The sequence below is a fragment of the Zingiber officinale genome, chromosome 9A (genome assembly GCF_018446385.1).
Source record: "Zingiber officinale cultivar Zhangliang chromosome 9A, Zo_v1.1, whole genome shotgun sequence".
NCBI classification, from domain to species: Eukaryota; Viridiplantae; Streptophyta; class Magnoliopsida; order Zingiberales; family Zingiberaceae; genus Zingiber; species Zingiber officinale.
Window position 1 is genome coordinate 16,646,186 of NC_056002.1, and position 141,210 is coordinate 16,787,395.

The following is a 141,210-nucleotide window of genomic DNA, read 5'->3' on the forward strand; positions in this document are numbered from 1 at the left end:
GTTTTCCATATCGACACCAATAAAGGGCTCAATAACCGAGGGAGGAGATGTTAGGAGTTTCTTGGACCAATTGACAAACCAATTCACCTCAAATGAAAAGGTCGAAACTACCATATTTCTTACGAAGTTGTTAACCATGCGGTATAATAGAAAAGGAAACGTAAGGGAGATACTTAGGCTTGAGACACCTGAAAGTGCTCATCTAGCATCTAGATCTCAAGGTTCAAGCAAGAAGAGAAAGAGGATTAATAAAGAAAAAGAAAGCAGATTGCATATTCTGGAAGTTTTCAAAATTTTGTTAGTTTGGAAGTTAATTTATCTATAGTACCCCACTGACACTTGGTGGATAGATATCAATGCTACTACTCACATAAGTGTCACTATGCAATGTTGTCTCTGGAGCCAACTTCTGCTTGATGGTGAAAGATATATCTATACAGGAAATGGCAAGAAGGCTAAAGTCGAGTCGATTGGTGTTTTTAGATTTTGTTTATGAACCAATATTTTTCTGGATTTAGAAAATACATTTATTGTACTGTCTTTTCGACAGAATTTAATTTCAATTTCTTGTTTAGACAAATCAGGTTATTTTTATTCATTTAGAAACGAAATTTTCAATATTTTCTTTAATTCAATATTGGTTGGCAATAGTTTCTTAGTTGATAAGCTTTATAAATTGAATACCTTTACTCATACGATTGACAACGTAATAATGCATAATATAGGTACGAAACGCAAATTGATCGAGGAGAATTCTTCTATGTTGTAGTATAGACGTTTAGGACATATATTCAAAAACGCTTAGAAAGATTAATGTCACATGGAATTCTCGATTACCTTGACATGTCAGACTTTGATGTTTGCATAGAGTGTATTAAGGGGAAGACTACTAACAAAAATAATAAGGGGGCTAGCCATTATAGTGATATTTTGGAGCTAATACATACGCATATTTGTGGATCATTCCCTAAGGCATCTTAGAATGGACACGCATATTTTATTAGCTTCATAGATGACTATTATAGATTTGACTATCTGTATCTTATCCATGAGAAATCACAATCTTTGGATATGTTCAAAATTTTCAAAGCCAAAGTTGAACTTCAACTAGGTAAGAAAATTAAAGTTGCCCAATTTGACCATTGAGATAAATATTACGGTCGATATGATGAATAAAGTGAACAACGTCAGAGACCTTTTGCGAATTACCTTGCTGAGTGTGGAATTGTGCCTCAGTATACCATGCCTGATACACCCAGTAATAATGGTGTAGTTGAGCGTCACAATCGAACTCTAAAAGACATGGTAAGAAGTATGATGACTTTCACTTCTCTAGCAGAATCCTTGTGGGGTGAAACACTTAAGACTGCAGTTTACCTATTCAATAGAGTACCTAGTAGTAACTAAAACCTCATTCGAGATGTGGGTGGGTAAGAAGCCTAGAATTAGATACTTACATGTCTGGGGGTGTCCAGCTGAAGCTAGGTCTTACAAGCCCAATGAAAGGAAACTGGACTCAAATAACAGTTAGCTGTAATTTTGTAGGATACTCTGAGAAGTCAAGAGGATATAAATTTTATGATCCCTCTATCCTTATTCAAAACGATAAATGCCAAGTTTTTTTAGGATAGAGGGAGTAATAAAATCAGGGAAATGTCTTTTAAGGAAAACATTGGTGATCTTCCTGTGGTTACTACTAGTGCGATCAGTAGCGGTATGGTAACTGCACATTATGGGTATCATATATCTAGTGAGCGTAGTGAACCAAGATATTCTCATGACATCTCCAATGCAATTGGGGGAACCTACCACAAAAATTGAAGTATTGTCTCATATTGATGAGCAAGTACCTCAATCACCTAAAGCACAAGTGCCTTTAAGGCGATCCACAAGGGAACGGAGAACCACGAATTCTCGTGATTATATTTATCTCTAAGAGTATGATTTTGACATAGGGTTGGAGAATGATCCTACATCTTTATAAGAAGTCAAATAATGTTCTAACCCTGAAAGGTGGATTAACACCATGCAAGAAGAGTTGAAGTCTATGGCGGACAATGACGTTTGGGAACTTGTCAAATTGCCTGAAGAAAAGAAGCCCGTTGGCTGTAAATGAATATTTAAAATCAAGCGGGATTCAAGGGGCAATGTCGAAAAGTATAAACCTCGTCTTGTTGCCAAGGGATTCACTAAGAAAGAAGACATTGATTATAAGGAGACTTTTGTTGGACCGATGGGCCGGCTAGAAGGGGGGTTGAATAGCCCTGAAAAATCAAAACGCAAATGCCCTTCTCGAACTCTTAAACTAACACTTGCATAAAAATTAACTTAAACAATAAAAAGCAAGAAAAAGAAGAGGCACCGGATTTGACTTGGTTACAACCGGGGTGGTTGTTAATCCAAGAAAGTTGATCGAACTATCAATCTCCTTCAGGCGGAGAAACCTCTTACAGCAGTGAAAGCACAAAAGACAGAAGCTAAACTAGAACAAAAGTGCACAAGTGTTTGGAATGTAAATTACTGAGTTGATTGAAAGCTTCTGGATCAAGGCTATATTAATAGCCTTGGTCGGGGCGCCTGGAAGGGTTCGGGGCGCCCTGGGGGGGATAAAATTTATCCTCCAACGTTCAGATCGAGATAATTCTCAATCTGGTCAAAATTACTGTTCCGGGCGCCCCGGTCAGTTCCGGGCGCCCCGGACCCCGAAAGTCAACACAGTTGACTTTTTTATCCGGGACCGCTTCTCTGGTTCAGTCCCGCCTCGGTCCGGTTCTTCCACTCCGGATCCGCTTGTTTCGGTGATCTCTGCCTTCCGGAAAAGGGCTCACCCGACCCCCACTTCCGGTCTTCTCGAGCGTGCTTCCCTCCGGCTTCTCGTCCCTCGGAATTACCACGTGTTTCCTTCTCGTCCGCCAGCGTACTCATCTGCAGTCTTCGTCCCTCGGTCGTCGACCTTCTCACTAGCTGCGTCTCTTGCTCCCCGAGCAATCTTCCGCTCCGGCTTTCGTCCCTCGGAGCTTCTCGTCCGCCGGTGTACTCTTCCGCAGCGCCTCGTCCCTCGGACGCACCGCGTGCCGTCCTTCTTGCTAGCTGCGTCTTCCGCTTGACTACCTGTGTTCCTAAGCTCCTGCACACTTAGACACAAGGTTAGAAACCAACAGGACCTAACTTAACTTGTTGATCACACCAAAACAACTTTGGGGATCCAACAATCTCCCCCTTTTTGGTGTGATCAACCCAAGTTAAGCTAGGGTCAAAAACAGACATAACATAACTTTAACTAAATTTGCAATTGAGTACAAAAAATAGAATAAGTTAAATTAAATTATTTTGAATCTACCTCCCCCTAGACTTATACTGATCCTTCTCCCTCTTTGATCACACAAAAAATGGGGTTTAAAAAATCTAAGGGTTTAAAGACTTAGAAAATAATAAAAAAAATTTAAGTCTTTGAAAAAAAGAGAATTTTCTAAGTAACTGAAGCAGAAATTTTTAGTTTCATGAAAAAGATTTTTAACTTGTGAAAAGTGATTTTGAGAATTTTTCTAAGTTGTTAAAAAAAATTCTTAAGTAAGAAAAAAATTTGAAAAAAAATTTTCTAAGTTTTTTTTTTATAATTTAAAAAATATTTGAATAACTTTTTAAAGCATTATTTAAATTTAACCTTAATGCTTTTTATCAGAAAGTTAATTAAACATTTATTTCGATATTTTGGCTTCCAGGTCGTGGCGAGGCACTAGGCCTTCTTGGTTATTGGAGCAACAACCACTTCCTTAGACAAAGCCTTATAAAGAAATTCACTGTTTAATTTTCTCGCTAAAAGCGCTAATTTCGATTTAGGATTTAGGCTAAGCAAGATTTAGGAACCCAATAAAGGTTCCAGCTTACTGGGTTAACCAAATGTTTCTTAGGGACATATTTTTTGAAATGTTCCTAATTTGTCCAGGATGATATTTAAAGAACCAATTTAAATTATTAGATCTTCTAAAATTGGTTTTAGATGGACATGTATGGATTTTTAAGCCTTCTACTTGAATTTTCAAATTTTGAATTTCTAACTTTAATTTTTCATTTTCTAGTTTTGATTTATCTAATTCTTCTAAGGGACACGACTTAGCTAGAATTACTTTTAAATTTTTATTTTCACTTTCTAATTTACAGCAATCTTTTGTTAAAAGTTTAATGAATTTAAACATTTTATCGGGAGGAAGAGATTGTACTTGACTTACCTTGTCGATCTTGTTTGTTTCTCCCCTTGAGCTGCTGCTTTCTTCCGACGTGTCTCCCCCTTCATCGATGCTCTCGATGCTCATTTCGGAAGAGCTTGAATCGCAGTCGTCGTCTTGATGACTCGCCATCAGTGCGAGTCCGGAGAATGCTTCGACTTCTGATTCGGACGACGTATCGTCCCACGTCGCCTTCAGGGCCTTTCGTTTTTGGATAGACTTCTTACCATTTTCCTTGTCTTTGTTCTTCAGCTTGGGGCAGTTGTCCTTGACATGCCCTTCTTTGTCGCAATGGTAGCAGCGGATCGTTCTTTTCTTTCTACCCTGTGGATGTTTAGTTTTTCTAGAATTGTATAACTTTTTAAATCATCTTACCATCATTACCATTTCCTCGTCGTCGAAAGAAGATTCCGATTCAGGTTCGTCTCTCGAAGCTTTGAGGGCGACGTTGTTCTTTGGCTCCCTCAATCCTGCACATCTTGACTCATGCACTTCAAATGTTGAAAAAAATTCTTCTAATGAAATTTTTTCTAAGTCCTTCGAAATGTAAAATGCATCTACTAATGATGCCCATTTTGAATTTCTAGGGAAGGAATTTAAAGCGTACCTGAGCGAATCTCGGTTACTTACCTTTTCTCCGAGATTCGTGAGTCCAGTGATGATTTCTTTTATTCTGGAGTGCAAATGTGCGACGGTCTCACCTTCTTCAAGACGGAGGTTGGTGAGCTGGTTCCGGAGTAAGTCCCGTCTCGCAAGCTTGGCTTCGGATGTTCCTTCGTGTAGTTCAAGGAACTTCTCCCAAAGCTCCTTTGCCGAGTTGTAGGTGCCGACACGGTTGACTTCTTGTGGCGGAAGTACGCTTAGCAGATGGAATTCTGCTTTCTTGTTTGCCACGTACTCGGCCTGCTCTTTCTTTGTCCATTGACTTTTTGTTTTCCCCTCGGGAGCTTCAAAACCGAGTTCCATTGTTAGTATTAAATCAAAATCGGTACCAAAAAATACCTCCATGTGCTTCTTCCAGCTTGCAAAGTCCCCCTCGAATTTTGGCGGGTGGATGTTAGATCCGGCCATCTCGTTGCTTCGTTCGGCGGTTAGTCCTCCTGAAGCGTCTCGGCTCTGATACCACTTGTTGGACCGATGGGCCGGCTAGAAGGGGGGTTGAATAGCTCTGAAAAATCAAAACGCAAATACTCTTCTCGAACTCTTAAACTAACACTTGCATAAAAATTAACTTAAACAATAAAAAGCAAGAAAAAGAAGAGGCACCGGATTTAACTTGGTTACAACCGGGGTGGTTGTTAATCCAAGAAAGTTGATCGAACTATCAATCTCCTTCAGGCGGAGAAGCCTCTTACAGCAGTGAAAGCACAAAAGACAGAAGCTAAACTAGAACAAAAGTGCACAAGTGTTTGGAATGTAAATTACTGAGTTGATTGAAAGCTTCTGGATCAAGGCTATATTTATAGCCTTGGTCGGGGCGCCTGGAAGGGTTCCGGGTGCCCTGGGGGGGATAAAATTTATCCCCCAACGTTCAGATCGAGATAATTCTCGATCTGGTCAAAATTACTGTTCCGGGTGCCCCGGAGGGGTCCGGGTGCCCCGGAGGGGTCCGGGTGCCCCGGTCAGTTTCGGGCGCCCCGGACCCCGAAAGTCAACATAGTTGAATTTTAAAATCCGGGACCGCTTCTCTGGTTCAGTCCCGCCTCGGTCCGGTTCTTCCGCTCCGGATCCGCTTGTTTGGGTGATCTCTGCCTTCCGGAAAAGGGCTCACCCAAACCCAACTTCCGGTCTTCTCGAGCGTGCTTCCCTCCGGCTTCTCGTCCCTCGGAATTACCGCGTGTTTCCTTCTCGTCCGCCAGCGTACTCATCCGCAGTCTTCGTCCCTCGGTCGTCGACCTTCTCGATAGCTGCGTCTCTTGCTCCCCGAGCAATCTTCCGGTCCGACTTTCATCCCTCGGAACCACCGCACGCTTCCTTCTCGTCCGCCGGTGTACTCTTCCGCAGCGCCTCGTCCCTCGGACGCACCGCGTGCCGTCCTTCTCGCTAGCTGCGTCTTCCGCTTGACTATCTGTGTTCCTAAGCTCCTGCACACTTAGACACAAGGTTAAAAACCAACAGGACCTAACTTAACTTGTTGATCACACCAAAACAACCTTGGGGATCCAACAACTTTCTCCTCTGTGCCGATGAAAGACTCCCTTAGGGTAATCATGACACTTGTAGCTCATTATAATTTAGAGCTACATCAAATAGACATAAAAACTGCATTCCTTAATGTAGACATATATGTGTTTATATATATGGTGCAACTAGAAAACTTTGAGTCTAAGGACTAAAGGCACCTAGTATATAAATTAAAGAAGTCCATTTATGGTTTAAAGCAAGCGTCCCGACAGTGGTACTGGAAATTTGATCAAGTGGTTACCTCATTTGAATTTAAAGAGAACCTCGTTGATCAGTGCACATATGTCAAGTTCAGTGGGAGTAAGTTTGTTATACTTGTTTTGTATGTGTATGATATATTGCTTGTGAGCAATAATAAGGATTTGCTTCAAATTAAGTTATTCTATTTGGTAATTTTGAAATGAAAGATCTTGGTGAAACATCCTTTGTTTTAAGCATATAGATCTATCGTGATCATTCAAGAGTCATTCTTGGACTTTCACAACATGCCTATATTGAAAAGGTACTTATAAGGTATGGTATGCAGAATTATACACTCGATGACACACCTATGTCAATAGGTGACAAGTTCAGCTTGCAGCAGTGTCCACAGCTTAAACTTGAAATAAAGAAGATGGAGCAATTCCCATATGCATCAGTAGTGGAAAGTCTTATATATGCACAAGTTTGTACTCGACCAGACATAACATATATAGTGGGGATGTTAGGCAGATATATTAGTAACCTAGGACTGTCACACTAGAAAGCGATAAAGAGAATGATGTAGTATTTGCAGGGAACTAAAGGACATATGCTCACGTATCGGAGATAAGATCATCTGGAGGTGATTGAATATTCAAACTCTGATTTTGCTGGATGCTTGAATAGCAGAAGATCTGTTGGAACCCCAAGGTGTTTTGATGTGATCAAACAAGCTAAGTTAGGTCCTGCGTTTGTTTAACCCTTGTGTCTAAGTGTGCAGGAGCTTAGGAACATAGGAAGTCGAGCGGAAGACGTGGCTAGCGAGAAGGACGGCACGGGAGAGAGCCGACGGGTTCGGTGCGTCCGAGGGACGAGGTGTCCGCGGAAGAGTACACCGGTGGACGAGAAGAGTGTGCGCGACGCTCGAGGGACGAGAAACCAGGAAGGAAGGCTGCTCGAGGAGAAGGCCGGAACATGGGTTCGGGTGAGCCCTATTCCGGAAGGTCGAGATCACCCAAACTAGCGGAGCCGGAGCGAACAGACCCGGACCAAGACGAGCCGAACTGAGACGAGCTGAACCGGAGCAGAGAGCCTGGACCAGAGCCAACTTTGTTGACTTGACAGGTCCGGGCGCCCGGACCTCCGGGCGCCCGGGGGTTCATATTTTGACCAGATCGAAGCTGATCGCGAGCTGACCGTTGGGGGATAAAATTTATCCCCCCGGGGGCGCCCGGAACCCCTTCCAGGCGCCCGGACCAGTACTATAAATAAAGTATTGATCCGTACATTCAAAAGCAACGAACTTGTAATCAATTCCTTCTGTGCTTTCAATTCTGTTCTTTTCATTTGTGCTGTCAACGTTGTAAAGAGGCTACTCCGCCCAGAGGAGAATCAGATAATGCACTTACATTCATTGGATTAGCAATCCCCTGATTGCAAACCAAGTAAAATTCTGGTGTCTGATTTTCTTTACCTAGTCTCTTTTTATTTATTTATTACAAGTGTTCATTATATAGTTGAAATCCGAGAAAGGTTCGAGTTTTATTTTGTAGGGCAATTCACCCCTCCCCTCTTGCCGGCCTGCAAAGGGACCTACAAGTGGTATCATAGCGAGGTGCTTCAGGAGGACTAACCGCCGATCGAAGCAACAAAGATGGTCGAACCAAGCATTGTTCCACAAAAATTCGAGGGGAACTTCGCAGACTGGAAGCGTCGTATGGAGGTATTTCTAAAAATAGATTTTGAAATTCGGTTTATTATGAAATATGGTTTTGTAGCTCCAATAGATAAAGATGGAAAAGAAAAAGAAGAGAGTGATTGGACAAAGAAGGAGCAGAATGAGTCGGTAGCAAACAGCCGTGCGGAACATCACCTGCTGAGCGTGTTACCGCCTCAAGAGGTCAACCACATCGGAAATTATTTATCTGCTAAAGAACTTTGGGAGAAGTTCTTGGAACTCCACGAAGGCACGTCCGAAGCGAAGCTCGCTAGAAGGGACATCCTCCGCAACAAACTGATGAACATCTGTCTGGAGAAAGGTGAGAAAGTAGTCGGTCTACATGCAAAGGTAAAAGAACTAGTTACTGGTCTCGAAAACCTTGGTGAAACGGTAACAAACCGGGACACTATACGCTACGCGCTCAACGCGTTTCCAAGAACTCCGGAGTGGACATCAATCGTCAATGCTTACTACATCTCAAAAGACCTGGAGGTAAGTACTTTAGAAGAGTTGTTTTCTACCCTTGAATTACACGAAACTAGATATGCATAGATATCAAAGGACACAACCCAGACTATGGCGCTGAACGCAACCAACAAGGATGAACCTGAGTCAGACTCCGAAGACGATCAAGAAGCGTACATGGTAAGAAACTTTAAAAAGTTTTTTAGATCTAATAAATTTAAAATGCAGAATAAAAAGAATCAAAAAGGTAGAAGAAAGGTACGGTGGTATCAGTGTCAGAAGGAGGGACACCTAAGGGAAGACTGCCCAGAACTCAAGAAGGTCAAAATGAAGACACCCAAGAAATACAACCTAAAAGCAACTTGGGATGACACTTCTTCATCTGAATCAGAAGCTCAAGAATATGCGGGGATTGCACTGATGGTAAGCCACGAAGGACAAAGTACATCAGAACCCAGCATCGATGAAGGGGGAGCGACCTCAGATGGAAGTAGCGAAGCAGGGGGAGATTCAGGCTTCAAGTCTGATATGGTAAGTGAGGTATGTCTCTTATCCCCTGATGAACTTTACTTTGGTATCAAAGCTATGACTAAATCCATGTATAAATTAGAAAATAAAAATGCCAAATTAGAAAATGAAATTTTAGAAACAAAGAGAATTTTGGCAAAATCATGTCTTATAGAGGATTTTGAAAACTTAAAAATTGAAAATGAAAAACTAAAAGAAGAAATAGAAAGATTAAAAAAATCTAATGGTTCAAATATTTCTACTTTTAGAAATTATGGAGGTTTAAATTGGTATTATAGATTTCATCAAAATCAAATTAGAAATATATCAAAAATCTATATACCTAGGAAATACTTGGTTAATCCTGTAGGTAGGAACCTCTATTGGGTTCAAAAAACCTATTTAATTTAAAATTAAAAATTAGACTTAGCATTTTCAGCAAGGAAATTAAACAACTAATTTCTTTATGAGGCTTTGTCTAAGGAAGTGGTTGTTGCTCCAATAACCAAGAAGGCCTAGTGCCTCGCCACGACCTGGAAGCCAAGTATCGAAATGAAAAGTTTAATTGACTAACTGAAAAAGCATTAATTTAAATTACTTGATGCTTTAAAAGAGTTATTCAATTTGTGTTAGAAAATATTTTATTTTCTTAAATTTTTTATTATCTTAGAAATTTTTATGAAAATTGACTTAGAAATTTTTTTTAAGTTATCTTAGAATTTTTTTTATGATAATATTGCCTTATAATTTTTTAAAATTGATTTAGAATTGTTTTTTATGAATATTAACTTAGAATTTTTTTAATTAATTAGAAATTTTTTTTTTTGGGGATGCTGAGATAAGTTTCAAACTTAAAATTTTTTTTAACACTTATGACTGTTTTATCTGAAAAATGTTTTACTTAAATGTTTTTTTCGAAAGAAAAATTCTGAAGAGTGTCTTTAAATTGAATTTTACTTAGACATTATTAAATATTTTACACTTAACGTTTTTGTTTGAATTTACCTTAGACTTGTTTATAACCCCAATTTTTATGTGATCAAAGGGGGAGAAGTATGTTAAGTCTAGGGGGAGGTACTATAATTTTTCAATTGAAAAATATTTAGACTTATTGGAATATAAATCATTTTTATTGCATACGGTTACCCTAACTTAACTTGGGTTGCTCACATCAAAAAGGGAGAGATTGTTGGAACCCCAAGGTGTTTTGATGTGATCAAACAAGCTAAGTTAGGTCCTGCGTTTGTTTAACCCTTGTGTCTAAGTGTGCAGGAGCTTAGGAACACAGGAAGTCGAACGGAAGACGTGGCTAGCGAGAAGGACGGCACGGGAGAGAGCCGACGGGCTCGGTGCGTCCGAGGGACGAGGTGTCCGCGGAAGAGTACACCGGTGGACGAGAAGAGCGTGCGCGACGCTCGAGGGACAAGAAACCGGGAAGGAAGGCTGCTCGAGGAGAAGGCCGGAACATGGGTTCGGGTGAGCCCTATTCTGGAAGGCCGAGATCACCCAAACTAGCGGAGCCGGAGCGAACAGACCCGGACCAAGACGAGCCGAACTGAGACGAGCTGAACCGGAGCAGAGAGCCTGGACCAGAGTCAACTTTGTTGACTTGACAAGTCCGGGCGCCCGGAACCATTCCGGGCGCCCGGGGGTTCATATTTTGACCAGATCGAAGCTGATCGCGAGCTGACCGTTGGGAGATAAAATTTATCCCCCCGGGGGCGCCTGGAACCCCTTCCAGGTGCCCGGACCAGTACTATAAATAAAGTACTAATCCGTACATTCAAAAGCAACGAACTTGTAATCAATTCCTTCTGTGCTTTCAATTCTGTTCTTTTCATTTGTGCTGTCAACGTTGTAAAGAGGCTACTCCGCCTAGAGGAGAATCAGATAGTGTACTTACATTTCTTGGATTAGCAATCCCCTGATTGCAAACCAAGTAAAACTCTGGTATCTGCTTTTCTTTACCTAGTCTCTTTTTATTTATTTATTACAAGTGTTCATTATATAGTTGAAATCCGAGAAAGGTTCGAGTTTTATTTTGTAGGGCAATTCACCCCTCCCCTCTTGCCGGCCTGCAAAGGGACCTACAAGATCTACTTCGGGTTATATTTTCATGCTTGCTGAAGAGGCTATATCTTGGAAGAGCGTCAAGCAGACGCTAGTAACTACTTTTACTATGGAGGCGGAGTTAATAGCATGTTATGAAGCATCCTATTACGGGATTTGGATGCGGAACTTCATCACAACATTACAGATTGTTGATGATATTGATAGGTCACTGAGGATATACCGTGATAATAAAGTCATAGAACTTTATGCCAAGAACAACCGCAATTCGTCGAAGTCTAAACACATCGACATCAAGTTTCTAGCGGTTAAAGAAAGAGTTCAGAGTTGTCAGATTATGGTAGAGCACATCAGAACATATTTCATGTTGGCCAATCTACTCACCAACGGCTTGGTGCCTAAGGTGTTTCATGCGTATGTTGTGGATATGAGAGTTTTTCTTATGGAAGAAGAACTTATCTAGTAGGAGTCTGTATTTATTTTTATTGCTCTATATATGTTGATTAATAAAGATAAACATTTGTTTTGATTATTGTACGTACTTAAAGTTCAAAACATTAATGAGAATTTATATGTTTGTTTGACACTCTGACTGTGATATCAACATTTATTACTGCTGTTTAGCATTTGATATGTGTAAATATGATAAAAATTTCTTTTGGAATCATAAAGTTGATCATAATTTGCTATTGCAGTTTAGCATAAAGTATTTTGCAAATATGATCTGACCTTTTTTGAGGTCATCTTAGGACCAGTTAAAAATTGTCATGGATTGATCACATTTCATGTAATTTCCACTCCAAAATTCACATCTTATTTATGTCATTAATGACATTGGTATTGTGATTACTGTTGGGGCTTGTTACGATCATATACAGTAGTTATGACCTCTTTAGTTCAATACCAATGAAGTTAATGGACCATATTGTTTACAAGGGTATTTTGTGACAATAAAGTTTGATATCAACTAAAGTTTTACTTGTATTTCACATACAATTCATATATAGCTCAAGTAGGAGATTGTTGGAATTAATTATCCCTATTAGGTAGACTTATTTGTAAGCCGCACACATGAATACGATCCGAACCCTTTAAAATGATTTAACTTATGCCTAGTGGGTTTCGGGTAATTGGATATGGATCTCATATGTATAGAACATATAGTCCCGCATCTATTATCATCTATTTGCTGATAATAGATGTTCAGTATATATATAGACTTATAGTCTGACATCTATTATTATCGATAGACTAATAATAAACGTTCACTATATATAGGGTTGGTTCCGAAGGGCTTAGGGAATAATCTTGACATAGTTTCTTGTTCCCATTGACAAGAAGTTTTACAGCGCCATCATCCATTAAGTCCCTTGGAAGATCTTCATTTTCACTGCATCTTCTTTCATAGAGATCAAATCGATGACACTAAAAAATAAGGATATGAGTCTTTAATCTAATTTATACGACTTAAGTTTTTACATGAATTATCATTATTTGTTAAGTCATCATAATTTATCTATTCTGTATAAATCCTGAGATAGACTGATGACGATACTGATAACGAAAATATTCACCTTTTACCGAATAGTTTGTGAAGGTTAGTAAATTGGTAAGTTTATAACCGATCCAGAATACATGCAACTTTTTTATTATTGTACCATATGCTGGGGTGCCGCCGTGCCAGTTGGCAATGTTCTTTGTTTTTTCTTTTTTTTTTTTTAATAAAAATGTCTTATTTTGTTTTATGTAAAAAAGTTTTCTCAGTGCGTTTCCAAATAATTGTATGTAGTACAAGTTAGTTTGTAAATTAAATTATAATACATTTTAAAGTTAACAAATATATTTTTCTGCTTCAAAAAGTTTGAAATGTCTCAAAATTTAAAATAAGAAAAATTTAAGATTTTCAAATGTACAAATCACATTTTTTTTCTATATATAACCAATTACGAAAACATTTTTTGGGGGTAAAATGCTAAAAAAACAAAAGGAGCATTTTGATTTAATTCATTACTTTTGACCCGTAGCTATTGAAAGTTCAAATGCCTCTAAATCATATTTTTCAGAATTGGCTATTAAAGGCTTAATACAATGCTCTATTTTTAAATTTTCCGTTCGGGCTTGACATCCACAATGACTTCTTCTGCTGCAGTCGACTTGAACTTCTTTCGACAGATCAGTACTCAGAATCAAGACTAAAGAGCACGTAGCAACACCAAGACGCATGGTTTTCATCAGTGTCAAAAAAAAAAAAAACAACCAGACGTCTCAATCTCCAACGAGATTTAACTTGTATATGGTGGGGATAAAACTAATAAAAACAGTCTGAAAAAAAAGAAAAGATTATAGAACTGACCACTTACATTGCACGTGAGAAATTTCGACAAGGTTGCATCATATAAAAATTCCAAAGCCCCATGTGCAATAAGTGTCTCTTCTTCATAAGAAAGAAATAAACTTTAGAGCCAGAATGGATCATAAATTTCATGTGTGCGCATCTATTGTAGTATTGCTATGGAATGTTTCTTCAACCCACAAAGATTCAATGCAGGGGCAGGCGAGAAGAACGAGGGCGCACAGGAGTCTTGGAAGGGCTCACCCTGCAAGATCAACAGTTGGCTTAGTTTAGGATGGTTGTTTCAACTGATTGAAGAAATTAAGTCACTGAAAAATGATATCGGATAAGAGTAGGCTTATATACCTCGAAACCAATAAACCCAACTGAACTAAAGTGATTCAAATAGAAAATTTTAAATTATAAGTTTAATGGTTTGATTTTGATTTTCAAGAATGGCCATTATTGGTTTTGGTTTGATCAGATACAAACGGTTAAAAAAAAACCAAACAATTAAGGTTTTATAAGATGTGTGTGTGTGTGTGTGTATCATTAAGTTAATATGATAATTAGTATGATTTTGATTGGTATTACAATATTTTTTCAGTCTTATTGAGGTTCTATAATATCTATATGTGTGTGTATTTAAGTTAGTATGTTAAAACATGAAATATTTCAATTTGGTTTCTATTTCTCACATTAAACCGATAAACTGAATATGGATACATATATAAAAATGTACCTGATTGGCAAGGATCCTAAGACAACTCCACTACAGCTCAAAGCATTAGTTGCGCACTCAGCCTGGAGAAAGAGTTTCAAGCAACAAGATTCAAGTTTTGACACTAGCATTTCATAATCAAAGTGAAAAAAAGGACACGGTGCATGAAATTCGCACCAATGTGGGGTCCAGGGATGGGTGTACTCAGCCTTATTTTGTATTGCAAGAGGCTATGACGTCTAGGTCTATTTCATAATCAAAGTGAATAAGACAAAAAAAAGCAAAGTTCAAAATTTTGTTGTCTCATTCTGTGATTGAATATTCAAGCAGTTGAAGAGCAGCCTAAAAAAGCAAGCTCGGGCGAATATTCAACGTATTAAAGCAGTTGATAAGATGGTGGGAGCACCGGCATGAAATAATACAATAACATTGTAACATTGTAGCATTGTGGCACATTTGCAAGAGTTTGATGCCATGCTAAAGGGATAGATCTAGCATGAAAGAAATGGCCTTCGTGCAATTTCACATGAAGACTCCCCTAATAGCCACATCATCCAGCCTGGATTAAAGCCACTAAATCATGCAGTTGTAGACGGAACCTTCATCAACTTAATGGTAACAACATGGCAGTTTTTAACTCATATAATGAGTCCACATGCTTGTCAGGCCATCATTTTGTTAAATTAAGGGTGTTAGTGTTTGGGTCTAAAATAACAAGAATTTCATAACTCTGCAAGCCATTTTGGCAATCTTCAAACTCTGGGAAGCATTTTGAAAAAGTAAAAAAATCATATGCAGTAAAATAAAATTCCCTATTTTTTAATTCTCATATACTCTCATGATTTCTTCCTTTTCTTCAATCTAAGCAATGTTGTAAATGACGGTAAATGGTGACGGGTGGTGAGACCTACCACCTTGGCTGCTCAGGTAGTTGTTTTTTTTTACTATTTTTTATATATAATATTATAAATAATCAATTTTTTTATAATATTACTTTTAATAAAATATATTAATTAAAAATTAAAAATTAAATATTTAATCTAAATATTTTAATATATATATATATATATATATATATATATATATTAAATTAATGGAATAATTTTATTAGACTTTAATTAAGTCTATTTAAATTATTTCAATTGTAGCTAGGAGTTGATTAAAATTATTAACCTAAAGTTATTTAATTAAAATATAACTTACAACTTACCCACGTACCCTATTTTTACCAAGCGACGAGTTGACGCGTCGTCGTGATCGCGTGAAGCATCCAAACACATCGCCAAGCCTGGCAAAGTGTCCAGGCCCATCGCTGGGCCCGAGCGAAGCCCCGAGCCCGGGAGACGCATCATGGCCCATTGCCGAACTCGAGTGATGCTTATAGGCTTGCGACAGATGGCGAAACGGCGATAGCGGCGGTGACAATTCCAGGCGTGACGGTGGCAGTTCCAGGTGCGATAATAACAGAAGGAGGTGAGTTACCACCTAAAGCACTGCCTCAAGCAAAGATAGTGCGGTTGATGCCAGCCTACCGCCTAGGCGGTGCCTAGGCAGCCACCTCGGCCGCCATTTAGAACACTAGTTCTAAGTTTATATTTGTATTTGATAAATTGCTTGTCCAAATACATGAAAATCAAGGAAAGGGCATCATATAGTTTAACCAGTCAAACAAGTAATACTAACCCTTACAAACTCAACAAAAGCGATCCGAGTAGAATGATTTTGGTCTCCAAGAAGCCTTAGCCGGTAAACCTGAAGCATAAGAATCATGATTTGTATTGGAAATTATTCTAACCAGAAATGCTTTCAAAGAGTGAAAATGACTATGAACAGAGGAAACAAACCTCTCCACATAAAAACTCAAAGAAGAGTCTAATTTCTGCTTGAGAAACCTGAAAAAATAATATCGTAAGAACAAGGAACGCATTGAGGCACATGATGCTCAGACAAAGGAAACCAAGAAAACAAATCTGGGAAGAAAAATCTTTCTCAATGGGCATGATTTAGAACAATAGGTGGTGCTGCAATTTTCTTTTTAGGGCAATAGAAGGGAAATTAACCATCCTTATGTATATATATTAAAAATGAATATTTACATGTTTACATTTTTTTTGTACAATGAGTGCGCTCTTTTCCTATGTATATTACACTTATAGTTTGTTAGCATTAAATATGGAACTTACATTTAGGTACATATGTCTATACCAATTGGCATACAATGGTTAAAAGCGATTGGAGGGATTACATATGAATTTATGTAACTTTTTGCTACATTCTCCATGATGGAAAGAGAGGAGTTTTCAATGCATTGGAGGCGGTTGTTTCTTCAACATATAAGGGAGAAATAAAAGGTGGAGAAATCAAGTACAAGAAATACAAAAAAAAGTGAAAATAAACTGCAATTTTTATGTTCAAGAGGCACCTAAAATTGTAGTGACTGACAACAGAGAAGCTAGTGATCAACACATAGCTAATGCAATTGTAATGGAAACAATACTGCAGTGCAGAAATATTAAAACTATTCAAGTATCAGGTTTGAAATTTGGCATTGTTAAGTGAAAAACTGAAGTCTAGACCATAATGAAATATTTATCCATATATCAGACCAAAGTTCTTTGTTTGTCAAAGTAATGGACAAATTGTCGTTTCCAACTTAATGTTCACAGCTTAACTAACCCAAGGAGAATGAAATACCTAAACAACAACTATTTAAAATGAACTAATTTGTAAACTATAAAAGAAGTTGTACTAAACCGCTACGAGAATGATGGATTGACCAACATCAGAATGTATCACCTACCTTCTTGTCAATATTTGTGCAGTATACAGTCCTTGAGCACATCTCACGTTCATCATCCGACTGAAACCAGAGGAAAGCTAAGCGATCAAATATAAAACAATTGCAATACACAAGATGCATGAGATGGCATTGAAGAACTGATTTCTCATACGCTTGGCAAAAATGTAGGGTTCACAGGCGCAATTGCAGTCTTTGAAGGAAGCACCCTAAGAGGGTAAGACCCAAGCATGGCTCCTGACAGATTTAAAGCAGCTCTTGCACTCTCTGGATTTGCATAATCACAAATAACGAAAAGAACATGAAGTATCAAATCAATTTAGTTGCAGAATAAGATGTAAAATACACTGAACCATAACTTACCATCATCCTCAAACTCTATGAAAGCAAACCGAAGAATAGTTTTTGGGTCCCCACACATTCGACAGTCAACAACCTGAAAGATTAAATGATCTTACATTTTATACATATTAATCAAATTGAAGTGGCTAGAAAAGCATTAATTTATTTACATGTCCACAGCGGTTGAAAAGTATTGCAAGCTCTTCTTCAGTAACCTACATATCCGAGGCACAAAAGTTTTAGCTATTTTAGCCACGTTTTAAATTGCAAGTGGAAGGTTTGTACAATCTGACATTAAACTACATATGATGAAGTGACAGAATAAGCTAATAAACTCTTAATCCACAATGCAAAAATCCATCAACTATGAAACAACATTAGCTCAATTTAAATATTCTAAAACATGTTTCTTAGTGTAATTCTTATGCATTTCTAAAATATCAAAATAAGAGTAAATCAAAACCTATATGGACAAAAAACTCTAAGCATGGTATCCACCATGACCAGAACTGCATGATATCACACATTATCAAGGGCGTGCTTGCTTAAGTTCACTCCTCCTGTGAATGCATTAGGAGATTTACAAACCCCTAAAAAAACTATGGATAAAATATTAAATCAATAGAACAAAAGAATGAGTGAACTAAAAGATTGTGGATCCTAGATTCCTAGTTGTAGATTCATTTTTGCCAATGTTGCAATCTTAGTAGTTTCCCTGTTATTCATCTGAAAATTTATACATCTTTTGACGATTATGTTAGTCTACATTCTATGGATATGTAGGCCCTTAAGAAATGCAAAATAAAAAATAAAACAAAATAAAAAATGCAAGGAAGGAATCAATAGTCTTTCTTCTTTATAATGTTGTAATGATAGATATAGGAAAAAAAAAAGATTTTCTAGTCATGGCTCGAAGGTATAGCTCTACTTCTTTCTTATGATTTTATGATTTTGGATGAAGGAACTTCATTGTTGATTATTAAGCAGCCATTACCACCTGGGTTATCCTCCACATTTAAAATTCCTATTTACATTCAAAGCATCAAACAAATCTGGCTAAAAAAAATTTGAATTGGTCAGAAGTTATGCATCCAAGGACCCATGACAAGCCCTTAAAGCCCTAACATGTAACACTTCTGTAAATTGAGAAGAATGGTGTGCCTATATTGTTGGTTTTCGAGATCCTAGAGCCACAGACACTTAGCAAGATGCCTTGCTGAATCTCAATCTATCTAAAATTTGAAACAATTTCTTGAAGCTAGTTTATCATAAAACGGTCATGTAGGTATATGGACAACACATGTTTGAAGACAATGTAGCATCCAAATATCTTTCAACCAAGTTTTGTAACCAAAATTTAGAAAAATCTAGGTCTACTGAATCTCTTCCAGTGCATGACTTCCTCTCTTTACAGATTACCCAACATTGCATGCCCATTTCATCCCATCTTGTGCTCTTCTGTGACTAAGGACATTTGGTGAAATAATAATCTGTTTCTTCAAAATCTACAGTTAAATATTCGCTCAAAAATTGCACTTGTATGAGCCAATATCTATGGGCGCACAACCCCATTTGACTCAGCTTGCTTAGATAAATTCAATCCCTGCAGGACTCTATGAAACCTGCAATAATCAAAAGCCATCCTTCCAAAAATGTGACAGCAGCACAACAGCAAAAAGGAAGAGGATACAAAAAGTATAAAACACATCCTAGTTCACCAATAACATTTTCCGAGGACTCTATGAAACCTGTAATAATCAAAAGCCATCCTTCCAAAAATGTGACAGCAGCACAACAGCAAAAAGGAAGAGGATACAAAAAGAATAAAACACATCCTAGTTCACCAATAACATTTTCCGAGAGATAAATTGCCACACCGGAGCCAAAATTGAAAAGAAGAATGTCTCAAAGCCTCTTCACCTGACGATCTACATCTGCAACGTATACAGTCCTTCTGATCACCTCATCTCTCTGTGCCAGACTCGTCCGGCTATTCATCCGACGATTCCCCTGACCGTATCCGTTTTTGTTCTAATCGAACAAATTAAACCTAATAAGAAATTAACAAAGAGAGTAAAAGAATAAAATAACAGAGGAGAAGACCATACCCTCCTTCCACTGCCTCCATCGAAGCCACCATTTCCCAAAGCAAGGGTCGCCCCAAATCCACCCCCATAAAATCCGCCACCAAAACCAACGCCAAGACCTCCGTAGGGTGCGGCCAGTCCACCTCCGGCGATCGAAGGCGGAACGAACTCCGCCGCCATCGGATTCAGCTTCGACAGGAGCTCCTCCAGATCCCTCATCTCCTGCTCCGACCCCTGGGGTCGCTGCGACGCTGCGGCCGGCCCCGGACTGGAGACGCGGTGCAGCTGCTGATCCTTGAGGTGGAAGCCATTAGGATTGGGGTGAGGGAGGAAGGTGGGAAGAGAATCGCCGACGGCGACGACTGTAGCGCTGGAGGCGAGATCCACGGACTTATTGGAGTCGGGCGCTTCCTTGCGGTCGAGATCGCCGGCGGCTGACGCCGAATAGGCGGCGAGATCAACGCCGTTTGCGGTCTCGGAGACGACCATGGACAGGTGGTGAGCAGACCAATTCGTAGAAACTCTCTCTCTCTCGGAGTCGTCGGCGGCTGCTTCGGTTGAACTATGAATCGTATTTAACTCGACGGATGTCAGCATCGATGCCATCGAATAATCCTCTCCGTCTGTACAAAATGGGGCTATTTTCGCCACTGATTTTTTTTAAGAATTAACAAAAGATTAATTTTGTCTGGCACTTTATCCAGTTTAGGTCAATCAATCATTCAGAAGTTTTCACTAGCTACTAATGATTAATTAAGTTGAATAATATCGAGTCTGGTATAAGTTTTTCGTCGATCATCAGATAAATCAGAAAATGTACATCCAGAAATTTAACATCATTTGATTACATCTCTCATTTGAAATAAAAATTCCTATAAATATATTATAGTTGGAATTCAAACAGTAAATACTTCGAAAATAATTTTGATGTCCTATCACGAGATCCCGGGACAGCTACTAAGTTACTAAGAACAATAAGAAAGTGATTACAGTAGGGAGCCGATTAACACTCAACGATTTTAGATCAACCTTTTATTAAAAAAAAATCATTGGTTAATTTATCTAATATAAACTCGATTGTTTACGAAATTGAGAAGACAAATGCAAAAATAATTTTGACATCCATTTACTTGTTGAACGGCCGGTGACCATCAAAATTGTCCTTTCCATAAAATATGGGCTAACGTGGGCTTCATAGGTGGTTCTCGGCCCGAAACAGGAGCACGTGCTCGTCACGCCATCCCACTCTATCACTAGTGCTACGCCACGCCGACGCTCGCTATAAATTACTACCCACTCGGGTTCGAATCGCCTTGCATCCACCGAGGGCTCGATCGCGAGCGTTCGAGGGCGGAGCTTGAGCTCGTCGAAGATTGATTGCACATTCCTCTTTCGGTTTGCTCTCTTGAACGACCTTTTTTTTCCCCTTATTTTTCTGTTTATTAGCTGTTGTTTTGCTTGATCTGATCACACCTTCAGCGGTTTCTTTGCAATACGTGTTAGACATGTGTAATTTGTGGCGTTGTCGCCCCAGATTTGTTTTGATGGTTTATATCCAGATCAGTTTATGTTTTACTTATTTCACTCTAAGGCTTGAGGATTGATTCATGCGACGTCGATTTTGTGTAGGTGTTTCTGAGAATCATTCCCGTCCTAGGGTTTTTTTTGTGAGATCGGAATTTTTCCTTCCGCAACATCCATATTGGTTTCTTCCTGGTAGCTTATTGATTTTTATGTCATCCCCTGAGTGCTTTTCATGACGAAATTTCACCAAGCTTGCTGTTTTAGAAAGTATGCTACCACATAAAATTACTCGATTATATGATTTTGCCTGTTTTTCCTATACAATTAGCCATCAGATAGTTTTTGGATTTATCTTTTTTAACCTTGTTTTGCAGGAGTCCAGCATCTAGTATAATTGTTTTTGTTTTTTTTTTGCTAGTTTATACAACTAGTAAGGGCTGTTATTTTATATTGTTTCAGGTTTTAAACTCGTCATTATCCTTTGAAGAAACCTTGAAAGGTAAATGAATAGATCTATTATAAACATTTCTCTATGCCTTGATACCCATACATCCTTCATGATAGATGATGTATGCTGGGAATGGGAGCTTTGGAGCTATCAATAGTACTATAGAGGAGTGGGAGGAGTCTATTTGGAATTTAGGACTTTTGAGAGGTTCTGGCATTCACAGAGGAGGTCTAAAGTGGATGATTTACCCTACATATAATTTGCATTGATTGTTGCTTTGGAGCATTGTGGAGGGCTTGGGGGCAATGGAGCTTGTGGAGCACCATTCACATCAAGAATTGCTTTCTTGGTTTGCTTCACAGTTTTTGGCCTTTTACTCATCTTTATTGTCAAAACTCAAAATGAGTGTCTGTTGTGTTAAATCAGCATTAATGGAAGTGAAGGACTAACCTAGTGAAAGTTTAGTAGTAAACCATTTTTATGTCTAAGCTTTCTTTTACAGGGCATACATTTACAGCGGTGATCATGAGTGCTCGACTAAGTCATACAATTTATGTGGGCAACCTCCCTATAGATATCCGGGAATCAGAAGTTGAAGATTTGTTTTACAAGGTTCATATTTAAAACTGATTTCTTCATCTGTTGCTGATCAGCACATGAATTAATGTAAACTTGCATGTGCTTTATTTCTTTTGTAAGTTGCTACTAAGATTCCATCCATATGTTCTTCACAGACTTATAGAGAATTAGCAATAAACATTGAACTCATTAACATTGAAAATAGTTATCATTTATGATGACTAATTCTCATTTTAGAGTTCTTTAACATTGATGTTACTATATTTGATGTATAGTATGTTCAATCTAGTTGTTTTTCAGCAGATGTTTTATTTTGCAACAGTGGATTCTATTTGAGTGCTTGTGCTTTATGTCAAAAATCTTTATGATTGTTAGAGGCATTAATTTGTGTAAGAACAAGAGATTGTTAAGTGTGCAAATGGAATAAGGTGACTGCATACACTTGTGGCTATTTTTATATTTGTAGGCATGAAATATTTGTGATTTGAATCTTCTGGATAGTATTGCATAGCATTGTGCTGTGATTAGTCTCAGACTGTAGACAATCAGTTCTTATTATTTTGATATGTTCTTGTAGTATGGTCGCATTGTGGAAGTTCAATTGAAGAATCCACCTCGACCTCCTGGTTATTGTTTTGTTGAGGTATGCACTTTTAACTTGAGCTTCATTGTGTTTCATTTCCTTCAGTTACAACTTTTATAACTTAAAATTTTTCATAGTTTGAAAGTTCACGGGATGCTGAAGATGCAGTGAGGGGTCGTGATGGCTATGACTTTGATGGTCATCGTCTCAGGGTACTAAGTTCTCTATAATGTTTCGAACAATTTATGCAAATACTAAGTTTTTTCATGTTGCTTCAAGCAGGTTGAGTTAGCCCATGGTGGTCGAGGGCAGTCATTTCCAACTAGACGAGGTACTAGGCATGGAGGCGGGGGAAACAAACAAGGAGTGTCACATCGTTCAGATTATCGAGGTATTTTGCATTGACAGCTTGATTCTTATTGTTGCGTTTTACTTTGCATGTTACAAAATTTGTGATTACTTTTTACAGTGATTGTCCGAGGACTTCCTTCTTCAGCTTCATGGCAGGATCTTAAGGTATGGAAAATCCTTAGAGATAATGTAAACAATTTTTCTAATTTTTTTTTGGGTCTTACAACTTCCAGGATCACATGAGGAAGGCCGGAGATGTATGTTTTGCACAAGTTTTCCGTGATGGTGATGGTAGGTTTCAAATATCAATTGTAAATTAGTTTCTATTTCAATATGATAGATAGCGTTTGGAAAAATGTGAAAAGCACCATAGCTTTTGAGGAAGTTTACTGTTTTTTCCACTCTTTCAATGATAACTATGAAAAAAATAAATGTTTCAAATGGTCATCTTAATTATGCTTGGTGCCTTTATGCATTGAACAAATTGTAGAAACTAATTAGTGATTCATTTTTTGAGTGGCAACCATTTGTCACTTCATGAATCACCACACACACCCCACACCCGATATTTATGTACACAATTAGCATATGGGATAAACTTAAAGAGATTAACAATATACTCAAATAGGAAAAAATATAATTTGGTGATTTAATTAAATACTGAATTGCAGATACATTGAGGATAAGTTTTTTCCTTTTCTTTTTGAAGTATCAATTAAACATATTAGATCCAAATGATCTGAGCTTTGCTGTCAATATATCCTTAACTTAAAGTTGTGGGTTAAAATTTAATGTTGTTCACCCTAAATAGTTGGTACACATGCTTGTTGCTGCTATTGTAATACATATAATGACCCATCAATAGAATGTTATGCAATGCAAACATGAATCATTCATCATAAACTATATGAACTCTTTTAATGAAGATGCTATAAATTGGCAAAGTCAGCCTGCTTTGTCCGTGACACATGAAGCACATTTTCCTAAAGAAAATAACATGAAAACATATGTTTTTGACTTGCTATCATTCAACAGCCTTTTCTACATATACTTTTTAGTGAACCTAAAACCTTTTCATTTCTTTTTGTGTTACTAGATCATGAAATTTTGGATTTTACAAATAACATGTGAACAAAATTTGAGACATAGAGATCATTTTAAACATTTCATATAGTGTTCAACACAACTCTATGGCCAAATTTATTACTTTGGCTAGGTATTTGAATTTTGTTATGCCTGCTTAAATGAAACAATGTTCAGTTTACTTAGAGGAGGAAGTATAAGAGAAATGAAATAATTTAAGTGAAAAGAAATGAATTGTATTTTCACTATATTTCAATTTTATTTACATCTTTATGGGATGAAATTTTCATTTCAGTTCATTTCTTGAATTGGGTGGAAACAAAATAAGATGAAATAGAGGGAATTAAGTTCCTTCTTCTTTATATCCTTGCAAGTTAACAAGATGAAACAGTCATTGTATTTCATCTTTTCTTTTCTCAGTTCCATACAATAAACGCAACAAACTCCATGAAGGAGAATGAAAAGTGTACATATTTTTAATTGCATGTAGTGAAGCATTTAACCAGAACATAACACTAGAGTCTAGACGCTTGATTTCTTTTATTTGTTTGCCTGGCCAATTTACTACTTCTGAGTTTGTTTATTTTTCCATTTTGTTCCTCAGGTGTTATGGGTTTGGTTGATTATACAAATTCTGAAGACATGAAATATGCTGTAAGAATGTTCCTTCGCACATAATGTAGCACATTTGATGTTTCAATTATATACAGTTTTTATTATTTCAATTCTAGTACGTAGATCAGATTTTTTCAGATTAGGGAAGTAAGTTAAAATTTAATTGATTGTAATAAAATCAATAATAAACTTAAGTACATTTTAATTAAAATATAAATAAATTGAAATTTTATTATATCCTTATGAATGGAATTCTATTTTTAAAATGAAGTTCTCAAATTGATTTACAATTTTGACAAAAAAAAAAAAAATTACGTTCTCAATTTATTAGTTTCAGACTTTCAGTAATGGTGTCATATTTAACTAAAAAGATTTGATATATATTAAAATGAATCTAACTTAGTGCATATAATTTAAACTTTGTAAAGTGTTGTAGAATTTGAAATTTACCTTTATGTGTTGTTACATTGTGTGTTTTCTTTTTCCCAGATTCGTAAACTTGATGACACCGAGTTTAAAAATCCTTGGTCAAGATCCTACATTCGGGTATGTTTGGTAATGGCAAATATAAAATTACTGAATATACCAATAATGAATTATTTAGCCCGTTCTTCAGAATTCTTTGTCCAACTTGTTTTTTTTTTTGTTGAATACTAGGTTTAGAAAATTTCATTACTGGCAGTTTTAGTTAAGCATTCTAGTAAACATGATGATGAGATCATGAGTTGAGGGGGAAAATTGCACCCTTTTTTCTTAATGATTTATAAGAAAAAATATATTTTAGGGAGTGCGGCCATCCTGACCCTTGGCTTTGTGTCAGTCTCTGCACACGCTAGATTAGTTCCTAATATTCTTGATTGTCTTCTACGATGCAGTATTGCAGCTTAACTTACTAGATTAGTCATTCATATTTAAAATCTCAAATTTGAGTTTGTTATCTCAATTTAAACAATTTTCCCACCTTTGGATGCTACCAACGAGATTAATCTAGTGTTAAATGGACGGCGTAGAACATGATAAATCAGTCTGTTTCGAACGACCTGATGGCTGAATCGTGGTTTGACATTCTTAAAGACACTTTGAATGGTGTCATTATTAGACATCACATGATAATAACACAGTCAAGGTTTCAAACACAGGAATCAGACCCTAGCAAGATATTTGAGAATTTAAATGATGAAAATTATAATATTCTTGTTTTCTATTCTCTTGCCTTTTTCTTTTGTCTAGTGATATATCAGTTTGTGGATGAGATTCATGAAACCAGACTGCAACTTGTTGGAACTAATCTAGCTTGATTGTGATGAGCATGTCTAGGTCAAAAGCTACGAGCGAAGTAAGTCGAGGAGCCCAGGCTCAAGCCGGAGCCCCAGTAGAAGTAGAGGACCACGGAGGAGCAGGAGGTGAAATTCTTGGCCTTTTAAGTTTTTATCTATTATTCAATCTACTCCAAGTATGCCGCATATCTTTTCTTCTCCAACCCCTGTTTTTTTCATCATAGTAAAACTCAGCTTTAGTGTTAATTATACTTTCAAATATTTAGGGGCGATGAAAAATTTTTAGCCCTGATTTTTTTTTTGTTTTAAAAAAAAAAATCTCCAGCAAATCAAATGACCGATCACGTTCAAGATCACCATCAAAGTCTGCTTCTCCACGACCTAAATCTGCGTTTCCAGCCAGACTGTCAAGGTGGTTCTGTATAATTATTTTTCATATTTTTTCCTTCTAGTGAATTTTATTGATATTCTTATTTATTTCACTGCAATGAGCGGATGAACATTTTTGCTTGCAGATCAAGATCTAGGTCTCAATCTGGGTGATTATTCCAGGTATTCGTTGAATCACTTGCTACCTTTGTTTTTTATAGGAATGGAATCAATAGCAAAAAATGGAAGATGGTTTTTTTAATTGCTGTCGTTGGTTTATAGAAATGTTAATAGACAAGAAATAATGCCCCCACAAAGGTAACTATTTCCAAGTAATAAGCAATGGTTTGCTGGGCTTATATGGTTCCCAGGTCCAACCTAAACTCACTTGATGAGTTCATTTGGTCTGGACTGGGTTATCTGATCCCGTCAGTTCTGCTCTTATGTCCAGCTTCGCTAGGTTGGCGTGCTTATATCTTTTCAAGTGCTCAGTCCACCTATCACTCCGATGTATATAATGAAATAGAGTATGAACAAATATTTTTATATGGAGTAAGGAATAGAATATAAATAAATAATTTCATAAATAAATATATACATACGCATTCACAGACAAATTGAAGTATATTGGAATTTGGTTGCCTTGGTTGAATATCATGCATGCGTGGGTATTATGAAAAAAAGGACAGTCCTGTATACGAAATTCTCGTGTATTATGAAAAAGAATAGAAAAGAAACAAACCTATAGTTATTAGTAAGATTGAAGATTTTTGTATTTGCCGGAGCGAAATATGTAGTCTGGTTCATGGATAAAATAGATTGGACAGATACAAGGGTCAATGATCACCGGATTCTTTTGATTCAAATATATATATAAAAAAAACTTTTTGTCAGAAGTCCTGAATTGCTGTTCGTTTGGATATTTATGTTTTTTTTTTGGCAAATTTCAGGTGATGAAGATGTGTATGAACGTAATGCTCTCCGCCACTACTGCGTGAATTATGAAAAAACTTTGGGACTTTATCAGCACGTCGGACTTTTGTTTGTAAATTGGACACTGTTTCCTTAGTCGAATATTGATTGAACCTTTTTATGTTGGACATTTTTCCTATTAATTTGTGGCTTGAATTTTCTTTTTCGAACCTTTGTTTTTTTACGATCTGCATTTATTAATACTATTTTTTGTGTGCACTTAAATTATTTTAAACATTTTTATTAAAATATTGAAGTGGATATTACAAAACCGGGTCCAGACGCTCTGGTATAACTAAATCGTTCCCTGAAAAATGAGGTCTGATGGCTGTACATACCGGGCATGGATCATTGACGAGCATAATTATTTGACTCCGTTAGTAACCCATTAGTGTCAAACATGGATTAGTTTTTGTTTTAAACTCTTTCTTGTATTCGCATTTGAAACGATCTATTAGTTTGCTTATTAAGAATGGAAGCACAATAAAAATCACATTTTAAAAAATGCATAAAAACGTTACACCGAGATTAAACATGATAATTCAAATGGCATTAAAACTGAAAAAAATGTCATAATAAAATCTAAAATTTTAGAAACATGACCTAGCCATGCATGACAAACTCAACTAACACGATGGAGAACATGAATTTGCGAGAAGTTGCCCCAAGGCTCAAAAATATATAAACTTCATAATGGCACAGATGATAGAAAGTTTGGGAATGAGGAACATCGGGCTTTATGATTCTGAGATCGTCACCTCAACCTCCACACCAGGTTCAATTGTGATTGAAGTTATCTGCTTCACAACCTCAGGGGAGCTACGAAGATCAATGACTCTCTTGTGTACCCGGAGCTCAAAACGATCCCATGTGTTTGTTCCTATAACAAAATGTTCAAATATTGAATTCCACTTGAACAGAGCTCATTCAATATCAAATTCAATAGGTCTACTTGAAGAGAAATATCAAAAGGTAAGAGCATTCTCATTATTAAATTCAACATATTAAAAAAATATAAATGTAGTACGAAATCATTGAAATGCACCGAATTAATTGGACACGCGCCTCAGCCCTAGGGCCTACCCATCTATTCACTCCTATCAGCGGCCAACAAGCCCTAACAGTTTCGCTCTAGATCCAACCAATTCAACATGTCAGCCAGCATAATCCGCTCAACCCAAATAATCTGACGGTCCAATTTTATCTAACCCCTCAGCATGATTGGTCAAACAAATCTTATCAAGCCATTTGACAAGAACAGACGCATTCATCTAGACTAACACAATCAAACCATTAGGACCGACCACATTCAAAATATAGTTTTCAGAGGTAAATTAGAAAGTTCATTTTTGCAACAATATGAATTCTTAAATTTATGAAATCAAATATAAATTAAAGCAGAATGTTAATACAAATTAATTGCTAAAATGACAATATTAACTCTTTTCTGTTAAATGATGTAAATGTAGTACAAAGTTATTAGTCACTACTAGATTCAAATCTTGTCCAGAAGTTCAAACCAAGCCACAAAAAAATTCAAATTAGAGGAAGATTTGGAAGTGACATTATACCCAAGCTTCAGAGATAGTGAAGGATTCTGAATTGTGCATCAGTCTTAAAAAGCTCGATATTTTGACACTTCATCGAGAATATCTCAGTGTTAAACTTTCTTGATCATCATATGCACAGACAGTCAAACCCACACAAAACCATTCACATCTTTCTTTTGTTAGAAAAACATCAGTGGATGAGTACACTTTAGATTAGGCATATAAATGAATCTGAATATATATAAAAAATAGTTTATAAAATAGAATGTTAATACAAATTAATTGCTAAAATGACAATATTAACTCTTTTCTGTTAAATGATGTAAATGCAGTACAAAGTTATTAGTCACTACTAGATTCAAATCTTGTCCAGAAGTTCAAACCAAGCCACAGAAAAACTCAAATTAGAGTTAGATTTGGAAGTGACATTATACCCAAGCTTCAGAGATAGTGAAGGATTCTGAATTGTGCATCAGTTTTAAAAAGCTCGATATTTTGACACTTCATCGAGAATATCTCAGTGTTAAACTTTCTTGATCATCATATGCACAGACAGTCAAACCCACACAAAACCATTCACATCTTTCTTTTGTTAGAAAAACATCAGTGGATGAGTACACTTTAGATTAGGAAAAATAGTTTTCAAAAGTAAAAAAACTAACAATAGTAAAGATTGGTGGCCATGAAATTTCTGATGAGGATATCATTAATTGGAAAATGTCATTAATCATACAGAGTTGATAGTACTAATAGAGTAACAGTTTCAAATCTAGTGCCATTGTCATGTGTTTCTCAAGCAAAGAATGAAAAAAAATAAAGCAGCACATGGTGTTTCTCCACACTAGATTCAATCATGATTGAAGTGATCTGCTTCTCAAATAATTATTAAATTCAATGATAAAACGCACAGTACTTTATGGATATTTTCAACCGGATAATAGAATGACTAACTGTGTTATCCGTAGATGATATCCTTTAAATTACATGATCACTAGACTACATACATAATAGTGTTATAATACTACAACCGATAGGCTAATTGTACCTTATCTTGAACTGGATGTGCTAAAGACAATCTTATGCAATATAATACAAACTGAAGTGTTGCTTTACAGGATATAGTGATTATAACATACATATACTGAACATAATGTGCACTATATTCCTCAATATACACTAATTAACACTAATAAAACAGTGATCAAAAACTAGCATTAGGTGTAAAAACATCCAAAAGAGAGATTGCAATACCTTCGCCGCAAGGAGATTTCCTGGTGGTGATGTTAAGAACCTTAGTGGGCATTCTAACAGGCCCTTTAACATTGAGCCCTTTGTCCTTCGCACCCCTTACCAGATCCGCGCACACTGAACAGACAAACAAGATCAAAATCCAGACACGAGAAACGAAAGATAAGAGAGTAAACCACCCGATCGGAGGTCAGACAACGCCTCACCCTTCTCCAGATTCTTCACGTTCTTGGAGGACAGGGTGATCCGGATACGATGCAGCTCCTCCTGGGGCTGTTCCAGCCCTATCTTAGTCGACTTCATTGCACCATACGCCACCGCCGCCATTGTTTCGAGGTTAAGACGACCTGACACGCACGATCTAACACGAGAAATCACAGGGAATCAAACAGAAAACACCTCAGATTAGAACTAGAACTCGTTATATCGAGACGATTCGGAAGAAAAACGATACTCTTACCTCACAATCCGCCGCCGCGCTGCTGCTCTTCCGCGAGAAGTAGACAATTGATCAGATTAGGGTTTGTTAGTGCGCTCTTATATATAGACAAATCGAGACAGGCCTACCCGTCAAACCTCATTTGGGCTTCTAAAACTCGATTTGAAACAACCCAGTAGGAAGCCCAACACCAATATTTTAAAATTTGAAAAATTTTACCTGCAGTGCCACGCAAATAAAACTTTACATTAGAATGGATACTAATTTATCTAATTATCCTTAATATTTTTTTTATAAAAATTTAAAAATAAATATATATATATATTTTTAAAATTTAATACATTAAACTACAATCTAATATATATATATATATATTTAATCAAATTAGGTGACTATTTTTTACCTCAATTATATGAAAAATATACTAATTTTTTTTAAATGAAATTGATGAAAAATATATTAGATTATCTTTAAATAGTGCTAAATTTAAGATGAAATATATTAAGAAAGAAAAAGATTGTACATACAAAATATACTCAATTCTAATTTAAAAGTATTGAATTTAATAAGAATTATACTCATTTTTAGAATTTTTATATCTAAAAAATATGAGGGATAATTTTGATAGAAAATGTACTCAGTTCTAATTTAACATGTTGAATTTAATATAAATTATACTAATTTTTAGATTTTTTTTTTTATCTAAAAAATTTAAGCGGTAATTAGATAATGATATTTGTACAAAAGAGTTGAAAGTAAATAAAACTTTTGAGGTAGGAAGTGAAAATAAAGTTCTCTAATTTACCAAAATTTAAATGACAAATTTCATTTCACTCCTTAACGTGTTACTGATCTTTCTAAGGCGTCCTCCACAGTTTATAAAATTAAAACTTTAAAATTATTAAAAAAAATAAGTTAAAGAAATATTTAAAAGGATAAGATACATATTTTTTTTTTAAAGTGTAGGTAAATTTAAAATAAAACATCAATAAATTTAAGCATTAACTTAATGTTTATTTCACTAAATTTGTTGTCTCCCAAAGGACATCCACGTGTGATGCTCCTCATACGCAACTTTCAAGCTCATAGTGACTGATTTCAAGACTAGAACCACCTTATCATATTCATACATCCATTCCAATACATTTGAAATGATAAATTCTAATTGCTGCAATTATTTGTTTTATATTGTTATAATATTTCGAGAACACCCTAGATTCAATGTACGTGTGGCACTATATGAAAATCATTATTAATCATTAGAATTCTCAAATAATGTTTTAAAGAGAATGAGTTCACCCTCCAACAAATAACTAAGCATATTTTATAAGAGATTTTTCCTTAATAAAAAACTAGTTTAAAAATATGGACCGTAGTCTCTATTAGTGATTCCTAACCTTTATAGTTAGAATTGATTCATTAAAAAAATTGTCTCTTCGGAGACCTCCGATAAAAAAAATTGAATATATAATTAGATGATTTAGAAAACAATAATGAAAAAATAATAATAGGAAAATGAGCTTAGTAGAAATGATTACTTAGTTCAGATTGTGTTTTTGACTGTATTTGATAGGAGAAGACTTGGAGTATTCATATCAATTTCTTTATAATATTTTTAAAATTTAAATAAATCATTCTTTTTATTAAATTTAAATAATTATTTTTTATTGCACATTATAAATTTTCTATTATCATTATCTTTTTTAATTATTTTTTCTCTCTATTCTATTTTTTATTATTTTTTCTTTCTTTCTATTTAATATCTATTTTTAATTTTTCAATCTATTTCCTTTATTTTTTTTCTCCCAAATTAAATATATTTTTTCCTTTCTCCCATATTAAATAATATTTTTTATTTCTCTAAAATTAAATAATATTTTAATATTTAGGAAATGAATCCTTTCACTAAAGTATTATTAATGAAATTTAAATTTAGAAAATAAATAAGATAATTAATGTAAAAAAAATTAAGTAAAATATAATTTTTTTTAAAAAAAAATCTATATTTACGGAAGCTGATGCTCTCATTTATCTTCAGGATTATTTAGAATCTCTCGGTAATTTTATAAAGATAAATTGTGCAATCTGAGTGTCAATATATTGAATAAAACTTAAAAGAAAATCCCTGTCGCTGACAATGAATATCGAGTTATGGTTATAAAAGAGGTATATATGTTCCTAAGGCATCTTATGCTCTGATCAACTGCGAATTATTAGTGTACCTAATTAGGTGTTTACCAGGAGGGACCATCCCCATGAATCATCAAGCCGTGATGGGACCATTACAAGCACAAGCTCCGGATCATGCACATGCAATGGCGTAGCCAGCTTGAACAACTGCCCTGGGCTAAAAATGCTAAGCCCAGTAAAACTTAACCCAGCATAGCAAGGTTGAAGCTTAAAATTACTGGACATTGCTAGGCTGAACAACTGGCCTGGGCTAAAACTGCTGAGCCCAGTAAAACTTAGCCCAGCATAGCAAGGTTGAAGCCTAAAATTACTGGGCATTACTTGCTGGGTGAGGCCTAAAATTGCTAGGCATTGCTAGGCTTCACTGGGCTAGAACCCAGCAAAGCCCAGCCCTGACTACGCCTTTGTGCACATGAGAGATGCCAAACAAGTGCATGCATTCTCCTTGTATTCTAATAAATATTTTTATACATGTACAGCCAAAGGTTATGATCTATCATTTTGTTCAACAATATAATATTTATTAATAATTATTTCCTTTAGTAGCTAACGAGGTAGATTTATTTATTTATTTTACTAATATGCAAAGATTAAATATTTAGGTAAATATTATTTTTATTTGATTTTCTCATTTTTAACAACTTTGACTAGCAATTTAAATAAGTGTAAAATTGTCCTGGGCTACGGTGTCAGGTAGGACATTTAGATTATCATCTAGGTATTCGTAGTTTGAACTTCAGTTATGATATATTTGTAGGAATTTTTCCTTCAAATGAGAGACATAATCAAAGGATGATGGACTTTTGGAATGGTCGTCGCGTGCGCTTCTTGATTTACCTTAGTGACTGGTGAGAAACTTCCATAGGATTGGGACAGTCATCCTAGTAATAGTCAATGAGACTAATTAAGATTACTAATTTTTTTGAAATAAGTGTAAAATTATTCCCAAGTTATAATGCAACAATAAAGATACTCAATTATTTTAGAACTTTTTCCTTCGAATGAGATTTGTAATTAAGGGATATTGAGTTTCGGAGTTGTCCATTCAAGTATTTTCTATTTACCTTGTGGTTAGTGGAAAATTTTTATAGAACTGGATAAGTTATCCCAGACTCGATGTTACCCCGTCAAAATAACGGATTTCATCCTTTATGAAATTAAATATGCACAAGATTATTAGATAATTATAATCACAATTATTTTAGTATTGATTAAAACAACTTAAATACTAATTAAAACTATTCTAAATCTAATAAAAACTGATCAAATATAATTGAAGTGACTAAAGCTGCTACAAGGTGGAATAATTTTGATCAAATTGCTACAGTATAAATGCAATCGAACAAATTGCTCAGAGAATTTCCTGTTAGAATAATTTTGCTCAAATTGTTATTTTTAACGTACGTATCCAATTTTTTTTCAACCGACTAATGTTGTTAAAGATGATTGATCCGACCCAGGTAAATACAGAAAGTATAAATAGATCAGATAGACATGTCTAATATTATAAGACGTTCGAACACAACAGACATATAAGGTGTCCTGTATGAGTTTTAAACCCTAATTATACGGGAGTCTGTCCTACTTCTTAACATCGTGTTGTACCTGATGGTTTCAAATTGCATATTTTGGCAAATGACTAATTCCGAAGATAATCGATTCGATCAAACTTTTCTATAAAAATTCAAACCGATCATCAATATAAATCTAAAAATTCAAACGGTTCATCACTTTAAAACCAGTCGTCTCCCAGGTTATCTTTCCGCTGTAGAAAATTAATTTACGCTGCATATTGGAATCGATCCAAGGGTTTTATCGTTCGACTGTAGCCGGGGCAAAATTCCTCGATATTGAAACTTTGATTGGAACTATTTTAATTGAAGTAGTTTTTATTAAAATTATTATTGGATAACAATATTTCTAAGGTTCCATTTATTATTATTTGTTAAATAGATCGTTGTTAATGAAAAATAAGCAGAGCTAGTGTACATATCTTGAGCTTGATGACGGTAATTACAATGTTAATTACTTCCATTATTCAATTAACTAGATGACAGTCGCCAGACAAACTGTTTTCCAAAGAAAAAAAAGAAAGAAAATAAAAAAGAAAGTTACTAATTAACGAGAAGAGACGAAGAAATCGTTCAGTTCTAGTGTGCAATGCTCGAGCTGCCGCGGAGCAACGGCAGGGAGTCGCCGGCGAAGGAAGAACCATTAGGACTAGAAAGCACGGCCTCGAATCCCTCGAGGCTGCAATAGTTCTGTGACCGCGAGGAAGAAGACGACGAGGAGGAGATGAGGATGATGAGGCGCTGGAAGAGGGCCTCGTCGCAGGGGAGGGCGAGCGGGCCAGGGCGGCCGCCGGAGGAAGGGGAACTGTACTCCTCTTCCTCGGCCCGGCGGAGCAGCTGCCGGAAAGCGGGGTGGTTGAGATGGGAGGCGCGCACCACGAACCGCCGCCGGGAGTTGGCGCCCACGCACACCACCGCCACATGGCCCGCCGGGACGTCCGGAGGCGCCTCCGCGGCGTGGCGCCACCGCTGCAGCAGCATCTGCCGGAGCTTGCTGCATTTGCCCATCTCTCTCGCTCGCTAACTGTAATCGAAGTGGAAGGAGAGAGCACAAGGAGAGTAGACGAGAAGGGGTTTTATTTATATTGAAATCAATATAAAATATTTAAATAATTAAAAAGATAAAGAATCATTAGTGACTAATTGCTATTTATAAATTGGGAGTATTAAAGATTTTTTATCAACTAAATATATTAATTTTTTGAATGCATAATTATTTCTCTCAACAAAATGCACATTAACAGCACACTACAAACTTATGTCAACAAAAGTCTGGGTAGTTCTCCAACATACTAAGAGACAGTTTGATTCTTTTTCACAAAAGAAAAGGTCGACAAAGCACACAGTTCCACAATAAGATTATAGCAATTCACTGTGGTCAAATTTTATGACAATCTACACTGAAATATATATGGAAAGTATGTTACGTGACACGAAATATCGAAGGTGCAGTTCAGTGCTTAGTCGAACGCTGATAGTCACCTTCGTACTAGTGTCTTCGTGCTTCAAATCGATTGTCTCAGAAGTAGGTGCCCTCTGGAGGTTGAACCAGTTTGCGATTATGCGATGCAGCCATTTCCTTTTTAAGTTGTACCAAGATATGCTCCATTGTGTAATCCCGTTGCCAGTTCCCTAGAACTGCAAATTTTCTTGGATCAACCTGTTTTTTATTGATCAAACATCAATGCTAATCAAATTTTCGACCACAATGAAAATATCACTCTTTAAACAGAAATTGCTTACCATTCCAGTGTCAGGATTGACACAAGTCATGTTGATGCGGGAATGGAATCGGACATTAGGCGGTTTCTCGGGATAGTCTTTGTCGCAGAACAACTTGAGTTGATAGATGCGGCCCTCATGGACAGTCTGTGAGAGTGCCAGCAGAAGAAATTACGAAGTTTCACTGTGACAAGGTATTAAAATGGATTTGAGAATGCTTACATTATGAGGACCTAATATTGTCCCAGTCCAGGATCGCATATAAATGTCATCTCCATCATCCATACCATAGCTTACAGTTCCATCTCCTATGCCCTTTTCTCCACGTTCGAGCTCTTCGAGCAATCTGAAGTTCCGAGGAACTGCAAGAAATGGAGGCAAGAGTATAGTGATGATAAGTGAACAATCTAACTGAATGATCGCACTTAAGATGGAAAAATGGGCACAACAAAGGGACATCTTGAGCAAATGTGCAACATTATGTCATTTCTCAAGCATATCTGCTGACGATGTTTAGCAAAAATACTAATAATACAAAAGAATGGTAAAAAAGGCAACCCGGTGCACAAAGCTCCTGTTAATGCAGGGTTCGAGAAAAGGGTCGGACCACGTTGAATCTATTATTGTACACAGCCTTATGTGCATTGCATGAGATTGTTTCCGCAACTCAAACCAATGACCACAAGGTCACACAACAACAACTTTATGTCGTGCCAAGGCTCCCTTTCACACAAAAGAATGGTACAAGAACAATCTAACTGAATGATTGCACTTAAAGATGGAAAAATGGGCACAACAAAGGGACATCTTGAGCAAATGTGCATCATTATGTCATTTCTCAAGCATATCTGCTGACGATGTTTAGCAAAAATACTAATAATACAAAAGAATGGTAAAAAGGGCAACCCGGTACACAAAGCTCCTGTTAATGCAAGGTTCGAGAAAAGGGTCGGACCACGTTGAATCTATTATTGTACACAGCCTTATGTGCATTGCATGAGATTGTTTCCGCAACTCAAACCAGTGACCACAAGGTCATACAACAACAACTTTATGCCATGCCAAGGCTCCCTTTCATACAAAAGAATGGTACAACCTAGAAAAATATAATTTTCACGAACAAAGAAATTAATACACTATACAATATTTGAAGGAATTATAAATCAACTATATGTATTGTCTAGATCTCTACTGATAAAAGAAATCAAGGCATACTATAGCCTTACAATAATGTAGGTAACATCAAAGGGCTAATCAGCCACTTTAACATAAGCTATGATCTAAGCCTATCCATGCTAAGTAGAAAACGTTGAACACTTCCATCTATGTCAATGGATGACACCAAAGGAAAAACGGCTTATGAATGTTAAGTTATGTCACTGGTAGGTAGATTATTCGTACTAAATGTTGACTTTAAACGTTCAAATGCTAGAAGAAAGACAGTGCTGCATTACATTTGCCTTCTCAACCAAATTACAACGGAATTACACAGCATCATATAATTATTTTACGATCCCAAGTGATACAAGATAGCACAGTTCTGTGTGCAAATGTCTTGGTTGATCAAGTGGTTAGCCATTGTACCAAAAATGTCATCAGATTCATACGTGGATGTTCACTAGCTTATCCTGGTACATGACTTTAGAGGCTAGCACCATAAGGAGACATTTCAGCAAAGGTTGCTGTCCAAGGGAGATTGTGAAAAAGAGAAAATAGAGGATAAAGGAAACAATAAGGGCACCACACATTGGTGGGATAAGTAGTATGGAATCAGATGAGTTCTTCTAAAACAAGCACCATGAGAAGGGTCCAACATCTTCATGGTTTCAATGATGCGTGATACATAATAAATCTTCAAGTTGCATAAAGAAACTGCAATTGCGTTAATGCTGGAGTAAGGTGAAATATTACTCAGAGTATGCATTTTTGGTAATTTGTGCACACAGTTTAACTACGAAGGTGTGAAGTGGGAAGAATACTTTTTCAATGTAAAAAGTATAAATACAACAAACGATCAGAAAAAACAAGTATACATCAACTGGCAAGAATGAAAAACAACTATTTCAAGTAAGTGACAATTTGTTCCTCGTTCATGTGGGAAGCCATAATATAGTTTCCACTCTAAACCATAACTCAAATCAATGTAAAGCAATGGATGTACTTCCACGTAGACATGCCTAACTAGTTTGAATCACCAATATTGAATGAGTAGATACAGTTTGCATACAATTCTGCCACATTGCTATACTTCTAATGGAGTATCTTGCTTTCTCATGGGTTCTAAAAAATTCATACTTGTTTTTTTTTTTTAAATTCTCAAGCTTCATATAGAACAAGGAGAGACAAACATGAGTTACAATTTTCTCATGTAACAAGCCAAATACAATGTACCATTGAGGATAGTTTTTGATCATCCATGAAAAGGCCATAAATGCTAACAGATCAGTGTTTAAAGTTTGGTTTATCTGATTGGGTAAAAGATGAGATATTAAGATAAATTTACTCATCATACATAAGGTATATAACTAAATGAGTGCATAAACCTTTATTTTAATTGCAAAAAATTGAGATGTGTGTGTGGAAAGAACTATAAACAGTATGCTGATAGCAATGATTGTAAAAGAAAAAACAGATATTGGATTAAAAGAATTCAGGGGAGACACTGTGCAAAGGCCTGGTGATGAATTGAACAGACATATGTGACTAATGATTCCAAGTTCTTGCAAGCAAGCCACAGCCCACAATCTGAACTGTTGAGGTTAGCTTATCCTAATGGGATCATGATCCTTTGGTCCAACCATTGCAACATGTGTGCCAACAAGGACACAAGAAGCATGATGAGAACATAATCTCCTCACCTTCCTCAGGTTTATCCCTGGCAATTCTGTTCAGGATTTCACAATAACTGGAATGTTGGCTACTTTGGCAGCTCCAATGAACTAAGTAAAACTAGATTCTCTGCAGCAAATAGGGCAGACTTTTCAGTCCAAACCCGATAGAGACCTTGAAAGTGCTTCACGAGCTGACCATGCAAATATGAGCTAGACCATAGGCAGACATCATAAAAAATGAGTCGTTTACCTACTTGACAAAGGCGATCAAGAAGATTACATCTTTGAAAGAACAATGAGTCTAAAATAAGGGGTGTAGAGAAGAGATCTTGATAGGATACATGTTGGAGCTGACAGGTCCCTCTCTAAACAGATCTTGCATGATTAATTATACTTATCAATCGTTAGCAATCTCAGGGTTTCCGTTACAAAGCAACGGAGTGAAAACACTTAAATACATAAGAAAATCTTCAACCGTCACTACATCCTGGGCATGATATTGAAGGTGAAAAAACTACCAAAAGGTTGAAATTTATTGAAGATCCAGATTGAAGTCCTAGGAAAAGTAGAAAGCCCATCTTGACAAGTCGCCCTCTTCTCAACAATCTGTGATACGTTCGGCACGGCCACAAGGAAGAACAATCGTGCCGATCAATAATTTCTAAACGAACTCCTACGATCCAGTTACAGAGAACCCTCGGCTCGACAAAAGTTGGGCCATTGATCAGCATCAAATCCCCAATCGCCTAGGTTACATTGGATGAGAGGAAAACTCACCGACGACGCTGGATCCACCGGAACCGCCGAGCGTCATTGATGGTGAAATCTTCTACGGCGATGGATGATTCGCCTTCGAGCTTCGTCGTCGCCTGGTTGGCACGGGCGACGGAAGAAGAAGAAGACGCAGAAGATGCGAGATTGCAATGGACGGTGTCCTCGGGATGTTGGGCCTTCGACGCACGCTCGTGATTTATGAGGTCTGGATCAGAATCTAAATTGACGACCCAAAGATGAACCGGGCCGAACCGGAGAGATCAAAGATGTTGCTCAATTGTGCCCTTTTTTTCTCACGATCTCTCTACCTCGCCGCTGCTCGCGACTGTTCGGCGATCTCATTCCTCCGATCGCATCGAGCGACCTGCGTTGCTCACCGTCCTCTCTCCCTCAGGTCACTCCCCTCCCCTTCGTCTTCGCATGCCAATCCTCCCCCTTGATCTCATTGCGGGTGTGCCCACGAACCTCACAAACCAAGTGAACGCGTCTTCCTGAATCGGTCCCGAAACCGACCGCCGAACTCCTCTCCCTTTCCCCTTCCTCGCGTGATTTCGTTCCTCCGATCTTGCAGGCCCTCCTCTCCGACGACGCAGTTCATCTTATTCGACCGTCGCAGCAGGATTGTGCTTTCATGTTCCAAATCGGATCCAAACCTAAATCCTATCAGTGACCGTGCTCTTCTCGGTTGGTGTTTTCCCCTCCGATCGAGGACGGAGGTGCTCCCGAGTCGCTGCCGCTTGCGACGGTTCTCTTTTTTCCACTCGGTTATTCCTTCTGCTCTTTTGCTCCCCTCGCAGTCGCCCTCCGCCGGAACTGACGTAGCCGCTGCCTATACCTGACCGCAGGTACTCTCATGCCGTATCATCTCGTAGCTCCATTTGTCGTGCTACTGCTACCTTAATTTTGACCTCTTTTTAGCTTTGTTTTATAGTCATAGTATTTTTATGAGTCTGTTCTTTTCCCGAGTTCAGAAAGAGATTGGCTTTTGTTGAATGATGCATGATGCAACCCGAGAATACTTGAAAAAATTATTTCCTGTTGATTCTGAAAATCTGATCTTTTCTTATAGATTTCAAGAATTGAAATGTTCTGCTATGTTTGTGTTCATCAAAACAAAAATTAAATTGAGGAGACGATTAATCTATTGCTTCTTTACAGGGGGTGAAGTTCTAAATGTGATTTCTTTTGCCCAATAAAATCCATCATACTATTATAGCTTCTATTCTCTGTTGTTTATATAGCCCCTTGAATTCAGTAAAATCATAACTTTCAGTTTTTTGTTCTTACTTTTGTAATGTCCTTGCTCTGTGTTCAAATTTACATAGCTTTTCTATCTATCGATCGGCATGGAATCTCATATGTTTTTTGTTGCACAATGCATGACTTTTAAATTTTTTTTGGTCGCTTAGGATTCTATTGGTGTTTATATGGAGTCTCTTCTGACACCAAATAGGAAAGTGAAAATGAATTTGAGAACCTTTACTGAGCATACATTTGAAAATTTTCAAATGTTTTTCTCTTAGGTCTAATCGACTTATCACATACTGTTCATTGCAATAGTCAATTATTACATTGGTATGCCACAAAAATGAACTGGTTAATTCTGTAATTCCTCATATCCAAGAACATGGAAAGGCACTATGATCCACAAAAATGAAAGATATTGAGATTTTTATATGGAAAGTGCCATGTTATTGCTCGTGTCTTTCCTGCACTAGCATCGAGTTTTGCCAACTTTGCTCTGCAATTCTATTGGGCAAGGTTATCTCGCTGTGCAATATCTTATTCTTCTGAATAGTTTAATAACTCTAGAAATTTTCCTATTGTCTCTGGAAGCATACTTTGTTTTTTTGGTAATAAAGGAACTGATGTTATCTATATATAAGAAACCACCGAAACATAAAAAGAAACAAATTCTCAGTACTCCACTTTTAGTGCATTTGTAGGAACTTCTTTCCTTCAATTGCGTTCACAGAAATACTTTGTTTCATGGATCTTGGTACAGGGAGAACTCATCATCTAAGTATATGCAAAGCCAAATGTTCAATTGATTGGAACTAACCTTCTATTCCGGAAAAGACATTATATAGCGTTAATTCTTGTTGCTAGCAGATAGTGGAGATCAATAATGTAACAGAGTTATGGGTTTTGGTTAGGCTTTATGATTGATTGGTTCTCTCTCTTTTCTTTTGAAGTAATTGATGTATGAATTCATACAGGAGTTGCAGACTAAGGGAACATTAGCTGCAAGGAACTGATGAGTAATCCGTCTGCTTATAGCAAGAACATTCGTGGAGCCTTCTCTTATTGCGTGCAGCAAGTTCGTAGTTATGATTACCATCACTACCTTTGCCTTCTCCAGCTTCTTCCAGATATGCGTAAGGCTGCATTTGTTCTCCGTGCTTTCAATGTTGAAACTGCACGGGCCATGGATGTTGCATCTGATCCCAATACTGGGCTCATGCGCCTTCTATGGTGGCAAGATACAATTGACAAATTGTTTGCGAAGAAAAAGGTTGAACACCCAGTTGCGCAAGCCCTCTCCTCGGTGATTTCAGATTATAAGATCAGCAAGCACTGGCTGAAGCGCTCTGTTGATGCCAGAATAAAGGATGCAAGTCGGGAAGGAGTGATTCCTGAAACTATTGCAGATTTGGAGCAGTATGCAGAAGACACTGCGTCAACAATGCTCTACATGACTCTTCAAGCTGGTGGCATTCGCTCAACAAACGTTGATCATGCAGCTTCCCACATTGGCAAAGCCAGCGGGCTTCTTCTCCTGCTCAAGTCCTTGCCTTACCATGGGAGTCGCCAAGGAAGGATAGAATACATTCCTGCCGACGTTGCTAGTAGGCACGGTTTACTAACAACAAGCAATGGAGGACCGGAGATCAAGATAGAGTCAAGTGAGGCACTTCCAGATGCTGTGTTTGAGGTGGCCTCTGTGGCTAGTCTTCATCTGCAAAAAGCTCGGGAGTTGGCTCCCACAATTCCTCCTGAGGCTCTTCCTGTGCTCCTGCCAGCCGTGCCTGCACAAGTGCTTTTGGATACTTTACGACGAAGGAACTTCAACGTCTTCGATTCCAGGATTTCACGGGGTATCCATGGCATCTCTCCGCTATGGTATCTATTGAAGCTAAAATGGCATGCCTGGAGAAAAACATATTAACTTGATCTTCTGGCAGGTCAAATTGTTGTTTGAAGTTCTTTTTTTTTTTCAGAGTTTATAATCTTTTTTGTCCCAATAAATTCATGATCCTTTGTTTCAAGGCTTCAAAAACAATAGAATTAGTTTTGCAGAATTTTTTTCTGGAAATGTTATTATGATCCAGTGTCTAAGTAAAACAGGCAGAAAAATACAAATCGTGACTTTTCTCCATTTATGTTTGTCATCTTTGCTTAGGGCCTTGCTATTAATCTTCTCTTTATGTTATAATTTCGTCGGAAACTCCAAAGTGATCCAAACTTTATCATTTAGTTAGAACGTGAGAACTTCACATATGACGAGAAATTTTAGTCGGACAAAATCTAGGTAACAAGGTTCAAATCTCATCCTAGATATATTACACTTGGGTCATCCTTCAAGATTTATCTATACTTTTTGATTTATTTTAATGTCATGAACAAAGTTTGATTATAAAAAAAAGGGTTAAATATTAGTTTATGAAAATTGTGATATCTTATCGATCTTAAACTTTTTCGACTGAACCGATCTTTTCTGGTCCGGTCCAATTCGACTCGACTCGGCTTGACTTTGATTCACACCAGTGAGAGCATCAGCAACGTGTAAACCATGGCCAATAAATCCCACCCAGCTCAAGGTGGGACAAGGTGGCCCGAGCAGGACAAGCCTCCACCCGCTCTGCCACCGCACCAGCACCCAAAAATTAAAAGGGGGCCACCCTAATGATCGGGTCCATCCACGCCGGGCCCCACCCAGCCATCATCATATCCTCTTCCTCGCTCTTCTTCCTCCTTTGGTGCCCAAGAAGCCACTAGAGTGGCCGAGTCAAATGGGTAATAAAGAAGAACAACTTTTACTACTATTCTTTAAGTTTAAAACTGCATTGCATGTCATGCCTTCTTCTTATTCCCTTCTTTTTCTCCTCTTCTTGTTCTCAATGTTACGAGCTGAGGCAAGAAGGAAAAAAAAGGAAGAAGAAGCATGCATGATGTTGGAAGGTGGGAAAAGGTGGGTGGGGACAATGAGTTTTTTCTTTCTTTTTTAAATGAATTTTTTTAAAAAAAATCATTTTACTTCTCATATTTTAACGTTTTCTAAAAATATCCTATACTTTTATTTTTTTTATTAGTGTCAAAATTAAATAAAATTTAATGATGTTCAACCCCATTTAATAAAATAACTAATCCAAATTAAATTAATTTTTTATATATTTTTAAATTTGTTTGATGGTTGGTGAGCTTGATATTAGCCAACAAAATTAACTGTAAAAATATTAACGGAATGAGAGGAAATGGTAATCTTGAGACTACAAGAATGTTTTAAAAAATAGATAAAATATTTTTCTTTCGAAAGAATTAATTAATTAATTTAATTGAGAAGAAAAGGAAGAGATCATATAAAAGGCGAGGGATGGCGATATTTTAGAAGGTGCAGAAGGGTCCCACACATTGCTGGATTACAGGGACAGTGGAGGTGGCCGTTCAGTTACGTCTCCGCCATTATATGCCTGCCTTTCTTTCTTTCTTTTGTATTTTCCCCACACCCTAATTTTACCTCCCCGCTAACTAAACTCCTTTATTTTTTAGGGTAGCCATGATTTTTCTATTGTATTCAAATTTCAATGATATGAATTAAAGAAAGGCATGGAAAATTATGACCTTTTTTTTTAAAAAAAAATTACTAATTAGTTAGTAGGGAGTTAGTTTTGTTAGGGTTCACATATATTTCTTTAGAAGCTCCGTTGAGGAAGTATTCAATTGCACTCATATTTGATCATGGGAATATTGCACAAGAATATGTCGATCAACTCTATTTAATTTCACTATATAGTGACGAAATCTAACTCATGTAGATAACTTATTACTTGTAAATAATGTGATGGCTAGCTAATTACAATAAAGTCTATTCTAACTCGATCTACTTGGAACTTGTATCTCACACTAACATGTTCGTCGCAATTATGACTCCACCAACAATGAACCCTCATTCGAGGGCTGTTATAGTTGGTCGATCAAATCCATCACGATATTAGCTGGTCAAGTAAGTTACTAAGTTACACTTGAATTTATGTAGCTAGGGTTTCTTCAACAGTACTCAGAAAACCCTGTTTAGAAGACTATTCTATTGTTTACTTACTTGTCACAACTCAAAATTCTTTGAAACACATGCGCTTATAAATGAAACTCGGGAGATAATTATAAGTACTGAAAATAATAATAATAAAAAAGAGAGTAAAATCTTCTGTAGGGTAGAAAGAATCACATATATAAAGACAGGCCTGTTCCTTGTTTGTTTTCTTTATGGTCATATATAATTATAAGCAGCAAAGAAAAGTTGGAGGAGGTGGTTGCAAGTGCAAGAGGCCAACCCTCAAAACCTCAACCAGAAGCTTTCTTCCTTATTACACTCCTTCACTCTCCTCCGTTTCCGTTCTCGGCTCGCTCCTCCTCCTCCTCTCTCTTGCTCTTTGTCGAATGTCGGTTTATTGAAGCTCAACGACAAGGTTTTGATCTATGCCATATCTTATCCATCTCTGATAGCCTACCTCCATCCTTTTATCCCCGTCTCCTCGGCACCCAATTTCTGTGTAGATCGATAAAGGGACCGATCGAGGAGAAAGAGAGCACCAGGATCTTAAGGCATCAGTAAGCCAAAGTAATATTCTGAAGGTTGCAGGTGATCACTCTCAATGTGTCTGCATATATGGTACATAATATTTCATGTTCGATCGGTCGGTTCTTCCTCTTCCTCTTCTTTTTCTTTTTTCTTTTCGCTTGGAGTATATATGTGCTCTACTGAGATCTACATATGTTTCAGCTCAATGATCATAATGATTACTCATAATTACATACATTTCATAAATATTATGCACACACTTTGATCATATATATGATGAGTTCTGGTGGATCTATTCCTTTAATTTTCAAGTGCTTTTGTTTCTCTGAGTAGAGAATTCTACAAAACTAAATTATTTTTCAACAAATACTTTTTTTTTATTGAAGTAGAGAATAGGGCAACACTAGATCTTTGGTTTCATTTGAAGATTAATTGTGTTTTATTATAATGATTAAGCAAATTAATGGTTTAAGAACTTTACATAATTATGATTTGGGGTTTGTAAAAATATTTCTAATATGTAGAGAATTCATGAGAAGAAAATTAAGTTATTTTCATTTATTGAACATAAATGCAATGAGGATATAGTGAATTTCCTCACTTATTATAAAGTTAATTTTATGCATAAAATTGAATCTCTTGTCTATCAAATTTGATTAATTTCATTTGATTGAAAACATATAAAATATTTATTCTCATAAAATGAGAGAATATAAATTAACAGAAGAGACTCATTACATGTGATATAACTTGCACCATCTAAACATTTCATGAATTTTGCAGGACTTGACTCCAATTACATCCACAAGATCAAGATGAACACTGTTTTGCGCATTCCACCCGGCTTTCGATTCCACCCCACCGATGAGGAATTGGTAGACTACTACCTTAGGAAGAAAGTGGCTACTCGAAGGATCGACTTAGATGTAATAAAAGATGTTGATCTATACAAAATTGAACCTTGGGATCTTCAAGGTGCTACACTACAAGTTCATGATTTTAATTTCTTATGTTTGTGGGATCTTTGTAGCATTTGCCTCTATAATAATATGAGTGATTGATGATACATGTTTTCGATAAATCCTGTAGAGATATGTAGGTTTGGTGCGGAAGAGCAAAGTGATTGGTACTTCTTCAGTCATAAGGACAAAAAATATCCAACCGGAACTCGAACCAACCGAGCAACAACAGCCGGGTTTTGGAAGGCAACTGGGAGAGACAAGCCAATTTACTCCAAGCTTAGGTTGATTGGGATGAGAAAGACTTTGGTCTATTACAAGGGAAGAGCCCCCAATGGACTAAAGTCGGATTGGATCATGCATGAGTATCGCCTTGAGACGAACGAAAATGGACCTCCACAGGCAAGTTGATTTGTTTCTTTCCAAGATATTTTCATTTTGAACAAGTTGATTATACAAATTTAGGAACAGTAAGGAGCTCAAACAACCATTTATGGGTTTTCTTATTTAACCCTACACCCTAAATTACTCTAAAAGCCTAACTGCTTGAGATATAATTAAGTAGGTGCCCTAACCATTGAAACTTATATCATATGTGTTCAAAGTCTTAAATTTTGTGTTACATTTCTTTGCAAAATTCAGAATTTGAATATTTCAAGATCTCAATTGGGTGTGATTCTTGAACCATTTACAGGAAGAGGGTTGGGTGGTGTGTAGGGTGTTCAAGAAACGAGCTCCTACCGCTCGAAAAGTGAGTGACGATATGCCGTGGTATGACATGGAACAAGGATCGCTCGTTAGAGACATCGACTCACCGAGGACTTTGCCTTTGCAATCTGCCTTAGAATACAATCGCCAACTCTTCTACAAGCACGAGAAGAAGTTTCAATACCACTCCCCACAAGAGTACACTTATCATGAAGTACTTCCACCAATTGAGAGCCCCAATAGCAATGGCAATTACATGAACCATGGAAGCTCTCTCCGATCCATCTTCTCGGAGAACAATGAAGCAATTGTGCAACCTAGACACCAACTTGAGGTGATCGAGATTGACAACAACACTGAGAACATTAGCCAAGCTTCTGACCTAGTGACCGATTGGAGGGTTTTCGATAAGTTTGTCGCCTCCCAACTTAGCCATGATGCTTCAAAGGAAGCAATGTACTCAGAGGAAGCTGAACACATACTTCAAGTCACTGAAGAACAAGAAGTTGGCATGGAGCTACCATCTACATCGACCGCAAGCTGCCAAATTTATCCATGGAAATGAATCAAACAACAAAGCAGAATTGAATTCTAGAACAATTGAAACCATATATATATATAGCTAGCTACTCTTATTGTGCAAACTATATGGTGCAATATGAATCATTTGTGAAATGACAATATATATATATGATGGTATTGTACATACGAGCAAGACGATTGCAATGCGGTTGTTTCTCTAAGTATTCCTACTTATTGATCAGTAATAACTACTACAACCAAATTGATGGCTGTGTTCTTGCCCAAGCTTTCTTGATTCTGAACTAGTGCATTTATTTATTTATTTTCATCAGAGCAAAAGACAAATGTGTAATGTAAACACTTGCATCAGACCATGTTTTATCCAAGTAAACAGACCTAAATGTAATTGATTGTGTGCTACAATAATTTTTAATTTCTGTATATCAAATTATATAAATAGCCATCAAAATTTGTCTCTAATGCAACAGTGAAAACTAATCTTACTCTAATGACTCATTGTTTATATAGATTATACAGTTTGTGCACATAATTACAGTTCTTAATTAAAAACCTATATCTATCTATCTATCTATATATATATGAACTTAATCATCTACTTATAAACAATCACAGTAAGGGAAGTTTTTGTTCATATACAGGAGGAGCATATAATTAATTACATCTGCACAATATAATTTTTTTTTATCATAATTCTAAGGTTTGTTCATGCATACATTCAACACCTACTTACATCAAATATAAAGAGTATATATAAAATAAAGATCCCTATAAGAACTTTAAGGTCTGAGAACAACAAGAAAGCATAATGATGTTATATATGGTGTCATTCTTGTTCTTGAGATAAATAATAAATAATTGTGACCAAGCAATATAATTGATCATTGATATTTAGAGCTAATTATGCTCCTAAATCCTAATTAAACCATACACTTCTCTTCCTTAGTTTTGTACTAACTACACCTCTTATTTAATCCGGCAAAACAAGTACTTAAACACTATATATATATAATCAATACTGATAATCTGAGTCAGTCACATAACAAAAGATATTCACCATCAAACATGAATTTTTTTACCTTGTGGTTGGTGTTGAAAATGTATATATTGAAGTTGATCGTCATGGAAAGAAGAACTTTATTCGCCTGTGCTCATATTCAATACTCCTCCAGAGTAGAATCAAACCATGCATATGAATCAGAAGCAAAGAAGAAGAAGCAGAAGAAGAAGAAGAAGAAGAAGAAGAAGCTTTCATATTCCTTCAAATGGAACTAAATCACCATGACTTTATGACAAGGAGGAGGAAGAGGAGGAGGACGACGAGGACGAGGACGAGGACGAGGACGAGGACGAAGATGAGGACGAAGAAGACAAGAAAGAAGAGGTATCCATGCAGGGAAGCAAGGGTATGACTTTGATATTCCTTGAAAGCAAACTAACTGTTTTAGTGGGTTATATATGTGTGTCAGAGGTGATGAGGGTTGGGACTTGAGAGAGAGAGAGAGAGAGAGAGTGAGAGAGAGAGATTCATTTAGGTCAAAAAGGAGGGCTGTTGGGAACCAAGTGGACATGAGGATTAATGCATGCAAAGATGTATATAATTTAGGGTTGAGGAGGAGGTGAGTTAAGTGCATGTTGTTTGTGGAGGAAGATAACATGATGTGGCGTGAAAGCTCTCATGTGAAGACTCATCATGCCCACCATATCATCTTCCCTTCCACGCCTACTGTGTGCAATTTTGCATGCACAAACAATTGTGGGAGGATTTTTAATCGAACGAATTTACCCAAAAATGTATTATTAAATTAACTTAATAATTACTCTAGCTCTCATCAATCTGCATCATCATGCATGCTTGCTTCTTCTCTTCTCCTACTCTTATGCTTAGTTTACTAATGTGGATTATTATGGTGGATATATAGGATGGCCGGTGTCTTGTTAATTACCTACTTTAAGTTAACACAAGCATTTCATTGGTTATCCATTACATAATTATATTAATTAGTTCAAGCAATCAATTAGTTAACTAATTATCCAAACACTATATAATAATGGAACAATTCTTCTACTTACATCACTATATGTGTAGATTAATGAAGTTAATTATAATAATGGTTATCAGATCACGTGCCTAACTTGACAGTGAATTTTTTTGATTAATTAAAGAAACTTGTCGAGCTATAAAGTAGCTGATTACTTTTGTTAAACTAATTAATTAAGTTCTTTTTGGACATTCATAAGCTAGAGCTAAGCAATCGACTTAAGTGTTTATAGTTGGATTAATTAGTCTCTTTTTTTTTTCCTTTTCAAGATATCTAAGTGACAAGTACACAAACATGCTTAACTATTGAAAAATTCATCATCTAAATTAAATATCCCGATATATATATTTTGGTCGTTCTAAAAACACGTAGAACATATACATACACCAACACATACACTACACATACAATGATATGATTGATATTCTTTGAGGGTATATTCTATTGACTTTGGAGGCCTACATATTCGCCAAACATCGATCGCGAACAGAAGTAGAACTCATGAGGAAGAAGAACTCATGAGTAGGGCAAAAAACAGCTTATAAAATATAATTGTTTAGCATATTTGTGTATTACTATACGTAGGTCCTTATTATTTTTTCTTGTAATTATTTTGTTGGGAATTCATTCATTATATCTGTGGAAGGCAAAGGCCAATAATTGTACACATAAAGGTGGATGATGTAGTACACAAAGATTTATGTTACTTGTGAAGGGAAACACATGATGAGGATGAAGAGCATCTGTAATAATTTGAAGTGGTGGAATTGATTAAGTAAAGTAAAGGAGACAGTGCTTCTGACTCCACTGGTTCATGCTTACTCTCCATGAGCCAGACAGCATGGGGAGCCAAACCCTAAACCCCATCATCATGTTGCTTTTAAGCTCAGCCACCTCACACCGAGAGTGTCGCGGAGAATTGTGTTAGTCGTCGTGTTGTTATAATTAATTAAAGTATATTTAATTTGTTGCCCTCTCCTTTTGTTAGAAAATTATGTTGATTGGGTCTAATTGAGATTTTTGACCTAGCTATGTTATGTAAGTGGCATAGCTCTTGCACATTTGATTATCACCATTGACTATTTGTCCTCTTGCCTTGAGAAAATGGCCATAATATTATCCTCACGGGATGGACAATTGGCTAGCGCATAATGATGTTACTACCATGAGGTCTGGAGGTTAAATCTCGGCTAGTAGTCGGGTGTATGCTCTCCCTCATATGCTATTTAATTGTTCAAGACTAGTAACTATCCGTGATTTACTTTTTCCGTATTTGCCTGAAGACCAATTGACGGAGACACTGGGAGCTAACAAAGCACCTCTTGCCACCATTTGAGAAAAAGGCCATTGCTCTTGCCACCATTTGAGAAAAAAGCTATTGCTCCAAATTTTGCTACAATTGAGAAAAAGGCCATTAAAAGGGGGAGAAATAACTCCAAAATTTAGAGTTAGAAATGATAAGTCAGATCATATAAATTAATATTATAATCATTTGTATTAATATAAGATTAATATATAAAAGTGATTAACTTAGTAAATAAATTAATTCTTAGTTAGATAGTTAAAAAAATTAATATATTTTTAAAAAGTTTTGTCTATTATATTGAGTTAGCTCATATCTAATATTACAAGTTAGTATTTGTATGTGTGCTATATCTAATTCTCTTTTATATTAACTTTGTGGCTGTCTTTAACAATTTTCTATTTCCTTCTCTTTGCATTAGGAGTGCTAACTTCTAATTAACTTTTATTAGAGTGACAGCTTGATGTATATAACAGAATAAATCAAGATAAAATTTACTTCAAGATTAATAAAAATAATTAACACGGGCACGTTTAGATACATTAAAAAGAACATGGTGAGTATCTTAAAGGTGATAAGCCACTAAGTTTGACAAGAGTTAAAATAGAGAACTGGCCTTTGTAGCAATGTCTTCTCCTTTTGCCTAAAAACAAAAGAATACACAAATTGAGTTAGAGATTTGCCTTCAGCAGTAACATCTCATGGTGTTTGCTTCCTTTTCATTCTTAGAACATCTTCTGGCGAATGATTAGTTGCATTTTATCTATAGATTCAGCAATCGTTCAAACTCCGAAAAGCAGAAGTCCGATCGGCGAATGAGTAACAGAGTGCGCTGGTGAACACGTGGCCGTCCAACCTGTCAAGGATGCCTCCTGCGTGGAATATAGGAAACATTTTAGGTCGAAGAAATGTAAAATATTGTAGAGCTTAGATGTATGATGTGGCACATTGGAAGAGGCAATAGCGGTTGTGGTTCATATTGATGCTTCAAATTCACAGTCAATCAATCGAGACACATGCAGTTTGAAGCATAAGAGATTCGAATTGCAGTGACACAAGAAGCAAGTATCCTGACTCCTAACTATTTGAGATTTAAAACACAAGAATTACTTTGGAGTAACATAAATGAAAGTAAGCTCCCCAGTTCATTTCAAGCCAAACTTTCGGTCTTCAGAACAATATAATATCGGCGCTATGGTGGCGTATGCCAACACATGGTGACAGAGACTAATCTGTAAATTCATAGCACCGTTTGGGCCATTTGGCCTTTCATTTTGTTTAGATCTATTTTCTATCTTAATGATTTCAGATTTGTTTCAAGATTACTCAATTCTGTAGTTCCTTTTGATCCTTCAAGTCTTCAACCATTCACGCGAATGTACTTCACAATCGTGAAAAAACACTACTCTTGCGTATCTCTTCTTTTCTCTCATGCCATCCACAGATTTATTGCAAGTAGCTTAGCTGAATATCATGTCTTATGTTACTCAGATTCTTGTACTAGTGCCTGACATGACTATTTTAAAATATTTTTACATGCAATTAATAGAATAATTGAAGACAGTTAGAGTGCCATTTTAAGTGTCGATATCTGACAACAGGTATAGAGTAGGGCAGATGAAGAGTACAAGTAAGCTCATGTCAATTAACTATGAGATATGCCACAAAATTGTTGTATGATCATGTCAAATTAATCTGAGATATACCACAGCTACAAGGATCTTTCACGAAAACACATCAAAACCGAAACAAACTGAGCCCGCTGCATTTGTGTCTAGAAGAGTGTTCCAGTGGAAGTATAAATGTAGGTCTCAAGAACATTAGTGAATGTCACAAAAAAATTAGTTAAGTACCTCAATGATGTTGTAGGCCGGCATCAAATCCGTGACCATATGACAGAAGTCGTGGTGCAGCTAATTAAACCAGCAATAAGATCTTCTTTGGACTAATACCTGTAAGCGGTATCTGGCCAAATGCCTAGAAGTTACAGAAAATTGCATTATTATATGGTGGGGAAGTAGGACAACAAGGAAATAGAAAGAAACTTAGGAGATATGCTAATTCGACTTTAACAAAACGAGCATGAAAAGAAAATAGACAATTCTATTCTCAATATTCTTCTTAATCCAAAAATCCTCCCCAACTCCTTTGCATACAAACTATTTAAAGACTTAAATTAAATGCAATAATAAAGTGCTTTAGTTTTTCTAAGCGTTGGCACAATTTCCCCAGCTTTTGACTTAACTCCCAAGCATTTTTGACTTCAACTCCCAAGCCTTTGTAATTTACTAGCAGCCTTTTCAATTCCCCAATCTTTGACTCCATTCCCTAGCCATTAGCTATCTGCCCTGCATCATCGTGGATATGAAGATGATATTGATTTCTAGATCATCTACCAAAAGTGCAAAGAGGAAGTACACGACGATTACTTGCTACATAATGACTTTCTTTTTAAGGGAGCGCGTTTATGCATTCCCAAATATTCTCTCAGAGATCATATCATAAGAGAACTTCATGGTGGAGGGCTTGGTGGACATTTTGGATGAGATTAAGACTTGGCTGCTTATAACAAGAAGTATTTTTTGGCCTATAGTTTATCGAGATATTGTGAAATTCATGAAAGGTGCCGAATATGCCAAACTTGCAAGGGACAAAACCAAAACTTGGGTGCTTATACTCCCTTACCTATTCCTGATCCTCCTTGGGAAGCTGTTAGCATGGACTTTGTTGTTGGGTTGCAAAAGACACGAGGTATTGATTCTAACTTTGTGGTGGTGGATCGCTTTTCAAAAAAGATGCATTTTATTCCTTGAAAGAAGACCATGGATGCTTCATATATTGCTTATTTGTATTTTAAAGAAGTCATCAAACTCCATGGACTCCCAAGACTATTATGTCAGATTGTGACTCAAAATTCCTTAGTCATTTTTGAAGAAGTTTGTGGCAGAGATTGGGTACTAAACTACTTTATAGTATTGCATACCATCTTGAAATGGATGGATAAATTGAGATTGTGAATCGCGCATTGGGAAACTTACTTCGAAGCTGTGCTTCAAAAAGGCCAAAGCAATGGGATACCGTCCTTTCTAAAGTTGAGTTTTCTTATAATTCTGTTGTGAATCACTCTACAAGAAAAACTGCTTTTGAAATAATGTATGAGAGCAATCCTCGTTACTATCTGAACTTTGTTGATGTTCCTACCCTTAGTAAGGCGGCTGAAGATTTTGCAAGAACAATGACAAGGGTCCAAGAAGAGGTTTAAAAGAAGCTGCATGAAAGTAATAAATCCTATGAAGAAGTTGCAAACACCCATAGAAGAATTCAGATTTTCAATGAAAATGATCTTGTCTGGGTTTATTTGAAGAAAGAGAGATTTCGTGCCGGAACCTACAACAAGATCAAAGAAAAGAAGATCGGACCATGTGACTTTTGAAGAATATAAATAAAAATGCCTACAAGGTCGAGCTCCCATCACACGTGCATACTCATCCAACGTTCAATGTTCATGATTTGACTCCTTATCATGGAGAAAATGAGCTGAACTTTTGAGTCGAGTTCTTTCTCACGTAGGGAGGATGATATAGGGAAGATCACTAGTGGCTAGGCAATGGAGTCAAAAGGTTGGGGAGTTGAAAAGACTGCTAGTAAATTACAAAGGCTTGGGAGTTGTTGTAAAAAATGCTTAGGAGTTAAGTCAAAAGCTGGGGAAATTGGGCCAACACTTAGAAAAACTAAAGCACTTTATTATTACATTTAATTTAAATCTTTAAATAGTTTTTATGTAAAGGAGTTGGATAGGATTTTTGGATTAAGAAGAATATTGAGAAGAGTTGTATATTTTCTTTTAATGCTCGTTTTGTGAAGTTGAATTTGTTGGTGCAATTTTCCTAGGTCAAGGTTGACCAATTTGACTAAGCTTGAGTTGACTCAAGCTCGAGTCATGATGTTTGAGTTTTGATATTTGACAATATATGGAGATTGTAGGTGTAATCGTCCGTTTGTGAGAAGAGTTAAGTAGGTCAAGATTGACTGACATTTGGAAAGAGCCGGTGAGTGAAGCCGGACAAATGAAAAGTCCTAGTGAGTGAAGTTAGATAGTTGAAAAATCCTGGTGAGTGAAGTTAGGTAAGAAGTCCCAATGAGTGAAACTAGGCAGTTGGAAAATCCTAGTGAGTGAAGTCAGGTGAGAAGTCCCGGTGAGTGAAGTCTAGCAGATGAAAGCCAAGTTAGGCAATTGGAAATTCTGGTGAGTGAAGCTAGGTGAAAAGCTCTAGTGAGTGAAGCTAGGTAGTAAGGAAGTCCTGGTGAGTAAAACCAGGCAGTTGAAAGTCCAGGTGAGTCAATGGTTGACCCGACACCTGGTGATTGGAAGTCAAGGCTGATTGGGCACTTGGCACAAGGAGAAAAATCCAAGTGGGTCAAAGGAGTGACCGGACACTTGGCATAAGGAAAAAAGTCCAAGTGGATCAAAGGGTTGACTAGACACTTGGTGAAGAAGTTCTAGCAGGTCAAGGTTGACCGATGTTAGGCAATGAGGAGTCCCAACAAGTCATGGTTGACCGGATGTTGGGTAGAGGAAACCTAAACTTAGGTTTGAAAGTTAGGTAATCGATTAGGCTAATCGATTACCATAGCTTAAGCGATTACCCTAATTGCTTAAGCCCGATAAGCAATCAACTTGATCGTTTAAGTCAGGAATTCGCAAATACACAGAAGCTTTGGTAAGCGATTAAGCAGGGTTGCTTAATCGCTTACAGGCCGTGATCGCGCAAACAGAAGAATGCCTCATCGATCAAGCTAGTCGATTAGGCATGCGTAATCGATTAGGGTAAATGATTAAGCTTCAGAAAAATAGCCGTTATACAGGTTGCTGACGTGGTAGTTGATTAAGGAGATTCTTAGTCGATTAAAGCATCCGAAGAGCTGAAGAAAAAGGTGGACGTAAGCACTGTTTCAGTAACTCTTCTGTCCCACTCTTTTCAACGATTCTCTCCAACTCACCACCAGATTTCTTGAAGATGTTGCATTTCCAAATTGATCAAGAGGTGGACAAGCAAGAAGGAGTTTCAATGTTGTAAATTTTGTAAGATTTGTTTGTATTAGCTTCTTTTTTTCTTCTTATTGTATTGGAGTCTTGTACGTGGTTTCTCCACCTCTAGAGTGTTTACAAGGAGCGTTTTGATAGTGGATGTGTGAGAGAGGGCCGGATCCTTGGATTAGTCACCTCATTTGAGGTGGATACTATGTAAATCCTTAGTGTTAGCATTTGCTTGAGTGTTTTCCGTTGCAACAACTCATCGACCAAGAGAACGGAGCTAATCACTCCCCCTCTAGCTCCCGAAGTGTCCCAACAGTATATCTCCTAAGTTTCTTTCTATTTCCTTGTTGTCCAACTTCCCCGCCATATAATTCCTGCATCACTATCTCATGCATGTCTAACAGTAACACATTTCAGAATGAACATACTAAAAAACACACTTATGCTAAAAGACCTTTGCATCCTACAACATGGAAAAGAAGAGGGAGGAAAGTTAGTATGAATTTGTTCATAAAGGAACAACCTAAGGGAAATGATATACCCTTGAGTTTTAGTTCATAATAATAGAGATTTTCAATAACATAAGAAAAAAAAGTGTCCTCTAGGTAAATATTGAGTGAACAGCTTAATAATTAAGCATGCATAACCTAATATAATGGTTAAGAGAGTGAATGATCAGGAAATCCAAGAGGCATGCAAATTTTGGATCTATTACAAGAATACCAATTGGCGGTTTCTATTTTCTTTAACTTCATAAGAGATCAATTTTAGTGAAGAGTTTATATGTCTTCAATGCTATCGGACAGAATGGAAGAAGAGGTTGGAGAAACTATACTTAGCTTAGTCACCAAAGAAATTAGAGAAATAGTATCTAAAAAGTAGTATGACATCGACATTCAGAGAGAGCTACTCTCCAGTTAAGTTACTCGATGCATGAATAAAATTCACACTACACATGTTTAAATATATATCAGCAATTTGAAAACTTCTAATAAAATAGAATGCAGTGACCACTTTGGCACAAATGTGTTTCGAAACCTGTATAAATCTAATGAGAGAAAGACTTACCATTCCACCTTAAAAAGCAAAGGTGTCTGCTGCAATTATGCTGCTAATAGATATCGAGGTTGCTACAAGTCCAAATATGCAAAGTATCAAGAAAATACAAACTTAAGGCAATTACAAAAATACTTGGAATGGCTGTGATGTGAAAAATAATAACCACAGCTCGTAAAGCTAATGACTCAATACGTTGAGTATAACGAGGTCTGCAACCAAATGGTTAAAATTCACAGAGAAAGCAGGTTTAATTGACTAGATTTCACCTTGCATAGCTCAGGGAAAATGAGTGGCATCCAGCTTGAAGCAAGGAACATTTACAGATTTCCACACCTCAGTTTAATTTTTACAGTATATCCAAAAGTTAAAGCATTAGTTCTGTATGATGATGTTTAAAACTAATGACTGGATGAACTATAAGCTCCATACCTAGATTTTTCTATATATCTCATTGATAAATCCTATGCCTCCATACTTAGTGAGCATATAATAAGTTTCTCTAGCATTCATAATGGATCCAGACCATTAAACTGAAGAAGACAGAATTTAACATCCACTGATATTCATTAAGCGAATATGAAACAGATTTTCTGTGAAGTATTGAATAATAATGGAAAAAAAGAAAAAAAACGTTGACATTGATCCCGTTTAGAAGCGGTGGGAGATGGAGGGCCGGTGAGATGGCACTGGTGTTGACTAGCTTGAAGAACTCTAATGAACACCTTGCTATGAACTCCAAACAATTCTGTGCAAGTGATCAATAGCAAAAAGGGGAAAAGAGATCGTTAGAAGGTGAGCCGGGGGGTCCCTGGGGCAGTCACAGAGCCACTCCGATGACCAAGTCAAATAACGATGATAGCACAAGAACAACAAGAACAGTAAGAACTTGTGCCAACGGAGAGGGACTCCCTTATATAATGTCTCTCACAATCTCCTCATTAATGAGGCATTATCCTACAACCAGTCAAGCTATCACATCGGTGTGCTTACATAGTGCCACATCAATCATATAAGTATGGTCAAGGCATATTGTGCATGCTGCGTATTTGTACGCAGATACATCCTCTAACAACTCCATGTGCTGCATTAATGGCTGCATTAATGGCAGAAGGTAGGCTTTTGGGGCCGTTAGATTTAGAGGAACCTATTGGACCTGTTTGTCCCAAATAATGGGCTTGAAGATAGCCCCTTTTAAATAAGGGCCATGTCCTTGGACTTAATACTGTATGTGAATCAAAAGGGATATGAGGCACGTGACTATTTTGGTTGAACCATATTTGTCCTTCTTATTGCTTTATCTGATCGACAAAACTGATCGGGAGACTAAGGAGGGTCAATGACCATCTCTTTCAGATCAAAGTAGACCAAGGTCCCCGACCTGTTGACGACGATCCAGAGAATCGGAGGCGGCACCAGCCTCAACGTGTCTGACATCCTCCTCAGTAGAGCATCCCGCCACCGGTCTGCCAACTCTTTCCTTGGCAGAGCAGAACTAAGTCAATCCATTAAAAGCCCCATTAGACTACTGGGTGCATCACCCCTCTTTTTGGCTCATCTATTGACATTTAGATAGAGGTAACATGACCGCTAACATTTTGTCTGAATATGACCCTCTAACACCTAGGCAAGGGTATCATGACCCTCTAATATTTTTTTGTCTTGACATGACCCTCCTATAAAAAGTCTTGCCCTGCACGCACGCAAGGAAAAAAAGGAAGAAAAGGGGGGGGGGGTTTAGAGAAAAGGAGATAGACTCCTATTCTCCTGTACTATTCATCTTCTTCATTCAAGAGATCATCGAAGACAGACTTAAGCGGTTACGACTAGCTCATCGATATATCCGAGGACGCCCCCGGGCTAAGGAATGTGCCTCTCGTCCATTTCTCACACGTTTCCTTAATCTCCTATTTAACCCACTTCTTACTACATTTTTGGAACCGGCCTAGAGCGTCAGAGTGCAAGGCCGGGGCAAGTTCGGTCTATTTGCAGATTCTTCTAGCGACGGGGATAGTTCACCCCCTCCTCCTGGTTTCTAGCTCGAAGTCTCCTCACGATCAATACTAATACCACATCACCGGTGGTCCACTCTTCTCAGCTTCCAGACGAGATCAATATAGAAGAGCAAGAATATGCCAATGGAACCATGAGTTTGACATATCCATTTATGTAAAGCAATTTGCCTAAAAGAATTCTTTCTTTCTTTCTCCATTTGTATGGCATAGTTCTAACATGAAGCATCTTTCCCCACCCTTTCTGATCCATTATGCAACTCTAGCTCAGGAACATACAATGCTCGGCCCGTCCTGATTGAAGTGTAAAATTTAACGACATCGAAAAACAGTGAACTTACAGAGTCAGTATGGGCATGAGAGCATAAATAGGCGAGCAAACTCTCGATACATATCTTGGTGGCGGCGTCATCCCAGCGGCAATCCCCCGACTTCGAACCAACTCAAGGCCGCAAGGAAGGCTGCAGCAGCCTCCCCCCACAGTGAACATCCATCCGCCAGCCAGAACAATTCCACCAGCACCCAGCCCGATGCCAAGGCCAAAGATCACCCGCTTCCTCTTTCGGCTTCACGACCACTCACTCCGCGCCATTCGCCTGCAGATAGGCAATTTAACTATACGCCGACAAAATTGGGACAGAACAAACACAATCTTGATGCAAAAAGGGAGAGAAGAGTACCTCGACGGCCTTGCGGAAAGGAACGAAAGCCGCAGGCCCGTAGAAATACGATAAGGGAGGAGGCGGCTGGAGGGGATGAGGCGAAGCGGGAGAGATGGGATTAGGACGCCACCGCCCGACTGCAAGGGGCGGCGAAGGGGGATGTATTTGGCACTGTGGGGGAGAGGGAGGTGGAAGAAGCCGCATCGGCCGACTTCAAGGAAGGAAGCAGCGGCCGACATCGAGGCGGAGAGCGTTGGACGAGGCGAAAGGCAAATCAGAACTAAGTCGGCGGCGGAGGAGATCGAGATCGCCAAAGAAATCGCTGAAGGTCATCTCCTCCGACTCTCCCGATTCACATTTCTTTTTTCCTTTTCTGTAAACCAATCCATTTCCCTTCCCATCTCCTCTCCTCTCTCGCTCGCCCACTTCACGCAAAAATGAGAGACTGAAGAATGAAAGCGAAGTGGTTGGCAGCGGAGACAGAAGTAGCATCGAAGGTTAAGGCGGCGGCATAGCCGGACGAGAGCAAGGTCATGATCGCTCATCCCTTCTGTCTCTCTCTCTCTCTCTCACTCAACTTTGTTTGCGATCCGTACTCGCCTCTTGGCTTCGTTATCCCTTTTGGACTCCGATCTCAATAGTGGGAGCTCGAAGATCGCATTACGAGCAGGAATGCAACATTCCGTTCCGTAGATTTTTCGGCGGCGACCGCATTTTGCGAAATTTCTACTTTTTTTTATGTGTTGCCACTGTTCGCAAATACTTTGGTTGATCGATCGATCGATCGGCCCGTAGAAACCATCCTATTTCTTCTGATTCCTTCGGCCGCTGTTACAAAAGGGGTGAGCCTTCGCTTTTTTTTTTTTTTTTTGTTCCGCTCAATTTGCTGCTGTTTCGGATAATGTTTGAGCTCAGATCGCCTCTGAGCATTCTGTTTTGAGCGATTCTCCTGGGAATCTTTCTGTAAACTTTTGTCTCGCAACCTGTTCACAAGAAGACAAAATTCTCAATGAGAAATCGCTGCCACTGTTCTGCCTTCCTGTTCTTTCTGTTTGCTTTCAAACTGCCTATAATGCCTTTTTGGTCTGTTTTCTCTTTCGTGAATGCGTTTTCTCTCTTCCTTCATCCTCTTCACTTTCCATCATCCTTCTTCGTTATTTACCATCTTTCTTCTGCTGAAGATCACCCTTCTCGCGGGATCAATCTCTTCTTCGGTAACAATTTTTGTCGCTGTTGTTCTTGCAGTAGGTGCAGAATCCTTGGTTGTTTCTAGTTCAATGCTTTAAATGCCAGATTTTTGTTTCATTCTTCGAATTCTGCTACGAAACTATGCTTCATCATCAGATATTGTTCTATCCGTCTTCTTTACTATTTTGATGAAATGATTTTGAGATATAGTTTCATCATTAGATTTACGTGGCGGTAGTTTCCTTATTGTATCTCTGGCATTGAAAACCCTGATCCGGATGAACTGTAATTTTCATGCCCCAGCTGCCATTCATACTCAATATATTAATTTCTTGCAGCTGGTAAAGAATAGGATCTAATGCAGTAAATGAGGTCGATTTATCCAGTTGTCAAAGATATGGAAGGAGAACAAGTAAGCAATCGCATCCTTTGGAACTTGGATGCTTGTTTTTATCTTGTTCTAATTTGTATCTAACTACAAATAAGCTGTGAGTGGAGTAGATCTCCAAATAAGATTTTGAGTGAAACACCAACTGATATGCTTGTATCGCAGGAAACTGGTAGTGATATTGAATCTAGATTGATCGTGCCGGGTGTAGTAGCGAGGCTAATGGGGCTTGATTCTATGGCAGTGCAGAATTCAATGAGAAGAAAAGCGAAAGCTCGAAATAAGAACTGTTTAAGCACTGGTTTTGTGGGAGAGTTTCATCAATGCCAATGGCAGGAGGGTGGCAACTCTATGCCATGTGAGGTTCATTCTTTCGCAGGTGAAGAAGATTGTAGAGATATATATGAAGTAGAACAGCCGCTAAAGAATACCTAGTCTGAAGAACAGTCGTATCAACGACGAATGGCCCTTGTTCGGGAGAAGTTCATAGAAGCAAAAAACTTGGTCATTCATGGCAAGTTCCTTGAGTCCAAGGAGTTCCAAGATGCAGTAGAGGTTTTGAACTCGAACAGAGATTTGTTCCTTAAATTTCTGGAAGAACCAAACTCAATGTTCAGAAAACATGTCTTGGAGCCACAGAGCGTTTCTCAACCCTCTCAGATGACTCGTATTACTGTACTGAAACCTTCCAATACCATGGACAGGAAAGCTAAAAGATTGATGGAAAAACGACGGCTATCAGATTCTGATGAAAGTGTGGGGAAAGCAAATAGGCATTGGAGCACTGGTTTCTCTGAGCCTAGATGCAATGCTTTATCCTCACCGACAAGGATAGTTGTTCTGAAGCCAAGCCCTGGAAAACCCTATGACACAACGACTATACTTCCCGACAATTTCCCAACATTGATGGGTACACATAGTTCTATTGGAGATATGACTTGTGATGATGAATCAGTAAGTTCAAGAGGAGCAGTTGAGAAGATAAGTTATCAGGAACAAGAAAGCCAGGGTAGAAGCAAAAAAGATGAAGCCTTATCGTCCTCAGTATTATCAAATGTATACATTGGCAATCAGAGCTCATTCAACAAGTCAGGAATTGCATACTTGGACTATGAGGTTAAAAGTACAAGCCATTCTGAGATGGCAACTTCAGCTACAGAGCGTTCTTGGGACAGAAGTGGTAGTCCAGTAACAGCCTCATCCTTTGATCAAACATGTGATTCTCCTGAATCGTCGTTTATTATAGAAGCCAAAAAAAAGCTGTCGGAGCGGCTAGCTTTGGTGGCATCAAATGCCAATTTTCAGGAGCCAAGGCATGTAAGGAGATCCAGAAGGATGCTAGGGGAGATGCTTGCTATTCCTGAGTCGACAAAAGAAGGAATCAATGAGGAGGTTACTCATTCCAAGTTTGATGCAGAATATGACCCAAATGCACTCTCCGAATTCTTGTTAAAACTTAGGCCCAAGGATGAATATACTGAAGAAATTCCCCAACTTAATGCAGGGATGTCTAGTTACTCAATCTCTAAATCTAGTGTTCAAAAAGTAGCTCAAAAGCCAAATAATGGGAGGTTATCTGTGAAGGATAAGATCTCATGTTTTTTCTCATCTAGAAGCAAAAGGCCAAGAGGAGACAAGCATTCTATAGCTCGTTCAGTTGATGATGTTTTATCATCTTTTAATGCTACTTTCACACCACAAATCCTAGGTGTTTCTGATGGATCATATGATAGATCAACTGAAATCTTGATGTTTCCTGAGGTATGAAATCCCCCTCAATTTTTTTCTTCCTTTGTGTCGTATAAATAATTCATCATAAGTTACTAAATCATTCTTTTGGATTCCTACATTGGGGTATACATGATTTGCAGGTTGCCCCTATCGAAAATTTTGAGGAAGAACAGGATAAGTCTAACAACGGTTCAGTTTCACAAGCAAAATTATGATTCGAAGTCGACATTGGTATATCTCCAGCATCTGGAGGTTGTATTGTTAGACGTCCATGTAAGTACCACATATCTAATTCTACTTCTATTGATGCATATACTCTACTGGAAGTTACTAACGATGCTAATCTAATTAAGCAGCAACGTCTAGATCCCTACCGATCGAATCCATGGCTCGTTCATTATCACATTGTGCCTCTTGCTTTGACTTAGCATCGCCAAAGTCCTTGAATCCTTTTATGACTTTCACGAAGGCAGATGAAGAGCATGATCAATTTGTCTTTCTTCAGAACTTGTTATTGTCCTCTGGACTGGACAGCAAAAAGAGGATGGTTTACGAAGGGTGGCATTCGATCGATAGTCCTTTGAATCCATCTCTGTTATACAAGTCGTGCCACATGGAAGACGAGGAAGAGAAATGTCGAAAGAGATGCTCCAGCGGGAAGTTGCTGTTCGACTCTGTAAATGCTGCATTATTGGACATCGGCCAATCTGCACTGTTTGCAGCATATCCGTGGAACCGAAAGCAATTCCATGAGCTCTATGAAGATGGTGATGCTGCAGTGACAGAGCAAGTATGGAAGATTGTTAGAAAAGGTTTCGTAGGCGATAAGGGGGAGCTGAGCTGCAATGGCAGTGTGGTAGATCGGTCGGTGAATGAAGAGGTGGCCGGGAAGGGATTGGATCAAACAAGGTGGTTGGAAGTGTGTGAATTCAGCAAGGAGATTGGTGGGGAGGTGATGGAGGAGCTGGTCGAAGAGTTGCTGTCTGAATTACTATCTTCTCGCTGACCCAACCAATCAAAGTTATCTTCTATTGTGTTTGTGAATTCTTTCAATCGAAATCCATTGTTGAAGGTTATGATAAGGTGGTGCTCGGTTGGACGTCACACACCTAATAGAATATCAAGTTGCCCGCAATTTGTAATGTGTTTGTCATTTGGTGAAAAGGAGGTTGTGTTTGTGTTGCGATATATGGAATGCAGGGGGAATACCTTATTTCACTCGATCCTCTATCTTGATTCATGGATGAATCAGACTCCCAGTCGACCGAAATTGCCTACTCATTTATCAAAACCAAGGGGTTAAGTGATCATCCATCTACTATTTCAGAAATCAAGCGTGTCTGAAAGGAATTTCCCGACTTTGCCTTCTTACTTGCCCGCAGGATGAGGCTGGTAACCATCGAGCACCATCATTGCTGCTATGCTGAGTTTGCGAGTGTGAGAGGTTCATTTTCGGATATGATTAGAGAAGAGTAGAAGTGTCGATAGTCTGTGCCCGTAAGTAGAAGTTGTCGGCTTAGCATGACCAAGTTGTTCCTTTTGTGCTGGCTTGAGTTGTAACTAACTTGACATGTGCTGAGTTAATTTTGAACTCTCAATGATGATGTTCAAATTTATTTATTTTTAAAATTTATCGAGTTTGATATCGGCATAAGAAAGTATGAATAAATTATATTTTAAATTTATAAGACGAAGTCATTTTTTTCAAAAATTAATGACAAAACTCAAACACCTAAATTATATATAAAAAATAATTACAATAAACTAAGAATAACACATGAATATATATGGTAAAAGTTCCAAGTGGACATAAAAATATGTAATTTACTCTAACCTAACCTAACCTAACCGATCCGACAGTGACCAGATTACGAGAGCAGCAGCAACAGAGTAGCAACGTTTTAAGTTTTTTTTTTTAATTAATTAATTATTTTTTTTATTTTTACCATTAAATTTCCAGCTCTAATAGGCCAACCCGGACAGGCATGAGGACAAGTTGTCAGTTTGTCATTCCATCAAACTGCTCCAACATCCAACTTCTCCGCTTGAAATGCTGATTGGTGAAGCAACTTGATAAACAGAGGATCACCAACATTTTTTTCTTTTATAATTCAAAAGTCCAAATTTCTTTCGACTAAGTTTGGAGATAGAAAGTCTTCCTCCTGATTCGTCTACAGTCTACTGGATAAATCCAGAGCAACAACCGACCTTCATTAACATTTGATCCATCTTTTTACAGCCCTAAATGTTCTGAAGAATATAAATGCTTACCAGCCAAATCACGATCTTCCTTCCCAGCATTCTCTTTGAATCTTTGGGTCCACAGAGTTGCCTTAGGCTATGTTTATTTCGGAGAGTAGAAAGCAAAATTAAGGAAAAGTTTCCACAGTGGAAAAGTTTCCGTCGTTTACTTCATTAAAATTTTCCTCATAAAATTACACTATGTACCAAAAAAAATGACGCATGCACCCTTTTTTATTTACAAAATTACATCATAAGTATTCACCTTCCTCTATCAAGGTAAACAAGTGTGCAAAGGAAAAGATTTCTTCACCTTTTCTTTTCTTTTCCTCCAAAGATAACTTTCCATAGTTGATTCCTTTCCTTTCCTCATCCACACTCTTGAGTAAACATAGCCTTAAAGTCCACTTTGGTTTAAGCTCGATACTGCAAGACAGGAAATATCGATGACCAGAAGGTTTAGATTATAAAGATTGCATATGAAGATTCTGATGTATATACCTCAAAACGGACAAGGAGAATTGCTCACCGTATCGACGAGGACCCATTGGATGCTGGGAAATGTTTAGTTTGTTTGCAAAAATAAGGAACATGTATGTTTATAAGAATACATTTGATTTGACAATTCATAAATAAGCGAGTATTGAACTTGAGAAAAATGGAAAACTAGTTAAAACATGCATACAATCATTCAGATGTTACAAAACCAAATACCACACTGGGAAAGAGCATGTATGATGTATAAGATGTTTCATAAAAAAAGTGGAGTTGATATAGCCTTCATGAAACCCCATCTCCACTTGGCTCTGAGAGTTTATCTGAACCTTAATGTACATTTTATGCATTGAATCATGGGGAAAGGAGAGAAAATAGATTGTTTGTTACATAAATTTCATACTGTGTCGACAATTTATAGGAACAGATCTTACAATACATAATGAATGAGAAACAGCAACCCAGAAAAACAAGAGTTTATTTAGGTCATCCAGAAAACAGTTGTGCAGGATTAAGATTGCAAGGAGAGGAAGGATTCACTAGGCAGCTACAGAATTCATCTTCATCCTCTGGAAATGGAGTTGGAAGGGGATGGTCTGGAATTATGCCAACCTGATAAAGTTTTGCCATTAGAACATCAAATTCTCAGAGGACATAATTTACTTAAAAGTAGCTCAACATTCATAAAATTTTATAAGTAACCTGTTTTTTCCTTTAAAAAATCTTATAATAATAAACCGTTAGTGTGAAGGATTAGGAGTTGTCTCAAAGGTACAATTTCTAGCACGTATAGTCATGATTAAAAACATAGCCTAATTGTTTTATTACAATAAGAAAGTTATGTAACAATTTAAATGTGATTGTTGAATTAGGATACCAAATGATTCACTAAGCTGTAAGCTATAGTTTCATCTCCGTTAGAAAGGGAGAAAACAGAAAAATGCAATGAATGGTGTCTTGAAGAAGAGACAATCAGTTACAGACCTTGTCGATATTTGTGTGCGCAGGGGTTTCATATCGAGCAACTGTAACAATTAACCCAGAACCATCAGACAGCTCAAAAACAGACTGTATTTTCCTGTAGATGCATATTGTGTTAGTTTGAGACCACATTAAGGAATAACTCCAATAGGAGCAGTTACCCCTTTCCAAAAGTAGGTTCCCCAAATAAAACGGCTCGTTTGTTGTCCTTCAGTGCTCCAGCTAATATTTCACTCGCACTTGCAGTTCCTTTGTTTACCTAATACAAACAGAATAAAAATGAAGCTTTTTAGTATCCTTTAAAATGGAGGGAAAAAAGTGATTACTGCTTTAACAGAGATCAAAGGCAGAATACTCCATAAGGTACACTGTATGAGTATGTACAAGATAAGTTTAAGGCAACAGGGGAAGCATTTGAGCATAGGATGAACCGAGATTGCTGCAAGCATATGATGGATGATAGAATCCATATCTTAATGCTAATTTCTCAATTATCACGAATAAAAGGTAGGTGCCGACTTCTTGCTCATATACAGACAGGTGATTAGAAGATTCTAGTTCCAAGAGCAGTCATAACAATAATATATACATGAAGTTTGATGGTTTTGAAATGATCCAGAAGCATCCAGAAGAACAACTGCCAACTGAATTTTTCTATATATTCTTGGAACTTCACTATAGAATGTTTTTATGTATTGAACTGTACAGTTATATATCTGACAAAAGCTAATGAAGATGCCAGAGCAGTATCACGTGAATTCATTTGCAATCTAGAGTCATGAGAGATCAGATCATACCAGCACAGCTAAAGGTTCAGATACTGCAACACTATTGCTTCCATCTGCCTCGTAAATATCTCGAACACCACGGTTATCGCATATATAAACAATAACACCTTTGTCCAACCTTATATCAGAAATAAGTTTTAGTAGAATGAGATGGGAATGTAAGATAGTATCATGAATTTGGATATGCCATGTAAAAGCTAGAGATCTTACACAAACAGTCTCCCATCTATTTTACCAATAACAGAACAACTATTTACATAAAGAAAGATCAAAAACCATCTATATGCATAACCTGTGTAGTTTGGAATGATGATGAAACATCTATTTTACCAATAACAGAACAACTATTTACATAAAGAAAGATCAAAAACCATCTATATGCATAACCTGTGTAGTTTGGAATGATGATGAAAAAAGAGAAATATGCTAATATCGGTACGAATATATTCAAAGAAGATTAACAAATTCTATAATAAGAAAGTTGAATAAGAAAAGTTGAATAACTTAGAAGCGAGTTGAAAGAGGAAGAGTTCAATTATGGTAACATTCAATTTATAGATCAATATCACTGTATGCGCATTGGAAGCATCTTTGCATGGGATTTGGGAATTGTGTTTTGCAATAATTTTTAAGGGATCATTGAAATTGGGCATGTTTCTACTCATAGCACTGTCCTGGATGGAGCCTTCAGATGGAATTCCCATTATTTCTTTGAGCTTGAAGTGCTTGTACCTCTCTGTTGAGCTAGGAAGATCACAAGACACTTTGCTTATAGTGTTTTTACTAGAAAAGAAAAATCCAAATGATGAAAAGAACAAACTTGGAAAAGAAAAATTAGATCAATAACACGCCAAATATGTTTGAGCTTTGTAGTACTCAGACTATAATCATACAATATATAAATAATTATTCTCAAACAGCTCCAGTTACATGTGATGCAGATACACTAGAATCAATCAAAACTGGTTTCTTAATAAATCAGACTTTTGTAAAAAAAAAGGTGTCACATCAATCTCTTAGAAGGAATTTGCAATATGTAGAATCTTACCAAATCTTTGAAATCTCAATTCCTTCAGGGAAAAGGCCGCCACTGTTCCAGAGAGGAGCATATTAACAATAGAATATACTTGAGAAAGAGACTTTATCTTACAATGTGACTACCTATTATTTCTGAGATCCAACACAAAGGCTTTCACGCCATTGCTTCTTAAAGTATCTATCGCATTCTTAACTTCTCCTGTAAAGAAGTAAAATGGTAAAAGACAATTATATATGCACAAAGTTAATGCACATTAATCTCTAAAATTAAAAAACTTGTTTATGAATTTAGCCAGGTTGCAGAAAGATTGTCTATTACATGGATAACATTCATCATTAAGACTTCCATGACCATCTAGAACTTCAACAGTCATGGAAAAAAAACATGGAGAGCTATGCGTAAATCAATATAGTAAAGCTTGAATATATACAAATTAAAAGAAGTTTAGCACTTTCTAATATTTGAGACATTACTTCCAAAGGTACAGTGAATTAAGGAACAAGATGTTGATAATTTGAGTATTAATCCACTAACAATTATATATCACAGAACTGTGTTTCCATTGTCACAGTTATGTTGATATTTGATTATTTTCTCTAAAACCATGCAATTCTTGTGTGATTCCTTCAATTCAGTAATAGAATCCTATCTCAATTCTCAAATTTGAAGAATTAAGTGAAGCTCCTACTTTGTATAATAATAAGTAATAACACATATCAAGGATCAAATATCTTGGCCAAGTACAATTTAACTAAAACTCTGACTACACCTGTGACACATTATTATGTGATCAAGGCAGCATATCAAAGTAACCAATTGAACTGTCATCACTACATTTTCAAACTCCAGCTCAAAATATTTTGTTTACTGCACAAGCCGCTACCTTCAATTGCACAATTTATGTGGCTAATAGTTGCAGATTGAAATTGCTAGATCAGTTCATTCATTTAGTCAAACTAACAACAATATGTACTAACCTGAAGCATTTTGATTAAAAGATGTCAGTTTGATATATCCAACCATGGATTTTTCTGTTCCTGATCTTGAAACTTCACAGAGTCGTGACTTGACTGGACTAAACTTCACTTTTTCACGCCTAGACATAATTCAAATATATCACCAACAGAGCATCTGTAGCTTCTGGATATCTCAAATGTAATTGAATATTGATGAATCAATTAGATTTGATAATTAATAACAACGGTACATAACTCTATAGATCAACAGACAACCGCACTAAAATTACCTCAGGTTTACTTTCTTAGTCTCAATTCCTCTGCAAATGACTAATTTAACCACACTTCCTTCAGTTCCCCTGAGTAATATATGCACAGCGGAGAAATAAACTAGTCAGTATTAGAAAACATATCTCGAAGCTTATTTTAGTATGCCACTTCTATTCAACTTATTGCTTCTTTTCAACTTAAAGGCCAACTAAATCAAAAAAGATTAATTAGGTGAAAAGACTATATTATCAATCCACTAGAATAGGCCCATGCATTGGTTGGATCTTTTGAACAAATAAAATAAAGGCACTCAGATCTCAATGCTAAAATTTAGATTTTTCTGCAATATATCTGAAGGGTGTGACATTGTTCCTTTGAAACAATAGAATATAAATGCGGCCATCAAAATAGGTATTAATTCAACTTAATCAAGAAAACAAGGCATAAGGATAGTAATTCACATGCAATGTTTCTGAACTAGGTTCCATGTATGTGAGTATGTGTATAATAAGAGATTGAATTACAATATTCTTCAAAACCAGTGTTTAGCTAAACTGCTCTTTTTGTAACAGCATATATTACATGAATCAGATATCAGGGAGGTAATTCTTACTGTAAACGGTCAGCGGCATCATATATATCCATGTCTTCTGTACTTTCACCATCAATTGCCAAGATAATATCTCCAGATAGAATGCCAGCTTTATTAGCAGGACCTCCTGGTGCCGAAGAGACAACAACAAGCCCAGAAGGTGTTCCATCAACAACTAAAGGGTAGCCGATTGACAACCCTACACCTGTGAGAGCACCTTGTGTGCCAGACTGCCTTCATATTTGCATATCTCATAAGTAGACATAACAAGTATGTAGTGAAATCAAATTACCAAACATCATAGTAGACCATGGTTATGAATTCAAAGTATATGCAATGTCTAAGATGCAAAAAAATTCATACCCGCAAGCTCTTGAATTTCTCAGGTTCTAAGAATCGGGTGAAAGGATCATCCAATGTTGAAAGCATTTTCTTTATTGCTTTGTCTGGAAAAAAAAAATATAACAAAAATGGTTTCACCCACATGACAGTTGTTATATCTTATGCAGTGGAAATATCTTAATGAATCAAAAGCTTGTTTTCCATAAATTGAGAAGGTATAATCAACACGGTGGATGTTTTTATAACAAGTGTAATTGTTCATGTCTAAACTTGGTCTAAGACATTAATGGAGCCAAAGAAAAAAAAATCACATGACATTATATGTTCACGAAGCTAAAGAAGATAACTGTGCTACTAACTATAGAAAAAGACTGAGCAAAATACATGTTTCCTCCCTAGTAGACATTGGTTCATTACGAAGCGCGCTTTCCCGATAACGAAACCAACTTTGGCCATTGAAGGTTTTGTCAACATATGCACGATCCACTGCCCTCCATGCCTCAAGGAAAAGAAGATTTTCTTCAGTAAGTGCCACTGCATTAAAGTAATGTACAATAAGTATCAATAGATTCATCTTTGCAACATATCAAGAGGATAAATGATGATAAATTGGCCAAATACTCACATGCAGGTGTTTTATTGATGGTCACAGATAATGAAATGACAAGCATCGCACTGATGAGCAAGCGATAGAGAAAAATGGAGACATAGTGCTTGAACCCCTCTTGCCAACCAAGACATTTATGGATCTTGGCATGAAATCCTACAAGATTGCCAATTCTGATCGGCAATGAGACATACCAAGACAGTTTTTTGTTGAGTCCCTGAGAGGTCTGAAGAAAAGAGCTGTACAATAAAGATTCATCAGCTCTCTTAACAGCTCCAGAGCTTTTTGTTCTTCTTTTCAAGCTAAAGGATACACATTGTAGTGACCTACTAGAATGGCATATAGCAATAGTATAGGCTCGAAATTTCCACATAACCTGGAAGAGACATATATGAGATATAAGGCAGTATTGTAGGATAATAAGTATTAAGTTGCATGTAAAGAAAATAAAAATTTAGATGCTCAGCTTATCGAAGCCAAATGTTTAAAGCTCAGTGGCCTTTTTCCAATCTACCAAAGCTAACAAGGAACAAGAGGAATTTTGTTGATATTTAGATTTTCAATAGCAGTTGTGACTCTATTTTTATTTCTCCCCATTTTTCTCTTTTGTGCCAAAAAGAAGAATAAATTACCCTACGGTTTCTAGGGGAAGAAAATGAATTTTTTTAGAAAAATTACTGATTTTTATCGTTCGAGTAAAAGCTAATTTACGTAAATTGTTTTACAGTAATAAGAAACTAGAATTTTATCAGTGAAAGTCACTAAATTCCCTATCAACCAAAAGCCTATTTTTTGTTCATCTGCCCAAAAATTTGTTATACAGGAATCAAAAGACTCCAATTCTCACGCATGTGTCGTGAAAACGATATACGACTAAATTTTGACCACGACTTGAAATAAATTAATTGAAATCGACCAAGATCGAGGATAAATAAGAATTCCAAGATAAATGTTTCACAAGAAAAAAAAGGTTTAGTACACGAGCATCCTCGCGAGGGGTTCGAGAGCACGGATGCTGGTAGCATCTAGAATTCCTGTCCGTCAGCGTGAACCTTGACGGAAGACATCGAGAGTGGCGAGGAAAGCGAGAGAGAGCAACGATGGCTTCCATCGACGGCGAGAACAAAACTGAGACAAGATAAAGGAAGCGACTCCTATCGTTCGCTTGCTCGGAACGGCGAAGCGAGCAGCTCTCACCGTCTTCGAGACAGCAACCGAAGCCGACGCTCCGAGGAGGAAGGGAAGAGGGAGTGTGGCGGAGGAGTTCCGACCGTAATCGTCGAAGATATAGGGATTGGATTTACAACAAAATTTCATTTTGGCCCCTACAATAGTGTTTATCATTGTTTTTTACAGAAAATCAAAAGAGCCCTTTTATTTACCTACATCATAAAAAACACTCTTCTTTTAAAAATTATCAAACCAATATCGCATTTATTATTTTCTATGTAAAATATTGCCTTGCACTGCACATTAAAACTGCGTTATATAAAATAAAACCACCTTAAAAAAGAATTGTTTTGTATAAAACAATACAAAATAATTTTAAAATGGAACACATTAAAGTATTTTAAAGATTAAATAATGCATAGAATGCTATTTTAATAAATTTAAAAGTAGGAGGATTCTTTTAATAATATGGATAAAAAAACTTTTTAAAATTTCAGATTCTATCATAAAGTAACAGGCTTAATGCATACCAACTTGCAATCCAAAACAAGATCCAATAACTAAGTTTACTGGTTCAAAAGGTTCAGATTCATCTTAGACCACGAGCTTGCTAATTCAGCAGAGGAGTAGACACTAGAACCCGCTAAGCAAAGCTAGCACGTTACAAAGACATACAAAGTTTCATAATAAAACGAGCTCCTAGAAAACTGGTAAGCTTGAGTAACAATGGAGCAGGTCCTTTGGATTCCTCCAATTTACTTGAATTTTGGTCTCTTAGAAGGCAGCATCCTTTTTGGGGCACTTCTTTCCGGAATGTGAGACTTCCCGAGAACTTTCACCTTCCTCCTCCGCTTCTCCTCTTCGCTGTCTGACTCGTCGCCCTTGTCTCTGTCAGCATTGCTCGCCTCCCTCTCTAACTCCTCCCATGTCTTTCCTTTCTCCTCCTCTGAGTCCTCACTGGATTCCTCCTCCTCGTCATCCTCATCGGATTCCACCAATGACTCACTGGCACTGTCTTCATCTTCTGAAGCGGACTCTGGCTCGACATCAGATGGCTCGTACCCTTTGTCTGATTCCTCAGTGTTGTCAGAATCCGACTCACTGGCATCCATGTTCAAGAACTCCCATCCGCCATCCTCAATAAACTTCTCAGGGTCCTCAGTAATAGTTTTCAGAATTGGGCGCCAATTCAGATTCAGCCTACTCTCATAATACTTCAAATCAGTCATGTCCAGCCACTCCTTAATTCCATCGAGAGATGAAGATGGAATCGAATCTATGCGCAGCACATCCCTTTTGAAATCCTTGAACACGATGGCCATGTCAACATTCTTCTGTCCAAACCCAATCCTCTCAAGATTAACAATTTCAACCTCGCCCAAGGAAACCACCAAGAAGGGTGTCTCAATGAGTTCAACCAAACAACTTGAGGTCGGAACAATGAAAGCTGACGACTTGTGAGGAACTCCATAGAATCCAAGCTCCCTCAATGGCATATCAAACTCCAAATCTAAACCTTTAAACTGTGGCTGTGCCCAGATGTCATGTACCTTGTTCACAAAGCTCTGAAAATCCATATTTATCTTATTCTTTCTATCCCTCTCTCTTTGCTCTTCCTCAATCTCATCGGGATCAAGTGCCGATCTTCTCCCACCACCTAAAGTCTGCACAACATCCATAACTTCGACATAGAACTGAATATCTTTGGTCTTCTTGTTGCCTACCATGATATGATTGTGAAGGTGGAAGTGCAACAGAGTAATCATCTCCTTTTCTGCAGGCTGGAAGAAGGCATGCTTTATGTTTGCAAACATTACATCGACTCGCTCATCCGGTTTTGATGTAGCATAGCGGAAGCCATTAACATGAGCCTCCAAACTGCCAGTGAGCTTTCTTCCACGGCCAACGAATGCAGGACGTATCCACAAGTCTGGTAACTTGATTGGCTTCATCCGATTTCCAGCGAGCTGCAGCCTCTCCTGGGTAACCAAAGTGGCCCTTTCAGCTCTCTCTGACTCCCTTGATGAAACCTGCCTTCGGAGGGTCTTGATTTGTTGAACCACTTCACTTATATGCCTGGAATCCTTAGACCTAAAAGTGATCTCTTTTAAGTAGATCGAGCCTTGAAACTTGAGAGTGTTGGCATCATGGGGGTTGAATGGTGTACCAGGCACATAAAATATAACACGGATGGTGCAAGTTCCATGATCCTGATGGGAGGTCACGCTCTTTACAGTAGAAACATGGAAGGGTACCATGCTTCCATAGATTGGTAAGAGCACAGCCTCATTCTTCGGATCGACTTGTATAGCGAGTTGTTTAGCAAAGGGTATATCATTAACATTTTTGTAAGCAATCAGCTCACTGGATGTTTTGGCAGGACCTCGACCTTCTCCAGCAGCAGATACACTGCCAGCAAGCCTCCTGGCAATCTCCTCATTCTTTTGTCGCGCAAGCTCTGCCTGATGCTGTCTCCTCAACTCTTCTTTCGACATCTCCTGCTTGTCTGATCTCAGTGTTGCTTTGGAGGAGAGCACCCCAGTGCCATTCAAATCAGATCTTACTCTAAGAGGCTCTTCATCCTCTTCCTCGCTGAAAGAGTAAGCAACATCCTTAACTGCTTTGGAGCAGCCTGCAGTCAAGACCTCAGGAGGTTTCTTGCCCACTATAACAGTATCAGCCAGCAACAAAGAGTACTTTTCAGTCTTTGGATTCTTAGTCCGTGCCTGAAGATTCTGGAAACCAAGTGAGACATTGAAAACCATCCCTGATTTCAATACCCGGTCATTTTTTGAATTTAGACTTAGCCCAGACTCACGGAACTCAAGACCTATCCCTGTTCCAGCAGATTTGGTCAGGTTTGGAAGAAGTTCTGGTGCTTCCTTTTGAATGACAGAAAGAGCAGCTTGATACACAGCTCCGACAATGTTTCCAGGCTTTAAAGCTCCTACTGCAGCATCATGGGCTTTAAGAAGCACCTCATAGGCCTTCCTCTGAGTCTCAGTTGCATCAATCAAAAATGTTCTGGCAATATTCGAGCAGTAGCTGTTATACCGTGAGCCAATTGCGCAAATGATCACACTAGTTGAATTGTAGTATAGATCATCATCATTGCTGGCTGCATTGGGTCGGAGATCAAACTGTCCTCCACTTTGGAAGATGGGAGGATAGCATATATCCACATCTTCTGCCTTCAATTCAACCTTGACCCTTGCAGGATTAAGTACTGCCTTTTCTGCATCATCCATCAATGAAGAATGAGAAACTTTCTTTTCTTCATCAATTACCCGCTCAAGCTTCGGAACCACAAAAATTTTCATCACTGATGTGGTTAAATGTGCAGCTTCCTTGATGCAGATAAGCTCCGTGCCATCTTTGATGGAAAACAATTCAGAGAAACCATTTGTAACATCAGTAAGTTGTAAGTTTGAGTTGGCAAGCTTCTCAGACCAAGTCTCCAGAAGCTTCCCTTCAGGTGCTTCCTTTGAGATGTATCCGACAATGGGAGACTCTGATTTTGATTGTGTGTGAATAGAACCTATGATCTCCTCCATCAGGGATGTCCCATCATTATCCTTTGCCTTAACATGTATAGTGAGATCAACTCCAACAGCCTCACGGGCAGATTTTATTGTGGTTTCAAGCAGTTTAGCCTTCTTCTGACTACATAAGAAATGAATCTGCTTGTTCATGAAAACCATGATGGTCTCTGGAAACTCATAACCAAGTAACCAGATATTCAAAGCTGATGACTTGAGGTACCGAAGATCTTCTGAAGTAGGAGGTGTAGCAATTGCAATAGCATCTGTAAAGCCCCATAGATCAGATTTATGGTCACTCCAACAAGTGTAAAATCCCTTGAGGCGTTTCCTGAAGTTATCAAGATTGATTGTATAGGCACTAGCAGCTGAGGCTGGTGGTTTTGCAACTCCATTTTGATGATTCACCATCAGAAGTCATCAAATGGAATTCACAAGGGCAAGGATGACACGAGTGCAAACAATCTAAAAAAGGAATAATAAAAAAACAAGGTAAACATCTGAAATTTGAGACGTAATTAATATTCATATATAAGGTACAAAATTAGATGACCTCATCCAGTGGGATAAGGCTTGGTTGTTGTTTACAAAATTAACTAGGACAAACAAACTTATTGAGCAAATGGAGAAGCAACAAAAAAAATGTTTACTCCAACATGATTTCATTGCAAGGATCTAAATAATACAAGGAGTAGAACAAAATGTAAAATATTTCATTTTAAACCATGAAAAAAATTAAAATAATCCAGCCATGAATAACCTATTTTGAAGTCTTTGTTGTATAGGAAAGTATGAAAACTAGACCATACACAAATTAATAAAAATTAGAATAATGAAATTAAGATAACAAGAAAGAAATGTTAGTTAGTGAACAGAAATGCTAATCCTAATGTGCTTGTACAACAATTAGATATCAAGTTAGTATCAACTGTTGGGCCCTCCCTTTTCTTTGTGTTGCTCAAATTTACGGATTGCAACTCACTAATGCGTCTAGTATGTTCCAGTCTTCGACATGATTTTCAAAAGCTCCCACTTGGGCATTCTAAGCAGTTACATGGTGGATTTTAAACGACACAGCATATTGATCCCATATGACTGCATATCATATGCAGACTATGTTTGTTGTTAAAAAAAACTTCATTTGTTCATTAAACTAATTAAACTTAAAACAAAATTGACCTAAAAGCCTAAGCTACCATATTTAGTAGCTTTTAACCTGTAGGTGTTGATCATTTTCTAAGTGATAAATATTTAGAGATCAATATAAATATTTTTAATATTTCAATATTGACTGCTTCCACATTATGCATTGGTTCAACATCATAGTTTTTGAAAACTTGATCTTCTCTTCTCCAATCCTATGTATTCATTGACTCTTAAGCATTGAAGGAAATGAAATCCTATATACCCATTTCATTCTCTGAAGCATGGAAGGAAATGAAATCATGTACGCTCATTTCACTCTTTGAAGTATTGAAGGAAACAAAATTCTATGTAGTCCTATGTAAGTTTTTTAGACAACGAAACATACTTTTTGTTACGTTAAATATCCATACTGACAATACAAACAAACAAACGCGGCAACTGAATACTTGTATAGACAATCTGTGTTAATTAACTATAGCAATAAGCTAACTTGTATAGACAGCAGACATCACAAGATCAAACGTTGATGTACTGGAACAGAGTATAACAGCAACGATCTCAAGCAATCTACGGGAGTATCAAAACCTTCAAATCCGGAATCCATACATCAGAAAAAAGAACATATAAAATAGTTCTCTAGGGTTCTCAAGAAATATTTTATAAAAAATATAAAAATAATAAATTGCTCTGTGAACCAAAACCTAATCGAAAAAAAAAACCATCAAGTATCGAAGAAAATACAGTAAAAAGACGAAGATCGACCGTACGAAGCATCCGACGAAACCCAAGAGCTGGCCTGAAAACGAACGAACAAGCCACTTTTTTCGCTCGAGACGCAGTAAATCTTCGGTGAAAAACAAGGAAGGCAGGAAGGAGAAGAGGCGATTACCTAGTCGAAGCTATGAAAACAAAGAATTGGCTTTCCTCGCAGGATCGAAGCTCCAAACGAGCAGGGGGCGCATCGAGAAGAAGTATTCAAACCTTTCCTTTACATAAAACAATATCTACCCATCGAAACACCCAACAATTCTTTGGGAGACTCTCGCAGGTCCCTTAAAAACTCAAACTTACCCGGATGACTATCGAACAGAGGAAGCGACCACGTGATTTTACTGCCATGAGAAATGTAATATTACAAACTGTTCTATTTATTCAATATATATAATTTTTTAAAGAAATTAGAGTATAGTTAAATATTATGTCAATTTATTTTGAAAGACTTTCAATTCATATTTATATAATGGCATTTTAAAAGGGTGAAAAAATAAAAAATAATTTTACATATAACACAATAAAGTTAAAAAAAAATTAATATAACATTTATATCAAAGGAAATACTCTACATCATTTTTTTCAGGAGATTTTAGATCACTTTTATGATTTAGAGGATAAGAAATCTCTAGTTCATTTTTATGATTTAAGGATAAGATGATCCTCATCTATTTTACAAGTAGAGGTCATCTATCTTACTAATAAATACAAAAGGATCATCTAGAGGATCGCGATCTAGAGGCTCTCCATCCTTTTGTATGTATCGGTAGGATGGATAGCCTCAACTTATAAAATAGATGAAAATCATCTATTTCCATCAATACATATAAAAGGATTATCTTCTATATCAAAAAAGTTTGACCTCAATACTGTATCAAAATATATCAAATCATACTAATTTAATCCTATATCAAAAATTTTAATATTAAAATTTTTAATATCAATATAAAATTTATATTAAAAATTTTAGTATACCACTGATACTAAAAATTTATTATAAACAGTATAAATTTTTTATACTGAAATTTCCTTATTGAACCACCTTAATCTCAGAAAAACATCAAAATCATTTTAAAATAATATATATAAATATATATAGTACTTATAATTTTAAGTTTTTTTACTTTTTTAAATAGAATTGATAAAATAATTTTTCTACCGGCATTAATATTGTTATACAAATTTAAATCTCCAAATTTTTATAAAAAAATACAGAAAGTACGTCAATTTAAAAATTCAAACGAAATGATAAAAAGAACAAGCAAAATAATTTTATAGAAAAAATTTATTTTCTATCTTAACGAGAATATTTATTTTACAGAATCATTTAACATTAACCAAACCCCCCAAAATATACAAGCATCTCATGAAATAAATATACAAACTTGGTGGATTCTATGAACAATCTCAAGCTTCTTGCATACAATTGCTTCTCTCTCACACACACAAATCTATTTGGTATTTGATATGTTGTTGTTGTTGTGATAAACATTCTCTTTTTGAAGTCACTAGAAACTAGGGGTAAAAAAAATAATTTGAAATGGAATTTTGGTGTTAATTTAGGACTAATACCTTCGATTATGCGGGCAACACAAGAAATGAATACAATGAATAAGCATCTGTTCCCAACTCAAGGAACTGACAATGGAGCTGTAAAAAGAGTTGCCATCCATTACCATGATTTGCATAGAAAATAGGTCTACATAATTTTAGAGAAATAAGATCTAACATACTTATCCTCGGAGTCGCTCGAATCACTGTAAACAAAAGGATGAAAATTAGATAAAAGATATATTTAATCGAGCATAATATAATTAAAACCATACAAATATAACTATGTAATTAATTTTGTTGGGTAATCATCCCAACTTATATTTATATCCACCAATTATCATATATGATAGCCGTCTCAATCCTGCATGAAACTCAGTTTGTTGAATGGTTGAAATAGCTTATATTTGGGACCTAGTTTATCCAATAAAAAAAAATCAAGTCCTTTTATGATGCACAGATGGATCCTCCTCTCTTCCAAAAATATGCATTTATTACGAATAGGACCATACACAAATACAGTTTGTGAAAATACACTATTCTTCAAACACAATCATATAATAGAAACATGAAGGATAGCATTAATTGGAACTTGAAAATATGAACAAAAATTCGAGAGAGTATCAATGTCAAAATTAGTATTAAAGAAAGAAACTAAAGGAGAGGTTTGGTAGATCAAAATTAAAGGCTTATATAAAAATCAATTGTCTGACCTTATGTAATGCAGTTTACCTAAACTAAAAGTCTAAATCCTACCTAAAATGGGCATTGGAGATATCAAATTATGGAACAAAATTATTATCTTAAGAAATAATACTCATCAATAAGCTTGATTCAATTGTACATGTTCAAAATAGTTTTCAACCTCTAATTGAATCCAAATTTGATCGGAAGGGCACGGGCATTTTAGGGCAAATTGTACTAACGGAATATAAATTCAATCGGTGGTTACCGACGGATTTGTATTCAGTCGGCATAGTACCGACGAAATCCAAAATATCAATCAAATCCAAATTCGGTTGGTATTTGGCTAAAGGCTTGAACACTAGAATTTTAAAGGCAAATGTACCAACGGAATACAAATTCTTTTGTATTCAGTCGGAATCCAAATTACTGATTGAATCTAAATTCGATCAGTATTTGACGTAAGTACCAACGGAACCCAAATTCAGTCGATATTTACTGACTGAATTAGAATCTGTTGGTAAGTTCCGACTAAATTCTAATTCTATCGATAAAATCCTATTAATTGTGACGGATTGAAATTTCGTCGTTAATTCCGTAGCTATTTGAAGATTTTTTTGTAGCGACTCCCATTGAAAACATGTTGCTATTTGTAGTTAGGTGACAGTATCCTATGCAGATAACCAGATTTTTCACAATCATTGGTGCAATTAGGGTGCCGACTAACCTGTAATTTGTCTAAATTTGCTATTCTAGATAAAGAGTTGCTTGTTATCATACAGTGCAATCTAAATCTATTACTAGTGCCAAATAACCCAAGCAAATGATTTAGCAAAAGCACAAAGAGAGTTTTCTTTCATACTCACTCGAGTGATTAAATAAACAAACATGATATTGAGATGAAATTAACACCAGCTCATGCTGAATAGCTAAATTGAATTCCCCAATACTGAAATGAAGACCAAATTCAACTAAATTTCTCTTCACAAAAATCAGCAACTAATCATTTAACCCCTAACGTAAGTGATGATAACAGAACAGGCAGGAGCATCTGCCACGGAATTTGATCGACAATTTTTGTGAATCAAAATATCAACAACTGACCTTGGCTCGAATTCCAGCACCTCTACAAGGTTGTTGCCGCTGCGATCATTCCACTGAACTTTTCTCCTCGATCCCTGCTTCCCATTGGCCGAGATACCAACATTCATAGCTGGCACCAGCAACATGGTCGTCTCCCCCTCCTCAGACTCCTCCTTCCTCGAATCGGAAATATTCTCTTCTGTGGAACAGTTGCGGTCCAACTCCATCCGTATTCTCTCAACGGCGAGTTTTCTAACTCAATCGATCTAGCGGCATAACAATAATCCCAATATTCCAAAAGAAATCGGCGATTTCGCCCCAAACAAACATCTTCCTCCGATCTTGAAAAAGCAAAATCCGAATCTACGATGTCTGTGCAAAAGTAGACTTTTTTTTTTAAAAAAAAAACCAAAATCAGCAACAATTTCAACTCAAAACCATCTAAAACTAGATCGGCCAACGAACCGGGGGAACAAACCCCAGACAAGTTAAAATTACAAGTCAAAGATCCAAACTTTGAGATTGTGAAACGGGTTACAACTTACAAAAGGATGAAAGAAATTACGGCTGGAAATAGAACCAGAGAAGACAATAATCCGGGACCGAAGGATGCCAAAGCCGAGGCTTCGATCGTCGCCGTGGAAATTGTTCGGAGGAGGACCGCGGGTGATGGGGAAGGACAGAGAGAGGAGGAGGAGGAGAGAGAGAGGCGGGAAGTGGTTAGTGGACTTCCAGCTCGATGGTCGCCTTTTATTGTTTGGTGCGATTCGCTATCGTGCACCGAAGGAAGCGGGCCACTCCTGCTCCCTCCCGATGTAGCGGACGTTACATGTTCCGAGGGAAATATCAGCGCTACGATGAGGAGTTAGAATCGTGCGTTTAAATCGTTCGTTGTCGGGTGAAAACCGTTACGTTATATGCAGATATATAATGGTGTTCATTTGGGCCGCACCGAACACGAAACGGGGTCAGACCGAGCATGACAGTCTTCAACAAAACCTACTCATTTTTTTTTAAAAAATTATTTACACATAAATTATTTTATAGAAATTAAATACTACTATTTCCATACCATTTTCGATGTTGATGATTTCGATACATCAAATATTCGAGCAAATTCATTCTTCAAAGTCACCGTTAATCTGTTAACGCTCACAAGTCACATAAAATATCTCTTTTACTTTTGTCTCTTTTCCTTTTGAAAGTGCAACAGGAATGAAAATGCTTCAGGACTTTTTTCAAAATTATTATTATTTTTTTTAATTTTTTATACAAGTATTGAGATGTTACAATATAACTTTTTCAATACTACGGTAGTACGCTCAATGCTAAAACAATCATGAGTGAGGATCAATATCCAAAATGAGATACAAAATGGAGCCCATTCTCACAGGAATTGGAAGTGTTTTGCCACTAACACGTTTTAAAATCTTGATCGAAATCCTAAAGAACAAAGATTTCTCACACGTGTATTCCCCAAAATTCTTTTCAGGCAAATTATCTGCAACACATGAGCTGGGGACGCGAGTTGTTTAAGGATCACTGTCGGAAGGACAAAGCTAGCAGGAGACATTGCAATTTGGTTTAGATTTTAGGCCTGATCTCGATTCCCTCAATGATGAGGCCATCCTTCCAGTGCCCTCCTTTCACTTCCAACAAACTAATATCGACTTCATTATCATCGCCGTCTTCCCCATTGTTGTAGAGCTCACCCAGCTCGATTTCCATCCATCCATCGCCCCTTGACTGCGGAACAACATGTCCAGTGGCTTCCTCGTCAGTATCTTCCTCATCTGTGTCTTGATTCTTGTTGGGCTGCAAGCAGACCAAGTTAGTGGACGACTGTGTTCCTAGTTTTACTGATGCCTCTTGAGGTGGATAGTCTAGACCGACAGCACTATCAGATAGTTTGAAGATGAGATGTGCAGCATATTTTGTTTTTGAAGAAAGCATTTTGCTGTTAAAGTGCCCATGAATCTCCAACCAACATACATCTAAGAGCTCAGCAACCTCTGAGAACCTGTTGGAGACAGTTTTGCTCAGTTAATTGTTCAGTAACAAAGCTTATTCAATTTCAAACATGAAATCAAACATATAAAAGATCTGATAGGTTAAAACAGAACTCAATAAAAATTGTGTTTCTATGCAACTATATGGGGATTGTGGATTGACTAGAAAAGAAATAATGGTATACGGAGCATCGTATATTGAGGATATAAATACAAAAAATTGATCCTTGCATGAATAGCTCCAGCTTTTAGAATAAGTAGATGGTAATCAACTTTAACAATGCTGTCATCTGAGTGAAGGTCTTAGGTTTAAATCTTAATATTATCTCATTAATTCATGTATTTTAATTTGGCCTTGCCAAACAAAGTAGATCCACCTAAACATTAAAGGGGGGAATATAAAGGATACAAATACAAAGATTGGTCTTTTACCTAAAAGTTTAAGCTTTTAGAAAAGAAATTAATCGATCAACTTTAACATTATACATACTCCTTGCTTTATGAAACTCGTGGCCACTCTGGCACTAGACAGATAGATTAGCCACGACATGGAGAACAAGTATGATGCAAAATATTGCTGATTGATTTGTGTGCTCGATTTGGATTTTTCAAATGAAGTGCATGCACATAGTCATGAAGGGGAGTATAAATACAAAGATTGCTTTGTCTCCCTAAAAGTTTAATAGTGGTTAGTCGTTCAACTTTGACATTATGAATCATCTCTTTATGCTTTATGATTCATGCTTTGTGAGACTTGTTAACACTCTGGCACTAGACAAAGGTATGGCAAGAAGAAAGATCATGATCCAAAATGTTGGTCATCTCAACAGAAAGACCAAACAGATAACAAGCATGATCCAGAGAATTGCTCATCTCAAGAGAACAGTAACTGTTCAGAAAGTTAAAACTTTGATTACAGAATTATACTTCAAATTAAGCAAGCATTCAGTGCCAAACAAAAAGAAAAGGAAGAACATTTGTTAATTAGTACATACCTGGAGTCTGGATCCGGAACCCACCTCCAGTAGACGTTCGTATCTGCCCACGTAATGACTAGCTCTCTAGCAGAAAGCATATAGCACTTCGCTCCGCTCGATCTATCCAATGATAAAGTCTGCGACACAATCCGATAAAACAAGCACCAAATAAAAAGAACTGGTGCTTCGCTAAAAGTTCCCCCATGTCTCTTGGGTTATCAAAATGAGTTGAAACGAACCATTTTGCCGCTGTCGAAGAAGATCGGTCTGTCGCAGAGCCGGAAAAAGAGCTCCCTCTTGGACGAGAAGTCGACCGGATGATCGGCAAGGGCGAGGATCGACTTCAGATCGGAAGGGAGAAAGCGGTCCCAGACGGTGTCAGAAGCAACAGCCGAGCGGAAGGCGGCGGAGACGGCGGAGCTGCGGCAGGCGTCGCGGGGCGACGTGAGGGAGATGGCGTTGGCGATGCACGCCTCGGGAAGCGCCTCGATTCCCGGCTCGCCACCGGCCATTCCAACTCGAACGCTCTCGGATTCCTCCGCCATCTTCCCGAAACCTAGCGAAAACAAAAGCGGTTCCTTTTCTATGGATCGGAAGGGAAACGTCGAAGGGCGGTATCCATAGCGGCGCATGGCCACCATGACCAGGCTGTCGATGGAGCAAGCTTAGACACACCACATGCGAGATTAAGAAAATGGTAAAAAGCTTGTAAAAAAAAATGGTAAGAAGAAATTTTGGAAGGTGTTAAATGCAATAATACCATTATTTCTCTTCCTGTCGATGATTCCGGTTCATCTTCAGTGGTTGATCCAAAAGATCCAGTTCATCTGATTGTGTTCTCCAATCTTGTTACTTCTTGAATTGGGGGTGTCATAATTTTTTCAAAAATTAACTGTGCCCCACAACTGCCATGTTTCAACGAGAGGGTTAAATTAGAAAAATTATAAATTCCTCCTTTTTTTATTTTCTTGTTATTTCAAGCTCACTTTTTTGATAAAAAATTTCTTCGAATGACTATTTATCATAATTTAAATGACTAAGATAAAAAGAAGATATACTCAGACATATCAAGCTATGATATTAAAATCTCATATGATAATATTTTATATTTTAATTATCATATCACGGACTTCTCAAAATTTCTCTTGTCTTTGATATTGATCGATAATAAAATATGAAATAGTAGTTTTAACTCAACTCCTCTATGATTGTCCTTCGTTATTTGGAAATAAGATAAATCATAAAAGCTTCGCCTAGCAATAACAGTCTATATCAAGAGATGTTAAAATAATATCAAGAGATGTTAAAATAATCTGAAGGATATTATTATCTTTGTCTTTGATATTAATGGTATTGTAAAAGTTCTTACTATTTTTCAATTAAAAAAAAAAGATAAAATAACCTTTTAATTTTTACCCATTAATAAAAATATTTTTCTTTATTGATACGAGATGATGTTATGAGTAGATCCGGATATGACGTGATAGTCAAAGTCAAAATGGCGTGCTAGTCAAAGTCAAGGGGAGATGGCAGCCAGCGTGTCATTCTTCACGAGGCTTTACTCTTCCTAGTGCTAAGGCCTTTAGTACGAGGTCGATCGGCCTATGAGCCGATTGGACCAAGGATACCTAGCGCTCCATTTCTGTATCAAGACATCTATTATATATCCGATCAATCGATAATCGATAAACTTTAAGGGATGTCTGACCTACTACAGATCCGGCTGGTCATACGTCCAGGCAGAGTAAAGGGACCTAACTTCCCACTCAGTACAAGTCTTTCAGCATATGACCGGTTGATTCCACTGTCGGTCGACCCTATGGGTTTTCTCACATGTTAATCCTCCTTCATATAGCCAGTTAGTAATAATATCACTCAGATTTATATGGTTTAGCATGTCCATCTCCTTTACATACAAAAGATAAAAGTGTAAAACAACTCTCCTTATAAACTCGACCGAACTTCCAGATCTCAGGTTTTCACTTCAAATGCAAGTCTTCTCTCATATGGGCGATCAACCTAAAGTACTGATCGAATCCCTGGGGACTCAGTTCCCCATTTCTCAAAGGCAAGTATTTTGGTATATGGCAAGTTAGCTAACGAACTGGTCGAACCTAGAGAACTTAACTTCATATTACTTCCAGAGTGGATCTCCAGTAACACCTAGTGCATAACCAAGTGGCTTAAGGGAATGACAACTATACACTCAGTCAGTTTAAAGATATGGTCGAGATACTCTCAACAGACAACATGATTAAAAAATTACAACAACCTGTCAGAATAATAATCATTTTGTTAAAAAAATATTCTTCTATTGTAATATGAGCATTCACTAGAACCTTTTTCGAAAGTGATTACACTTCCCATCTGCCGACAACTTATGACACCATATCCCTTCAACTGCCTCATTGATGGTTGATCCGGCAGTAAGAATGGGGGACCCACTTCCTGAAGGGTCTTAGCTTGAGAACCGATGAAGGGCTGACTAAGCGGTTAATGGCCGAGCCGATCAGCCGGGTTGGTCCGAGCGGAGTTAGAGATAACCCATCCATGGGGTTGGGTGTCCGACGCCAAGACAGGAGGATCGAAGGGCCGACCGGGAGCCCGAATGGCAGGGGCCAAAGAGCCGAGCGGGCAACCCGCCCGGACAAAATAAGGGCGAGGGGACAAAAAGGTGGCCGAGCGGCCTATGCGCTCGGCTCGGGATATGGGATATCGGTAGAAGCATGTCTGATGATTAGGCCGTACACAAGATCGCACGATGGAGGATCTTGCCGTCACATCATGGAAAGGTTGATACAGTAGCAGTATGGCCTCAGGGACGCCTTTTCTGACGGATCCATATCTGGGCATGGCCCTTCTGACAGACCCATGCTTGGGCAGGGTCAAATGCAGGTGATTGCTTTGATTGGCGCGCCCAGGCTTCTTCGAGGGGTCTATATAAGGCCTCAATTTCTTCACCGGAGGTATGCACGTCTTCATCTTGAGGCCACCTTTTTGTCATTCCTCGCCTGACTTGAGCGTCGGAGGACCGTCGCCGGGACACCCCTCCCGGCTCGGTTTTGTTGCAGGTTCGCCGGAGCACTCGAGGATCCAGCAGAGAGCGCCACGTGCCCAGCGTCCACTGACTCTTGGTTCGGACAGGATCAAATTGGCGTCATCTGTGGGAACGCTCCTGCATCCGATCGGAGACAATGGACGAGGCTGGACGACAACACACGGTGACGCTTTCAACAGAAGAACTTGAGGCTCTGGTCGAGATGAGGGCCACCAAACTCATGGAGCAAAAACAAAAAGCATCCGCCGAGCGGGCGGAGCAACAAGCAACATCTGCGTCGAGGCCTAATGCACCCAACCCCTTCCACTGGGCCTTGTTCCGCACTCCGTCTGAGGAGCGGGGCCGAGCAGACAGGAATCAGGGTCTTTCTCTGACGATGTGCCCGTTCGGGACGCTAGTAAAGGGAAGACACCCAGAATGGATGATTCGTCCGAGCGGATCAATCAGCAATTTTCGGAAGGGATTTTGAACGACCCTTTGCCAAAGCACTACACTTCGTCGGCGATCGGAGAATACAATTGAACCATTGACCCGGATGACCACTTGGTCAAATTTGACAATGCGGCCACACTCCATCAGTACACTGACAGAGTTAAATGTCGAGTTTTCCTTACCACTCTCCGGATAGGCTCAACGGTGGTTCAAATGGTTGTCGGACGGATCCATCACGAGCTTCAAGGAATTCGAACGGCCTTCCTCCACCACTTCGCCAGCAGTGATCAAAAGACAAGTGTCAGCTTATTCGCCATCAAGCAAGAGCCGAGAGAATCGCTCGAGGCTATATTCAACGATTCAACCAAGTGGCGATGGATATCCCAACGGCCACATCGGAGACGATGATGAATGCCTTCACGCAAGGCCTTGTGGATGGGGACTTCTTCCGGTCGCTCATCCGAAAGCCGCCCGAGATTATGATCACATGCTACATCGGCCAACGAATATATAAATGTGGAAGAAGCGCAAGCCGCCGGAAAAGGAAACTCCACCGAGCGCAGCACTGCTCATGCCGAGCGGAACAAAGACACCGCCGCCAGCCCACCCGAGGACCGAGGGTCAAGCAATTCGATCCCTCACGCCGATCGCACGATAAGAAGTGGTCGCCGCCCAAGCCAAAGAAGAGGTGGACCCCCTATGTTCTGCAAATTCCACCAGACGGATACGCACAACACGAGGGATTGCCGAAGCCTTCCCTTTGTGTCCAATCCTGTTCCCAGGAAAGCCGAACGACGGTCGCCTCCCATCGACAGGAGACGTAGGACTCATGAAGCTGACCGGACCCGCAACGAGGGACGACACCAGCAGACACCCGATCGGCACCGATCCCCGAGGCAGGAGAATCGCTGGGCGTCCAGAGAACGGTCACGACCGTCCGCTTGGGAGGAGGAAAATAGTAGCAATACTTCCCGGGGCGAGATCAACGTTATTGCTGGTGGGCCGACCGGAGGAGATTCCAACCGAGCCAGAAAGGTGGGCGTCCGTCAGCTGCAGATCCACGCGGTCGGCTGCAGCCAAGAGCGGGCAAGTGGGCCGGAAATCACTTTCGGACCCGGGGACTTAGAAGGAGTTGAAGTACCCCACGACGACGCGCTGCTCATTAAAGCGGTAATAGCAAATTACACCATTCACCGCATATTTGTTGACACAGGGAGCTCGGTCAACATCATATTCAAGAAGGCGTTCGATCAGCTGCAAATTGATCGAGCCGAGCTGCTGCCCATGACGACCCCGCTCTACGGGTTTACGGGCAACGGTTCACCTGGACAACCGGCCACCACCGGGAGAAGAGCCGCCAGAGGACCAGACAATAAACTTGGTGGTCGACTCTCCTCATCCTACAACGTCATTTTGGGACGGCCGGCGCTTCCGAGCGGTTGTCTCAACCTTCCACCAGAAGATAAAGTTTCCCGTGGAGGACAAAGTAGGAGAAGTGCGGGAGATCAGCTCGGCGATGCTATATAGAGATGATCCGAGCGAAGCTTATTCCGCTCGGGCCCCGAATTGAGGTACACACCATAACCGAGAAACCTCCCGCTTTAATTTATGATGAAAAGGAGGAAGTCCAGATCCATCCGACCCGATCGGAGGCCACGACTTTATCGCCTCGATCCGGAGGAGAAGTGGAGAAGCTGATTCAATGCCTCCAACGAAATCATGATGTCTTCGCTTGGTCGACACATGAGTTACCCGGAATTTCGCCGAGCCTAGCGCAAGATGAATTGCATGTCCGACCGGACGCCGACCATGAAGCAGAAAAAGGGACTTCAGCCACGAGCGTAATGTCATTATCCCAAGGAGGTGGAAAACTTCAAGGCCTGACATACGCGAGGTGCAAGACCGAGCCGCCAACGAGTCTTGGTCTCCAAGCCGGCGGCAAGTGGAGGGTCTGCATCGACTTTCGAGATTTAAACAAGGCATGCCCCAAGGATTTTATCCTCAACTGGTGGACTCCACAACCGGCTGCGAACTAATTTGCATGCTTGATGCTTACCAAGGATATCATCAAGCACCGCCCGAGAAGACCAAGAAAAGTAAGCTTCGTAATTACCGACGGCACATATTGTTACAATGTGATGCCGTTCGGATTGAAGAATGCTGGAGCCACCTATCAACGCTTGATGAACAAGGTTTTCAAGGAGCAGATCGGCGGAATCGGAAGTTTATGTGGACGACATTCTTATCGAGCGGCCGATCTTTTCAAGGATATGGAAGAAATCTTCCGAACGCTGCGCAAATATGGAGTCAAACTAAACCCCCAAAAGTGCCTGTTCGGAGCCAAAGGAGGGCGTTTTCTGGGGTATATAGTGACCGAGCGGGGAATTGAAGCAAATCCCAGCAAGATTAAAGCACTGCAAGACATGCCGCCCCCAAGAAATACAAGAGAAGTGCAAAGGTTGACCGGTCGAATAATCGCTCTATCGAGATTCATCTCCAGAACCGCCGACCGGAGCCTGCCATTCTTCAAGATCCTGCGCAAGGCTACTAAATTCCAGTGGGATGAAGAATGTGACCGAGCATTTGAAGAGTTGAAGACATATCTTAATTCTTTACCAGTGTTAGCCAAGTCGGTCGGGGGTGAGTCACTTTATATGTATCTGTCGTCAACTGAGCATGTTGTAGGCTCAGCACTTGTGAGGGCGAACGGCGAAGAACAGCCGGTGTATTTTCTAAGCCACATTTTAAAAGATGCTGAATCTCGTTACACTGGGCTCGAGAAGTTGGCCTTTGCTTTAGTTCTAGCCGCTCGGCGCCTGCGACCGTATTTCTTGGCTCATACCATTATTGTCCGGACGAACAGTCCACTTGGAAGAGTGCTGTTGAATCCAGAAGCGTCTGGACGGCTTATCAAGTGGACGACAGAATTGAGTGAATTTGACATCCAATATCAGCCCCGCTCGGCGATTAAAGCCCAATCCTTGGCTGATTTTGTGACCGAAGTGCAAAGGCCAGAGCCGGAAGCTATGTGGAGAATATATGTGGATGGATCCTCCACTCGGCTTGGAAGTGGGATCGGAATATTACTACTCTCACCTCATGAAGAAAAGATGCACCTATCCGTCCGGCTAGATTACAAAGCTACTAACAATGAAGCAGGAGTATAAGGCCCTCATAGCCGGATTGCAGCAAGACGGCATGTGGGAGCAACTCGGTGACACTCTATTCGATTCACAGTGGCATCAAAGAACTTTCCCAAGACCTTTGAAATCAACTGTGTTCGGCACTCTACGCCGAGGCCTTTGAAAACTCAAAGCTACTTTCCAAGAGGTGCTTATTCAAGATCCCCGACCAGACAGCCGATGAGTTAGCCAAACTAGCGAGCTCAATAACGCCGGTCGCCATTCAACCAATTGAAAAATGCTACGGTGGCGCATGTCGACTGGATGCAAGGCCTCGCATTTCCAAGTGACTGAGGACACCTATTATAGAATTCCTCCGTGGGCACCACACCATCCGATGAATATGCGGCCCGGAAGAGCCGGTCGGTTCACACTCATCGGAGATCAGCTTTACAAGAAAGCTTTCTCGCGCTCTTTGCTGAAAAGCTGGATCACACATCCTCCGTGAAGTACATCAAGGATCATGCGGGGTCATCCGGGGGGCGCTCATTGGCCAAGAAGATCCTCTTGGCCGGATACTTTTGGCCAACTTTACAAACAGATGCCGCTCGGACAGTATCTACATGCCTTTCATGCCGAAGTATCACAACTTCTCCCACCGACCGGCAGAGGAGATGAAGACATCAACCATCTCATGTCCGCTCGATCAATGGGGAATGGATATTGTGGGTCCATTTCCGATGGCGATCGGCAGAGGAAATTTTACTAGTGGCGGTAGACTATTTCTCCAAGTGGGTGGAGGCCGAGTCACCGGCAAAGATCACCGAGGATGGTTAAAAATTCATCCGCAACACATCATTTGTCGGTTCGGCATCCTCGCCGACTAGTGTCCGAACAGGCGGCAGTTCACGAGGAAGATGTTAGAGGATTGGTGCAAAAGCTACGGCATTGAGCAACATTTCACGTCCGTGGCCTATCCTCGAGCAACGAAGTCGCCAACCGGGAAATTCTTCAGATTCTGCGCGCTCGGCTCGACCATTTGGGAGGGAGTTGGCCGGATGAAGTGCCGAGCGCCTTGTGGGCTATCCGAACGACGCCAAAAGAAGGGACGGAGTCACACCGTTCCATTTGGTATATGGCGGTGAGGTGTCATACCGGTCGAAGTCGGCGTCGCCAGATCCAGAGCTATGATGATGACAACGCCGAACGAAGAAACATGGAGCGGACTTGGTAGAAGAGGAGAGGGCAAAGGCGTCTGTTCGGCTGATGGCATACCGTCACGGATGAAGCAAAACTACAACCGGTGCGTCTAGATCGTTCCAAGTCGGCGATCTTGTCTCGAAGAAAGTCAAGCCGGTCGACGGCAAGCTTGAAGCTCCATGGGCAGGCCCTTTCAAAATCATCGAAAAGCTCCGCTCGGGCGCGTATTATCTGGAGGATGAGGACGGACGGCAGCTAGATAGGCCGTGGAGCGCGAACCACCTCCAGCCTTACCGGGCGGGGTGAAAGGTGTATCACTGTAAATCACCCTGTGTATTTCATTTTTCGACTAAATACTTGAAATGCAGAGATGAAAAGTCAAAAGAGCGAATATAAGGCATTCTCATCGTAAACCGAAGGCCCCCGAGCCGATCGGCCGGGAGGTTTGTATCCGAGCCGGGAATTCGAACCCGAAGACCCCAGGCCGTTCGGCCGGGCTGCGTATAGAATAAAAGCAGCATTCGAAATCGAAGACCCCGAGCAGTTCGGCCGGGCTGCATACTAGTGTGGCAGGAAGGAAACCAAAGCCCTGCGCTGCTCAGGATGATAGAGGGAGGTTATTGCCTGGAGCGAAGGCCGGAGCCGGTCGGCCAGGTATATGGTTTTCCGAGCCAAGTGCTCGACAACGAAGTCCCCGAACCGCTCGGCCGGAGGTATGCGGATCAAATTGGCGCCAAACGCTCTAAAAACGGAAGCCCCGTACCATTCGGACGGATATAAATTATCCGAGCCAAAATGCTCGGAGCAGACCCTGAGCCGTTCGGCCAGGAGTACGTTCTTGGGTAAAAGGGGCATAGGGATTATCCGAGCCAAGCACCCGAATAGTGAAAGCCTCCCTGCCGATCAGGTTCGCGAGCGAATGACCCGTGCTGTTCGACTGGGCATAAATCAAGGTCGCTTGACCTGGTAAGGAGTCAACCTCGAAGGCCGTCTAGCCCAGACGTTAAACCGTAGAGATGAGCCGGCGTCTATAAACCCTCCGAGCGGAAGACCGACGAGCACCGTCGTTAAAGATCGAGAGCCGCGCCGATCGGCTATAAACATCCGCGCCGACGAGCACCGTCGTTAAAGATCGAGAGCCACGCCGATCGGCTATAAACATCCGCGCCGACGAGCACCGTCGTTAAAGATCGAGAGCCGCGCCGATCGGCTATAAATATCCGCGCCGTCTAGCCCAGACGTTAAACCGTAGAGACGAGCCGGCGTCTATAAACCCTCCGAGCGGAAGACCGACGAGCACCGTCGTTAAAGATCGAGAGCCGCGCCGATCGGCTATAAACATCCGCGCCGACGAGCACCGTCGTTAAAGATCGAGAGCCGCGCCGATCGGCTATAAACATCCGCGCCGACGAGCACCGTCGTTAAAGATCGAGAGCCACGCCGATCGGCTATAAACATCCGCGCCGACGAGCACCATCGTTAAAGATCGAGAGCCGCGCCGATCGGCTATAAACATCCGCACCGACGAGCACCGTCGTTAAAGATCGAGAGCCGCGCCGATCGGCTATAAACATCCGCGCCGGCGAGCCCCGTCGTTAAAGATCGAGCGCGGCGATCGGCTATAAATATCCGCGCCGCGCCACGTTAAAAACCGAGAGACGAGCTATAAACCCTCCGAGCGGAAGACCGACGAGCACCGTCGTTAAAGATCGAGAGCCGCGCCGATCGGCTATAAACATCCACGCCGACGAGCACCGTCGTTAAAGATCGAGAGCCACGCCGATCGGCTATAAACATCCCGAGCGGAAGAACGAATATCAAAGTAAGACCGTGGAAACTACAAATATTAAAAAATTCAGGCCCGATTGGGAGTTGGTCCTTCGATACTCGGCTTTGAGGACTTCACGCAAGCAGGATACGTGCAAAGTGAGTAAGCTAGCTCGCTCGGACCCTATGCAATGTGCCAAGCCGATCGGACGCGTGAAGGAGAACCCTTAAGAACGGGACTGACTCTAAGTATCAACGTTAAGCAAACAGAAGAATATTATGGACAATGAGTAGGAAAACAAACAAAGGAGCAGCGTTTCTTTAGAAGAAGAATTATGCCGAACGGCACGCACAAAAATTTTACATCCACCGAGCGGATGAAATACAGAAGGAACTCGAAATAACCCGCCTCACTCAGGGTCTTCAAAGCTGAAGAAGGCGTCAGGAATATCATCAATCATGGCCGCCAGGTCGAAAGCGGGAATATGCATTCCCTCGGGAAGGTGGCCCCCTTTCTTCAAGTATGTCACGGTGACCTTGACCGCTTCGGCGAAAGTGGAAGAGACGTTGCCACCGAATTTTAGGCCGAACCTCTCCGAGTGGAGGTATTCCTGGCGCGCGGCTGCTAGGCGACTCGGCTCACCCTCTTTATATTTTCTGAGTGTCGCGCGGGAAGCGGTTAAGGTGTCTTGAACAGCCTTCAAGTCCACCTCGACCTTTGTGCGCTCCGCCGAACGGATCTCTCGCTCGGCATTCAGCTCGGCCTCTAGCTTCTTAGACTGCTGATCTAGGGCCCGGACTTCGACTTTCATTTTATCCAGATCAGCAATCGCTCGCCTCTTCCGGCCACTGGCGCGCTTCACGTCCCCGTCCCGCTTCTTCACCAAGTCTTCGAGTCGGGCCACCTCCGCAGCCAGATCGGCAGCCTTCTTCTGTTCGGCCTCGAGAGTTTGTTTCTCCCGCTCGGCCGACGGACCCCCCGACAATTGAAGTTTTTCCAGGAGACCCTCCAGCTCGGCTAGCCGACGGCTAGTGGCGATTTGCTCAGCCCAGCGCTGTAAAGGAAATAATGAAATCAGGAATCAAATAGTGGCATGGAACAGGAAGAAAAATGAATACCTGAGTGGCCTGCTGCATGTTGTTGTCGCCAAGCTGCTTGGGCGTCATGAGGGCGGGCCCGTCAAGGTTATTTCGTGAACGGGGCTTGAGGGCCGATCGGCGGACAGTAAATATTCCTCCGATGGGAATCGGAGGGTGGTCTTGATGGTTGGGTGGCCGGCCGGCGCTTCTTCAGCTGCAGTCGCCTGGCCAGAGGACTCCCCTATGGTGGAAGTTTCGCCCAACCGACGTAAGCGGCGACGAGTCCGGGGAGGAGAGTCGGTGGGCTGCGCAGGAGGCGATGTCACAGGAGTCCCGATCTGCGACGGCGTGCGATCGGGCGAAGTTACGCCGATCGGCTCATGTGGTTCCCCCTCTTGGGGTGGCGGAGGACCGGAGTCTCTTCGACGTTTTCGCCGAACTTCCAGCGGTGGATCCCCGACTGGAGGGACCCCCAGCTCGGCGGGGGCTGAGGAAACAGGATCTGCCTCAACCTCTGTTGAAGCGGATGGGGCAGCATCTGTTTCAGGGGCGATCTACGTTAGATGAGCGGTAGCTTTGGAGCGCCACATGACTTCAGCTGCAATAGAAGAAATTAAAATCAGTTAGATAAAAAGGTGAAGGGAGTAAAGAGTCTCTTACCCATATGGTAGGGAAGATTGGCCCGAACGGAGATAACCCAAAATATATAACACCCTTGAGCAAAGAATCGGTCGATCTTGTATCGACCGGATAACCACTTATTTGCATGAAGATAGTCGGATTGTTTCGAACTTGCCGAGCTCCTACTGAGTCAAGATAGCGGTCCGCCACCTAGTTCGAATCTTGCCGCCAGAAGTCGGATATAAAAGAAAAACTCCTTCCAGTGTTTAGAGTTCGATGTTATCAAAAATTTAAAGCCTATTCTACTTTGATGAAAGTGCCCGCTCGGATTGTTTGGGGTAGAAGAAGAAGTGGAATATTTTGGGGTCAAGAGGGATACTTGGAGGACCCACCAGCCTAAAGGAATTCGGCACAAGTTGGCCGAGCGGGATGCAAAAATAGTTACAAACCTCTACAATAAAGGGATGGGTAGGAAATCTAAGACCACCTTGGAATTGGTCTAAAAAGAAACAGATTGTGCCGATCGGCAGATCATGCGGTCGGTCAGTCGGGTCGGCTATAATTATTTTATAGTTGTTGGGAATCCCATACGTCCGAACAAGGCGCTGAGCACCCTCCTCATCAAGCCGACTCTCCATGGTCATATACCAGGGACCGTGAACGTTGGTGGCGGGTTCAGAGGAACTTGCCATCTCGGAGAGGCAAGAGGATAGCAAGAAATCGAAAGAAGGGGAGCGAAAGAGGCGAAATGAGCAGGGAAAACCTAGTAAGTGAAGGAAGAAGACTCACTGAGAAGGAAACGGGCGGAAAAGATCACCGGGGAGAAGGCTACAGCGGCAGGGGAGGCAGACGGAGGAAGCACGAGCAAGCATGCGGCGAAGGGAGAAGATGGAGGCTTTATATTGCCGAGGTTGGTTGGCCTCCGCCGTCGGATGCAGGTCACGAAAGACGAGGCCCTCATCCGACCGTCTATTTTAAAGCAATCGCGTCCCATCGTACTAAGCATCGCCGCCACGTGAGAAGAGCCACGTGGCGCCTTGCCACTAGGCGCAATTAATGCGCGTCATACCGCGCATGCTGCGACTTAATGGGAAGGATTTGCGCGATTCTCGAGAAGATTTAAGCAAGCAAACGTCCACGTTGAACAGCAAGGCATCCGAAACGAAGAGCCGAGCGGCTGAATCCGGCATAAGGGCCGAACGGCTAAAAGGAAGATTATGGAAGCGGCGACCGCCCGCTCGGACACATATAGTCCAGTCAGTCGGACTCACTGCCTCCTTCGACTAGACTTGAAGGGAAGGCAAGTGATCCGGCAGTAAGAATGGGGGACCCACTTCCTGAAGGGTCTTAGCTTGAGAACCGATGAAGGGCTGACTAAGCGGTTAATGGCCGAGCCGATCAGCCGGGTTGGTCCGAGCGGAGTTAGAGATAACCCATCCATGGGGTTGGGTGTCCGACGCCAAGACAGGAGGATCGAAGGGCCGACCGGGAGCCCGAATGGCAGGGGCCAAAGAGCCGAGCGGGCAACCCGCCCGGACAAAATAAGGGCGAGGGGACAAAAAGGTGGCCGAGCGGCCTATGCGCTCGGCTCGGGATATGGGATATCGGTAGAAGCATGTCTGATGATTAGGCCGTACACAAGATCGCACGATGGAGGATCTTGCCGTCACATCATGGAAAGGTTGATACAGTAGCAGTATGGCCTCAGGGACGCCTTTTCTGACGGATCCATATCTGGGCATGGCCCTTCTGACAGACCCATGCTTGGGCAGGGTCAAATGCAGGTGATTGCTTTGATTGGCGCGCCCAGGCTTCTTCGAGGGGTCTATATAAGGCCTCAATTTCTTCACCGGAGGTATGCACGTCTTCATCTTGAGGCCACCTTTTTGTCATTCCTCGCCTGACTTGAGCGTCGGAGGACCGTCGCCGGGACACCCCTCCCGGCTCGGTTTTGTTGCAGGTTCGCCGGAGCACTCGAGGATCCAGCAGAGAGCGCCACGTGCCCAGCGTCCACTGACTCTTGGTTCGGACAGGATCACATGGTTACATCACATTTCATGCATTGTCTTTATTTTTGGCTTAATTGTAAATTATCTTATTTTTGGTGTTATTTGATACTAATATTTGATTCTTATTTTGTAGGCATCAAAGGATCTTAGATTTGGATCTATTTGGACCGAAATTGGGCTCGAATCGGAGTTCAAACGAGAAGATTAAGCTTTGAAGCATTATGGGTCGTTTATCAAGAATAGGAGAGATCTGAACCATCCGTTGAAGATCTGGCCGATCTAACCTAATGGGGAGCAGATCTGAGCCATTGATGAAGATCCAGAAGTTTTGATCCAGATCTGAGTTCATCTAGCCATTGATCCAGCCCGAATTAATCTGGACCGTTCATTGAAGATAGGGCAGATCTGGGCCATCCAGTGATGATCTGGTCGATCTGACCTAAGGGAGAGTAGATCCAGACCCTAGATCAAGATCAATACTTTTAGATCGGATTTTGGGCAAACTTTCACCGTTTATTTAGCTCCAAATCAATCTCAGCCGTCCGATCAGATCCAGATCTGATTCAAAAGAGAAGCTACAGTGCCTTCGTCGATTCTCTACAGTGCTGTTCTTCGCGTCCTGCTGCGTTCTCCGAGATTCTGACCCCATCTCGAATTCTAGATCAATTTTCCGGCAACTTCATCGACGACAACATTCTCAGTGCTTGCGACCAGCTTTCGGCCATCTTAGCTCGCTCAAATGTGGTCCTGCGGTGAGAATTCTGCTCGCAAACCTCTGGTTCTGCCGCTGCCGATTTTGAGGTGTTCCTCCAATCGATGGTTCCGCTTCCATCCGTGAGCTTTGGCGGTGTTCCTCCACTGCTTCTGGACCATACCCGACGACAATCCATCCACCATCAGCTCCATTTCAGATCTGAGGTTGCAGTCGCAGTTTTGTAGATTTCCTGAGGTTGGCAGCATCGATCTTCATCAGATTCGTTTGGAGTGGTCTCCGATGGTGTTGGTGAAGGCTGAGTTGAGTTCAGTTGCTGAGGTTATCTTTCTCTGATTACAGTTGGAGTGTTCTCTGCTGTTTCCTTGTGTGACGGTAAGGAGAAGTTGCCAAGAAGATTGGTTTGGTGTTGAGATGGTTTAGGGTTTCTTTTATGCATTCCTATTATTGTTGGTAGATTTATTTGGATTCAGTAATCATAGTTTTCTTTTAGCTTAATTATTTTAATTCAAATGTTTGGAGTACTTTAGTTTCAATTGATTTTAAAGTTGTTATTAATCTTGCTTTAGCTTAGGGTTAAGTATTAGTGAGTAATTTAGTTTTCTGTAGTTTAATTAGCTTTAATTCAGTAGTAGTGTAGTTTCTTATTTGCTTGCATTACATTTGTTAGATTTAGATTCAAGCATCAACCCCTCATTTTCATATTAAAAACCCCAAAAATAGGAATAAAAGACAATCCTAGATTACATCCTACCGTTGGTTCCTCGAGAGATTGATCCTGGGCTCGTTACTACAACGTTATTGCAAAATTAAGGGGTTCAGTGGAAAATACATTTGTACAATTTGATTAGCGGATGTGACAGACTATGCTTATCACGTACCGAGGCTTGTGCTGGACGCAGTTTCCTTGAAATAGATTTGCCCCACCTCCGGCTATGCTTCGAGGTTTCCTCAGGTCGTCTATTTTCCAGGATATAATGGTGAACCATGATTCCTACCAAGCATTGATGGTCAGTGCAAACTGAGAAGTACCCGATTGTTATCATGGGCTCTCCACCAAACAAAAGTTGCATGACAGAGGAGGAGCGGAACATAGGTGGAGAGCTTTAACTTTTTGAGTATGTAACCTTTTGTCTGTGGTCGCAACCTCTTTATATAGCAAAAGTTTAATGTATTGGGCAAATTTTACCCCGATCGATCCGACATTTAGCACGTGCAGGTTGTGCTCGCATGCGAGTCAACTTGGTTTAGTGTAATTCGGGCCCTGAATTTGTATCCCCTACGCACCCATGTGTGCGAGAAAGTCTCTCTCCATTCATTTGTTCATATCATCAAAGCATGTGAATCAATATAAACCAACAAAATGTCTTAAAATTCCTAATATGGAACTAAAGTTATATTCACAATGAAGCTTATTCCCTCTTCTACCTCTCTCTCTCTCTCTCTTTGTGTGTAACGACCTGACCCCCTTGGGTGGCCCATTTGGCAGCCCCTTGGGCGACCCAACTAGTGGCCCATTTGGCGGCCCCTTATGTCATCAACCGATGACCCTCGGCCGTGCCGTTACTCACTAGGTCTTCCTACCCCTGGCCAGTGGATTTTTGTCTTCCCCAGGATTCGAACTCTAGACCTCCAGGCTAAGTACTAGAGTTTATGAATCCTGGTAGCCAAGTAAACGGTGCTAGTACTTCACTTGGCTACCAGGATTCATAAACTCTAGTATTTACCCTGGAGGTCTAGAGTTTGAATTCTGGGGAAGACAAAAATCCACTGGCCAGGGGTGGGAAGACCTAGTGAGTAACGGCACGACCGAGGGTCGTCGGTCGACGACATAAGGGGTCGCTAGTTGGGCCGCCCAAGGGACCGCCAAGGGGCCACCAGTTGAGTCGCCCAAGGGGTCGAGGGGCCGGGTTGTTACTCTCTCTCTCTCTCTCTCTCTCTCTCTCTCTCTCTCTCTCTCTCTATATATATATATATATATATATATATATATATAACATTGCTAATTTATGTTTTTTGGGAAAAAAGAACAGAGTGGGAAAAAATATTACCGACAACAAAAAAGCACATTCTGCCTTCCTCTGAGAGTTTCACCGAGGATTTGAGGGAGGAGATGATGTGAATCCAAAGAGAAAGATATCTCAAGAACCCATAACGAATGGAAGAAGAAATAAAGAAAGAATTAAATCAATAAGATTGATGAAAAGAACCTCAACCCAATACTTAGGAAAGCATGAACCTTGGTATAGAAGATGGTAGACGCCACAACCTTGGGATGGAGGTTGATAAGTCTTCGAACGCCACAAGGAAATGCCTTGATAAATCCTAATTCAATGAAGAACCAACAAGTGAGAGCCTCATTGTGCTTTAGATCGAAAAATATGTCAAAGATACATGTGTGGTCGTCACCCCCTTTATTTATAGCAGCCATAAAGTGACCAAAACCCCCTAAAAGGCCAAAAGAAAACTCATTTAGTAAAGGTCTATGTAGACTACTTAGCCATTTTAAGCTTATGACTTTATTACAATCCAAATAAAAGTAGAAATTGAGTTTAAATTGAGCCTACATATCCTTACTAGATAGACATGAGACTTAAGTGCTAATTAAACTTATCTAAGACTTGAATTAGATTGACTATGTCGAATGACTTACTCTTTGTCAAACCTTATTTAATGGTAGCTTTGACTTTCACATCTTCAATTAGTGCATTAAGTGCTTCCTTCATCTTTCTAGCCTTAGCCCTTGTAATTGGGCCTCCATTGATGCATAATGGATCAACATTAATATCTAGAGTGGGTTGACCATAATCCATATCATTAGCTTGTTGTTTTCTTTCTTTGACTCCATCATTCCCCCTTTCCCCAAAAGGATTCGTCCTCGAATCTTAATCACCTACATCAAAGAGAGAAAGATCAAAAACATTAAATGTAGCACTCACATTATACTCACCTGGTAAGTTAAGCTTGTATGCATTATCATTGATTCTAGCAATGACTTGAAATGGACCATCTCCTCGTGGATGCAACTTAGTACGACATTATATTTAGTAGGGAATCTTTCCTTCCTCATATGAACCTAAACCCAATGTCCGAGTTCAAAGATCACTTTCTTTCGTCCCCTATTGACTTGCATAGCATATTATTCAGTCCTCTTTTCAATTTACAATCGAACTTTTTCATGTAGTTACCTCACAAACTTAGCTTTTTTGATACCAGCTAAACTGGCACGCTTAAAGACAGACAAAGGTGACAAATTTAAAGGAGTTAAAGGGTTGAACCCATATACCACTTCAAAAGGTGAAAATTTAGTAGTAGAATACACATATTTATTATAAGCAAATTCAACGTGTGGTAAACAATCTTCCCAACCTTTTAAATTTTTTTGAATGATAGCTCTCAATAAAGTAGATAAAGTTCGATTTACTATCTCAGTTTGTCCATCTGTTTGTGGATGACAAGTTATAAAAAACAAAAGCTTTGTTCCCAATTTTCCCCATAGTGTCTTCCAAAAGTAGCTTAGGAACTTTGCATCACGATCTGAAACTATGCTCCTCGTTACTCCATGAAGCCGCCCAATCTCCCTAAAAAATAGATCAACAATATGATTAGCATCATCTATTTTCCACAAGGAATAAAATGAGTCATTTTAGAAAATCTGTCCACAATGACAAAAATAGAATCTATACCTCGTTTAGACCTTGTAGACCTATAACAAAGTCCATGGAAATATCAACCCAAGGTTCACTAAGAATTGGTAAAGGTGTACACAATCCATGAGGTAAAGATCTAGATTTTTCTTGCCTACATGTAATACACTTCTCACAAAACTTGACTACATCTCGTTTCATGTGTAGGCAACAGAAATGCTCTACCAACACTTTTAGAGTTTTTCTTACTTCAAAATGTCCCATTAGCCCCCCACTATAAGCTTCTTGGATTAATAATTCTCTTAATGAATAATTAGGGACACACAACCTATTCACTCTAAAAAGAAATTCCTTATGCCTATAAAACTTCCAAAATGTAGCATGTTCACAAATATCAAACATATTTCCAAAGTCGGGATCATTAGAATATAGATATTTAATGTATTCAAATCCTAACAATTTAGTGTTCAAAGTAGAGATCAAGGTATACCTTCGAGACAAAGCATCTGCAATAATGTTTTCCATACCTTGTTTATATTTGATCATATAAGGAAATGATTCAATAAACTTCACTCATTTTGCATGACGTCTATTCAACTTACTTTGGTTGTTCAAATGCTTCAACGATTCATGATCAATGTGAATGACAAACTCTTTGGGCCACAAGTAATGCTGCCAAGTCTCTAAAGCCCTCATCAATGCATACATCTCCTTGTCATAAGTTGGATAGTTCAAAGCTGCTCCATTGAGTTTCTCTCTAAAATAAGCAAGAGGTCGACTTTCTTGTATTAGCACAACTCCAATATCTATTCCTGATACATCACACTCAATTTTGAAAGTTTTAGCAAAGTTAGGTAATGCAAGTAATGGTGCAGAACTTAGCTTCTCCTTAAGTAAGTTGAAAGCTGAAACTTGTTCACTATCCCAATAAAACCCAATATTCTTTTTAACAACTTTAGTCAAGGGTGCAACTATAGAACTAAAATTTTTAACAAACATTCTATAGAAATTTGCCAACCCATGAAATCTACGTACCTCAGTTATCATTTTTTGTATTGGTCACTCACAAATTGCCTTAACCTTTTCTTCATCAACTGCTATTCACTTAGCACTAACAATATAACCAAGAAACTCTATTTGACTAGTGCTAAAAGAACACTTTTGAAGGTTAGCATACAATTTTTCATTTCGCAAAACAAGTAAAACTTTTTGTAAATGATTGACATGCTCATCTAAATTCTTACTATAAATCAAGATGTTATCAAAATATACTACAACAAAGTTCCCAATATAAGCACACAAAATATGGTTTATTAATCTCATGAAAGCACTAGGTGCATTAGTTAGCCCAAATGACATGATTAACCATTCATACAAATCATACCTAGTCTTAAAAGCAGTTTTCCATTCATTTCCTTCAGGCATGCGAATTTAATGATAGCCAGATGTCAAATCAATTTTAGAGAAAATGCAAGAACCATATAGTTCATCTAGCATATCATCTAATCTAGGAATAGGATGATGATACTTTACCGTAATTTTGTTGATAGCCCTGCAATCAACGCACATTCTCCAAGTTCCATCCTTCTTAGGCACAAGCAAAATAGGAACTAAACAAGGACTCAAACTTTCTCGGACATACCCTTTTCTCATCAACTCTTCAACTTGCTTTTGAAGCTCTTTCATCTCCATAGGATTGCTCCTATAGGCTGGTCGATTAGGAATTACTACTCCTAGGATAAAGTCAATTTGATGCTCTATTCCCCTAAGTGGTGGCAATCCATCAGGAACTTCTTCAAGAAAGATATCATCAAATTCCAGCAAAGAGATTTAACAACACTAGGCAAAGAAGGGTTAAAATTATTAGTGTTGAAATAAGTCTTCTTGTACAAAAGTACAATCATCGGCTATTAAGAATAAAAAACTCTCTTAACATCTCTTTCTTTTGCATAAAAGCTCCTTTTTTTTACTCTCTTGCTCTAGATTTTTTGTTTCTTTTTCATTCCTTTTTTTACTACTCTCATCCTCACCTTTTCTTTTCTCACACTCCTTTTCTTTTTTATTTTTTTTCTCACAATTTTTTTTTCACTTTTTTTTTTATCCTCAATTGATCTTTATATACTTGCTTAGGAGTTAATGGTATAAGAGTTACAAGTTTACCATACATCTTAAAAGAATATTTATTTGTGAAGCCATCGTGCATGACCCTCCTATCAAATTGTCATGGTCTACCTAAAAGCAAATGACTTGCATGCATTAGTACTAACTACATCACAAAGAACATCATCATGATACCTACCAATGGATAATGAAACCAACACTTGCTTAGTGATCTTAACTTCCTCACAATCATTCAACCATTGTAGTTTATAAGGTTTAGGATGTTTAGTGGTAGTAAGCACAATTTCTCAACCAAGATAGTACTAGCAACATTAGTGCAACTTCCCCCATTTATAATCATACTACATACCTTATCTTTGATGTGGCAACGAGTATTAAATATGTTGTCTCGTTGTGCTTCATCTTCTTCCTTCACTTGCACATTTAGAGCACGCCTAGTGACAAGGGCTTCACCTTCGACGGGATACTCTTCTACATCACTTTCCACCAATGGTGGCACGACATTATCATCTTCTTCAGACTCACTCTCAGTTTCAATATCTCTATTTTCTTTCAAAGGCATAATTCTTTTGTTTGGACATTGTGAAGCAATATGTCCTCTTCCCAAACATTTAAAGCATTTAATATCTCTATTTCTTGAAGATTGGATAGGTTCTTTACCCAGCATCTTTATTCTTCAAAAACTCAGTGTTACTCTTTGATGCAAATTTATCATATCTTTTGTTCCAACTAGATTTCCAAGTGGATGAATTTTTACCATGTTTGATTGAACCCATCCTTTTGAGTTGCCTTTCAACTTTCATGGACATATGCACCATATCTTCCAGCTCCACATAATGTTGCAACTTCACTACATTTGCAATTTCTAAATTCAAACATTGTAAAAATCTTACCATGGTTGCTTCTCGGACCTCCTCCACATTGGCTCAAATCATGGCAATCTCCATCTCCTTGTGATATTCCTCCATAGTTTTGGATCCTTGTGTTAGACTTTGTAGTCGTTGGTACAAATCTCGATAGTAATGTCGAACTTCTTTCTCATAATAGATTTCATCTCTTCCCAAGTGCCAACGGATCTCTTGTTGTCTCTTTACCTGCTTAGAATAATTTGATCCCGCCAAATAATAGCATAATCAATAAATTCAACAACAACTAGTTTTATCTTCTTCTCTTCAGAGTAGTTGTGACAATCAAACACTAATTCAACTTTCTTTTCCACTCCAAATATACGTATGGATCGCTTTTGCCTTGAAATGAAAGAATCTTCATCTTGATATTTCCCAAGTTTCAATCAACATAATCATTTATTCTTCATCTTCTACCACCAATTCTAGCATAACTAGATCTGCCACTAGAAACTCTATCATCAATGTCCTCAGATACGCCATCATTATCATTATTGTCATCAGTTATATTGCCTTGAATTTCGTATAGGAACTCTATTAGCTTGACTATTTTGCAATCCCGAAATTACAACATCTTGTCTCTCTAATCTGTCGAGGATTTGATTGAATTTGATTTCCATGTGTTCCATGTGTTGTCTCAAGGCTCGTTGTTCAAGTGTTTCTCTAGGTCTTACTTCCTCTCCACTTGTCGCCATAAATGCAATCTATTGACACTCAATCACTCAACTCACTAATGTTAGCTCTTTAAAGAAATTAGAATTGTGACAATTTCTTTATAAACGTTCGTTGACTAATTTAAACTCCCAAGGGTATTAGGATAAAAGATAGGAATTGATATAACAATATAAGTTGCAGTATTGAAAACTGATATTAAGGACTGAAAGAAAATTTACCAGAATGAAATTTTGGCAGAACTTAAATGGAAAATACGGAATTGGAAAATGCAAGTATACTAGGCAAGACTTTAAAGAAAATACGGAATTGGAAAACGCAAGTATACTAGGCAAGACTTTAAAGGAGATGCAGAGTATACTAGGCAAGACTTTAAAAAAAATACGGAATTGGAAAACACAAGTATAATAGGCAAGACTTTAAAGAAAATATGGAATTGGAAAATGCAAGTATACTAGGCAAGACTTTAAAGAAAATACGGAATTGGAAAATGCAAGTATAGTAGACAAGACTTTAAAGGAAATGCATAATTGAAAAATGCAAGTATAGTAATAACAATTCTCTATACCCACCTTTTTTTATTTTTCAGTTTTTTTTTACTAAAAATAATTTATTTCTTTTTTTTTTGAATTTCAGCTTTTTTTTTATAGCAACCAGATGAATAAAACTCACTAAGATTGAGATGATAACGATAAGTAGATAATGTTGAACAAAATAAATAAAGATTCAAGCACAAAAGAAAAAGGATAACGAAATTAATTTAGAAAACCAAAGCTATGATATCAAATGATGTGAATCCAAAGAGAAAGATATCTCAAGAACCCACAACGAATGGAAGAAGAAAGAAAGAAAGAACTAAATCGATAATATTGATGAAAAGAACCTTGACCCAATGCTTAGGAAAGCATGAACCTTGGTATAGAAGATGGTAGACCCCACAACCTTGGGATGGAGGTTGATAAGTCTTCGAACGCCACAAGGAAATGTCTTGATAAATCCTAATTCAATGAAAAACCAACAAGTAAGAGTCTCACCGTGCTTTAGATTGAAAAATATGTCAAAGATACATGCGTAGTCGTCACCCCTTTATTTATAGCCATAAAGTGACCAAAACCCCCTAAAAGGCCAAAAGAAAACTCATTTAGTAAAGGTCTATGTAGACTACTTAGCCATTTTAAGCTTATGACTATATTACAACCCAAATAAAAGTAGAAATTGAGTCTAAATTGAGCCTACATATCCCTACTACATAGACATGAGACTTAAGTGCTAATTAAGCTCATCTAAAACTTGAATTAAGTTGGCTATGTCAAATGATTTGCTTTTGGTCAAACCTTATTTAATGGTAGCTTTGGCCTTCACATATTCAATTAGTACATTAAGTGCTTCCTTCATCTTTCTAGCCTTAGCCCTTGTAATTGGGTCTCCATTGATGCATAATAGATTATCATTAATATCTAGAGTGAGTTGATCATGATCCATATCATTAGTCTGTTGTTCTCTTTCTTTGACTCCATCAGGAGATCAGATCCTTTGTCTTAAAATTTTCGTATTCTCATGTCCTCTCATTGATTGAACGGATTAAATCATATCTCAAAAATACAGTGCACATCATAAGGACGTCATGTCCTCGTAAAGAGAAAGGTGCAACAGAATGAGGATCACTATGGATCATGATAGCAAGGGTTTTGTCAAATTGGAAAAATACGATGAAAGAATAAATGAAAATGAGTCTTATATAAGGGAAAAATTTGCATGCAGTCCCTATTGGCAAACAAATCTTTACATACAGTCTCCATCCACAAAAATCTTTGTTTCCACTCCCTAGTCAAGCATATTTACCTAATTGATTATGATACTTTTAGGTATAAAAAGTCCAAAAATCAGTATAATATCTCTTAAATTCAGTACATTAAATTAGAATCTAGTATAATTTCTATCAAATTGAGTACGATTCCTTTTTCACCTCAATTGGATGGAAAATATACTAGATTTTTTTAAAATAATACTCAATTGGATGAAAAATAAACTAGATTTTCATCCCTAGTCAAACATATTTATCTAATTGCCCATGATACTTTTAGGTATAAAAAGTCCAAAAATCAGTATAATTCCTCTTAAATTCAGTACATTAAATTAAAATATAGTATATTTTCTATCAAATTGAGTACGCTTCTTTTTTCACCTCAATTGGATGAAAAATATGCTAGATTTTCTTTAAATGATACTCAATTGGATGAAAAATATACTAGATTTTTTCTTTAAATAGCAAATAATGCTGAATTTATAAGGAATTATATTAAGCAGGAAAAAGTCATGCTCAATTTAATAGAAAATATACTCAATTCTAGTTTAATATGCTGAATTTAATATGAATTATACTCATTTTTAGACTATTTGTACCGAAAAAATATAAGAGTTAATTTTAATAGAAAATATATTCGATTCTAGCATAAAGTACTGGATTCTAGTGTAAAGTGTTGAATTTAACCGAAAATATACTCGTTTTTAGACTTTTTATACCTAAAAAATCTGAGGGACAATTTAGGTAACAATATTTACACGAGGGAGTTGAAATAAGTAATACTTTGCATGCAGGAAGTGGAAATAAAATTTTTTGTGATTGGAGACTACATGTAAAGTTGTGATTATGATTAGAGATTTTTCCCTAATTTACCGTTTATATAATAGGTATATTTAATAATCTGAATGTGCGTGGTGACAACCAATTGGAGATTTTGTAAAATAATGAATGTTAAATTTTTTGTAAATATAACCACTACAAAAAAACATATATTTGGGGACAAATATTTGGAACGAAAATTATTCGTCCCAAAATTGCGATAAATTTTGGGTCGAAAAAAAATTTCGACCCAAATAACCAACGAAAATTGCAACAAAAAAGTTTTGTTTCAAATTTACAACAATAGAACATTTCGTTGCTAAATTCGTCGCCAAATCTGGAACGAATTCAGAATTCGTCCCAGATTTTGGGACAAATACTGGATTCGTCCCAAATTCTGGGACGAATCCAGGATTCGTCCCAAATTCTGGGACGAATCCAGGATTCGTCCCAAAATCTGGGACGAATCCAGGATTTGTTCCAAAAATGACATTATTTTTTAAAAAAGACAATCAAATATCGAAGGCTTATATCTTGACCTAGAGACATCGAAATTTGATAAAACAAGTTTCTATGCATTCGTATCATTAATTTGATCGTAAATATGTCACCATCCATATTTTTTAAATAATATTTTAAGTGATTCAAATTTATAATACCAAATTAGGTCAAATTGGAATTAAAAAATGCCAAAAATAAATATATTTGGTAATAAATATTTTTATGGATATATTTACGATCAGGACAATGATACGAACGCATAGAAATTTATTTCATCAAATTCCGATGTCTCTAGGTCAAGATATAAGCTTTCGGTCTTTGATTTAATGTAATTTAAATTAAATTTAGTTTTGGGACGAATCCAGGATTCGTCCCAAAAATTTAATTATCTTAAAAAAAAAAAAACAAAATGGGACGCCTCATATACGGACCTAGAGACATCGGAATTTGATGAAATAAATTTCTATGCGTTCATATTATTGTCCTGATCGTAAATATATACATAAAAATATTTTTTAACAAATATATTTATTTTTAGAATTTTTAATTCTAATTTTACCTAATTAGGTATAAAAAAATTAAATAAATTAAATTATTAATTAAAAATTATGGATGGTGACATATTTATGATCAGGGCAATGATACGAACGCATAGAAATTTGTTTCATCAAATTCCGATGTCTCTAGGTCAAGATATAAGCTTTCGGTCTTTGATTTAATTTATTTTAAATTAATTTAAGTTTTGGGACGAATCCTGGATTCGTCCCAAAAATTTAATTATCTTAAAAAAAATAAATAAAATGGGACGCCTCATATACGGACCTAGAGACATCGAAATTTAATGAAATAAATTTCTATGCGTTCGTATCATTGTCCTGATCGTAAATATATACATAAAAATATTTTTTTAACAAATATATTTATTTTTGGAATTTTTAATTCTAATTTTACCTAATTTGGTATACAAAATTTAAATAAATTAAATTATTAATTAAAAATTATGGATGGTGACATATTTATGATCAGGGCAATGATACGAACGAATAGAAATTTGTTTCATCAAATTCTGATGTCTCTAGGTCAAGATATAAGCTTTCGATCTTTGATTTAATTTATTTTAAATTAATTTAAGTTTTGGGACGAATCCAGGATTCGTCCCAAAAATTTAATTATCTTAAAAAAAAAAAACAAAATGGGACGCCTCATATACGGACCTAGAGACATCGGAATTTGATGAAATAAATTTCTATGCATTCGTATCATAGTCCTAATCGTAAATATATACATAAAAATATTTTTTAACAAATATATTTATTTTTGGAATTTTTAATTCTAATTTGACCTAATTTGATATGAAAAATTTAAATAAATTAAATTATTAATTAAAAAATATGGATGGTGACATATTTACGATCAGGGCAACGATACGAACGCATAGAAATTTGTTTCATCAAATTCCGATGTCTCTAGGTCAAGATATAAGCTTTCGGTCTTTGATTTAATTTATTTTAAATTAATTTAAGTTTTGGGACGAATCCTGGATTCGTCCCAAAATTTGGGACGAATCCAGGAATTCGTCCCAAAGTTTGGGACGAATATCTGGATTCGTCCCAAATTTTGGGACGAATCCAGAGATTCGTCCCAAAAATTTAATTATCTTAAAAAAAAAAACAAAATGGGACGCGTCATATACGGACCTAGAGACATCAGAATTTGATGAAATAAATTTCTATGCGTTTGTATCATTGTCCTGATCGTAAATATATCCATAAAAATATTTTTTACCAAATATATTTATTTTTGGAATTTTTTAATTCCAATTTGACCTAATTTGGTATTAAAAATTTGAATCACTTAAAATAATATTTAAAAAATATGGATGGTGACATATTTACGATCAAGGCAACGATACGAACGTATAGAAACTTTTTTCATCAAATTCCGATGTCTCTAGGTCCATATTTAAGTTTTCAGACACTAATTTACAACCGTTCACTGCACAACACCTTTTTAGTTAATAGCAACCTATATATGTATTAAAAAATATCTACCTAGAGACATCGGAATTTGATGAAACAAATTTCTATGCGTTTGTATCGTTGTCCTGATCGTAAATATATACATAAAATTTTTTTTTCACAAATATATTTATTTTTGGAATTTTTTATTCCAATTTGACCTAATTTGGTATGAAAAATTTAAATAAATTAAATTATTAATTAAAAAATATGGATGGTGACATATTTACGATCAGGGCAATGATACGAACGCATAGAAACTTGTTTCATCAAATTCCGATGTCTCTAGGTCAAGATATAAGCTTTCGGTCTTTGATTTAATTTATTTTAAATTAATTTATGCATAAAAGTTCTGAATTTGATCTATGTATAGTTTCAAAACTATATAGATATATAAAAGTTTTATATTTCATCTAGAATTATATTACACTATTCTAAAATTCTTTACTAGATAACGATGCATCCTCCTACCTTAATATTTTGTAAAGAGTTGTTAAAAATGTGCTAAAGTTATTCATATGAAATTGTCAACTAGTTAACACAATGAAATGAACAATTATTTTAAACATCCTTTAGTTTACATTAAATATCAACCAAAGACAAACCTATAAATTCAGCAAATTAAAATGAAAAATAAAGTTAACTAAGTGAGAAAATTTAAACCCTAATATCATACTTCACAATATCTCTCTCTCTTTTTCTCTATATGATGTGTCAATTATATTAGGTTGTATCGTAGTTACGATACATGTACTTAGCTTCAAAATAATTCTTATAATTTTCTTTACCGTTGTTATGACATAGATGATTCATATCGTTGGTAAATATGACTTTTATTATATTTAGGGCTTTTATTAGAATGTTTAAGGAATTTCATATTTATGTTTTGTTTCCAATTATTCTTTTTACATGGTCATATCGTATAATATTTACAATCTTTCTTGTTAGACATGATCTAGTTTATTTGTTTGTTGTTATGTAGGCAAAAGAGATTTGATGGGGATCAAAGATTTTGTGGCTCATGAAGATGACTATATGTATTCTTAGTGTTGTTGGTTGGATGATGGATTTATAAAACATTGGGTTGTTGAACTTTGTATCATATTTTCTAGTAGCTTGAACAAGATGGATATTGTAAACTTTGTTGCAAACTTTATACTTCTTGAATTATGAGTTGATCGATGTGTTGAATGTTAAATTTGTATGTGTTGAATGTTAAATTATGATGTGTTGAATGCATATTATTTGTTATTTGAATTTGGTTTGTATGTATTTGGATTGTATTGCAGAAAGAGATTGAAGCTGGAAAAAATTATTTGAAATAGGGACGAATTTGGCAACGAAAATTATTTGTCCCAATTCTATCGTAATTTGGGACAAAATTATTTTCGTCCCAAAATTCGTTCCAGATTTTGGGACGAATTTTGGGACGAATCCACAAAATTCGTCCCAAATTTCGTCCCAGAATCTGGGACGAATTGTGGATTCGTCCCAGATTCTGGGACGAATTTTGGGACGAATCCACAAATTTCGTCCCAAATTTCGTCCCAGAATTTGGGATGAATTCTGGGACGAAAATTTATCTGGTGTGCAATGAACTTAGCAAGTTTTTGTTGCGAAATTCGTTGCCAGTTTTGCAACAAATTTATTATTCGTTGCAAAATTAGGAACAAAGATGGCAACAAAAATAATTTTGTCACCGAATTTGTCCCCAAATTCGTTGCAATATTAGGGACAAACTTGGCAACAAAATATAATTTGTCACCGAATTCGTCCCCAAATTTGTTGCAAAAATCAAGACAATTTTGGCGGATAATTTATTTAAATTCGTCCCTAAATTTGTTCCTAGGTTTGCAACAAAAACAGTTTTCGTTGCAAATTTCTATACTTTTTTGCAACGAATTTGGGGACGAAAATTTTTTTCGTCGCCAAATTCGTCCCCAAATTCGTCCCCAAATTTGCAACAATCCATAATTCGTTCCAAAAGTTGGCATCAACCATTTTGGGACGAAAAAATTTTCGTCCCAAATTTTGTCGCAAAAATTTTTGCAACGAATTTTTTTTCAAAATTCGTCCCCAATTTTATCCCGAAATCCTTTATTTTTTGTAGTGAACGGCCCCCAATAAAAATTGGGACCTAGCATAATTACATAGGTCATTAAAATTTATTGGACCGGTCATATCTATATAACTAACAAAAAAAAGGGGAAAAAAAACCCTTTAATTTACCTTTAAATTTTTAATTTTTTGATTTTTTTATATAAAACATATCTAATTAGTCGAACATTAGCCTTCCTCCTGAATTATCTATTTATGCTTTATTATGATTTTTTTTTCAAGGTTGTATCTTTGGAAATGCCATTAGTGAAGGACAATTCTTGGTAAAATGAAAAAAAAAAAGTGTGCAACTTATTCTATTAAATCAAAAAAAAAAAAACCCAACTATACCAAATTACTTCAGAAATTTAATTCGGTCACTCAGAAATTTAATTTTTATTTTTAAAAATATTGATTAATTCTGTTCCATTTCAATTTGAAGTTAAAATTTTGATTAATCGAATTATTAAAAAAATAAATTTTGAATTTTTATTTATCAGGCTTTATATACAATTTATAATATTTTTGATATTTAATATTATTGGTAATTTTTATTATTTTAAGCCTGAATGATGATAAAAAAAATATCAAATTTTAATTGTTAATTTTTATATATTTTTTATTTATTTTTAAAATAAATTTTGTTAATATGATGTTAACTGCAATAATTAATTTTAAATTCAAATTAATTAATTAAAATATTTTTGATTAATTTAATTTAATTATTGACTGAATTAACTGAATGCTATATGTCTATCACTAGTTTATGTAGAGTAACATTACCCGGTAATATTACAAGGAAGCACAATGATCGAATCTTAAGTTTCTTAGTTTTGGAATCCATCTGTGTAACCAATCATTCATACAGAAAACAACCCGCATGGAACATTTGTACACATCACACTGTTTATTGCACGATTGTGGTAGAACATACAGACAATGAGTGCTACAAACGAATGAATCTTACAACTTTCAGGTTGCGTTTCCATCTGAATGGCCGTTCTTTTTTGAGCTGCTGAATTGACTCGTCACACTTTTACCCATGAACTTCCCAGCTCTGCTCACGGCACCGAATCCACTTCCGACCAACCCAACACCAGCGCCGAGGCCGGAGCCGACTAGGCCAACACCTGCACCAACGCCAGAACCAACTAAGCCCACGCCTGCTCCGATACCTGTACCAACCAGGGATGCTGCGCCACCAAGTGCATCCATTGTGCTTCCTATGAGCCCAGCTTCCTTCAGTCTCTTCCTCTCCTCCAAAATCCTCTTCTCTTCTTCTAGTGCAGCAAGCTGCTCCTCTTTTGTGAATGGATGATACAGTACCTGATGGAAGATAATTGGGAACTTGATCATATGAACTGACTCATATATTAGAACACATTGTCCTAGATTGAAGCAAACATATGAATTGATCTCAAAAATCACAGCACGACGAAGAAGTCCATCTCAAACCATACTGACCTTTATGGTAAGACTCCCTCTGTCCTTCTTATCCTTGACCTTTAGTGTATCTAGTGATGCAAGCAAGTTTAGCTGAATTTCTTTCGTAACACCAGGTTCTAATTCTTGCAAGCCTAACTTTGCGACACCCATTTTCTTATCTTGTTGAAGTTTGTCTTCGTCATAAACCTGGAAAACCAAGTAACAAATATTAGTGAAAAAAAGGTATCTAATGACACACGAAGGAACTATCAATCATATATGGTAAAAGCTGGCATGGAGCATTTGTAGTCACTACAAGGATAGAATAAATCTTCTTGTCAGCTTTAAGTGGTTCACTTCATTTCCCGTTTACATGATACAGTGATGTATGCTCTTAAGGAAGTTGCTCATCAGTTCTCACAGTAAAAATAATGTGCTGACTGCACAATAAAAATAGAGAGACATACTGAAATCATGCCACATCATAATCTTAGATAGTATAAGAACCTCTTGCTAAGTACAAGCGTCCTACTCCTACCATAATTTTCAAAAAAAAAATATAAAGTTTGAAGCCAAGAGCTACCACTTCATCCTTAATTGTCCATTTACAACACTACAGTTGTATATAATTTCCATTTACAACAACATTTTTAAACTAACCTGGTACTAGGTTGACCTTTGGTTTCCAATTTAACTGTTTGAATTGGCTAACTCTAATTTTCAAAACACTGCTCCTCACATAATATTAGACTCTCAGCTTATGAATCCACAACATGAATTGGGATCAATGATCCCCTTGGTTGTTCTCAACTAGACCTGTCAGTTCGCCACCTCAAGGCCCGTGTCTCTCCCAATCTTCCTCCTGTTCATCCATGCATAACAACCCCTTAGCTCACCCATGACTCTCCCATTGTTTGAGATCTGATGTCCAGTTAGGCAAAATATCCTAGCGCCGCCATAGGTTGACACATTGGTGTCACTAAAGAAAAAATGACAGTTTCATGTGCAGCCTTGCAACTTGACGCTGCTAGTGACATACAACACATCCTAACAAATATTTTCGCAAAGATTATGATTTTTAACACAACCTAAGCTAAAAGTCAGGATCGTGAGCTTTTACAAAAACTAACATGGGCAAAAGAACAGCAATAGCAGAACCTAAATCAAAACATGCGTTGGCCATATGTTAATGCAGAACTGGTTCTTCTACTCCTTTCTTTATTTTTACTTTAACAAATACAACAATAACAGGAAAAAAACTGAAGGTAGCATGATGCCCCACTTTTCATAAACAATGGATAAGTAATAATAGATCATGGAAGAGTAATCACAACTTAGGTGCTCTTTCTGTTTCTTGTACATATGTAGACACTAAAAGAGGTCATCGAGTCTAGCCAAGTGGACAGAATGGTAGTGAACACATCATAACAAATTACCTAGTAATGCATTATGCATCATCTACCTGAATCAATTATAGAACACATAAATTTTCTCCCTTTTTCGTCGCATGAAATTGAAGCTTTGCCTTCTCATCCAGATATACTCTCAAGTCTCATCTTTGTTTTACAATTAATGCAGTAGGAGATAAGATCTACCATGTATTTGAAAGAGTTAGATACAAGAATGTACCTCAAAAATAATAGATTGTGTTTCCTTGTCTTCAGCAAGCAGTTGAAATGTTTCATTCCACACAGGGTTGAGATTGTCGTCCACTACCTTTGTTTTAACTTTGAATGTTGGGCGAACATATAAAACCACGTATGGATCAGATTTTCCCACAAACTCTAGATTCTTTAGACTATTAGCTCGAACAATTGTTACTGTGAGTTTTCCCTGTGGTTTAAGCTCTAGCTCGCTGCACAACATCATAAACAAATCGATTCATCAAATTATTGTTGAAGGGAATACAAAACCTACAATGCAATACTAGATTATAGATTTCTGGTTAGTAGAAGAAAGAAACAAAATCCTATTTCTCAATGTACCTCTAGGGCATGAAAGCTATAGATTTAATTGAACGTCATTCCAAATTTGAAAGAGGGCATAGAATATGGCATGAAACACTTGGTTATCTAAATTTATATAGCAATTTGAATGGCAGGGAGTAGCTTTTAAAGAGTTGTTTGGTCTTTAGATAAGGGATAGATGGAGACTGGGTGATTAATTAAGTTAAACGGAGTGAAAAAAATCCTAACAGGAGTTCTACATATTCGAGATTTAGTATTCAACATGAAAATTTTTTAGTAATATAAGCTCAGTTTAATATCAAGAACAAATCCATGTGGCAAACCTCAAATTTTGGGTTGTAATGTTGTATGAAAGAACAAAAAAGGACAGATATGAACATAAAATAAAGCTAAAATTAAATGAAAAATGGCATTAAAGATTTTGGTGATCAGCGTGTATTCTGATTTTGATGTTCAGTACTCTAATGATTTGTTTAAAACTGCAGCATGTGATAAAATTTTGAATAAGTGACTGAAAGCTAACAAAAAGAAGCAGGCACAACTTTTTGGAACAACATCCAATTGCTATTACTGATGTTTGATGATTCATCAAACTGTAGTTTCACTTGATAACTCGAACATTCTTTGTAATAGTCAACTTAATAACTTGAACATCCTTTACATTTCTTCAATTAGCATGCAAATCTTCAGCAACTGGCTTAAACAAAATATTTGCCAATATGTGACATTTAATGTGTTTTACAAGAACAAAGGGTTTATTAATGGTTTATAGGACAGCTAGATATCTAATTTAACTAAAGAAAACTGGAAAAAGGATTGTTCAAAGTCCTGTTTAACATTTTAATTTCTCAGACCAACATCACAGAGGATCTCGAAGTTATTAGGCGAGAGTAAAAATAAGCATTGCGTGTACCTGGAAACTATATTTACATATCATAATAGTTTCCAGTTTCATGGATCATATAATACATGAATGGTCCAATATGAACTAGAAAGTCTAAAAAAAGTCTTGAAGAGAGGCCGGTATTACCCCCAGAAAGAATAAACAAAAGGAACCAAATTAAGTTACACTGACTTTAGTGAGATAAGCTTAAAAGTGCATAATAGCTTTCAGTTAAATATTCTATAAACCAAAGAAACATGATAAACATACAAAAACAGAGATAGTACCTAACATCGACATCAACCCCGCCAAGTGGAACAACAATTCTGTGGGGCCATTCAAGCATGTCAGTGACTATTGTAGTGACAGTATCCTACATATCAAATACAGAATGAGCTTCACCATTATTTGATGACTTTGAAAAATAATATCAAGTTTCTAAAGAGATTATAAGAAACTAAACTTACATCGATCATGTCTGAAAGGCCAGGAATTGCAGTAAGGCTCCCTCCTACAGCCTTCAATGTATAATCTATTTTAGGCTTTGGCTGAAAGGAAAACGCACAAGTCAATATAAACTTGAAAAAAAAATCAAAGTTGAGTACATCTGTTAGATGCAATATGCAGAAGCAATATCTGGCAAAATTGTTTTCCTGATATGGCAGGAATAATGTAAAGTGTACCACATTGGCAGAAAAGTCAAATACATCAGTTACATGCAAATATACAGAAACAATAAGTGCTGAAATTATTTCCATGATACGGCAGGAAAAATATGAAGTTAAACACATTTCACAGCTTGGATAGGTTTTTTCCACACTGCCAGCAATCTACCTTGACACCAAAATTTCACAAAATTTTCCATTGGACAAATCTATGCTAACAATGTTACTAGTGATTGCGCACAAAATTGGGATGCCATATGGCAGTGCTTTGAACTCCCCTGCCATGTATCATCTAAACCAGTAATAACTAAATAGTTGTTGACAGGAATTTGTTGAAGTTTAACAAAGAAGTTAGACCAAACATGAAAACATATGTGATAATCGTCTAGAATAATAACAAAGATTGTTTCAGATAATGATCGTAAACTATAGCCAACATTATAACATAATTGTGCAAATAATAGTAACATACCTCAGCAAGAAGGGCAACAACAACAGCAGAAATGCAGGGTATCTCTTCAGAAAGTTGAAATATAACACGTATGACAGTAAAGACCTGGAGATCTTTTAACTACAACCAGCAAAGTGAAGAAGCACATACAATCTCATAAGGCATAAATATAATCAAGGGCAACATAGATTCTTAGAAAATTACAATCAACTACTAAACCTGAATAGGAAGTGAAGCAACAAGTGCTTCAACTGCAAGAATTATGCTTAAGTCTCCACCCCACCGGAAATCTATATCCATTGTAATTTGACTATTCTTGAGACTTTGAACTCGGATACCTTTGAAAAAAAGATAAATGCATAAACTACAATGTACAACTTAACTAAGCTGAATAGCTAATTTCAATGGTTTATGTTGTTTGAAGTCTCCTCCTGAATCAAAAGTCAGAATACTCAAGATGATGAAAAGAATCAAAATGAAAACAGTACCGTTCAGACTGGAATCAATCAGAATAGATTCACATAGGCAAAAGTTTCAATTCACTGTGAATAAGTAAACTACGCCATGAAGCTTAATGGAAAGAATTAGAAAAGTATAATTCATAAACTCAGTTTGCCTTGAAGAAAATAAAGAGAAGAAAACAGTCATATATACCCTCCCATTTTGGCATAACTAATTACTATTTCACTGTGAAAACAAAATTCATAGATGGTAAAATTAATTCAAAATCTGTCAGTGAGAAATAAACACTATGAGAAGAGTTAGAGTTGTATTTTAAGCAACAGGACAATAGCAAAATGGAGCGACATTGTTGATTGTTCTAACAATTAAGGAAGCATATAAAAAATAATTAGAAATATAGACTTCCTATACAATGGAAGGCTGGAAGCATATATAATTTTATTCAAAATATAGATGTTTGAAACCAAAACCTAAACAAACCTTCAATTTTAGGTGGTACAGTCCCAAGAGATAGCTTGCTGAATTTAAGGGAAGTTATTCCTGCAGGACGATAATCATCCAGTAATGGTTCAACTGTTTCCCTGATTACCAGTGTTGCTGCCTAAGACCAAGAAAAACCTATAAGTTAGTATGCAATTATAATTCGATAAACTCAAATACTAGCAAATCAGAAGATATATACTATTGGATAAAGAAAATAACTTAAAACATATCAAAAATCATAAATAAACAAAACAAAATTTATGACAGTAGGATTAGCACCCACTGTTGACAGTCAATAACAGAAGGAAACACAATTTCACATTTTTAGATTCAGACTGCAGCCAATCCAATAAAAAAAATACCACAACTGCCAATCCAATAAAAAAAAATTCCTCTTTTGCAGTGTGATATTTCTAACTGAAATATTAAAACCGTCACAACAATAACAACCAAGCCTTATCCCACTACGTAGGGTCAGCTATATGGATCCTTTTATGTCATTGAGCTCTATCTCCTACTATATCATCATCTATACTTAAATAAATTTTATCTTGTTTTATTATTGCTAACCAAGTCTTTTTTAGTCTTCCTCTTCCTCGTTTGATATGCATGTTTGTCATAGTTTCACATCGCCTAACTGGAGCATTTATTGGACATCTAAGTAAACGTGTCTCTCGGAGTTTTCCCTCAATAGATGCAACTCTGACTTTCTTTCTAATGCTCTCATTTCTTATTCTGTCCATTTTTGTATGTCCACACGTCTACCTTAACATCCTCATCTCGGCAACTCTCATCTTTTGCTCATGTGCTCGAGTCATAGCCCAACATTCAATTCCATATAACATAACAAGTCTAACTACGGTTTGTAAAATTTTTCTTTAAATTTTAGAGGTACTTTACGATCACATAAAACACCCGACGCTCTCCTCCATTTCAACTATTTTGCTTGTATTTTAATAAGATATCTCTCTCAATCCCTCTATCATTTTGCAAAAATGATCCTAAATATCTAAAGCTTTTAGTTCCAAGCAACTCGTCATCTCCTATCTTAACAATTATCTCATTATGTCTAATATTGTTAAACTTAAATTTCATGTATTCTGTCTTTATTCTACTAAGCCTAAAATCTTTGCCTTCTAGTGTTTCTCGCTAAGATTCAAGTTTAGCATTTACTCCTTCACGTGTTTCATCTACCAAAATAATATTATCTATAAACAACATACACCACGGTACTATGTCTTGAATGTGGGCAGTGAGTTTGTCCATAATTAGTGTAAAAAGATAAGGACTTAGAGATGATCCTTGATGTAACCCTATCTTTATTGGAAATACTTCAGTTACTCCGCCTGAAGTATTTACTCTAGTTGTTGCATCCTCGTACATATCCTTAATTAGTTCAATAAATGTTACGCTTCGTGCTCTAAAAAGTGTCATTAAGCGCCGCTTAAGCGCGAAGCGAGGAAGAAAAGCTTTGCTTTAGGTGAAAGCGGGGAAAAAAGCGGTCAAAGTATGTTTGACCAAATTAAGCATGATTAAGCACGCTTAATAGCGCTTAAGCGCGATTTTTTATTTATAATTTTAATTGATTTGTAAATTTTTAAAGAACATAAGAAAAAAAATTAGAGAAAACGAAGAGACACAACGTCTCTCAACTCTTGAGAGAAAAGTCATAATCTGTCATAAACCCCCTATCTGCCTGCTATCGAGAAAACCTAGAAAAAGTGATCGGAGAGTATTACAACTTGTCACCGACTTCAAATTTTGCAAACAAATCGGCGGTGGGGCGGCGGCGGCGGCAGGGGCGACGGTTTCTGTCCGATCTTGTCTTCTTGTTTCCTATCCATTCTCCGCTTCTCTGCACGGTTAGTCTCGCCGACGATTTATTGAAATTTCGTAGATCGACCTCTCGCTCGAAAGCAGGTTTCGATTTGATCGCCATTCTCTGATATGTGATTCATGGTCATCTCTGTTTTTACCAATTATTAGGACAAATTCAGATCATGCGATCCTTTTTTGTTGAAGCAACCAACAAAGGGCATGTAGATGTAGATCATGTAGTAGATAGTTGTTCTGTTTATTTTTATCATATTAAATGCATGTCTTTTGTTAAGAATTAAGATTTTATTTCTTGGTACATGATCTTGTAAATGATTGCAGAATTTTGTTAGGAATTTTTTGTTTAAGTCTCTCATTCATTAATTATTTATCATAAATCTACTCCTAGAGTCCTAGTTCAATGAGCAGAGTATTGTTTTTGCCTTACAAGTTTTATCAGTTCGAAATTTTGTTTTTAATTAATTATTGTGATGGTAATGAAGTATTTTTTATGTACTTTAATTTTAATTCGTGTTAATTATCTTTTATTTGGAGAAATTTGGATTGTGCGCATATGGTCAATTGGACTTGTATTTCGTAGGGATCAATGGAACAAAATGATTCTTCGATGGCATCTAACTTTAATTCTAAAGACAACAATTGAAAAAAGAGTCCGGTGATGTTGGATGGGAGACGGCAGTGTTTATAGATCCAAAAAATCCTGACTCTGTTAAATGTATTTTGTGTGGTAAAGTTACAAAGGGTGGAATATATAGGCACAAAATTCATATTTCGGGAATCAAAGGAAAAGGTGTGAAATCATGTGGGAGGGCATGAACCTTAAATTTATCATGTTTAAGTATTATTTGATCTATTTATTTGTTTAAAATAATTAATTTTATTTAAAAATAAAAAACGCTTTTTTACGCTTAAAATTGTCCTAAGCTCGCTTAAACTTATAAAGCTTGAGGCTTGGACTCGGCGCTTCGTCGCGCTTCGTGCTTTTTAAAACATTACGCTTACGCTAACACCTTTCTTTTCTAGAATTCTTCATATAATTTCTCTTGAGACTCTATCATAAGTTTTTTCTAAGTCAATGAATATCATGTATAGATCTTGTTTTTACTCTCGATATTTTTCAATGAACTGCCTAAGAAGATGTATAGCTTCTATTGTTGACCTTCCAGCATTAACCCAAATTGATTTTCGGTCACCGTGGTCTCCTTCCTTAATCTTTTTTCTATTACTTTTTCTTAAAGTTTCATGATATGACTCATTAGTTTAATTCCCTATAGTTTGCACAATTTTGTACGTCTCCTTTGTTTTTATATAAGGGAACTAGAGTACTTATCCTCCATTGATTAAACATTTTTTTCATTTTTAAAATCATGTTGAATAATTTTGTAAGTCATTAAGTACCTTGTTTCCCTAGGCATTTCCATACCTCTATCAGAATATCATCGGGTCCAATGACTTTTCCATTATGCATCTCATTTAAAGCTTGTTCTACTTCTGAAGTTTGAATTCTACGATAAAAATTTAAATTTTTATGCTTATTTGACCTACTTAAATTACCTAAGTTAAGTTGATTACCTAAACCTTCATTAAAAAGTTGATGAAAATACCTCTTCCACCATTCTTTTATTTCTCCATCGTTTACTAGTACCTTATTACATTCATCTTTAATATATTTTATTTGGATAAGATCTCTTATCTTCCTTTCTCTAACTTTAGCTATTCTATAAATGTCTCCTACCCTTTCTTTTGTATCCAATTTTTGATATTATCATTCAAAAGTTTCATTCTTTGCTTAGCTTCTTTCTTAGCTATTGTATTGGCTATTAAAACCGTCAATACAATAAAAAAAAATTAGAGCATCCAAAAGAAATGAGATTATTCAATATTACTAATCATAAACTCAGAATAACTCTTATAAATGGAATAAAAGATATATTAATAATTTAAATCTTAGAGTAGAGGTAGAGTTCTAAACAGAAAATCACTAAGCTTACATCTGCGATATAAGGCCACAATTTACCCAACATTTTGTTCAGCCATTTCACCTGGAAAAAAACTGAACACAAATTAAATTTATTAAAGAGAGTTGTGTAAAACTGAACCAAGCGAAATAAAACAATCAAATGAAGATACTGCCAAGAGACCAAGATTTTCATTTTACCTTGGATGCGTGAAGGGAAAAAAAATACATCATCCCATTTAAAAAGAGAAATAACTATTAGGAAAAGAAAAATACCAAAGGCCTAGTGGTGTGACCTGGTGTGACAAGGCCAGGGAGTGATTGTTGGAGAAGAGAGATCCGATAAGGTGTAGCTCTTGTCAAGCTTCTAGGATGCAGGAGCAAGAACGAACCAAAATCCACACCAAAGTAGGGACACCGAAGTAGGGAAAGTGTGACTAGGTCATGGGTCTAAATACCTTAAATGGATTAAGTATGTGCTATAGGTAATGAGACACGTTTTGGTGGAACTAGATAGGTTCTACCTAAACCTAGTTAAGTGTGCTCAGTGTCAAGCAATCCGAGATGGGTGACGTTCGGGATGTTCCTGGCCTTGTAGTCAAATTCCATCATAAGACAAAACAAAATTAGGTCTTACATCTATGAAAAAAACAAGGATGAAAGAATGCAGATGACAGTTACAAAATAACTGGGTAGTTTATTTAACTACTGATGAGATTCCCAGTTGCAACTTCAAATAGCTCAACCACTTCATCATTAAATCTGGTAGCTTGAAATGATTATCTAGCCTTTGTTCATATTATATATTGTCCATGTTGAAGCAACTAGCAACAAGTTTCATAAAATAGCATTCTACCTAAACCATAATAACAGCTAATAATCATGATATGCATCGTGTCAAAATTCCAAGGATACCCATCCAGGATCATCATTTTAGAATTTTTAGCCCTTGTCTCTCTTCCTATGTTGCATGGATACGCGTACAGGTATCGTATCAAATATGATATGGATACGGCAATACAGCAAATTTTGAAAATATAAGACACGATAAGACTAGGATACAACAAATTAAAAATATATATATATATATATATATATATATACACAATGTTTTTTATTTTTGATCCACACAAAAAATAAAATTTAGAAACCCCATGAACAGACAGACAGCAAATTCACATAAAAACATCAATGCTGATTTATAAATTTTTATTATTTAAAAATCCAACCTCATCTTTTTTGTCTATAAACCAGAATCATCCACCACTTTTTACATAATCAAGAAACAATAATATTGTTCGTTGGAGAAATGTCATTTAGGAAAAGTCCAACCAACACTCTTCTTCCTTCCTATCTCTTTCACCATTCACAATTTCAGAAAGAAAAATAGAAAGAATGAATGGTGATAACATACCTATGGGCTGTGGGGCTTGGGCAGCACCGCAATGGTGAGCGGCGAGCTTGGGCGGTGGTGCGGCGGCTACCGGCAACTTTCTGATGGTGATAGAGATGAAGTTGTGCGTTGATGAGGGGAAGAAGAAGGCCGGTGACACAGACACACAAGGCTATGGCTAATGGGCCATCAAGCCTAATTAGTTTTCAACTATTTCTTAATTAGTCCCCCAAAGTTCAATTTCTTTCGATTTGACCCCTTAAAGTTTTAATTTTTTTGCAATCTCACCCAACCGTATTAGAAAAACCTATCCGACTGGTCAAACCTATAGAAAGTCAACAATACCAATTTTGCCGTATCTGACACGTGACTTCAAAAAAAAATTTAGAGTATTCGTGCTATTATGCTCTCTTCATGTCTTTCTTGAACGTCACCTACTTATCAGAACTCATGATTCAGGTGTTCAAAATGGACGGAAGGTGAAGAAGGATACTTTACATTCCTGTTCTCATTAGCTTTTACAAGAACTACTAAACTTTTTAAGGAGTTGAAAAAAATGTAAGACACCTAGTTCTCATCTACCAGTTCACATTGAGTTTCAGAGCCCATTCAGTTTTTTCTTTTTTTTGGTTCAAAATGTTACCATAAGCCCGTGAACCCATGATGAAATATCTAATGTCAACAAGATAGCATAATGAATGCACATTTCGGAAGTATGTCAAAAAAAAAAAAAAAACAGGTCTGAATATGGATAATTATTCTGTTGAAATAACCTGTTCATAAGCAGGAAATGAAATCCATTCAGGATAATTATCGCCACATAGTTTCTTCAGATCTTCTCTACCCAGAGACCCAAGAAGTTTTATGTCAGCAGCCTGTAGATATGTGAGCATAAAAATATTAGTCCATAATTTGATATTCATGCTGCTGCAATCACTAGCTAACCTAAGCATGACCGAATTAATCTCTCCAGTGAAATAGAGAAAAATGATCACATTAACATGCAGCAAGCTACAATAACCAAGTTAAACCATAAACTGGCCATAATAATGAACTTGACTTGATTGTTTCTTGCTTGGTGCTTGTTGAAAATAAATTTTATGGACTCAGTCACCACCTCCTAGAGTCGTTTGATTCCAATACAATGTTTCATAGATCGATCGACCATGCTCCAGAGCGCTTTGGTTGAGACGATCCTCAACGAAAAAGGAAGATCTAGCGTAAGCTGTTATCAAAGCCAAGCAGCGGCTTAGTACTAGTAATGTCCTGCCCCTTCTGTCAACTCAACCAGAGGGAGATAAATAGAATAAAAATCTTCGATAATTTCAAGAGTCATTCATGACAATACGAAGAGCAAAATTTCCGTAGCAATTCCAGATCCAAAATGACACTACACTAAAATACCGCTCAAATTACTCACAAGGCGCGATCCTATCCATCAAAAGCTTCAAGTCAACAAGGTAGTCAAACAAGATCCCAAAAGAGAAGAGGGGGAGAACAAAATTCGCACCTTGGTGACGCGCTTAGAGCTGCGGCGCCTCATCATGCGTGCCCACCCAGCCATCAGCGCGACTCCGACCATCGCCCCCATGACCAGCCCGGAGATCAGCCCCATCCTCGCCTCGGGCCTCGAATTCCAGAAAGGCCACCACCAATCCAATCGAAGACCAAACCGACCCGATCGGCAACTCCAGCGAGATTCGATCCCTTGCCGACGAGAAACCGAACGGTATCGAGGCGTTACGGCAGCAGAAGACAAGGGAGAGAAGTTGACTAGTCGAGTGAGTTGTCGGCGTTACGAAACGAGTGGCATCGGGTGGCTTTGCTTGGAGAAGATGGAGGGAACAAATGGGCCCTGCATCATTAATTTGTGTAATTATTATTGGTATAATAAATGGCGCCTAAAAATGGCATTGGATAATTAAATCACAGGGAAATTAAATTATAATTAGAGAAATCATTAAAATACTCTAAATATAAAAAGAGGTGTCTAGTTATCTTGTTGTGCAAAAAAATTATAAATTAAGGGCGATATTTTTTTCCCTGATAAGTCTGGTGCCTCTCAGTTTCTCTTAGTTCTTGTCTAACAATATTTTTTATGTACATTAATCAAATCTCATAAACAAAATGTATGGCATTTTTATATTATTACTTTATTATAAATTTTGTATAATACTTTTAAAAAAAAACACCGTGTTTAATGATTGTTGAATTCAATAATTTATCATCATCATTATCTTTTTATAAAAAAATAAAAACACCCCTAGCATACTCAGCAAAAACCTAGGCAAGCATCAAGAACTCTCCGTGAACTCATTGCCATCCAAGTGATAAACACCAGGCATCGTAATTTCCGCATGAATGCACTACTGATAGCATTTAATATTCAAAAAGGGCAAAAAAAAAAAAAAAAAAAAAAAAAGGTTACCATTATCAACAACACATATACTTTATGCAAAAAAAATACAAAAACTCACTGTGGTTCACATCTTAATATACATCATCTTAACACCGCCATACTGAATTCTATTGAATAACGTTTAAATTGTTTTTTTTTTTTCGTTTTTCCATTTGCTAAACCTGAATTGCTTTATCATTTTAATGTAAATTTCCAAAAGTGAAAGCCATAGATTACAGGATAGATGTTTGGAGAATGTGGACACTGATCCAGCATATCGGCCTTCAGCATCAACCTGGTGGTGGTTATGGAGCTACTGCATATCCAAGTCTGGTTTGGTTGGGTATTCAAGTCCTTGCAGAGCTGGGATTCTTCTCCAATCTTCATGGGAGTAAGCAGGTATGAACCAGTATTTCTTGTCTGTTCCGAATACCTGTTGTCAGAAATAATCAATAATCAGCCATATGATTGATAATTAGTGTAGTAAAACAGTTTAGGGTAGGTTTGGTTCTTGAAGTGGAGAATGGAAACATGTGCTTGTAGTTTGGAAAAAGAACTAGATGGTTTGTTTTATTTCTTTAATCAATTTGGAATATGGTGTGAATAATACAACGAATAGCCTTCATATTCTCTAACCTGTTCGAAGTTTGTCTTGTGGCCAAGATCATACTTCCATTTCGGAGTTGTTTTTTTCTCATATGCCTGATAAATTGAATGTTAGCCTGCATATACACAATATATGCATAAATGACTTTCCATTCAAAATGATTCGCTTACCTCGATAGTTGTGGTATTCTTCATTACTAAAGATATGTGCATGATCAGAAACCCCATAACACTTAATGCAAAAGCCAAATTCAACACTAGAAGAATAAAAACCTTGTCGGCAGTCACAAAAGTTGAGAAAGCAGAAGTCGAATAAAAAGAAAGTTGCTGTCTTTTGTGAAAGTGAGGCGAGCATACCAAATGTGAGAAAAGTAGTTGCAAGTGCTGCTGGCGTCCCAGGTATCTCCACATCTTGGAAGAATGCAAGGAAATAGGGAAATAGAGAAAGTGTAACAAGAGATGACTCTAAAAATGTGTAAAACTGCATCAACAAGAAGAGAGGAATTGCTTGAGTGCCTTGTAACAGAAGAAAATCAAACATTTGCATGATTGTGTGCTAATTGCCTGTCATACTACAATCGAACATGTAAATTATTACCTTTATTTAACAGGTAATACTACCATCAATTCATATTGAATTGTAAATGATGAACAAGAATGGAAAATAAAAAATAAAGCATTAAGTCAATATGTGAACAAGTGACACCACGTTTACATTCTATTCTAGTTAGGATTCATGAAACAAGTGATAAGGTGTGACCTTTGGTGTTGAGGGATAACTTTTGAATTCGAGAAACGATTTCTACGCATTTATCTAGATGAAATAGTATATAGAAAACCTGTAAACTTATAGCACTAATGACTTACATCAGCAATTGTTCAATAAGAATAACAGATATCTGACCGACCGTGGAAGAAGAAAAAGGAATGTAGAAACCTACCAGAAAAAGAAGAAAGAACTTATAGTTTAAAGCTCCAACGCAGTTTACAACCCACACACAATGGTGATCCATCTTAAGTACACATCTCCCACCTAACATAAGAATTAATATCAAACAATTGGGGCAGGCATAAGTAAACCCATTATCGAATGATTCACTGTACTTGACATATAACTAAACATAAGATCTATGGTCTTACAAACAGAACAGTGATGGCAGCGAGGTGGCTTCAACCGATTGCACTTCCTGCAGTATCTTATTGCTGGGGTTTCTGAGTCTGTAAGTCCTGGTTGTTCCATGCCGGTTAATAGAGCAGTTTCTCCAATCTCCTCATCCAGACTTGGCTTCCAATTTGGGGGCACATCACCTGGGTCGGTGAAAACGACTGAAAAATATGTCCACAGTAGTAATCCCAACTGTAAAACCAAATATTTTAGTTAGGGAGGAAATACACCAGATACAAGTATCTAGATGGCATAAAAATGCAGTTTTTCGCCCTACAACCTCCATCCTAATCCTCCGTCAGTTCACTTTTGTTAGAACATCTAATTGCAACTTTCTTTTATTATGTTGTCATCACTCTTGCATCTAGCTTTATTGACCTTTCCGAGGAATAGGAAGCCTTTCTCTAAGAAATATATGAAGGCCGTTTTTGTTCCTAAATCAAAGTTATTTTTTTGTTATCGTGCACAAAGACAATGCTTCATGAGCATAGAAACCAATAATTAATCAGACATACACAAGCACGAAGAATTTCGAGGATTTACCAGCTAAAAATTAGAAATCGGCACAGAAAAAAAAGCAGGGAGACGAATAGAGGAATACCAAGACATGGAAGGGGACCAAGACGACGAAAGCGAGGAGCGAATCGAGACCCCCGGCGACTAGGGCGGGTCCATAATGAGCGACGACGACGGCGTAGTAGCTGACCCCGACGATGGCGAGGACGAGTAAGATCATGATCGAGCCAAGAGCCCTTAAGGCGGTACAGAACTTGAAGACGTTCCAAGCCATGGCAAAGGCGACACCCGATCTCATCCCCCACGCTGGCTCTTCCTCTCCGGTTAGAGAAGGAAGGATGTAGATCCGAAAGGCGGATCCTCTCTCCCTCTCCGGGGCGATTCCTCCGCTTCAGCTTTAATTCAAGGATCCCATTGCTAGGGTTTCACCACAAGCAAGGGATCGGGATCCGGCGGTGGCAAGGAGGAAGGAAGACGTCCATTTCGTCCGTTTGTTTAGTAGGAGCAGAGAAATATTAATTTTCTATTTTTCTTTTTGACCAAATAACTAATAAAAAAAATAGGAAAAAAAGGAAAACAAACAGTCCTCAAGGCTAGTCGTTAACCCAAAATTTCAGTATATTTTTAAAAACACCTCAGCACTTAATGAAATCTGATGTGTAAACGTTGAAGTTTACACTGCGATATTTATAAAACGAAGAAAGGAAAATAAATGATACAGAATCATCCCTGTAGGCATTTGTATGGATGTCTATTTTTTTATTTTTAGGAAAAAAATTAAAAATTTAAAAGAGAATATTTGTTTGAAGAGATATCAGAAACTTTAGGGGCAGTTCAAGAAAAAAAGCTACTTTATCTCAAGGGCCATTATGAAAAATCAACCAGAAATTATCTGATACGGATTTCCGAAACTACCCTCACTTCCATCGCTACCTGCTGCTTTGTCCTCGGTCATTTCCTTGCAATCGTGTGTATAAGCTCGTCATTTCGTTATCTGATAGCTTGCGTAAAACAGCGCCCCGGCCCGTTGCTGACCATGATGATCCGAGAGTGGATCCTGATTATACTTTCTGATCTAAGGATTGATTTGAATATATCCTACTTATTTAATAGGTGAGGTCTATTTAAATTAATCAATCAGCCTATGTAATCTATCTATTGATGATATATTTTTTTTATATTTTATTTTAAAGATTAGTAGTTATTTATGATTTATCTTTTTCGTTGTTGATCTTGAGACGAATTGACAGGGACATTTGGGGTGAACATATATTCATCTTTTTGTCACTATATTTGTTCCCATATTTTGATTTGTTTTCTATTTTTTCTAGTATAAAATTCACTTTTTCATTTAAGAGCAATTAGATCGAAGAAGGTAGAGTTCAAGGTTATTATTATTATTATTATTATTATAATTATATCTAGATTCGTGAAGTGGAGGAAAATCTCATGTTGGTCTTGAGATGAGTTGATAAGGGCGCTAGGAGCGAGTATAATAACTTTTTACTACCGTAAAGAGGAGGAAAATTCATTGCTGAAGATTGCGCCTGAATAGAGAAAAGATTGGTGGCTTTCATCCGTGAGTTTAGTGAAGTGTTTTGCCTTCTTTTAACTTGAATGTGGAGGTATGCCTTCAAGTGTTGTGGGTTAATATATGATAAATTATTATTATATGAGTATATTAATTTTTTATAATTACTTAATTATTTATTTATATTTTTTCCTTTTGTAAATTTAAAATTTTGTAATATAATTTACTAATCTCCTTATTGTTGGACCTCGTGGTTGTTTTGATGTGATCAACCAAGTTAGTTAGGTTCTATTTGTATTTGATCCTTGTATCTAAGTGTGCAGAAACTTAGGAGCGCATGAAGTCGAGCGGAAGACGCAGCTAACGAGAAGGACGGCATAGGAAGGAAGCCGACAGGCTCGGTGCGTCCGAAGAATGAGAGAGCTGCGGAAGAGTACACCGGTGGGCGAGAAGAACGTGCGTGACGTTCGAGGGACGTAAAGACAGGACAGAAGCCTGCTCGAGGAGAAGGCCGAGAATTGGGTTCGGGTGAGCCCTATTCCGATTGGCCGCAATCACCCAAAAGATCGGAGCATCGGAAGTTAAAACGAAGTGGAAAAGAGCTGGAAAACAATCCTGAGACGCCTCACACTGGTCTGAGGCGCCTCAGACTAGTCTGAGGCGCCTCAAGCAGTTTGAGGCGCCTTCAACACAGCTTGAGGCGCCTCCAAGCTGGTTAACTCGACCGTTTGAGCGTGGATAGAGTTTTATCCGATCAAACTGCTTGGAGGCGCCTTGGACCTTGTTGGAGGCACCTTGGACCTTCGAGATAGGATTTTCAGGAACTATTTAAAGGCCTCTGGAAGTAGGAAATAATCATTCATTCAAGCAATCAACTTTGTAATCAATTCCTAATAACTAGTGAGTGTTCTAAGTGTAAAAAGGCTTCTCCACCTATAGTAAAGGAGACTCTGCTAGTGGAGCTGTTCAACCGCCTTGGATTAACAACCGTCTTGGTTGTAACCAAGTTAAATTTCCTATCTCTATTTTCTTTTCTGTTATTTCGTTATTTTTATACTTGCTATTATTTTAAGTTAAAAGCCTTGAGGAGAGTATAATCTTATTTTGTAGGCAATTCACCCCCCTCTTGTCGGCCTCGCTGCACCAACAAGTGGTATCAGAGCCCGACAGCCTCAGAAGGACTAACCGCCGACTGAAGCACAAAGATCAGAATGATAGCCGGCGCGAACATTCATCCCCCGAAGTTTGACGGAGACTTCGCTACTTGGAAGCGAAAAATGGAGGTATTTTTTAAAACTAAATTTGATATACTTTTAACAATAAAATATGGATATGCAGCGCCAAAAGACAAAGAATAATTCAACTGGACAAAGAAGGAGCCGGCCGATTTCGTGGCCAACGGAAAGGCAGAATTTCACCTACTCAGCGTGCTGCCGCCCTAGGAGGTAAGTCGGATCGGAAGCTACGACTCCGCCAAAGACCTCTGGGACAAATTCCTGGAGCTCCACGAAGGCACCTCAGAAGCAAAGCTAGCAAGACGCGACATCCTCCGGACTCAGTTAACGAACCTCCAGATGAACAACGGCGAGAAGGTAGCACAACTCCAAGCAAAGATTAAGGAGCTAATAACTCAACTAAGCAACCTTGGAGAAGAAGTGACCAACCGGGACTCGATCCGGTACGCACTCAACGCCTTCCCCAAAACTCCAGAATGGGCGTCCTTAGTAGATGCATACTACATCTTTAAGGACTTTGAGGTAAGTAGTCTAGAAAGTTTATTTTCTACCTTCGAACTTCACGAGTCTCGACTTGCAGAGCCTAACAAGTAGAAAAGTCAAACCTCAAATTGCCTTACAAGCCGAAAAGGACGATCCCGACTCCAAAGTGTCGATCGACGAAACCGAAGCGGTGCTACTGGTAAGACGTTTCAATAAATTTCATAAAAATAATAAATTTAAATCGTAGTCGAGGAAACATCAGCGTAACAAAAGGACAGTCCGATGCTATAACTGCAATAAGGAAGGGCACATCAAGGATGACTGCCCCAAGTTGAAGAAAAGACACAAGGAGAAGCCTCAAAGACCGACGCCCTCTACACGCAAGAATTTGAAGGCCACCTGGGATGATTCTTCATCCTCTGAATCAGAAGTCGAAGCCTTCTATGGATTAACACTGATGGCCAACCATTTCTTCGAAGATGACTTAAGCTCAGAGATGAGCATAGAAAAAGGGGGAGAAACATCAGAAGAAGAAGAAAGCTGCGACGAAGGGGGAGCATCACCAAGTAAGGTAAATAAGGTAGGTGATCTCACTCCTAATCAGTCCTTTCAATTTATCAAATTGCTTACAAAAGATCTAGCAAAATTAGAAAAAGAAAATGTTGAATTAAAATTGAAATTAGCAAAAGCATGCCCACTAGAAATGTATGATAACTTAAATTTAGAAAATGAAAAATTAAAAATTGAAATTGAGAAATTGAAAAATAATGCATGCTTAAATAAATTTCCAAAATCGAAACTAAGAATTTATGGAAAATTAAATTGGTGCATTAGAAAACATTAGGGACAACTTAGGAAAATTCCTAGAAACTATATACCCCCAAGTTTTTAAATAACCAGTAGGAAGAAACCTTTATTGGGTTCCAAAATCCGTTTTAGACTGATTTTTTTCTTTAAGGCTTTCAAAATAAAAATTAAACAGATAATTTCTTTTGAAGTTTTGTCTAAGGAAGTGGTTGTTGCTCCAATAACCAAGAAGGCCTAGTGTCTCACCACGATCTGGAAGTCAAAATATTGAAATGAAATGTTTAATTAACATCTTATTAAAACATTAAAAGTAAAATTAAATAATGTTTTAAATTTTTTTTCATACTTAGGAAAATATTCTTGCTTAGAATTCTTGCTTGGAAAATCTTTAGAACTATTTTTGCCTAAGTTAAAAAATCTTTTAAAGTTAAATTTTTTTTTGGTTTAACTTAAATTTTTGTTTGCAAAAACTTAAGGAAATCTTAGAAAAAAATTTCAAAAGACTTAGAATTTTTTCAACAGACTTAGAACTTTTTAAAATCTTTTTCAAATCTATCTTAATTAACTTAGAATTTATTTTGAAATACTTGGTACCCCGTTTTTTGCTGTGATCAAAGGGAGGGGAAATAGGTACAAGTCAAGTTTAGGGGGAATTAAAATTATAAGAACTAAATTTTATGTTTGTTGCAATTTAGTGGAATTGCAAATTTAACCTTTAAATGTTAGTTTAGTAATTTTCTTAAAATTAATATTTGTTTATTTTTACCCTAACTTGAACTTGGGTTGATGCACATCAAAAAAGGGGAGATTGTTGGACCCCGTGGTTATTTTGATGTGATCAACCAAGTTAGTTAGGTCATGTTTGTATTTGATCCCTGTATCTAAGTGTGCAGGAACTTAGGAGCGCAGGAAATCGAGCGGAAGACGCAGCTAGCGAGAAGGACGGCACGGGAAGGGAGCCGACGAGCTTGGTGTGTTTGAAGGACGAGAGAGCTGCGGAAGAGTATACCAGTGGGCGAGAAGAATGTGCGCGACGTTCAAGGGACGTAAAGCCGGGACAGAAGCTTGCTTGAGGAGAAGGCCGGGAATTGTGTTCGAGTGAGCCCTATTCCGGTTGGCCGCAATCACCTAAAAGATCGGAGCATCGGAAGTTAAAACGAAGTGGAAAGGAGCTGAAAAATAGTCCTGAGGCGCCTCAAGCAGTTTGAGGCGCCTTCAACACAGCTTGAGGTGCCTCCAAGCTAGTCAACTCGACCGTTTGAGCGCGGATAGAGTTGTATCCGGTCAAACTGCTTGGAGGCACCTTGGACTTTATTGGAGGCGCCTTGGACCTTCGAGATAGGATTTTCAGGAGCTATTTAAAGGCCTCTGGAGCAAGGAAATAATCATTCATTCAAGCAATCAATTTTATTCCGCCTACTGTGAAGGAAACTCTGCTAGTGGAGCTGTTCAACCACCTTGGATTAACAACCGTCTTGATTGTAACCAAGTTAAATTTCCCGTCTCTATTTTCTTTTCTGTTATTTCGTTATTTTTATAGTTGCTATTATTTTAAGTTGAAACCCTTGAGGAGGGTATAATCTTATTTTGTAGGCAATTCACCCTTCTCTTATCGGCTCCGCTGCACCAACACTTATAACTATCATTTTCTCTCCTCTCTTTATGTTGTTTTTTATACTCTATTTACAATTTTTGCCTTGTTATATCAAAGTCAATTCATCTCCTCTCTTGGTGAACTATAGAATAATTTTATTTTCAAAATTTTTTGAGACTGTTATAGAAGAATTGTATTTTCTTGAGTTTTAACCATTAGATGAATTGCCCATCGGGTTGACGACTAGCTCCACAGACCATCGGAGGTCCTTTCAGCGTACTTTGTCCTTACTCGCACGCACCTTGGAAAACTTCCCAGGAGGTCACCCATCCTCAGATTTCTCCCAGCCAAGCACGCTTAACTTTGGAGTTCTTAAGTTTAGGCTTTCGAAAAGGAAAGTGCACCTTGGTGATATGGATAGTACCATCTAACCTTTTAAGTCATACTTAATCAGAATCTCATAATCAGGGTATTACAATCACCCCCACTTAAAGACACGACGTCCTCGTTATGTAACCACGAATCACACCACAGGCAAATCCCAGAATCTCCTTCTCTAGGTGGTGCCCTGGGTGATCCTGCCATAGGCGCACTCACGGTCGCAGGGGGTTAATCAATAGTCGTATTCGATTTTGAACGGAGGAGATCGGATTTTAATTTCTTTAAGTCCATCTGACAACTGAAAAATGTGACTATTGATTCTCCCATCTCCATGAAAATCCGGTAGTCAACCACAACAACGATTCCTTAAACCTGAAGCACCCAACATGGCAACAATAGTTCCTCTTATAGACTCTGAAGTGACTCAATCATCCAATGTTATAATCACTGTTCTTATGAACAATTTCAGAAATTCCTTGCATCTCAGCCGCATGCCATGTCTGCCTCTTCTCACATAGGTTTGTCCTCTATTGATACCTCAGGTATACATTCCCCTATCAGAATCCTTAATTATGGAGCTTCACATCATATGTCACATAATATCAATTCTTTTATATTCATAAATTAATCTCCTTCTATGTCGATCATGACTGCTAATGGTTCTCCCATGCCATTAGCTAGTGTTGACTCGATTTGTACATCTAATTTATCTCTATCTAATGCATATCATATTCCTAATCTTACTTTGAATCTTGTCTCAGTCGATCAATTATATGATTCTAGTTTCTCAGTTTCTTTTACTTTATTTTCTTGTTATGTGCAGGATTCACGATCCCAGAAGTTGATTGGGATAGGTCGTAGGCAGGAGGGACTATATATATTAGAAAAGTTGAAAGTTCTAGATGTTGTAGCTTATAGTGTTGATTTGTCATCCTTTCAGTTAAACTCTACTTTTTCTGATTTTTATTGGTGGCATTCTCATCTTAGACATGTTTCTTATTCTCATTTGAAATACTTAGCTTTAAAGGAAATTTAAGAAAATTACAAACTCATGATATTTCAAATTGTTGTTGTTGCAAATTGGTAAAATTATCCACTTTACCTTGCTATAAAAGTATCTCTGTTTCTCTTGCACAATTTGAGTTAGTTCATTCATACACCTGGTGGATCCCGTTACTATATTTTCTTTATTGATGATTGTACTCATTACACTTGGATTTATCTTATGAAACATCGTTCTGATTTCCTTGGAATCTATCAAATGTTTTGTGTCATGGTAAAAACTCAACATAATGCTATTATTAAATGTTTCGATGTGATTTGGGTGATGAATATACATCCAATATTTTTTTTGAACTACTTGCCTCAGATGGTACACTTCGTCAAAGTTCTTGTACTGACACTCTTGAACAAAATGGTATTGCTGGAAGAAAATATAGATATATTGTTGAAACTAAATATTCTCTCCTACAATATGCAAATGTTCCTAGCGAGTTATGGGGTGAAGCTATTCTTACTGCAGTCCATTCTATCAATAGAATTCCATCTTCCATTATATTTGATTTTTCTTTTGAAAAACTATATGGTTCCGTTCCTGATTATTCTGTCTTAAGAATTTTTGAATCCATATATTTTGTCCTTCGTCCTCATGTTAAACATATAAAGCTTAGTTCTCGGTCCGCTCTTTGTGTTTTTCTTGGCTACGATAAGGTTAAAAGGGATATAAATATTATGATCCAGTTAGTCAAAAACTCTATGTCTCACGTCATGTTATTTTTCTTATACACATCACATTCTATTTCATTCTCTCTAACACTCCTAATCTTCAAAAATATGATCTCACTTGTATTAATCATTTTTGCACTGATTCTAATGATATATCATCTCATGTTTCTCCACAATTAGACCATCCTAGAACCTCTTCTTTTAATGATGCTATTTGCAGGATTGACACACATATATATTCTGGTCATCAACTTCCCAATGATCCCTCTGCTCTTGCTGTTTCCCATGATGTTCATGTGATAGTGGATCCTCCTTCTCGTTACCCTCAACGATCTCGCAAGTCTATTCAATTACTTAATTTTGTGTATTTTATTTATTCTGGTTCTTTTTCTTCTTTTTTTACTTCTATTCACCAATTATCTGAGCCCTCTTCTTATAGAGAGGTTGTTTTGATCCTCTTTGGAAGTAGACTACGGCGAAAGAACTTTCTTCTTTATATCAAACAGTACTTGAGATATTGTTCCTCTTCATTTGGGGAAGCGTGTGATTGGTTCTCGATGGTTGTATAAGATCAAAACTAAATCTAATGGGTCAATTGTGTTAGGACCCCTTGGCGACCAGCTAAAGGGGGGGGGGGGGTGAATAGCCCCTGCACAAAAACAAATAAAAGTACCTTCCTCGGCTTATAATTTAAACAAACAGTTGCATATTTCTTGTTGTTTTGAAGCTTTGGGAGCAAGTATGCTTATATAGCCTTGCTCGGGGCGCCTGGTTAAGCACGCCTTGAGGAATTTACATTCAATCGGGCTTCGCTCAACCGATCGTCTGTTTAAAGTTTTATATAAAGATGATTACCTTTAAGCTCGCTCGGGCTTTGCCCGTTCAAGCGCACACAGAGAGCCTTACGCTCGATCGACTTTCGCTTGACCGATCATATGCTAAGAGTTTTATAGAGCTAATTGTCTTTAGGCCCGTCTGGATTTTGCCCAGTTGAGCATCAGTAGAAAGCCTTATGCTCGATCGACCTTTGCCCGGCTGATCATATGTTAAGAGTTTTATAGGGTTAATTACCTTTAGGCCCGCTCGAGCTTTGCCCAGTCAAGTGCTCATAAAAAGTCTTGCGTTCGATCGACCTTCGCCCGGTCGATCATATGTTAAGAGTTTTATATAAGGCTGATTGCCTTTAAACTCGCCCGGACTTTTTCCGGTCAATTAGCGCACATAGAAAACCTTACGTTCGATCGTCTTTTGCCCGACCGATCTATGTTAAGAGTTTTATAGGGTTAATTATCTTTAGGTCGGCCCGGGCTTTGCCCGGTTGAGCGCCCATAGAAAGCTTTACGTTCGATCGAGATTCGCTCGGTCGATCGTATGTTAAGAGTTTATATAAGACTTAGCTAAGTCTTAAATGCCTAGATCCTTGATGACCCTTCAGTCGGCCGAGCTTTCCTAAATTCGATCGTCCATTATCTGATCAAGCACCTTATTTCTTGAGTTTGGGAGTCGAATCCTATGGTCCTTATACCTGATCGACTTTATAACTGGTCGGCTCTCTTTGAGCGTCTTGCTGTAGGACTGCACAATCAAGGCCCAAGAGTCTTGATAAACATATCCAAGTGAGGAATACCCCTTTACTTCGAATTAACTCACTACATTATCTTAACTTTAACTGACACGCCTTCTTTTAAACCTATTTGATATAATATATATCACTAATCTCTTCTTCAAATCTAATGGGAAGAGATATAGTTAATTGACTGGACTTAAATTCCAGTATAATCGGTATAAAATTTTTACAACACTGCTATTGCCACGTATGCATGCAGTGGCTCCGCAGTTAGTACGAACCAATCACAGGCTCATATTTTCTTATGTTAACTGTAGCAATTGATTAATGTAGAGCCAAAGCATTAGTAAATTAATTAATTAATGACTTCTCCTCTCTAAAGTGGTTTTAGCTGACGAAGTTATAATTAAATGCAGACTTAAGTGATCATTAATCTCTTCTTTACCTAACTTACTAAAGCCTTTTGACGAATTAGCAGTCTAAGTGATTAATTATGTACAAATTAATTATAGGAGGGGCATAAACTACGTACTTGAACCACTTTAATTTGGAGAATTTAAGAGAATGAGTAAGATCATTTCCAAACTAAAATGAGATGAATAATAAGGCAGTGAATTTGGTAAATTAAATAGTTTAGTTGAGCTGGACGAATTGAATGAGTTGGTTGAGTCGACTGAGTTGGACTAATAAATTAGACCAACCGAACGTGTTGATTAATGTAAGTTAAAGAGACTAATTAAATGAATTGAGCTAGCCAAGCGAAACTAGGCAAACCATAGGTGCTAAATGGACTAAGCAAAATTGTACTGACAATACCCAAAGCCAAGCATTATTATCAATTAAATGGACTAAATATGTACGAAAATCGAATTAACTCATCCATGATTGATCATTCATGCAAGTCATTCTCATTCAATTCAATGCCATTCTTTCTTATCAAACATAGTCGTAACAGTCTATGAGCTAAAAGTTTGATTCAATTTGACCAAACAAGCCATGATCAAAGCAACCATGCTCATAAAATCTAGCTATATTTTATGGTGGTAAAAGATAATTCGTTCATCCCAGTACTGTTGGATCGAGAAGCGCCAGAGGGGGGGTGAATAGCGCTCGTGGCTATTTCGTTTGATTCGTAAAACTATCGGAGTTAAAAACACGCAGCGAAATAAAGAAACACAAACACAGAGACACAGGGGAATTTACTTCGTTCGGAGCCTAGATCAACTCCTACTCGAAGGCCCGCGATCCTTGATCGCTTTCCGTGGGCAACAACTATAAGTTCGAATAGAATTACAAGTGAAGTACAATAATCAATAAGAAATAATTAAATTATACCGACGACAATATCAATAACTGAGGATTCGGAGCTCTGGGTCGTCGGGGGGTCGTTGCAGCACTTCGAGATCGTGTCGTTAGCAGCTAGTCGCAGAAGGATTGCTTGGAGTGAGTTATTGAGAGCTGCTGGTCGAGACCATCTTATAAAAGGTGTTCAAGGCGCCTTCATCAAGCTCCAAGGCGCCTTGAATCTCTAAGTTTCATCCCGGAAATTATTCCGCGATGAAGATTTGACCACTGCCCTTTATCCATATCAAGGCACCTTCATCACTGTCTAAGGTGCCTTAAACCATTTGTTCAAGGCGCCTTGAGCTTCCTTCAAAGTGCCTCCAACCATTCTGGATAGCTGGCTTCGGCTCGCATTCGAGGCGCCTCGGACACTGTTCATCCGAGGTTAACTTGTGCTCCTTTGGTCCTGCAAAAGTGTTAGTCCCAAAATACATACCCTGCAAACCAAAGTTAGCACAAAACAACAGTAAATATGATAACAGAATAATGACAGTCTCCGGACTATTCGGGTCTGACTTCAGATTTCCAACCGGAAATCCTAGGTCGACCCGACGCCTACTGTTCCCTCTACGGAGAACGCGTCCTCACCTACTCCACTCAGGAGATTTACCTGATGTCAGTACGATCCTCCAGATCGACTGGATTTTTGCTCAGCGTCCGATGCTTCCGGTCTTCATGCTGGATGCCCGGTCCTCGACCCATCTAGACTTCTACCCGGTTCGCGATACCAGGATTTTAACCTAGGGTTATCACCCCCTAGGATTTTTGTCTGAAACGTCGATCCGCCAAGACTTCCCGCATAGGGTTACCACCCCCTATGACCTAGGGTTACCACCCCCTAAGTTTTTTCCTTGCCTAACCACAGCTAGGACTTTTCTCCACCTAGGGTTACCACCCCCTAGGGTTTTCACCTGCCTAACCACAGTTAGGACTTCCCTGAAACACTTAATCATACACATTATATAACAATTAAACTTAACTTTGAATCCCTTTGTCATTATCAAAACTAAGGTTCGATCGTCGGATGCTTCCCACACCAACAATCTCCCCCTTTTTTATTATGACAACCGAAATTCAAAGTTAAGTAAAAAAAATGCAATAAAGGTAAATATAAATGAGTACAAGCATAAATAAAACCTAAGTACATTGAAGCTCCCCCTTAATGGAAGCTCCCCCTTTAACTGATTTCAGTTTCCTTTGAATTTCCTTATACTCTCCTCCTTTGCCATATATCAAAATGAAGAGGAGAGAGAGAGAAAAAAAAATGAGTACTGAAGTAAACACTTAAGTTTGCAAACATTAAAGTCTGAGTGTTTCTAAAAGAGT

General features: G+C 37.9%; 13 protein-coding genes, 1 long non-coding RNA gene and 2 other non-coding genes across 24 annotated transcripts; 4 read left to right on the forward strand and 12 right to left on the reverse strand.

Annotated features, from left to right (window-relative positions):
* Positions 1–13,611: 13,611 nt before the first annotated feature.
* LOC122020281 (polyadenylate-binding protein-interacting protein 11-like) lies at positions 13,612–20,254 on the reverse strand. Of its 2 annotated transcripts, XM_042578148.1 has the most exons (10): positions 19,653–20,254; positions 19,465–19,575; positions 17,715–17,759; positions 17,566–17,638; positions 17,357–17,469; positions 17,206–17,265; positions 16,250–16,297; positions 16,089–16,157; positions 14,427–14,488; positions 13,612–13,949 (listed from the first exon to the last, which is right to left on the reverse strand). In XM_042578148.1, exons 1-10 carry the CDS (start codon positions 20,235–20,237, stop codon positions 13,892–13,894), a joined length of 1,224 nt encoding a protein of 407 aa, XP_042434082.1. In that variant the 5' UTR covers positions 20,238–20,254; the 3' UTR covers positions 13,612–13,891. The 2 variants fall into 2 exon arrangements, with proteins under 2 accessions (XP_042434082.1, XP_042434083.1); XM_042578149.1 differs by lacking the exon at positions 14,427–14,488.
* A 673-nt stretch (positions 20,255–20,927) lies between these two features.
* LOC122020310 (serine/arginine-rich splicing factor SR34A-like) lies at positions 20,928–27,602 on the forward strand. 4 transcript variants are annotated; one of them, XM_042578186.1, is made up of 15 exons: positions 20,928–21,026; positions 21,615–21,654; positions 21,720–21,952; positions 22,106–22,215; positions 22,760–22,825; positions 22,903–22,977; positions 23,048–23,156; positions 23,235–23,281; positions 23,350–23,407; positions 24,804–24,853; positions 25,304–25,360; positions 26,132–26,217; positions 26,417–26,503; positions 26,607–26,643; positions 27,411–27,602. In XM_042578186.1, exons 4-14 carry the CDS (start codon positions 22,129–22,131, stop codon positions 26,632–26,634), a joined length of 750 nt encoding a protein of 249 aa, XP_042434120.1. In that variant the 5' UTR covers positions 20,928–21,026; positions 21,615–21,654; positions 21,720–21,952; positions 22,106–22,128; the 3' UTR covers positions 26,635–26,643; positions 27,411–27,602. The 4 variants fall into 4 exon arrangements, with proteins under 4 accessions (XP_042434120.1, XP_042434119.1, XP_042434118.1 ...); XM_042578185.1 differs by lacking the exon at positions 21,720–21,952 and having other exon boundaries at positions 20,930–21,026; XM_042578184.1 differs by lacking the exons at positions 20,928–21,026; positions 21,720–21,952 and adding an exon at positions 21,095–21,256 and having other exon boundaries at positions 26,417–26,506.
* A 358-nt stretch (positions 27,603–27,960) lies between these two features.
* On the reverse strand, positions 27,961–30,743 carry LOC122021584 (40S ribosomal protein S20-2-like). The gene is made up of 4 exons (XM_042579708.1): positions 30,691–30,743; positions 30,437–30,591; positions 30,234–30,347; positions 27,961–28,312 (listed from the first exon to the last, which is right to left on the reverse strand). The coding sequence occupies exons 2-4, from the start codon at positions 30,555–30,557 to the stop codon at positions 28,170–28,172; spliced, it is 378 nt and encodes a 125-aa protein (XP_042435642.1). The 5' UTR covers positions 30,558–30,591; positions 30,691–30,743; the 3' UTR covers positions 27,961–28,169.
* On the reverse strand, positions 29,036–29,119 carry LOC122022210. Its single transcript, XR_006122916.1, has one exon. It is a non-coding gene; the product is annotated as a small nucleolar RNA SNORD36 (small nucleolar RNA).
* On the reverse strand, positions 29,449–29,532 carry LOC122022209. Its single transcript, XR_006122915.1, has one exon. It is a non-coding gene; the product is annotated as a small nucleolar RNA SNORD36 (small nucleolar RNA).
* Positions 30,744–35,009: 4,266 nt separating the features above from the next.
* LOC122019067 (auxin-responsive protein SAUR40-like) lies at positions 35,010–35,438 on the reverse strand. Its single transcript, XM_042576575.1, has one exon. The coding sequence runs from the start codon at positions 35,436–35,438 to the stop codon at positions 35,010–35,012; it is 429 nt and encodes a 142-aa protein (XP_042432509.1).
* Positions 35,439–35,707: 269 nt separating this feature from the next.
* LOC122019818 (ubiquitin-conjugating enzyme E2 variant 1C-like) lies at positions 35,708–39,936 on the reverse strand. The gene is made up of 4 exons (XM_042577361.1): positions 39,761–39,936; positions 36,375–36,514; positions 36,174–36,299; positions 35,708–36,090 (listed from the first exon to the last, which is right to left on the reverse strand). Exons 1-4 carry the CDS (start codon positions 39,795–39,797, stop codon positions 35,950–35,952), a joined length of 444 nt encoding a protein of 147 aa, XP_042433295.1. The 5' UTR covers positions 39,798–39,936; the 3' UTR covers positions 35,708–35,949.
* Positions 39,937–39,986: 50 nt separating this feature from the next.
* Positions 39,987–43,124, forward strand: LOC122019817 (NADH dehydrogenase (ubiquinone) complex I, assembly factor 6-like). Of its 2 annotated transcripts, XM_042577360.1 has the most exons (3): positions 39,987–40,151; positions 40,329–40,602; positions 41,977–43,124. In XM_042577360.1, exon 3 carries the CDS (start codon positions 42,015–42,017, stop codon positions 42,924–42,926), a length of 912 nt encoding a protein of 303 aa, XP_042433294.1. In that variant the 5' UTR covers positions 39,987–40,151; positions 40,329–40,602; positions 41,977–42,014; the 3' UTR covers positions 42,927–43,124. The 2 variants fall into 2 exon arrangements, with proteins under 2 accessions (XP_042433294.1, XP_042433293.1); XM_042577359.1 differs by having other exon boundaries at positions 39,987–40,602.
* Positions 43,125–47,197: 4,073 nt separating this feature from the next.
* On the forward strand, positions 47,198–47,871 carry LOC122020957 (NAC domain-containing protein 7-like). The gene has a single exon (XM_042579018.1). It carries the CDS (start codon positions 47,280–47,282, stop codon positions 47,787–47,789), a length of 510 nt encoding a protein of 169 aa, XP_042434952.1. The 5' UTR covers positions 47,198–47,279; the 3' UTR covers positions 47,790–47,871.
* A 3,731-nt stretch (positions 47,872–51,602) lies between these two features.
* Positions 51,603–60,035, reverse strand: LOC122021159. The gene is made up of 4 exons (XR_006122467.1): positions 59,896–60,035; positions 59,557–59,811; positions 52,963–53,086; positions 51,603–51,981 (listed from the first exon to the last, which is right to left on the reverse strand). It is a non-coding gene; the product is annotated as an uncharacterized LOC122021159 (long non-coding RNA).
* LOC122021158 lies at positions 59,799–64,372 on the forward strand. Its single transcript, XM_042579240.1, has 5 exons — positions 59,799–60,205; positions 61,404–61,477; positions 61,619–63,214; positions 63,325–63,457; positions 63,541–64,372. The coding sequence occupies exons 3-4, from the start codon at positions 61,916–61,918 to the stop codon at positions 63,397–63,399; spliced, it is 1,374 nt and encodes a 457-aa protein (XP_042435174.1). The 5' UTR covers positions 59,799–60,205; positions 61,404–61,477; positions 61,619–61,915; the 3' UTR covers positions 63,400–63,457; positions 63,541–64,372.
* Positions 64,373–66,285: 1,913 nt separating this feature from the next.
* On the reverse strand, positions 66,286–72,783 carry LOC122020152 (carboxyl-terminal-processing peptidase 2, chloroplastic-like). The gene is made up of 13 exons (XM_042577933.1): positions 72,475–72,783; positions 71,514–71,871; positions 71,273–71,422; positions 70,910–70,992; positions 70,568–70,776; positions 69,975–70,043; positions 69,706–69,824; positions 68,851–68,926; positions 68,738–68,779; positions 67,699–67,807; positions 67,063–67,160; positions 66,905–66,998; positions 66,286–66,532 (listed from the first exon to the last, which is right to left on the reverse strand). The coding sequence occupies exons 1-13, from the start codon at positions 72,604–72,606 to the stop codon at positions 66,407–66,409; spliced, it is 1,665 nt and encodes a 554-aa protein (XP_042433867.1). The 5' UTR covers positions 72,607–72,783; the 3' UTR covers positions 66,286–66,406.
* A 431-nt stretch (positions 72,784–73,214) lies between these two features.
* Positions 73,215–81,598, reverse strand: LOC122020465 (FACT complex subunit SPT16-like). Of its 3 annotated transcripts, none has more exons than XM_042578408.1 (2): positions 81,461–81,598; positions 73,215–76,669 (listed from the first exon to the last, which is right to left on the reverse strand). In XM_042578408.1, exon 2 carries the CDS (start codon positions 76,613–76,615, stop codon positions 73,421–73,423), a length of 3,195 nt encoding a protein of 1,064 aa, XP_042434342.1. In that variant the 5' UTR covers positions 76,616–76,669; positions 81,461–81,598; the 3' UTR covers positions 73,215–73,420. The 3 variants fall into 3 exon arrangements, with proteins under 3 accessions (XP_042434342.1, XP_042434343.1, XP_042434341.1); XM_042578409.1 differs by lacking the exon at positions 81,461–81,598 and adding an exon at positions 79,694–79,760; XM_042578407.1 differs by lacking the exon at positions 81,461–81,598 and adding an exon at positions 78,240–78,453.
* Positions 81,599–82,672: 1,074 nt separating this feature from the next.
* On the reverse strand, positions 82,673–85,101 carry LOC122021954 (F-box protein PP2-B10-like). Its single transcript, XM_042580136.1, has 3 exons — positions 84,665–85,101; positions 84,444–84,562; positions 82,673–83,459 (listed from the first exon to the last, which is right to left on the reverse strand). The coding sequence occupies exons 1-3, from the start codon at positions 85,064–85,066 to the stop codon at positions 83,024–83,026; spliced, it is 957 nt and encodes a 318-aa protein (XP_042436070.1). The 5' UTR covers positions 85,067–85,101; the 3' UTR covers positions 82,673–83,023.
* Positions 85,102–113,818: 28,717 nt separating this feature from the next.
* On the reverse strand, positions 113,819–126,369 carry LOC122019734 (calcium-dependent lipid-binding protein-like). The gene is made up of 11 exons (XM_042577231.1): positions 126,043–126,369; positions 125,306–125,407; positions 123,174–123,224; positions 119,344–119,464; positions 118,621–118,739; positions 118,423–118,521; positions 117,753–117,833; positions 117,573–117,658; positions 116,065–116,290; positions 114,475–114,642; positions 113,819–114,336 (listed from the first exon to the last, which is right to left on the reverse strand). Exons 1-11 carry the CDS (start codon positions 126,145–126,147, stop codon positions 113,983–113,985), a joined length of 1,512 nt encoding a protein of 503 aa, XP_042433165.1. The 5' UTR covers positions 126,148–126,369; the 3' UTR covers positions 113,819–113,982.
* Positions 126,370–126,962: 593 nt separating this feature from the next.
* On the reverse strand, positions 126,963–129,723 carry LOC122020999 (probable protein S-acyltransferase 14). Of its 2 annotated transcripts, none has more exons than XM_042579069.1 (7): positions 129,303–129,721; positions 128,677–128,893; positions 128,478–128,569; positions 127,894–128,017; positions 127,708–127,793; positions 127,567–127,632; positions 126,963–127,363 (listed from the first exon to the last, which is right to left on the reverse strand). In XM_042579069.1, the coding sequence occupies exons 1-7, from the start codon at positions 129,513–129,515 to the stop codon at positions 127,244–127,246; spliced, it is 918 nt and encodes a 305-aa protein (XP_042435003.1). In that variant the 5' UTR covers positions 129,516–129,721; the 3' UTR covers positions 126,963–127,243. The 2 variants fall into 2 exon arrangements, 1 of the variants encoding a protein (XP_042435003.1); XR_006122404.1 differs by having other exon boundaries at positions 127,280–127,363; positions 127,708–127,809; positions 129,303–129,723.
* Positions 129,724–141,210: the final 11,487 nt, after the last annotated feature.

Coding starts and splice junctions, on each gene's coding strand:
- LOC122021584 (XM_042579708.1), bottom strand. CDS start 30,557: ATGGCGGCGGTGGCGTATGGTGCAATGAAGTCGACTAAGATAGGGCTG. Junction 30,348..30,436: donor CGTGAAGAATCTGGAGAAGG/GTGAGGCGTTGT, acceptor TTGTCTGTTCAG/TGTGCGCGGATCTGGTAAGG. Junction 28,313..30,233: donor GAAATCTCCTTGCGGCGAAG/GTATTGCAATCT, acceptor ATTTTGTTATAG/GAACAAACACATGGGATCGT.
- LOC122020281 (XM_042578148.1), bottom strand. CDS start 20,237: ATGGCATCGATGCTGACATCCGTCGAGTTAAATACGATTCATAGTTCA. Junction 17,470..17,565: donor CATAGAGTTTGAGGATGATG/GTAAGTTATGGT, acceptor ATGCAAATCCAG/AGAGTGCAAGAGCTGCTTTA. Junction 14,489..16,088: donor CTTTTGTTGAGTTTGTAAGG/GTTAGTATTACT, acceptor CTCTTTCTCCAG/GCTGAGTGCGCAACTAATGC.
- LOC122021954 (XM_042580136.1), bottom strand. CDS start 85,066: ATGGTGGCCATGCGCCGCTATGGATACCGCCCTTCGACGTTTCCCTTC. Junction 84,563..84,664: donor TCTTCGACAGCGGCAAAATG/GTTCGTTTCAAC, acceptor ATTGTGTCGCAG/ACTTTATCATTGGATAGATC. Junction 83,460..84,443: donor GTTCCGGATCCAGACTCCAG/GTATGTACTAAT, acceptor TGTCTCCAACAG/GTTCTCAGAGGTTGCTGAGC.
- LOC122020999 (XM_042579069.1), bottom strand. CDS start 129,515: ATGAGATCGGGTGTCGCCTTTGCCATGGCTTGGAACGTCTTCAAGTTC. Junction 128,018..128,477: donor AGTTCTTTCTTCTTTTTCTG/GTAGGTTTCTAC, acceptor TTGTTGATGCAG/TTTTACACATTTTTAGAGTC. Junction 127,633..127,707: donor AGAATACCACAACTATCGAG/GTAAGCGAATCA, acceptor TCAATTTATCAG/GCATATGAGAAAAAAACAAC.
- LOC122019067 (XM_042576575.1), bottom strand. CDS start 35,438: ATGGGCAAATGCAGCAAGCTCCGGCAGATGCTGCTGCAGCGGTGGCGC.
- LOC122020465 (XM_042578408.1), bottom strand. CDS start 76,615: ATGGTGAATCATCAAAATGGAGTTGCAAAACCACCAGCCTCAGCTGCT.
- LOC122020310 (XM_042578183.1), top strand. Junction 22,826..22,902: donor CTGGTTATTGTTTTGTTGAG/GTATGCACTTTT, acceptor AATTTTTCATAG/TTTGAAAGTTCACGGGATGC. Junction 23,282..23,349: donor CTTCATGGCAGGATCTTAAG/GTATGGAAAATC, acceptor TACAACTTCCAG/GATCACATGAGGAAGGCCGG.
- LOC122019818 (XM_042577361.1), bottom strand. CDS start 39,797: ATGACGCTCGGCGGTTCCGGTGGATCCAGCGTCGTCG. Junction 36,300..36,374: donor CAATATTAGGTCCTCATAAT/GTAAGCATTCTC, acceptor GCACTCTCACAG/ACTGTCCATGAGGGCCGCAT. Junction 36,091..36,173: donor TCAATCCTGACACTGGAATG/GTAAGCAATTTC, acceptor AATAAAAAACAG/GTTGATCCAAGAAAATTTGC.
- LOC122019817 (XM_042577359.1), top strand. CDS start 42,015: ATGAGTAATCCGTCTGCTTATAGCAAGAACATTCGTGGAGCCTTCTCT.
- LOC122020152 (XM_042577933.1), bottom strand. CDS start 72,606: ATGGAAGCCATCGTTGCTCTCTCTCGCTTTCCTCGCCACTCTCGATGT. Junction 70,044..70,567: donor GATGCCGCTGACCGTTTACA/GTAAGAATTACC, acceptor TATATTACTCAG/GGGAACTGAAGGAAGTGTGG. Junction 66,999..67,062: donor GAACCTACTTTTGGAAAGGG/GTAACTGCTCCT, acceptor ATGCATCTACAG/GAAAATACAGTCTGTTTTTG.
- LOC122019734 (XM_042577231.1), bottom strand. CDS start 126,147: ATGGGGCTGATCTCCGGGCTGGTCATGGGGGCGATGGTCGGAGTCGCG. Junction 125,408..126,042: donor GCTCTAAGCGCGTCACCAAG/GTGCGAATTTTG, acceptor ACATATCTACAG/GCTGCTGACATAAAACTTCT. Junction 117,834..118,422: donor TTGTTGCCCTTCTTGCTGAG/GTATGTTACTAT, acceptor TTTTCCTTTCAG/CCAAAGCCTAAAATAGATTA.
- LOC122020957 (XM_042579018.1), top strand. CDS start 47,280: ATGCCGTGGTATGACATGGAACAAGGATCGCTCGTTAGAGACATCGAC.
- LOC122021158 (XM_042579240.1), top strand. CDS start 61,916: ATGGCCCTTGTTCGGGAGAAGTTCATAGAAGCAAAAAACTTGGTCATT. Junction 63,215..63,324: donor AAATCTTGATGTTTCCTGAG/GTATGAAATCCC, acceptor CATGATTTGCAG/GTTGCCCCTATCGAAAATTT.